The sequence below is a fragment of the Miniopterus schreibersii genome, assembly GCF_964146895.1.
Source record: "Miniopterus schreibersii genome assembly, chromosome: 2".
NCBI lineage: Eukaryota > Metazoa > Chordata > Mammalia > Chiroptera > Miniopteridae > Miniopterus > Miniopterus schreibersii.
The window spans coordinates 181,729,691-181,856,435 of NC_138102.1; the positions used below are offsets into that span (position 1 = coordinate 181,729,691).

The following is a 126,745-nucleotide window of genomic DNA, read 5'->3' on the forward strand; positions in this document are numbered from 1 at the left end:
CACCCCTGGGTCTCCGCTGGCTCTTTGCAGCCAGCCCCGCGTGGCCCCGGCTTCCTGCTGTCCCCGCCCCGCTGCCTTCCGCGGCCGGGCCACGCGCCCTTGCTGGCCAGCCTGGGAGGACCGGGTGGGAAGCGGAGGCAGGACGCGGGCTGCGCTGCCCCGGGGAGGCGAGGCCTCCTCTGCAAAGGGCGAAGGGCGCTCAGCCTTGGGGGGCTGCAGGGGCCTGCGACCCTAGGCAGTCCCTTAACAGAGTGCCTCCGTTTACTCCTCTGTTTAATGGGTCTTAGCGTCCTAACAAGGTGGGTGTGAAGAGCCAGTAAATTAACAGCATAAACCAACTAGAGCAGGGAGTGGATGGCAGTGCCCAGCGACTGTTTGCGCCGATATTACAGACGTGCCCACTCCCGCTCTGGGCAAGAATGAGGTGCCAGGCCTGTCTGGGGCCCCCGGTGGGACAGGCCCGGAAAGGCAGCTGCCTCCTGCTCTGCCCTCTCCCTGGCAGAGGGGCCTCATGGAGCCTCCCAGGTGGGTTCCTGTCCTGGCTGCTTTACCCGGAGGCAGCTGCTTCGCTGCTCTGAGCCTGTCTTGGCCTCTGCAGTGGAAGGACGGGGGTCCCTGCCTGCTCAGGGCCCCTCCTTAGGTCCCCTCAGTGGCTGTCGCCCTCTGCCACATAGAAGAAACCGCAGGGTGAGGCGGCTGCCTTCCTAGCCCCTGCAGCCCACACGCCCTGGCCTCCCTGGAAGCACCTTAACCTCGCCAATGCCCATGGGGGACCTGGGGCTCAGAGGGGCTTCTGCAAGGTCACCAAGCCTTTCAGGAGCAGGGTCAACACTGGAGCCCAGGCCTGGAGTGCTGAGCGGGAGTGTGCGTATGTGTGTGAGCATGTGTGAGAGAGTGCTTGTGTGTGTGTGTGTGTGTGTGTGGCCTTTTTGAATTGTGTGCTGAGGGGCACCTGGGGCTTATAATTTGCATTTGCTTTTCCCTCTGTCTCTGTCTCTGTCTCTGTCTCTGTGTGTCCTTTATGCCCTTATCTTTATCTCTGAACTCTCCTCTCTCTGTCTCTTCCTCAGTCATCCCCGCCCCCCAAACTCCTGGCCTCTCTCCACCTTCAATTGAAAACCCGGGTGGAATTTCCATGGAATTTCCGTTGCCTTTCCGGGCAGGTGATTTCAGTCCCCGCGTCCCGCTCCCCCCTCTGCCGCCTCCCCTCGCCCCGCATTATTGCTGAGAGCGGCTCCCTCTCTCCCTCTCACTTCCTTCTCCTGCCATCCGTGGCGTGGAAGTGCTTTTACTGGAGAGCTTGAGAGAAAATCCGCTTCCACACTGTCTGGTCCTAGGTTGTCGGTGGAGTGGGCTCCTTTAGGCCTCTGGTCTGGTCTTGTTCATCCCTCTCAGGGTCTCTCTGGCTCTGGCTTTCTTTTCTAAAAAGTGATGCTTGTGTCTCACATCTTGTTTCCTCCTGAACATGCTGTCACCGGGCAATCGCTCCTCCTCAGTGTCCTGGGTCACTGTCCCCCTGGGTGGGAGATGCTGGCAGATAGACAGGGCTGTAGGGGGGTGGGGGAGGATCCTCAGGGCTGACACAGATGCTCTGGGTTGACAGACTGCGCTAACACAGCTGTGTGCCCAAAAGCAAGCTGCCTTTTTTCTGGGCCTGTTAACCTCCTCTGTGAATTGGGCTTTGAGCAGTATTGTCCAGCCCTCTTCCCAGGGCTGATGGTGGTAGGGGCCCAGAGCTCCTGGGTCCTGAGGTCTGGGGGGAGCATGGGTTCTCGAGCCAGGCTGTGCAGGTTTAAATCCTGGCTTTTCCACTCACTAGCTGTGTGACCTTGGATAAGTCACATAACCTTTTTCTGCCTTGGTTTCCTCATCTGTGAGTTAAATATAATAATTGTCCCGACCTTATAAGGTTGCTGTGAGGATTAAGTGCAAAGTACCTGGAATAGCACTGGGCACAGAGTATGTGCTACATGTTTGTAAATAAATGACTGCCACGTGGGCCAGCAGCGTGCCTGTGGGACCAATGCCCACGTCTGTGTGCATGACCTGCATGTGTATGTAGCTGCTGGGCCCCATGCTCTTGTGATCAGCACACGGGGTGGTTTGAGGCCACAGAGAGTAATGCTCAAGAGCTTGGAGTCAGCAGGCCTGTGTTCAAATGCGGCCTTTGCCACTTACCAGCTGTGTGACTGGGGGAGGTTATATCACCTCTCTGAACTTTGTGAGGAGTTGGGTGGGGGCTGGCAGTGCCTCCCTCACAGGTCCGTTACAGGGTGCAGTGAGAGGCTGCATGGAATGTGCTCAGCACCTGGGCCTGCCCCTTAGTCATGTATTCATTCAACAAACATCTGCTGAGCACATACCATGTGCAAGGAGGTAGATTGGGGGTAAACACGGGGCTGCTTGTGGGCAGGGAAGTGCTCACACATTCATGCTCCATTCTCAGCAAGTGTGCGCCTCTGCTGACCTTCAAGGGTCTGTGTTTGTGACCCCAGGGTTTTCAGGGTTCAGAGTGGCACTTAGGGACTGTGGACCTATCTGGGGGCGGATCCAGACAGAAACAGAGTGGCTCTTTTCAATGATTTGATAATGAAAAGGTAAAATTATTGGCATGACTGATTTTAGGAACTTAATAAAGACATGGGAGGAGCCCTGCCTGGTGTGGCTCAGCTGGTTGGGTGTCATCCTGTGCTCTCAAAGTTTGCTGGTTCAATTCCTGGTCAGGGCACATGTCCTGGTTGCGGGATCTGTCCCGGGTGGGGAGGCAGCTGATCAATGTTTCATTATCACATTGATCTTTCTCTCTCTCCCTCTCCCTTCCTCTCTCTAAAAAGCAATAAAAAATCTTTAAAAAAAAAAAAAAAAGACACCGGAAGAAACTGCTGGAAAAAGAAATTCTCCATGGAGATCTGGGGTCAGACAGCGACTCTGGTTGGGGGTCACAGGTGGGATCTCTTAATGGCTCCACTCTGACCAGCCAAAGACAAAGCTCAGGGTCCCCATTTGGGCAGTGGGGACAGATACTAGGAGTGTGGTGGTAGAAAAAATGTCAGGTGGGGAGTGGGAGGGAGCTCTGGCTCCCTAGGGGATGGGATGGGTTCTGCCCTTTCAACCTCAGCCTTTTCATTCTAATTACATTTCCATTAAAATATAAATTTCCAATAAACCCTCAGAACATAGGCCTTGTTGTCAGGGCAACTGAAGCCTGGGAGTGGGGAAGGGGAACCATCTCCACCTCCTGATCCTTCCTAACCAAGCTGAGGACTGCCTGGATGCCCCTCCCCCTCTCAGAGCTCTGGGTGTCTCACCCACAGTTTGGGGGTCTCCTGCCCTGAGGGCAGGGGAAGGGAGCTGGGTAAGCTTGCAAAAGTCATTTCCCTTTCTTGGCCTCAGTTTCCCCATCTGTGAATTGGGGATAACATGACAGGCCTCTCTTGCACAGTCATCTGGGGATTCAGTGAATTAATGTCTAGGACATTAGGGAAGGGGGTCTGCCCTCCAAATGCAGTTCCAGGGCAGTTGATGACGCCATGGCCTGGACCCCTCCCCTGTGGAGTCTTGTGCCCTGGAGCTCTAGCCTCTGCTCCATCCCTGGAGAAGGAGCCAAAGATGGTGTGGGAATGACCTTCCAGTCCTGCGTAGGCCCACTTCTGCAGGCCGAGGCTTCCCATACACGAATCCTGTAGCCATTTGACTTTACGCGTTATTTCCTTGCAAGGGGGATGTGGGTATCTAAAAAATGGGGGGGGGGGATCTTTCTGCTCTCAGTGAATCTGAAAACAAGGGAAGATAAAGAGAAGGGACTTTAGGAAGGGGAAAGAGACCTGGCAAAAGAAGCAGGAAGGGGTGAATACATGGAGAAAGAAGTTCTCCTTCCCTTTTTGCCTGTGCTTCTAGGAAGCTCAGATAGAATAGTATTATTACTGTATTACAGGAATACATGTAAGTTATTATAGTATTGTATTACTTTACTATATTATTCAACTGTAATAAATATTCATTTCAACTCTCTAGTACGTTTAGCTCACTCCTGTTCCCTAAGTGATTTCTGATCTTTTATTTTACTTCTTAAGAAATCCTCTTTAGAAATAGCTGAGAGTATAAATTATAAATGAACAATTGTGACAGAGAGAAAAAAAAATGAGCATGGGCTGTTCTGTGCAAACCTTTCAGCTCCTAAGCTGCTGGGTGACTGTGGCCTTTGGCGAAGTGCTTGCTGGGAGGGGAAGGGTGGGGTGGGGAGTGAAGGGATTTTGTCTGATTGACTTTGAATATTTAATGCTAAGCAGATAAGACTGCATCCCAGCAAGAACAAGGGTGGGGCTGAGGGGCTGGTTTTGGAGGGGACTTTCATCTAGTAAGATGGGGCCCAGTTCCCAGAGGAGATGCACATTAACTCCCTTACCAACCAGGAGAGGACAGAGCTTGGCGTTTACACATCTGCAGCTTTCTTTGCAATTAGGTGGGGCCAGGAATTGAGTTCTGAGCCTGGCCTGGCTCTTGAAAACATCCCTTGCAATCTCCAGCTCATTTTCCTTGCTACCATGACCTTGGTACAGTGTGGATGGCAGGGGCTGTCCAGTAGGACCGTGACACAATTAAGCAATAAACTATTGTTGTGTCACAGCTCTCAGAGCTTTGAGATCTGTTTGTATGATCAGCATAGCCTATCATATCCTGACTAATACACCTCCCGGTTCACCTCCTGACAGTTCCTCAGGAGCCCCCAGGAGGCCAGGCTGGGGCTCTGGGATGACCTGTGTTATGTGAGGGGCATTTTCAAGGATGCAGGGGCTCAAGAAGCCTGGGCCTCTGCCCTCCACTTCCCTGGCCAGGAGCTGGGGCTTGAGGCCTGTGGGTGTGCTGAGCTTTTGACCAGGCCCCTGGGGCTTCCTCAGCCACAGAGGAGGAACCCTGAGGCTCCTGAGGTGGCTTGGAGGGGATACTTAGAGAGCAGCAAGGGTCAGAGGCTGGGGCTCTCATCCTACCCCTACCTGTTTTTGCTGGCAGGAGAGTCAGCCCCCTTTGGGCTTCCTTTGCCAACCTGTGAAAAGGAGGCATGAAATGTCTCTTCACTCCAAACAGGCCCCAGGGGACATTTCTCTGGACCCCAGAGCCCCTAACTGGGTTTGTCCTAAGGGGCTGCATCTGGGTGAGGAGCCAGGACAGGACGGGAGTCAGGATGCAGCCAGAGGGGAATTGCAGGGTCTCTAAGTAGAAAGCAGAGTTAGAAATTGCATCAGCAGCTCCCCCATGACCCCCAAGAGGGGCTGGTTCATCCTACCCCGCCCAGCTGTTCCGAGCTGGCCGACACTCTCCAGTCGCTGTCCTGTGCCTGGCTCTGGGGGGGCTTTGCAGTGAGACACAGAGAAGAACCGCCTGTCACTACCACCATGGAGGGAGGTAGACAGCGACAGTGCCCCTTGACTTGGTGTGACGGCTGGCAGGCCAGAGGAAGAGAGGAGGGGGGAGGGCACTGCTGGAGGCCTTGCGACCCTGAGTGCAGGGCCAACTACATATTTGTGGAGCTCAGTACAAAAAGAAAAAAAATGTGGGGCTCCTTGTTCAAAATGATTAAGCTGGTGAGAGCAGAGCATTCAAGCAGCATGAGGCTCTCTGAGTGGGGGGTGCGGGGGGGGGGGAGCCTGGGGTGATGGCCCAAGGGCATGGGGAGGGCGCTCAGCTCGGCATTTCCTAGGCCACCTTCCACCCCACCCTGGTTAGCATGGCGGCTTCTAGCTCCGACTGGGGCCAGACGGCCTGTGCAGACCCAGCTGGGACCAGAAGCCAGAGACTCTGCCTGTGCCTCAGTTTCCTCATCTGCAAAATGAAAAGACGAATAACACCCACTTTCAAGGGGTGTTGTGAGGATTCTGTGGGCTAAAGTGGCTAAAGCCTGAGCCAGGGGCTGGGGCAGAAACCAGTCCACAGGTGGTGGCTCTTCAAATGACCATTGCCCCCCCTCCCCCTGCCCCCCATGCCCCTCCCTGCTGCGCTTCTCCATCGCACTTATCACTTTCTGACTAGCACATGGGACTTCTTATTCCTGTTTGTCATGTGTCTTCTCAATGACAATGTGGGGACCACAGGACCTCTATGTGTCTTGTTCTCACCTGTAGCTGCAGAACCTAGACTGGTGCCAGCACATAGTAAGTGCATGACAGATGTTTCTAGGATGAGTTTCAAGTAAAAATGTCCATTAGGGCCTGGCTGGTGTGGCTCAGTAGACTGAGCGTCATCCCAGGCACCAGGAGTTCACCGGTTCCGTTCCCGGTCAGGGCACATGCCGGGTTGCGGGCTTGATCCCCAGTCGGGGTGTGCGGGAGGCAGCTGATTGATGTTTCTCTCTCCTCAATGTTCTTTCTTCCTCTCCCTTCCTCTCTAAAATTAATAAAAACATATTTAAAAATATATTCATTAGGTAAAAAATATGCATTTAGCACCTACACTGTGCCAGGGATTCAGCATGAGCCAGGTTTGAGGCAGGAAGGTGGGAGGGGAGCACAGTGACACTGTGGACGAGAGATGGGAAAGCCTGGAGGAGCTGGGGGGGGTGGTGCAGGGGGTGTCCGCACACTCAGGGATGGGAAGGCGGATGGCAGGAGGGAGCATCTGGTAGTTCTGTGACTACACTGTCACGGGGAGCTCACTCCTTGGAGAGCGGCCTGTTACCTGGCCGGATGACCTTCAGACTTGGGAGATTCTCCCTGAGGCTGGGGTTAGTGCCTGGTGCCCATAGCGTCTGCCAACTCCTGTGCTTGAGGTCATGTCCCTGGAATTGCCCAGAGGGCTCTGGGGACAGACACCTTGGCAGCCTGACTTCAGGAGTGAGTCCTGGGTGGCCACCCTTTGCTGGGGCCCTGGCATGGCGGATAGTGGCAGGAGATGGCCCCAGCGGGTTCTGGCAGCTCCACTCAACTCCCTTCCTGAGAAGCTGGTACAAAGAGGGCTGGAGAGTCCACAGCCCTGGGCTGAGCCCTCCAAGGCTCCGGGGCTTCCTTGCAAGCTCAGACCTCCCTCTGGGCCCCTAGACTCGCATCTTCAAAGCCTTCTGGGCTTGTCCTCCTGCTCCCACATGTCACACAGACCTTTCAGCCTCAACTTGTCCCAATAGAGCTTGCTTCCTCCCCCAAACCTGTTCTCCCTCCCCTCCCCTCCCCTCCCCTCCCCTCCCCTCCCCTCCCCTCCCCTCCCCTCCCCTCCCCTCCCCTCCCTCTAGCCAGAAATGGGGGTGCCACTCCTCACTTCTCCTTCACCCTGCATGAGAGCAGCCACCTGTCCTGTCCATAGAACCTTCTAAACCACCCTCAGACTCTCCCCTTCTCTCCAGCCCAGAACCACACCCCCAGCCCAGCCCACCAGCTCTCCCCCCCCATACCTCCCTTCTGCCCCCAGGCTTGCCACCTTCTGATGCCTCCTTAGGCAGGAGTTGCTGGGAGGCCCAGTGGGGAGTGGGCAGTGGTGGGCAGCTTTTGCCTGTCCAGCTGGTGACCCTCATGGCCTCTGGAGTCTCTGCTGCCTCATCTGCCTGCCTCTGGGTTGGCAACACTCCTGCTCCCTCAACAAGCTGTTTCTGCCCGGGGCCCACAGCTTCAGCACAGACAGGCTCACAAGACCCCTTCCCTTGGTCCTGGGTGGGGGCTAAGCTGTGTCCCCACTCAGGTCTGGTCCCAGAACCACCCCCTTTTCTGCCTCTGTTCTCCCCTCGTCCTGCCAGGTGACCTCCTCCCGTGTCCTCCCAGCCTGGGTGTGGGCTCCGGTCCCTCCTCTCCCTTCTCTGATCTCCTGGGGGAGGGAGCAGAGCATGGTGGCTGAGGGCAGGACTGGGGAGCCAGCCTCTTGGGTTCAAATCCCGGTTCCACCATCTATGGGTTGTGTGACCTTGGGAAAATTACTTAAACTCTCTGAGCTTTAGTTTCCTCATTATAAATTGTGCTTAATAATGTCACCCTTGTAGGCTGTTGTGAGGATTAAAAGATCACATGCTTTTTCAATGTGGCTATCATGTTTTTGGTGCCCACCCATTTACCAATTAACATCCAGACCGCACACTTAATCCATGACACAGGTGTCAGACCTGGTTGACAAATGTGGATTTTGAGGTCTCCACCTGCTCAATGCCGTGGAGAGGCTGGGACTTGGGGGTCAGACCTAGGTGTGAGTTTAAGCTCGGTCATTTCCGGTCATTTCCATATGTCTTTGGGGAATACCCTCCCCTTTCTGAGCCTGTTTCCTGATCTTTAAAGTCAGGATGATGAGCCTTACTTTGCAGGGTTCTGAGAATCCACATTTGCCTGTCTGTCAGTCTCCTTATCTGTAAAATGAGGTGATGATACCTCAGGGCTGTGGTGAAGCTGAAATGAGTTTATATGGAAAGTGTTTAGAACAAGATCTGGCACATAACGAAGACTGTATAAGTGTTTGTTATTATTAGTAGTAATATTATTACTTGTTGATGTAATTTCCACATACAAGCAAGATTTTCCAGACATTTCCAGGAGGTTTGTCCCTGGGGTGTCCAGGGATCCCTAGTCAGCTGTAGGGTGTGGGTGCGTTAGAGGCCCCTGTGGGCGTGGAGCTGTGGACAGGGGCTTCAAGCCAGAAACAGCACTTTTAAGTCCTGGCTGTGCCCCTTACCTATCTTGTAGCCTTGGGCAAGTCACTTGCTGTCCTTTGAGCATCAGTTTCTTCTTTTGCAAAGTGCAGATGGAAATTCTGTGAGGTTAAAGGTAAGTTGGATAAAGTGCTCCACAAGAGAAGACCCTCAAGACATGATCACGATGCTTACAATGCTCCCATGCCCAGTTCTCTGGCTGCCTGTGAGCCCACAAGGCTGGGCTTTCCCCGCTGCCCCTTGCTTCCTCCCCCAGCTGCCTCCTCACCCTCTGCCCAGAACCCTGCTTGTCCCAAAGCCCAAGTATGATGGAGGGATTCCCTGCAGGGAAAGGTCCCAGAGGACAATGGGACCCTGGCCTCTCCTTCTCCCTTCCCTGAAACAGGAAAGAAAATCCTCCCTCCCTCCCTCTTGGGAACTATTGAGCGATTCCTCAGTCTCCAGCTCAAAGCTCCTGGGAGACCAGGATTAATTAAAGATGTAATTAAATTAGGAATCGTTCATTATTTAAAGGCTGGGATCCTCTAGCAGGTGAGGTAGTGGAGGAGGGGAGGCCGGGCAATCTTTCTGCCAGGGGTCCAAAGATTTTCTCCTGAGGGGTGTGTGTGGCCAAGACATGGTCCAGGGGCCTGGGAGAGGGAGCCCCACCTGCTCCCACTCAGGACATGCCCACAGTCTCGGGCAGCTCCAGGATGCCCGCTATCTCTCTGGCCAACCTTGTACAAGGCCCTTTCTCTCTCAACCTCAGTTTCCTCCTCTACAGAATGAGACAAAGTAGGGAGGGGAGAGCATTTGAAGTTGTCTTTAAGGTTGCTTTAGGCAGTACCTTTCTATCAAAGAACTTGGAGACCTCTCCCTCTGAACACCTCCAACACTGTTTGCTCCAGGCGTCAGTATGCACCCCTCCCCCATCCTAGGATATTTAGCCATGCTTTTTTTTTTTTTTTTTTTTTGCTGCTCAGCTCATTCATATAGAAGGAAAGGAACCTAAGTGAATGGATGGGCCAGGCTCTGTGCTAGCTGCTGGGGATACTGAGATGAGTGTGGCACTTCCTGTCCTGCAGTGTCCCATGGGGGCACAGAGGAGCTGGGCCTTGAAGAGGAAGCCGGGAGGTGGGGGGGGGGAAGGCACTCAGGTGGGGAGGCGCGGCACGTGCAAAGGCCTGGAGGCACAAGGTGAGGCAAGTGTGACTCCACCACTGGGGGGGTCTTGTGTGTGCCAGAGAACGAGGCTCCTGAGCCTGGCATGTGACAGGGAGAGGGAGGGTTAGTGCCCTTTTACGTTTCCAGAGCCCCCCCAAATAATAAACAATAAATAAAAGAAAAGAAAGAAGAAACTGTCAGAAATGTGGTGGAAATGTCAGGAGTACATGAAACAGCCACGTACCCTGGGAAATGGAAGTCACAGCTCTATCTGCCCTGTGACAGTGTGAAAACTCACAGCCTTTTCATCAAGACGGGTAATAAACACAGGAAAGCTGGCGGCTCTCTGGCCAGCTCTGCGCGGCCGCCCTCGGCCTGCGTTCCTGCGAGGTGTCGCCACTTGGCCAGCTCTGCAGACGTCCCCCTGCGCCTCGCCCCTCGACTTCTCAGCATCTTCGCTTGCGGTGCTCTTGGTCACTGTGGCTGTTTGAACACGGTATCAAAGAAGAAAACCTCTGGCTTGGGCCACCTCCCCCCAGCCCTGTCCTTTGTTCCCTCCTTCCCTCCCTCCCTCCCCACCACCACCTGTTCCTTGGCACCTACTGAACTGGGCGGCGTCGGCGTCGCTGGAAATGGACCCTGCGGGGACTGGGGGACGCGGTGGGAGATGCAGCACCACGGACAGCGCCCAGCTGGGCCGGTTGGGTGGCCTTGAGGGTCCACTTGGGGGCCGTGATGTCGGAGGGGCACCCTGTGGGATGGGGGCTGATGATGCTGGAGGAACTTCTTGTGGGTCCAGGGATGATTTTGCCAATGGACTTTTCTCTCTCCTCTGCTCCCAAGACCCTTGACCACCTTCCCCTGACCCCCACCCCCATTCCATTTCGTTTTTGCTTTGCAGGCCTTGGCTGGTGCCCTCTCTCCCTCCATGCTTTGCTCTCTCTTCTCCAGCCCCCACCGGCCTACCCCGGGGTACACAGCCCCCCCCCCCAGCTCTCCCCCCCCATCCCCTGACAGTTTCTGGCCTGACAGTCACAGGAGGCTCTGGTGTGGCTCATCTGCTTGCATTCTGTGTCACCTTGGGCAAGTGTCACCCCCTCCCACCTGACCGCCTGACATCAGGAAGGGGCAGTTTGGACCACGTTATTTCTGAGCTTGCGGCCAAACCCCACGGTCAGCTCCTGGTGGGGACAGCGGCAGGCAAGGGCGGGACGTGTGCTCGTGCGGCAGGAGGGCACAGGCAGAGTCCTGTGGGCTTGGGAGGGAGGGGCAGGCGGCACCGAGTGTGTGAGTGTGTGTGTGAGTGTGTGTGTGTGTGCGCGCGCGCTGGGAGGGGAGGCGAGGGCGGGAGGAAGAACAGAGGAGCTGCTGGACCAGAACAGAAGAGCCCCTTAGCCTGTATATTTAGCTCATCGAGGTATATAAACAGAAACCTGGAGCCGACTCAACGCCCCCCTCCCCCAAAGTGTGAGTCACCAGGGCTGCTGCAGCTAAAGTTAGGCTCCAATCACAGCTCCCTCTCCCCTCTCTGTCCCTACAGCCGCCTTATCCCCCCCCCCCCCATCTTTCTCCCTGAACCTCTCTCCCTTTGGATGCTCTAGACGGGCTCCCTGACCTGCCTGCCCTGCCCTAGCCCTCTCCCCTTGATCCTTCTGCCTTCCGTCTTTCTCTTTGCTGTCCCGCCTTCTCTCTAACACTTTAATGTCTCCCTCCTTCCCAAGTGCATTTGAGAAAGGGCATATGTGCGCTCGTCTCTGTGTTTGTGTGAACTTAATAATAATAACACGCTGTGTGTACTTGAGAGGAGTGTGAGCGTATCCGTGTGAATTTGTGTTTTGGTGTGAGGGTGTATTTAATAAAAACGGTATCTGTTTGGGTGTACGTGTGAGGGTGTCTGTGGTGTTTGTGAGTCTCTGTGTGTGTCAGTTTGTGTGTCTGTGTGTGTGCACACGGGAGTGGGAGAATGGTGTGTCAGTGTCTCGTGTGTTTCTTCTCCTTTGGGGGACAGCAGCTCTGTGCCCCAAAGTTGAATGCTCTGGGTTAAGCTGGGCATTCCTGTGGAGGTTTGTGGTGCAGGGGGATCCCCAGGTTCCTGTAGACTGGGTGCAGGGCGGGCACAGGCTCCAGGCTATCTAGAGAGTGAACCCAGGCTTGGCTTTTGGGCTCTTCCATTTTCTGCTGTGTGACCTTGGGCCAGTCTCTTGGCCCCTCTGGTCCTTGCCTGCCAGAGGACTGTGATGACCCTGCTCACCTCACTAGGCTTGGGGATGGGGTGCAAGGGAACTCACGAGTATGGAGGTGCAGGTAGATGGTGGTGAGGACAGGCTGGTCACTGGGTCACCAGAGGCCTCTGTCAGATGTGTGCTTTTCTGCCTCAATGGTTGGCTCATATTTATTCCTCAACTGTGCATTTATAACTATACCAATGTTTAAACTGAATTGGAGGCTGGACCCCCTCACTGGAAGCACTTCCCCATCTTCATCTGTGCTTGGCCACTGCCACCTTCAAGGCATATCTTTATTTTTGTTTTATTTTGTTAATCCACACCTGAGGATATTTTTTCCATTGATTTATTTTTATTTATCTATTTTAATTTTTTTAAAAAATATATCTTTATTGATTTCAGAGAGCAGAAGGGAGAGGGAGAGAGAGAGAGATAGAAATATCAATGATGAGAGAGTCATTGATGGGCTGCCTCCTGCATGCCCCTAACTGGGGATCGAACCTGCAACCCGGGCAGGTTCCCTGACTGGGAATTGAACCTCGATCTCCTGGATCCTACATAGGTCAATGCTCAACCACTGAGCCATGCCAGCCGGGCTGATTTTTTTTTTTTTTTTTAATAGAAAGTGGAAGGGAGGGAGAGAGACAGAGGGAGAGAGAAACATCGATGTGAGAGAGACACATCGATTGGTTGCCTCCTGACTGCGCCTCGACCAGGGCTGGGATAAAGCCTTCAACTGAGGTATGTGCCCTTGACCAGAACTGAACCCGATACCCTTCAGCAGCAGGCCGATGCTCTAACCACTGAGCCACAATGGCTCGGGCTCGAGGCACATCTTGAAAGCTGCTCTCTGCATGAGTCTTCCCCAGATGTCTGCCGAGGGGGTGCACCTGACCCCTCCATCCCTCCCTCCATGGGCCTCTCTGACACCGCACCATGGTCTGTGTCTCTGCCCCCGATAAAGGGATTCCTGGGAAGGTTTTCCAGAGGGAATCTGTGTGCCCTGGGGATGGTGTAAGAGAGTGAGAGGTGAGAGATGGGTGTGAGGGAGTGAAACGGGCGGAGAGGCCGGCGGGGCAGCTTGAGCCCCAGGTTCTGTTCACCAGGAGGGAGGAGTGCCTGGGCCCTCAGCTGGATAGCTGGGCCCAGAAGTCAGGGGCCAAGGAACCTGCTGAGAAAGCATCAGTCTTCTCACCCGAGGGTGTGTGTCAACTGATGACAACACCTCCCCCAGTCCGTTCTCTGCACAGCAGCCAGGGTGGTCTTTTAGGATTTGAGTCAGCGCCTGTCCCTGACCACCTCACTGAAAATACCCACACCATCCTCACTCTGTCTCTCCTGCTTTGTTTTCCTCTATAGGCTGATATCATCTAATGTTCTATGTAGTGCACATATTTACCTTATGTATTTTCCTAACTCACTGCAATATAAGCTTCACGAGGGCGAGGACTTCCTCTTGGTCATTGCTGTACCCCCAGGGCCTGGGACTGTGCTGGGCACACAGTTGGGGCTCAGGGAAGAGCTGCTAAAGAATCAAAGCTGCCTTGCCACACCCTTCTGTGACATCCATTCACTCATCCATTCATTCAGCAAACCTCCAGCACCTGCTTTATGCCCAGCTCTACTCTCCAGTCTGGTGGGGGTAGGGCAGATAAGTAGGCCACAAGACAGGGCAGGAGTGTGGAGGGAGGGACCCCTGGCTTGGCTTGGTGTGATTCCAGAGGAGGAGGCATCTGAGTTGGGGTTGAGGATGTGAAAGCACGCTCTAGGTGACATTCAATTACAGTCTTTTCTACCCCACCTAAGACCATGGCCAAGCAGAGGGCAGAGCTGGGCATTATTCTAACCCAAAGTGGGCATAGGCACAGAGCTGGAGCTCTGGGCTCCATGATCCTTCCCAGGGAGGGTTCCAGTTTTAACAAAGATCAGTACCTTAAAAGAAAGGACTTTGGGCCCGATGGAGGAATTTCAGGCACTCTGGGGGGCAGAGGAGCTGCCCACCCTGAAAGCCAGTCTGCTCTCTAAAATGCCCATCCTGAGCTACCTTGGGTCAAAAGGTTGCAGGGCGGGGGTCAAGGCCAGCCTGGGCCAGTCTCTCCAGCCCAGGGCCCTGCTCCCACCCACATACCCCCAGTCACCTCTCCTTGGTGATGACATTGAAGGCGGCTTCCTGGAAGCCTGGCTGCTGGGCACCAGGGCCGCCAGCCTTTGTCCTGCGGGGATAAAAGGAAGAGCTGCTGCTCTATTGCTCCTCCAGCAGCAGGAGTGGCAGAGACAAGGGCGACAGAGAGACAGTGCACGTGCGTGAGAGACTCACCCGCACAAAGACCGAGAGTGGGACAGACAGGGAGTCTGCCACGCGGAGTGGGGGGCACAGCGCGGTGGGGACAGAGACACAGCAGGATGGAGGAAGAAAGATGGAGGGAGAAAGCAGACGACAGAGAAACAGCCCAGGAGGAAGGGAGCCGGGCAAGAGGAACAGGAGCCGGAGAAAGATGCCCACAGGGAGCCGGGCGAGGAAAGCGAGGGGGAGGGCGGCCCGTGCCTTCTCTTCTTCCCTCCCGGCCCACCACCCCTGAACCCCTCTCTCCCTTCGCCTCTCCTCCCATGTCCTTCTGGACCTCATTTCCCATCTCGGACTCACTGTGTCTCCCTCACAGTGCCCGTGCCACTCCCTCAGGGCCCTGCCTCAGCTGCGGAGCTCCTGGTGCCCGGCTGGGAGGAGCCCCGGGCTCTGCCAGGGAAGCCGCAGGCACCGCCATCCACCCAGGGGAGGTCCAGAAACCAGGGTCTTCCCCGCTTCCCTCCCTCAAGTTTCCAAGTTGTGTCCCTCTGCCTCCTAAACATCCCTCAAATCTGTCCCCATCTGTTCCGCCCAGTCCCTCCTGTGGGCAGGGCAGCCCGGGCCAGTTCAGGCCCCCAGGCAGCACCCTGCCGCCTGCAGCTGGCTCTCATGCTGCACCCAGTGGGGCTTCATAACAAACCTGACCTTGCGGCCCCTCAGGTACACTTCTCTGAGCTTGGCCTTCAAAGCCACACGGCCCTCCTGTGGCTCCTTCACACCCCTGGGCCTTTGCCTGCTGTTGCCCCTCCTGGGATGCCTCCTTCAGAAGTCTGTTAGGAGAGGGGTCATCAGCCCACTGCCCACCGTCTCCAAGCCTTCGCTCGGTCACTGTGCGTGAAGCCTTCCTTGTCTGTCCCCTCCCAGCAATGACAGTTTCCTCCAGGGTCCCCCACCACTCTTCTACTGGGCTTAACGTGGACTGTCTAACCATGGCTGTGTCCCAGCTGGACTGAATTTCGTTCATCTCTGCATATCCAACACCTGGCACACAGCAGGTGGTCAATATGCGTCACCAAGTGACCACCTAGGGTGACTGTTGGCATGTCACATCACCTCTCCTGACCTCAATTTCCTCATCAGTGACATGAACCTGGAAATGACCGCTTGGAGCCCTGACATTCAAGAAATGCACTCAGCAAATATTGAGTGCCTGCTGCATGCCAGGTTGTGCATGCCGCCTATTGTGAGGCAGAAAGGAGACCAAGTGCCAACTGCCAAGTGCCAGTCAGGTGTGAGGGGAGGTTTCTGGTGTTCTGTCTGGGTGGGTATCGGGGCAGTTCCCCTGCCGGTCTTCTCTTTGACATTCGCTGGAATAAACCCGCTGCTGCTCCACGACCCCCTTGACACTTGCAGACTGTTGGGCATCTAGTAGCCCTGCCCAGATGCACCCAGACTGGATTGTTCAAGCCCCGTCCAAGGAAGCTTCTAGGGCATCAACTGCCTTTTGAGAGTCAGGGGCCTCCCACCTGGCAGGAACCTGGGGTCCTGAGATCTGTGCCTTCTCCCCCTGCCCATCTCCAGTTTCCTTTCCTGGGCAGGTGGGAGAAGGGTATCTCCCCCCCCCCCCCACCACCGGTATAGAATCCTGTTTCTGCCCCTCATTAGCTGTGAGACCCTTGGCAATTTACTTAATTTCTCTGGACCCTGGCTCGCCCATCTGGGAAATGAGCTGCATGATACCTCTCACCTGGGACAGTGCCAGGGTTAAGCGGGCTGAGTAAAAGGGCACCTGTCAGCAGGAAGGCAGGGTGCCCTCTCCTTAGCCAGGTAAAGACACCACGCTCCCCCTTTCCCCACCTGGGTGGGGTTCCAGTCGCCACAGCGACTCGGGGGGATGCCAGAATGCCCTGCCCTCCTCAGCCCCCCCGGCTCTGACCTCCGCTTCTGCCTACCTAGTCCAGTTGGGAGATGGGCTGGCTGGCTTGCCCAGTATCTGGCCCGCCCTCCCTCTGAGTCTGACTCTAGATTCCCTCCCTGTTTCACCCACAGTCAGTGCTTCCGGACCTTTCCATCTGGTAATGTTCTCCAGCCCTGGCACAGGCCTGCTACTGGGTAGATGCTTAATGGAAGCTTTTGGGATGTTGAAGTTCGTTTTCTGCCACCCATTTCCTCCTGTGCTTACTCCTATCATGATGGGCTGCTCCCAGGGCCTGGTTCTTAAGCCTTCAGGTTGCTGCTCGGGCTGAGAATAGTTCTCCATGCCCTGGGGGAACGTGCTCTAACAGGGTAGGGGTGGCCCATGTGAGGGTATCTCGGGCCAGGCCCCTCCTTCCTCTAGTAGGTGGGGCCACTCTGCCAGTTTGAAATCCTGGAAATCTTGACTCTTACAGTTTTGAATCTGAGAACCCAGAACCCTATTTAAGAGCACAGACTCTGAAGCTAGGCCCCCTGAATTCAAAACCCAGCTCTGCCATTTATTAGCTGTGTGACTTTGAGCAACTTACCTAACTTCTCTGTGCCAATGGCTCCTTATTGGAAAACAGATTTATAAGATTGTGGAAAGGATTAAATGTGTTAATATTTGTCAATGGCTTAGGCTGGGGCCTGGTGCAGATAAACAGTTCGTAAGTGTTTGAGAAAGAAATCAATGTGGATTCTGAGGATACTGTAATCTTTGTCTCTGAACTTAGGATCTTCAGGCCTGAAAGGGACCTCATCTCATGTCCTGAGGCGGGAATCCTGCCCCAGCTTTCTTCAACCCCAACTTGCTTGTCCCTACAATTGCCAGAAAGTTCTTCTGGGGGACTGAGGTGGGCCTGGTATGCTCTGCCCAGCAGCTGATGCAGTAGTGAGTGAGAGCCTGCCTAGATGGGCCTTGTCCCTGGGGGAGGGTATCAGGAGCCCAGCTGGTGGCCAGGTGGGTGCACTAGGGGATTCCAGGATGGGGTTCAACTTGCCCACCTCCTGGCAGGCCTCCGCTCCCAGGACATAGCAGGGCCTAATTAGTGTGTGTGGCTGCTGCAGCCTTCTGTAAATACCAGGCACAATATAAATAGCAATAATGAATAAATGAAGCTCCTGCAGCCAGTGCGGGCCTCCGGGAGGGACTGCCGCAGACTTGCTTCTTGCTGAGACCTGGAGTTGCATTCCCATCCCCTTGAGAGTCTGGGGATCATCTCTCACCCCACTTTCTCATGACCTTTAGTCTATCTGCACCCTCCATGTCCACAGAGCCCACTCCTTGCTCAGAGGTGTGGTGTGGTGGGCATAAGAGTGAAGTAGTAGACAATGAAGGCTTAATTGAAGCATAAAGCATTTAGGCTGGACACAAAGCAGGACTTCCTGCCAGTGTGGATGCTTGAAGAAGGCCGGGGAGAGGCTGTGAGTCCTGCTGGGACAGGGAAGGGACTAGGATCGTGGAGGGGGCCACATTTCTTCTTAAATATAAAAAAAGAGCTCTGAAATGATCAGAGATGCCCAGAGAACAAAGGAGCTGCCCCAAGAAGTGGTGAGACTGTCACCCCAGGTGTGCAAGCTGGGTGGCCACTTTGGGACACTGTAGCTGAAAGGATCCAGTCCTGAGAATTCACCATCTGGTGGTTTCTGAAAGTCCTGTTCAGCATTTTGAACTTTATGAAAATGTTGCCTGAGAAAGTGGAGAGAAAGTAATGGTCCCTATCTTCTCTCTGCCCTGCTGCCAGATTGCTTTCATCCGCCCAGGCCTGGGCTCCCCAGCAGGGCGCTCAGCTGGTCAGAGTCTGGAGAGGCCGCCCGGGCCACGTTGCCCGGGCCACCTTAACCCTGCCTCCACAACGTTGCTCATGTCCTTTCTCCGTCCTAGCCGATGCATGTCTCCCCCGCCTCCTCTCCTCTTATCGCAACCCTACACAAGCCTTCAAGGCCCAGTGCAAGCCTCTGGCCTTGATGAGGTCTTCCCTGAAGACTCCTGATCTGAAGCCCACTCTGACCTGAAATAAATCCATCCACCTGTGGGCGCCTTCTGGCCTGCTCAGTCCACACCTATGAGACACCTGCTAGCCTCCAGTGTGCTTACATGACCTTGGTCTGGGGACGAAGGTGGTCTGGTGACAAAGGTTTGATTTGTCTCCCTGGACAGATTAAAAGGTAGGACAAGATAAATATTTGTTGAGCACCTATTATGTGCCAGGCTGGGCATTTTTTTAGGCTGGTTTCATTCTGCAGAGTGTGAATTTTTATCCTCATGTCACAGATGAGAAACTGGAGCCTGAGACTTAAAGGGGCTCGCCCAAGGCGCTCAGGTGGGAATCGGCAGAGCTGGGATCAAATGCTGAGAGCACCGTCCTGCAAAGCTCTGCCCATCTCCAGACCAAGTGGCCCAGGGCAGGCCTCAGCATCCCTCTACCCCCAGCCCAGCCCCAGCCCAGTGCCTGCCTCTACCACATTCTCCAAGAAGAGATGGGGTGGGGGTGGCTGAGCTGAGGTCCCGTGGCCCAGGCTGAGCAGAGGAAGTGGTGAGGCCGAGGCCTTTGCAACTGGAGCAAGAGGCATCTGTTCCTCTTCGGAGCCATCTTGGAAACCTTCTTGGAGGAGGTGGTCTTTCAGCCAAGCCTTGAGGGTTGAGAAGAAACATTGGTGTGGGCGAGAAGTGGGGAGGTGCCTGGTCCCTGGAGAAACCACTGGAGTCGAGTGGAGCCGGTCTCCTTAGAAGGGCAGCCCCTCCCTGGAGTGGTGGGGGACCCCAGCCCTTGCATTTCACAGCATCTCAGGGCGAATCCAGAGTGCAACGTGGCCAGCCGGGCACCCTGGACACGGGGGTGGTCAGTAACCAACGGGGTCCCTCCCTTTACACACATGACGCAGCCCCCGTGCTGAGGGGGCAGGACATCCCCCAGGCATGACCCCGGGTTCCAAGGAGGTGCGGCGAGGCCGGGGCTTCCTGCCCCCCAGAGGGGGCGGGGGCCCGCCGGCGCCCTGTCTGCCCGTCGCCTCCGCGCCTCCCCCGCCAGCGTCCCGCGCCTGCAGCTTTCCCCGAAGACATTTGGTGTCAGTATAGGGACGGCTTTGCCTCGCACGCGGCGCGCTGGGTCTCGCCGCCGCCGCACGTCCCCGCACCGCCGGCGCTCGGGCTCCTCCGCAGCCCCCGCCGCGCAGCCCCCGCGCCTCGCGCCCGCGGCCGACCCGCGCCGGGGACGCGGCCCCGACCCCGCGCCCCCGCGCCCCGCCCCCGCCCCGCCGCCGCCACGCGGGTCCTCTCCCGGCACTTGCCTCTCCTCGGTCCCGCAGCGCCCGGTCCCCGGCCCCGCCGCCCGCCGCGCGCTCAACTCCGGCTCCGTCGCGCCCGCGGCTCTTCCGCGCCGCCGGCTTCTCGCCGCCCGCAGGAGCCCCCGGCCCCCCGCGCCCGCTGCTCGCGCCATGGCCCGGGCCCCGGGGCCCGCCACCCACCGCCCGCCGCCCCTGGCGCCCCAGGGGCTCAGCTGATCCGGAATTGACGCGGGGCGAGCGGCGGGGCTGGAGGTCCCCCTCGATTCCCGGCTTGGGGGGGACCGCGTCGCCCCCGCGTCTCTAAGCTGGACGACCCCCGGCGCGCTGCCAAGTCCATGCCCAGGTAGGTGGGGGTGGGGTGGGGTGGGGTGGGGGTGGGGGGAGAAAGGGAGGGCTCAGCTCCGATGCCAATTTCTTGGCTCGTCAGTTCTTCCTTTATTGAGGCGCTTATTTCTGGGGACTGGTCCCCCCTCCCGCGCGTGCCCCGCGGGTCGGGGCCCCCAGCCGGTGCCTTGGGGGCAGGTGCCTTGGGAGAAAGGATGGGAAACTTTGACCGGTCCCTTCTCCAAGGCCACGAAAGTTCTCTCGGTGCCAATGCTGAAAGCAGCTGAGCCAGCGCTGCAGAAATTTATTCAACAAGTCAGGACGCCGGCCGGGGCCCAGGCTGTCTGTCTGTCCCGCCGCCCCGCCGCCGCTGCGCCTCTGCGGCCAGCTGGACCCGAGCTGGCGCTGCCGGCCAGGGGGCCGAGCCGGAGTGTTGGGGAAGGGAGAGCGGCGGCAGGGACCGAGGGGGACTCCCAGGCAACGTTGAACTTTCCAGAGGCCCAGGTGGCTGCGGACCCTTCCCCCGTTAGCACCCCAGGGGGTACCCAAGGCCTCACTGCGTGAAGCCAGGTTCCTGGTCAAAGCTGAGACTCTAGGGGGTAATAGAATCCTCAGCAGGTTGGGGCTGGTTATATAATGAGTGTTTATGATGATTGGGTTTTAATTGTCTGTGGGGTGGTGTGTGGGGGGGGTGTTGGGGGGTGGCAAAGAAGTCTTGGCAGGGGGTGGGAAGTCCTGGGGGGGGGTGGTCATGATACCTGGAGGAGGGGGCTCTTGGACAGGCCCATGCTGAAGCATCCGTCAGGTGCTCTGCTGTGTCTTTCTCCCCCTTCAGGGTCCTGGGGGTACCTGAACTGTGGATGAGACTGGCTGTGGGGAGACCCCTGAGCTATATTCTGGCTCTGGGAGTCTGTGTTCTGGGGCTAGGGGTGTGTGTGTGTGTGTGTGCGTGTGTGTATGTGAGAGAGAGAGAGAGAGAGCTTGCTTGCGTCGGTGCCTGCGTGGTGTGATGGGGTCTGACACGCCATGTGAGGAGTGTCCTAGGGGTGGAGTGGCCAGGCTGGCCTGAGCAGGGAGCCAGTCTGTCCTTCTGTCTCTAACCAACCACCTGGGAGATTCACCCAGCAGATACTGGCATACCAGGGATAGATGCTGTGAAGATGGGGTGCGGGTCCATGGGCTTTGCCTTGTGGGAAAGCTCTGTCTGAGGAGTTTGGGCTGCAATCCGCAGGCCCTGCCCACACTGTTGGGTCACCTCTTGGATCAATGTGTTCCCTCAGCCCCAAGGACTGGCTTCGTACACTCTTTTCCACCCCTTAGGACAAACTTTCTCTTCAGGCTCCAGGAAGGTCCTGGGATGGGGACTGGGAACGGGGTCTAGAGCCTTTCCTGTCCCCTTCCCACCTCCACTATTCATGCTGAGCCAGAGGGAAGGGATGCCGATGGGTGACAAGGCAGGGTGACACTGAGTGGGGATGAGTTCTGGGGCTGCAGTGGGAGGAGGGAGAGGAGGGGAGAGAGCATGGGGTGGTGGGAATGGGGCTGAGCTGGCACCACACTCACAAAGCACCATGGGGCCTGGGCACCACACTGCCTGGAGCTCCCTTCCCGTCTGCTCAGAGCTGCCCAGGCCTGCCCCTAGGGACCATGATGGCCAGCTTGGAGGAGGGGCTATAGGCCTGGCTGAAGGCCGCTCCTTGCTCCTTTGACCAAGGTTCTTTGTACCCTTCTCTGCCTCTGGGAGGGCATAGTCTAGATCCACCAGGAGGCACCTACCAGAGGTTCCCCTGTTTCTGCTCTTCGACTCCCCTTGACCTTGGGTAGGGAGGTGGAGGCTGAGGTTGCTGGGAGAACCCCTCCTCTCCCACCTTCTGTCACTGGCTCCAGACATCCTACTCCTCCTGAGCCCACAGCCAAGCTGGAAGCAGTTTCAGCAACCAGTGTGACTGCAGCCTCTCTACGGTGCTGAACCCAGATCCACATCTGAACCCATGGGGGTCACCTCCGGCTCCCTTCCCCCAGCCCTCCTCCAGTGCCATCTCCTCCACCCCCACCCTGAGCCCCAAGTGGGGCTCCCCTGGGCCTCAGCCCTCTCAGGAGAGCCTGTCTCTGGGCACCACTCTGTCCCTCCCCCACCGGGAGGAACTCCACCCCCAGCAGTTTCTGACGCTGTCCAAGGTAAGAAACAGGCTCTTGTGGGCTCCTTGATTCCCTCCCGCTCTCCTTCAGCTGCCTTGCTCTCTGAGTGCCCACCTCCACCCCGAATGCTCAAAAAGCACACCCGGAAAGAGGGAATGCTGGGCTGGGTGCAGGGCTCCAGGGAGACCCCCGGCCGGTCCCTCCTTCTGTCTCTCCTGCCCCTCCTCTTCTTTTCCTGTCCTTCCCGCCTCCGCTCCTTTCTGACCCCTTCCCTCCCTCCTGTTCTTTGCAGAATGTTTCCTTCCCACACGTTCGCAGGATGTGATCTAGCCTTGTACCTTCAATCCTTGTGCCCCCAGGAGCCCTGCGCTGGGCTGGGGGCTCAGAGACAGCCCAGGGAGCTGTGGGTGTGTGATCTGTGGGTACATGGCCTGTGGACATGTGCTCCAGGGTCTGTGGTCTGTGGGTCTCTGTGAATGTGTAAGTGTGTGGGGCCTGGGGCCTTCAGGTCTTCTGGTCTGTGGATCTCCAGGTCTGTGGGCGTACGTGTCTGTGAACCTGTGGGTGCGTGATTTCATGGATCTGTGGGTCCTGATATTCAGGAAGAGGTGGGCTGAGTCTCTCCCCTTCGTGGCTGCCAGGATAAGAAAGGAAGAAAACAAATCTGTTTTCCTCATTCCCATTTCTCTCTTTCTCTCTTATATTTATTAAGCACCTACTATGTGCCAAGCCCTGTTCTGGTCACTGGGGGACATTGCAGTGAACAAAAGGGAACAGACAAAATCCGCCCTCTTGGAGCTTCTGTGCCCCTGGGAGCTGCCTGGGGCCTCCCCCTTGCCAGGTGCCGTGCAGGGCACGTGGCCATAGGGCCTGGTTTTCCCGTGTGCTCTTGGAGGGGAGATCTGGGCTGTGTTTAACAAATGGGGGTGCAGATCATGGAAAGCTTTGAAAACACAAGGTGTTTGGATGCCCTTGAACAAGTGCCGGGAGCTTCTGGGCTGCTTGGGCAGGAGAGGATTAACAGGGAGTGGTTTCTCCAGGGTAGAGGCCACGGTCTTTTGGGGCTGGAGGTTGGCACAGCCCTGGCCCTGCCTCACAAGCCTTCCACCTTTATGTCGGAGGCCCTCCCCCTGCCAGCACCCCCTTCTCTTGCACTCTGGCCGAGGCTCTCTCGCTGATGATGCATTATGAGAAGAGCATCGGGCTTTCCCTCCCCTCGCCACTGACCACTGGCCTTGATGGGCAGTGAGGGCCACGTTCCACCCTTGGTGGTCCAGGGACTTAGGGCTCCTCCCTGGATCACTCTGCTCTTGTCCTAGCTGGAGAGGCATGAGCAAGCCCACAACTGCGAGCACCGCCCAGAGGGCCAAGGCACTTAGCATCACGGAACATCAGCTTCTTGTATAACTGGGACAGTACCTCCTACCTTAAAGGATTTTTGTGAGGCGTAGAGGTGTCTCTCCGGTGCCTAGCACGGGGCCTGGTACAGTGAAACGGTTTTTTTCATTAAGGTGCTTCCCAAATCTCTTTTCTAGTTTGCTATCCTTTTTGAGATAGAGAAAGAATCATGTTTGCATTTTATACAAGAGGAAAAAGTTTGGTGAGACTGTATGATGCAGCGAGGGTGGAGCTGGGTCTCGAACCTGGGCCCTGGGACTCTGGATCCAGTGCTCTTTCTTCTAGAACACCCTCCTTCCCATCAGGGGCCATGCTCACCCTGATTTGTTAGCGGAAGTAAGACTCAAGGCCCTAATTGCTGCAGAGTGAGTGGAAACTGATCGGCAGGGTCGCCTGCTGGGAAATGTTCAAACACACTGGTGGAGATTCAAACACAGCCTCACTTGCTGGCACTTGTCATAAGGCTGAGAGCCGACAAACAAATAGGAGCATCTAGTGAGACACATGGACAGGTACCCACGCGTTCTGGAGCCTCCCAGGCACCCAGCACTTGCTCAAGGGCGCCCACACCTAGCGCTGTCAGGGCCTCTCGTGACCTGCACCCCATATATCAAACAGCTGGGCGCTCTGGTCCGAGCGGTGGGGGGGTGGGCTGCAACCTCCTGTCCACAGCCTGCCCTTTAGCTGGTGACCTGGATTCGGGCCTCCCAGATCCAAATCCCAGCTCTTTCACCAAGTACTTCTTGACCTTGGGAAAATTCCTTAACCTCTCTGTGCCTCAGTTTTCCCGTCTATAAAGTGGAGGGAGTAAAAGCGCTTCGCTGGGCTGTAACAAGGTGTCTGGCACATAGTGCTCGGCAGAGAATGTTGTCTATGACTCCTCTTGCCCATCAGGGGAGGAGCTGCTAATCCAGTTCATTGACACAGCGAAGCTGGGAGGCTTGCTGTTGATTTTGGTGACAGGATCAAGATGACTGCGGTATGTGGGCAGGCTCAGCTGGCCAGACCAGAGCAAGTTTTGTGTCAGGTATTACACTTAGGGACCAAATGGCAGTCATTCTTCTGTAGGCTTGGGGAGCCTTGCCTTTGCTGCAGCTCCTCTGAAGAAGATCTGAGGGGGCCAGTGGACCACATGCCCCACAGTGCTGCAGTCTGACTGGGTGGCCAGACGGGCTGTGGGCTCCCAGGCTGCACCAAGAGAGGGCCCCTGCAGAACCAGGCAGGCGACTGGTCTGCTCTCCTCTGGGTGGCTCGGGGCAAACCTGGCCCAGGGCTTTGGGGGGAGAATAGGCAAAGGTGGATGTGACTGGGGATGGGTCCCAAGGAGCAGGCGATCTGGAAATTGTCACCCAAGGAATGGATGAAGAAGCTGGTGACAAGAGGCCTGGGCAGATGAGGCTCGGGGGTGGGCCGGCTGTCGTCAAGCATCTGCAGGGCTGTCATGCGGAAGAGGGAGCAGACAGCGGATTCCAGGGGCTCTGCGACGGCAGCTGGAAGATTCTGGGAGGCAGGTTTCCCGCGGCCTCACAAGGACTTGTCTATAGGCCACCAGATGCAACCTCTGCATTGGTGTGTGTGTGCATGTGTGTGAGGTGTGTGCCTATGTGTGATTGCGTCTGTGTGCAACTGTGTCAGTGTGTGGTGACATCAGGCCACTTTGGGGACCCATCTTTTTAGAGATTTCCCGTGTGAAGATCAGGAGCTCACGAGAGTCTGAGACCAGACACTGTATTTCTGGGACTCCCGCGTTCCAGGATGCTGGAATTCTGTGGCTGATGGCGCTAACCCACACGGGAGACCTTTATGGGGCTCGCTATCGCTGGCCCAGTGTCTGGTGTGTGGTCAGGTCTTCATATATGTGAAGTTCATCCTCGCAGCAGCCATGTCGCAGAGCATTTGTCACCCTCACATATAGACAGGGTCACCGAGGACCCCTGCCAGGCTGAGCTGTGTGCCCAGGTGGATTGGTGTCAACCGGGACTCCAGCACAGGTCTAGGCCTCCAGCACCTATGCTCTGAAACGCTACGTGCAGAGCTTAAGGCCACTGTAGTTAATATCTTGAGCCCCTGAGGTTCCAGGGATTCTAAGATAGTATGATTCTGAGAGTCCTGGAGCCTCAGAATGAATTTGTTGCTTGTCTTCCTAGCTGTGACATTAGCTCATGTGCAGTTGTTGACAAAGGGATAAATAAGTAGCCTGTGTGTGCCTGTGAATGCGCACGCGCGCGCGCACACACACACACACACACACACACACACACACACAGCCTGTGGTGACCAGGCCAGGCCTCAGGTCTTTCTCCACCCAGACTCTGGGCTGTGCAGGCACAGGCCCCCTACACTGTACTCCAAGGCCTCTGGAGCCCCAGCTGGAAGATTCGGGAGGCAGGTTTCCCCACAGACTCTAGAACACTTGGAGGTCTTGGCTGGACCAGCAGCTATAACTCCACCGCCTGGTGACTCAGCTGGAGGAAAGGCCTGGTTTCAGGGCATCTGTCCCTGTCCCAGAGTGGTGCCTGTAATGGTTCAGTGCTTGGGGTCAGGAGTGGCAGACCTGAGCTGGGACCCAGACTCTGCCCTGTACCAAAGGGGTGACTTTGGGCACTGCTGGCCTTCCCTGGGCCCCAGTCTCCTTCCACATAAAGTAGGAATAAGCATGGTCTGTACATCATGGGCTGGGTGGAAATCGACTTAGACATGCACAGAAAGCCCTTTGCCCATTGTCTGGTACAGTCAGATGCACCGCCTCCATGATGCTATGCTGATGGTGGAGGTGATGGAGGTGGTGGAGGTGATGGGGGTGGTGATGGCGGTGGTAGAGATGGTAGCAATGGCAGGAAGAGGGCTGGGGTAGTAGCCCCTGAGGATGGCTTAGCTGGCTCCATGCATGCTTGGACACCTTCCTTCATGGGTCCTAGAGCGCCTTCCCATCCACATCATGTATTCACAAGGGCCTGTGAGGCAGGCAGGAGGGGAGCTGAGCTTTATAGAGAGGAAAGCTGAGACTCCAAGAGGCTGATGGAGTCAGGGGTGGGTGTATGTTCCAGACACAGTGGGGTCCTGCTTTGTCCCAGCCCCTGCTCATGGAGGCCCATCCAGTTACCACACCACTGCCTGGTGGGCCCTCCCTAGGAGCATCCAGGGGAAGGATGCTGGGATGTGGAGGCAGCTCTGACTCTGGGGCCAGATGGACCTTAGTTTGAATCCACCAGTGCTGCCACCTAATGCAAGTCCTCTCAACTTAGTGAAGCTCCATCTGCAGACAGGCTGGAGCCCAGGTGGGCCCAGCTGTCAACCCCTGAAAGGTTCCAGCCATAAGCACATGGGCAGCTGGGGACAGGAGCTGGGCTATAGGCACAAGGCAGAGGGAATTGGGAATGGGAAGCAGGTCTGGGTGGTCACTGGGGAGAAGATGAAGGTGTTGAGGTCCAGGTGGTCCCTGGGGAGCAGGTCAGAGGGTAGAGGCTGGGTGGTCACTGGGGAATAGGTCAGAAAGTGGAAGCTGGGTGGTCACTGGGGAACAGGCCAAAGGGTGGAAACTGGGTGAGCACTGGGGAATAGGTCAGAAAGTGGAGGCTGGGTGGTCACTGGGGAGCAGGTCAGAAGGTGGAAGCTGGGTAGTCACTGGGGAGCAGGTCTGAGGGTGGAAGCTGGGTAGTCACTGGGGAGCAGGTCTGAGGGTAGAGGCTGGGTGGCCACTGGGGAGCAGATCAGAGGGTGGAAGCTGGGTGGTCACTGGGGAGCAGATCAGAGGGTGGAAGCTGGGTGGTCACTGGGAAGCAGGTCTGAGGGTGGAAGCTGGGTGGCCACTGGGGAGCAAGTCAGAGGGTAGAGGCTGGATAGTCACTGAAAATAGATCAGAGGGTGGAAGCTGGGTGAGCACTGGGGAATAGTTTGGAGACTGGAAGCCGGGTGAGCACTGGGGAGTGGGCTGAGGGTGGCCTTGGCAGTCGTGGTCACTAGTAGCCCCACAGTGAGTGGGAGAGGTGAGAGGACAAGGGACAACAGCACAGTGTGACAGCTTTACACAAGGGGTGAGGAGAGAGGGTGATCGCTTGTGGTCCCAGAGGCCACGGCGGCTCTTTCCGCCTGTGTGGGTGCAGGAAGGGTTTTGGAAGTGCTGGCTGGGGTGGCCTTGGACTGATACAAGGCCTGGCTCTTCTGCCTCTAAAATTTATCTCAAATTTGCCCCCTTCTTCACACCTCCACCAGCATCCCAAGCCAGGCCAGCCCATTTTTCCAGCCTCCTTTGGTCCTCGCAGCTCCACCCCTGCCCCTCCGCCCTCTCCCCCTTCAACCCTCAGCCGGATGGCTTAAAGGCATAAACGCCTTTCCACGGCTGCCCGTTGCACTTGGACTAAAACCCAAGCTCCTTCTGTGGCCTCTCAAGGGGCCCTGCCAGACTCTCCACTCTCAGCCCGCTCCCTGCCCTAAGCTCAGCCACACTGGCCTCATTTCTGTTCCTTAAGCACATGGAGCTCATTCCAGCTCCCCAACCTTTGCTTATGCTATTCCTTCTACCTGGAGCACTCTTCCCACAGATCGCCCACGACCATGCCTTCTGATTCTTGTTGTTTATCATAAACATCTCTTTCTTTAGAGAAGACAAGGTGGTTTCTCCCCACTTTCACCTTTCCCTCTTGTTTATTTACTTCCCAGCACTTTTTATTAATTTAGTCAACAAATATTTATTGAACACCTAGTATGTTCTAGGCACTGTTCCAGGCACTGGGAGATACAGCACTGAATGAAAGGGACCACAGTCCCTGCTCTCTCACAGCCTTCTTTCAGGTGAGGGGACAGATACTAAATCATAAATATGTAAACACATAAATTATACAGTATGTTTGGTAGTGATAAGAGCTTTGGAAACCCGGGGAGAGAGCGATTAATTGACTTGTATATTTTTCCCTTGCTGGAGTGTTGGCATTGTGAATGAGGGTTGGGGCCAAGTCTAGCTCATTCACCAGCATAGCCCCAGAGCCTGCACAATGTCTGCACATAGTAGGTGCTCTGGAAATATTGTTGGACAAATGAATGGATCTCCAGGGCCTGGGAGAAGAGGGCATGGGAGATGAAGGAGCGAGTGCTCCAGGGAGAGGCCTGGAGGAGGCAGCCAGTGCTGTAGGACCTGAAGAGGTCCAGTTTGGCCAGAGCGAGGGGCCAGTGGACTCCAAGGCTGGCTCCAAGACTGGAGCCACCCTCGGGAGGAAGTTTTTCAGCCCAGGGGTTGACACGTGGCGGGCCAAGGTGCCTGGGAGCTTATGTAAGACCCATGGCTGTTTTTCTGGAACCAAGAGCAAAGCCGGGAGCTTGAGTGGAAACTGTTCCTCCCTGACCAACTGGGCGAAGTGGCAGGAGGTGCCAAATCCCGCCTGTTGCCCCCAGGAGCCAGGAAAATGTCCAAATGCATCAGCTCTGGGCAGCTCAGCAGACAGCTCAGCAGCCACGGGTGGCAGTTGGGTGGGCGCAGGGGATTTGGGCCGCATCTTCAATGCCCACTGCCCGGTCTGGCACTGTCAGGGTTCTGGGGTTCAGGAGAACCTGGTGGATAAAGATTCAGGGATCGGTAGCCTCTTGGAGGAGGTGGTGAGGCGCAGGCCCTGAGAAGTGCTCTTCTTCCTGCCCTGGCATTGCCTGGCTGTAGAGGGGACAAGCGAGGCCACGGTCACTCATCACTGAGTCTGGAGGCTGGTGATGAGATTCTGGCCTCTAAACATGCTCCAGTGCGTAGACTTGGCACGCCATGCTTTTCTCTGGGCCTCGGCTTCTCCATCTGCTAAATGGGCATAATGACCCTGCTGGGGTTGTTGTGAGTCCAGGATGTGGAAGTAACCCTGACATGGAGTCAGGATCAGCTCTGTGACTTGCAGGGCCCAGTGCAAAATGAAAATGGGGCCCCTGGATCATAAGCTATTAAGTTTGAAGTTGGTGATAGTGGAGCATTAATGCAAACACAGGCCCTTCTGAGCATGGGGCCCTGGGTGGCTGCACAGGTCGGACACCCAGGAAGCTGGCCCTTAGGGAGTTCTGTCTCTGCTGTGACCTGGCTGTGTGTCTGTCTGTCCCTTTTCTGGGCCTCAGTCTCCCCATCTGTAAAGCAGAGAGGTTGGTGTGTAGGTCCCTGGGCTCTCAGCTTCGTGTGCAGTGGGCGGTGGGTCCCTGGCTCAAATGTAGGTCTCAGCTCAGCTGTCCTCAGGAAAGCCTGCCCTGATTTCCTCTCTGCTTGCGCAGGTCCCCTGGTTTCTGGCCCCAAAGCACCCCAACTTCTCCTTGTGACACGTGCCATTGTGGCAATAACGTCTGCCTTTACAGTAACTTTCCCTTTTTTCTTGCGAACTTTCTTTACCTTTGATGATGCAATGAACACACAACTCTAGTATCATAAAACAACAACAAAGACCCCCAACTAATATCACAAGTACACTCTACGGAGGTTTTATTCGCCCCACTCTTTATCTCCCCAAACTGAGGCTCTGCGAGGTTGACCAGAGTCGTCCCAGGACCACCCAGCCTGGAAGTGGATTCCAACTTGGAGGCACCCGGGCCCTCCGTCCTTTCCTAATCCTCATGGCCAGAGTGAGGGCCTGTGGGCCTGAGGCTGGGCTGTCCCCTTTGGTTGCGGAGCTTGGTTGTGGAGCTTGTGCCAGGCCTGCCCCTGCCATGTGTCACTTCTCTTTCTCCCTCAGGCTCCCTGCTCAGCGCCAACATGGCTGAGAGCTCCTCGCCGCTCTCCTCTTCTGCAGTGGCCCTGGCCCCTGAGCCAGGAGTCACAGAGCAGCCGGGGCCCCGGAGCCCCCCTCCTTCCCCTCCAGGCCTGGAGGAGCCCCCGGAGGGAGCCGATCCAGATGTCCCCCACCCGGACCTGGCGCCCGTTGCCTTCTTCTGTCTGCGACAGACCACCAGCCCCCGGAACTGGTGTATCAAGATGGTGTGTAACCCATATCCTTTGTGTGCCTGGGCTTGTGGGGGTCCTGCCTGGGGCCAGGCTGTTTCCTGGGGGAGCTCTGCCTGTCATGCCTGCCCCTGGTTAGGAAGCCTGAGACTGCTGGGCCTTGTTGGTGGGGTGCCCGGGTGCAGGCAGGGGTGGTGAGGCTAGCCCCAGAAGGCTGGGGGAGGCACATGCTGATCCCACATCTGTGGGCCTTCTGCTGTGTTGGGCATTGAGATGATGATGGGCCCTGGACCACCCACCACCCAGATCTGGGAAACTGTAGAGTCTCTGCTGGAGTGGGCAGAGTGCAGGGCTGGGGGCCCCCAGCTGGGAGTGGGCCCAAAACCTTGATGTTCATTCTGTGGGACAGCTCAGGAGGCCTCAGGTACCACGAGAGGGTCCCTCAGTAACTTAGTTCACCTGACACCTCCCCTGGGATCACGAAGCAGAGCTGGTCTACCCTGGGGAGCTCCTGGCGGGGAGGAAGCAGGCACCAGCCACAGGCGCAGTTTTAGTACAAAACATTGGGGAAACCATAGGCACCTGCAGTGTGTGAGCTGGGGGGCAGCCCGGCCAGAGAAGGGGGAACTGTCTGAGCCTTTCAGGGAGAGAGAGCTGGCTGAAGGAGCAGGGAAACACTGCAACCGTGTCACAGGGACCTTGCCTGGGTCAGTTCTGCCCTGGGCTGGAGGCAGAGTCATGGCTCAGATGACCTTGGCCTGTGCGTCTGCCCCAGCTCACCCTCTGACAGCTCTGGCAGGTCTGGCTGGGCTGGAGAAGCCCTTGGACAGAGAGTAGGTTTGAGTCTGCCATGAAGCAGGTGTGACTTTGGGCAGCCCTCTCTCTGAGTCTCAGCACCTCCACTGCATCTGAAAAGGAAGGGCTGGATGGTGCCCCCTCCAGCCTTGAGACCCAAGATGCCAACCACACTCACCTACACCCTTAACCTCAGGCGTCCTGGGACCTGAGAAGGTGAAGAACACGTAGACCTTTCCAGGTTGCCACATTTCCGGCCTGTTGGGCAAACAACAGAGTCCCTGGGGACCTTTGGCTTTTGTCCTTACCACCCCATTTGGCTTCCACCCTCAGGGCATGAGAGAGCCTAGGGTTGGGGGCAACTGTGGGAAGGGAAAGGGTCTGGATTCTAGGCAGAGCTGGGCTTGTTTCTGTCCTGTCTTAGGGAGAGCCCAGGCTCCAAGTGAGTGGAGCTGCATGTGGTAGGGGGTGAGGCTGAACTCAGCCCCCTCTTTAGGAGGGATGCCCCAGCACTGGGACCTGCTCAGAGCACCGTCGGGCTCCCCAGGCCCCACAGCGAGAGGCTGCAGAGGCTGGGGCGAGGGATGGAGGTCTCAGCTTGAATTGGCCGCCTGACTGCTGGGCTGCCTTCTGGACAGATTCCAGTGCAGAGCAATCTCAAGAGTGTCAAGTTCTGGGACTCTCAGGCTCCAGGTTTCTGTGGTTGAGTCGAAGGGTTCACAGTTCACATTTAAAGCTCAGTGACACTAAAATTCTAAGCTTTTGTGATCCCCAAACTGTAGAGTTCTGTCTCAAACATGTGCCTGACTGCAACGGCGTGTGTTTGGGAGTTGCGGCTGGAGGCCCCGTGTTTCTGGGCCCTGTGAACACGGTGCTGCGGTGCTAAGATTTCATAGCCTGAGTCGGGTTGGGGGGAGAGAGGCCAGGTGGGTTTCTACAAACACAGGCCCAGGCGACCTTGGTGTCCACAGGGGGCTCCTGCAGCAGAGACTCGGTTGTGGGGTGCTCAGGCTGGTTTAGGGGTTGGGGTGTGTTTGTGAGTGTCTCCAATCAGATGCTGAGGCCTCTAGGATTCTTCCCTGAGAAGAAATCGCCCTGCCTCCCTTTTCTCTGAGAGGGAGCTCAGGGCAGGGGCACTGCTTGACCCGGTGCTCCCCAATGGGGACACTGTTGGCTTTGGGTCGTGATCATGTTTTGTGGCCCTGGCTGTCTTGTACATTACAGGACGTTTGGTAATATTAGTAGGCAGTGTTCCTCCATCGTTGTGACAACCAGAAGTGACCCTTCACCTTCCCAGACTCTGCTCTCCATCAAGAACCCAGAGGAAGCCTGGCGGGTAGGCGTCAGGGTCAGGCTAACGGGAGTAGTTCTCGTGATCAGCAGGCCCAGAGCAATGTGGGAGGTCTGCCCCAGACAGACTGTCCTGAGCACTAGTGTCCCTGGTGCTGGGGGGCCCAGGCTCAGAGCCAGCGGCCCTTTGAAGCTTGGTGCTCCCTGACTCAGCTCCCCATCCAGCCCGGGCTACGCCCTGAGTCACCACCTGACTCACTGGAGAACCCTGAGCCGGCGAGCAGGAGAGGTTCACTCACCCACATGGCAGCAGCAGTGCGTGCCGGGCCCAGCCTTGAGCATGCGTCGTCAGCCTGGGCTTCAGCAGGCAGGTGTCTGGGTGTGAGATGTCAGGGGATTGGCTGCACCGCTTGACTCATGGGCAAGTGGGGTATGGCTTGTGGACCTGAGTCAGACAGATCCAGGAGCTGGTTCTGCCTCTTATTTGCTGTGTGACCATGGGCCCGTTTCTTAACTTCTCTGAGCCTCAGTTTCCCCAGTTGTCAAAGAGGGGTGGTCATCCCCACTTCACAGGGTTGCAACGAAGACCAAAGCCATCGCATGAGGAACATGTGAAAAAGGAGCTGTGCAGACTAGAAAAACCGCCACAGTGTGGTCATCATTTCTGTGCCTGAAAGGTGAACAAGGCCCTTGTGTGTAGCTGAGTGAACCCTGCTCCTGTAGATTCAGTAAGACATTGGGCATCAAGTCTTTAGATAGAACATAATGCTTTCAGAGGATATTGTTTCCAGGGAAAATCAGATTCAGTCTCTGTAATTTAGGTAAATTTGTGCCGCTTTTGCCGCCAGTGGCCATGGCCTCCTCCGTGCAGACATTGCTAATCCATTGCCGCACCCTCCAGGGGGCGCCCCGGCCGCAGAACTAATCAGTTGCGAACCTATTTTACCCCTGGATTAGACTTGGAGAGCTGGCTTAGTGTAACTGGCTGCCTGTGGAAGGAGGGCTAGTGGTGCGTGTACTCGCTCGAGTTTCCCTCCCTGAGCCCGTTTTCTCATCTTGGCAATGGGACCCTTTAGGACGGTTAGAGGTTTCTGTAGAGCACCCAGTGGTGTGTCCAACACAGAGGAGGAGCTCGGGGTGACAGTAAGGAGAGCTGGCACTTACTGTGCTAAATCCTTTGCCTGCGTTATCACTTTTAACTCTTACAACCACCCAGAGGCAACCCCATTTTACACACGAGGAAAGTGAGGCTCAGCGAGGTTGAGTCACTTCTTTCCAGGGTTGGCAGCCAGACAGTGGCAGAGCTGGGATGAAGACCTCCGTCCTGCGTCCCCAGCCTCAGCAGAGCCAGGAAAAGCACGGGTTCTCCACACTCCACGGGGCAGGGAGGTTTGCTTTGCAGTCCGGCGGTCAGACAAGGGTCGCCCTGGGTTCCGGCGTCTACATTTGGCAGCCAGCTTGCTGTGGCTTGCCGGGGCCACCCCCTTGAGGAGTTTGCAGCCCCCTCCCTCCCAGCATGCTGAGCCAGCACTTCTGCGGCTTTCGAATCATCCGTGACAAATCATCCAGGCATGGTGGGAAGCCAGTGGGCTGTGAAGGCTGTCTCTCTGCTGGGCAGGGGGAGGGCGCCAGTCTGCGTGGGGAGGCAGGAGGCGCCAGCTGCCAGTGACTTTGGACAAGTCATTCCCCTTCTCTAGCCCTCAGTCTCCCAGTCTTCAGGATGGGAGAGCTGGGAGAGATGGGAGATGGGAGAGTTGGGCAGTGAGGTCGGGAGGGGCTGCCCAGGGAACCTGTTTCCCTGCTACCCTCCTAAGGAGGCATCTCAGTGGTGTCTCCTGGGCTCCGCCTTCTTTGTGGGGGGCTCACTCAAGCTGTGCTTTTTCCTCTGCCCCTCTGCCCCCTTCTGTTTGCTTCTGACCCCCTGCCTGGCTCCGGCCCTCTTCTTGCTAGGTTGGGGTCTGTGGGTACTCTCACTTTGAAGTCCACGTGGCCTAGATCCCTGCCTCTGGGGCCCTCTGACCTCACCCATCACTGGACAGGAAGAGGGCGGGCCCAGGGTCTCATTGTAGCCCCAGGCTACCAAGTCTTGTGCTGTTCACTGTGAGGGTCCGGGTGTTTGTTGAGGAGGTGATGGGCTCCGTTCACCCATCATTCACTCGCCCACTCATGAGATCATTCAACAAGCCTTTTACTGAGTACGTGCTGTGTACCAGGCATGTGCCAGGGACAGCCATGGCCGTTCTGTGCAGGACAAGGTCACTGCGGTGCCTATGGGGACCACATCAGCTGAGAGAGCGTCATGAGAAGGCACCTGTGGGATGGAGGAATGATGGGGGCCCAGGGTGCTCGCAGGGCCTGCAGAGGAGGGTCCGGTGGAGGTCTGGCTGCCTGGGGTTGGTGTTGGAAGGAGAGGACTCAGAGGTGGCCCAGGGATTGTGGCTTGGTTGCTGGGTGAATGCAGACCTGCTCCTGGCTTCTTGGACAAGTTTCTTGTGTTTGCTGAGCTGCTGTTTGCTCACCTGTGAAATGGGGGTCACAGTGACCCCAGTTGGGAATGTGAAGAGGTCAAGTGAGAATCCAGGGCAAGTATTGATGGGGCAAACTGTTGAGTGCAGACTAGCAGCTGCATGCACACTGGGGATGACAGTGGAGCTGTCAGGGAGCCACCTGGGGTGGCTCTGGCTACAGGGAAAGCGGTGCCCAGCCTCTGGACAAGGGTCCCGAAGACCGGTGGGCCCGTGTCCTTGATGATGGTCTGAGAGGCCCAGGCTGCTCAGGTGACCTCTGCAGGTTACCTCTCAAACTTGCTGCACCAGCTGGGGCCTTGGGTCACTGGGTCAAGGCCTCTAGGACCTTTCTAAGGGCTCCTGTCAGGAAGTTTCCCCTTAATCTAACCTCCATCCCCCCTGTCCCGAGCCCTTTCCCTGTGGTGTGGACATTGGGAGCATCTAGGAGGAGTTCTTCCATCTCTTCCTATATAAATGGGCAGCTCCCTGGGTCTCACCCCTCCTCTCCCACGTGACAGCTGGTGTCACCCTCCCTCTCTTCCCGTGCACAGTAGACAGAGGCCCAAAGCTTTGTGACTTTGGGTGATTACTTCTCCCCTGGACACACTCCTTCCTCCTGACCCACCTTCCCCTTGGGGGTCCTGGGCTCTCTGTGTAGACACTGCCTTCCAGTGCTGTGTGCCATGAGGGGCTGTGTCCCCTCACTGCCTCCCTGCCCGCCTTCTTTCCTGTGCTTATTCTCTCCTCACTCTAAGACCTTCCGTGGCTCTCTGTCACCCCCAGATTGGTCTCCCCTCACCCGGACCCGAGGCCTTCCGGGCTCCAGGCTGGGTGTCCTCCAGCGCCTTTCTGCTGTTTCCCTTCCTGACTCTGCCCTGAAGCCCCGACATGCTGCTGACGGTTCCTGAGGCTCCTGCTTCCCTACCTTAGCTTAGGCTGGGTCTGCCCCCACCATGCCCTGTTCCCCCATCTCCGGGCTCCAAATCCTGCACCAGGCCCAGCTTCCTGCCGCCACCTGCAGAAAGTTTTCCTGGATTCCAGCTCTTTTCCTCTAGAACCCCTCAGCCCTTTGTCAGCGTGTTGCCTTCTGCCTCTGGGGAATTGCTGCTTTATCTCCCACCAGGCGGGAGAAGGTCCTAGAGTGCCCAGTGGCTCACTTACTCCAAGGGGAAACACTGGCCCAGCACAGATGGGCTTGTGCATCACTTCCCAGTTCCCATGGCACTTTCCCACCTGCTGTGACCTCTCAGATTCTCTCAGCACCTCCTGTGAGGTGGCAGGCCCGGGAGTATGCTAACTCCCCATTGTACAGCTGGGTACACTGAGGCCCAGAAGGGAGCATCACTTGCCCACATTAAGTAGTCAACAATGCCAGGGTGGACTGGAGCCTAGGACCCCAGACTCTCCTACTCAGTGCTGTGCCCACCCAGCCTGCCCATGGCTGGGAAAGGGGTTCTTTGGAGGAGGCTGTCCCCTCCTCCTTCAGCCCTGGCCTAATGGGAACACCCAGACGGGGCGACAAGTGTTGCTGGAAGAAGCAACACATGTCTGGGAAATTGTCCGTTTCCCTCCATCTGGTATAGAGAAAGTTGTTTTTCTCCAAAGTAAAAGTCAGCATCAAGCTGTGCCCCGGGGATGCTCACAGCGGCCAGAGTGGTTGCTGCACTGGCATCGGTCAGCAGGGCAGCTGGACAACCAGTCAGAGGAACCTGGCTGGCCAGGGAGAGCCTGACCCACAGGGCAGCCTCAGGAACTGTCGCATGGAGGTTTCTGTGTAAAGAGAGCTGCAGGTGCAGAAACTGCCCCTGGCCAGCCTGGGAGCACTGGTGAAGCTTACCTGGAGGAGGCGGCATTTAGCCTGGGTCTTGCTGTGTGAGTAGGAGTTTCCAGGAGACCAGTGGAGGAATGGCAGAGGGAATCGTGTAGAGAACAGAGAGGAGTTTGGTGTGGCTGGAACAGTGTGAGACAAGCTGGATATCAGGGTGTGGATGCCAGGTTAGAGGGTGCACTTGATCGTGTGGGCACTGGGGAGCCATTGATGGGTGTCCAGCAGGGATGGGGCGTGGGGAAATTCATGTACTGGAACGGTTGCTCCTAGAGCGGAATGGAGGCTGCTTGAGGGAGAGAGACTGAGGTCTGGAGGCCAGGCAGGAGGCTCCTGCAACAGATACTGATTGATGATTGATCCATTCATTCATTCATTCATTCATTCATTCATTCAAAAAGTGTTGATTGAAGCCAGCTATGTGTTGGACACTGTTCTAGATTTGAGTGGAAACAGCCTGGTCAAGGGCTCTGAGCTGAGCTGGGGTCATCAGGGTCTCTGATGACAGCCTGGAGTGTGCGCTGAGTATGGAAGGACATTTGTTGTCCAGATTCTGGAAGGCAAAGGGAGTACTGCACTGGGGAGGGAGAACACTGGTGTTCACTAAGGACCTACTATGCACTGGGTGCAGTTCATGTTGGCTCTAGAGACTGCCTACTGGACAGATGAGGCCCGGAGAGGTGAAGCGCTTGTCCAGGCCACCGAGCCTGGCGGTCACTGAGTGGGGCTTGGCCAGGGCCCTGGCCCACGCAGCCCCCGAGCCCCCGAGGCCTTCCAGGAGGTCTTGTTGTAATTGATAGAGAGCCGAGAATTAGGAAGAGGGCTGGCTGGCTAATGAGTTCACCCCTCCTGGGGCATTTAAAGCATGATTGGATTTTTACGCGTCCATCGAGCCTGGGCTTTGGCTTCTGTGTGAGAAGCCAGTTTTGACCCACCACTGCCCTCAGACTGCCTCCCTGTCCTGTTGGGAGAAAACGGCTCCATTTGTGTCCCTTGGAGAGAAATCAATATGTCTTTTTAGTCGGCCAGAATGTCTTCCTGCTCACCCCTCTCCAGCTCTCCTATGGGACCGCCTTCCACTTCCTTCCTCATCCGCCCTGTGGAGCTCTGCTCTGCTCCTCTCATCTCCCTCTTCTCTCCCCAAGTTCAAATCCTGACGCTGGTGCTCACTGCTCTGTGATACTGAGCAAACAACTTAGCCTCTCTGGGCACCAGTTTCCATCTAGATTGGAAAGCAGGAGAAAGCTTGGCTAACTGTGAGGTGCTGTGTGAATGTTTAGGGTACTGGGCTGGGGGGCTGGAGAGGGTTGGGGTGGAGGCGGATGGAGCAGTGTGCCACTGCTGTGACTGGCTTCTCCAGGAGCGCGGTAGGGACAGCTCCCATCCACCCATCCATTTACGCACCCACCCACTTATCCATCCATCCATCCATCCATCCACCCACTTATCCATCCATCCATCCATCTGCCCATCCATCTACCTTTCTAGCTCTTCTCCATTCATCCGCCCACCCACCCCATCCATCTACCCAACGCTTACATTCATGCATTCATCCACCCACCTTCCCAACCATCTAGCCAAGAACACTAATATAAAGGCCTTGAATGCCAAACAAAGGAGTTTGGAAACTCTCTGGGAGGAATGGAGAGCCACAGAAACCTTTTGGTTTTGGAGGAGCCCTCTGGCTGCTGAGTGGAGGATGTATCATAGGAGGCAAGGGTGGAGGAGGAAGCTGTTGAGACTCGTGAGTGAGAGAGTGCCACCTGCCTGGGTGGACAGAGAAGAGAGACTTAGGTGCTGAAACGGGTAGGTCTCTGAGATGGATGTGGGGACGAGGGAGAAAGAGTTATAGTCTGGACGACTCCCGGGAATGGTGATGGCTGGGGGTTTCTTCATGTGGGTGGGAAGCTCAGGGGGAAAATTTGGTGTCTGGGGAGAATATGACATACCCATTTTGGACATGATGAATTTGAGGTTCCTAGGGCTGCCCCAGGGCAGTGTCTGGGAAGCCTGCTGTTCAGCAGTGAGTAAGCCTGGGGCTGGGACAGGCTTGGGACTGGTCAGCCCAGGGACAGTCGTTGGGAGTGGGTGTTGGGTCAGGGACAGGAGAGGGGAGACTGGGCGCTGGGGAGCCTGAGAAGGCCCAGCATTTAAAAAGGACGGAGCTTACAAAGTAGGAGGAGGACCTGCCCAGGGCCATGTCGTGTCCCTGGGGTCCAAGGGGGAGAGTTTCTAGAACAGGGTCTTAAGTTGAGGTTCGTGAACTTGGATGGGGACAGGTTGCATGTTTCTTTCAGTGACTTCTGACTGAAATTTGGCCTTTCTTTCTGTCGCGAATGGAGGTAACAAACCACAGTGGGCTCAGTGGCAGTGCCTGTGACTGTCACCAGTAGCAGTCGCTGATATTTCCGTGTCGCATCCTGGCTGTTGCAGAGCTCTCCCAGTGTCGCCCGCAGTCGTCACTGCTTCGCAGCTGCACAGCATCAGACACACCGCTGGCTCTGGTTACTCATTGTGTTGACAATGAGGCACGTATAGTTCTCTATCACAAATTTGTTTTTAAAAAAAATATTTTGACAACTGTTTTAACATAACTGGCTCCCTTCCTTTCTACTCCTAAGCATTAAAAAATGTATGTGCTTCAAAACATTACTCTGAGAAGGGGCCGTGAACTCCCCCAGGGGGCACAGGAAAGGGTAGGAAGCACTGTTGTGGGTGAGTGGGCGGGGGTGCAGGTGTGTGGGTGGGCCCTGCAGGGGAGTGGTGGGCCCTGCAGGGGAGTGGTGGGCCCTGCAGGGGAGTGGTGGGCCCTGCAGGTGTGTGGTGGGCCCTGCAGGGGAGTGGTGGGCCCTGCAGGGGAGTGGTGGGCCCTGCAGGTGTGTGGTGGGCCCTGCAGGTGAGTGGTGGGCCCTGCAGTTGAGTGGTGGGCCCTGCAGGGGAGTGGTGGGCCCTGCAGGGGAGTGGGCAGGCCGTGCCTGCTGCTGGCCTGGTGGGTGAGGAGGGGTGTCACGTGTGGTAGTATGTGCAGGTGCAGGAAGGGATGCCCACATGAACATGTATCTGTGTGTGGTCGGGGTAGGCAGGGGAGACATGAGGTGGGCGGCAGGCCCTCAGGAGGCCGGGGAGAATGCCATCACCCTCCATCCAGCCCTCAACCTCTGTGTCTCCACTGAGTGTGTACTCGTGGTTTCTGGGGGGCAGGGACCATGTCCTCTTCGTTTGGGGTTCCCAGAGCCAGTGTAGGCCTCACCCAGCGAGGGGGTGCTGAATAAGTGACTACAGAGCGGTGCACGGTGAAAAGGAGAGGAGGGGGTGCAGGGTGGGAAGGACGCTGCAAAGCCCTCCAGTGCAGAAACCCCTCCCTAGCCTTCCTGATGCCGCCAAGTGGCAGTGATCTCCCTCCTTGCTGAGGCTGCAGGGCCCCTCTCTGCTCCAGGTGGGGCTCGGGGCACAGGAGAGGATGGAGAGCTCTGCCCTTGGAGAGCACAGCGGGGTTCGGGTGAGAGGCCAGGACAGTCCACACTCAGTTCGTAGCTGCTCTAAGCGGGGGATGTCCAAGGTTCTGTGGGGCCCAGAGGAGGCGTCTACAAGCCCTGCCTAGGACTCCAGGGGGCTTCCCTGCAGGCACATCTTCTTTGTGGGCGGTGGGCTCCTGAGACTGGCTCAGCCCGCAGGCAGTGGGACTCTGGCCCATCCTGAAGCGGTGGCGTTTGGAGCGTCTCCCTGGCTGGAGCTTCCTTCCCAGGGACCATCCACCCTGGGCTTTCTTCCCTGCTGGCAGCCCCTGTTCCCCCGCCATCGCCTCCCCCATGCCTGCTGTCCGCACCAGGCACTGTGGCCTGTTGGACATCTGGGAATCAGAGGCTTTGGCCAAATTCAATGAGCTCTCAAATTATGGGGACTCGAAGAAATGGGCTTGGGGGCAGGGACAAGGAAAGAAGGGAAAGCTCGCTCACTTGTCCCCTCCCCCTGAGAGGTCTCAGCCCACGAAGCTCCATGGCTTAAAAGCAGAGCCAGTCAGCCTGGGCGGGGCTGTGTGGCGTGAGGGGAGCTCCTCGGTGCTGGAGGCATGTAAGTGGAGAGAGGCTTGGGACCGTGTGCCCTGCAGGTCTGTCCACTATGTGAAGCAACTCTCCCAGCTCAGCCGCTGTGTCACCTTGGGCAAGTCCTGCTGTCTCCGGACCTTCATTTTCATATCTGTAAAATGGGTATGATAACAGCTGCCATGCCTGTCTCCCAAGGCCTGTGACTGTCACAAATCCTTAAACACATGGGCGGCGGTGTGGGGTTCAAATCTCGGCTCTGTCCCTCACTAGCTGCGGCCTTGCGCAAGCTCGTGAAGCAGGGATGGCACCCCTCCCTTGCAGCATTGCGGTGAAGGGCCTGTGACAGCGGGCACCCCAGCAGGTGCTTGTGTTTTTTTAATTGTCGCATTGTTCTTGTTCCTTATAGCAGCTGCGCTTCATTATTTTCTGTTGCACTTTTTATTGAGGTCAAACCTGCATGCAGTAGAGCTCTCAAATCTTAACGTCCAGCTCACGGCATCTTCCCATATAAATATGCTCCTGCTACCCCAGACCCAGAAGAACGTCTCCAGCCCCAGAAGCTCCCTCCCCTCCAGCCCCTGATGGAAACTTCCCTAAGTTACCACTGTAAAACCTTCATGTAGGTTAACTCTGCCTGATTTTTCACTTTATTATTATTTTTTAAAGATTTTTTATTCATTTTGAGAGAGAGAGAAAGGGAGAGGGGAGGGAAAGGGAGAGAGAGAGAGAGAGGGAGGGAGGGAGAGGGAAGCATCGATGTAAGAGCGGAACATCGATTGGCTGCCTCCTGCAGGCCCCCTACTGGGAATTGAACCCTTAACCCTGGGCATGTGCCCTGACCAGGAATTGAACCAGCAACCTTTTGGTGAACAGGATGACGCCCAGCCAACTGAGTCACACAGGCCAGGGCCTGAGTTTTCGCTTTAGATGCTTGGGTTCATACACTCTTTGCTCTTGGACGCCATCCATGCTGTTGCACATCTTGGTAGTTTAGTCTTTTTCATTGCTGTGTAGCATTCCATTCAATGGATGGGCCCCAAGGTTTCTCAGCCTTGACGCTGTTGACATTTGGGGCTGGATAATTCTTTGTGGGGGGCTGTTCTGTGTATTGGGGATCAAAATCATCCCCAGTTAAAATCTGGCCTGAATCGTCCTCCTTTGGTGGTCCCTGTTGGTGGCACTTGAGGTGTTCCCTGGATGGGGCTGTTAACATGTGCCTTTTGGTGGACTTATGTCGGTGTTTCTCTGGGGTGTGGACCTAGGAGTGGCACCGCTAGATCCTAGCATGGGCCTCTGTTTTGCTTTAATAGATGCTGCCAAGAAGCTGTCCAGTGGTCATTGCTCATAAAGATAAGTTGACTGAATGAATGCATGAATGAATGAGTGGATTTCCTCTTTAAAGCCCAGGGCCTGGAGCATAGTTGACATTCAGAACGGTAGCCATTGTTACTATAGAGCAGGCTCTATGGCCTCACATGCGGGGCCCTGGACAGAGACACACTCGGGGCCCCTGCAGGGCAGGAGTAACCGGCTCATCTCAGAACACGGATACAGGGTTTGTGGACCCGGCCTCAGAGGAGCACAGAGCGGGACCAAGAACCAAAGTCTGGAACCGCAGGCCCCAGCCTGTGAAGGCCCAAGGACTGAGCTCCCATCCTTGGAGCCACTGGGGACCAACGGGAGCGGTTCCCATATAGAGGCTGGCCCAGCCTCCCTGCTTCCCTGGGCCAGAAGGGTGCGGCCCCCAGACTCCTTTCTCCGCTTGATTTATTTAGACAACTGAGGCCCACCCTGGGAAATGGATTAAATTTCGGATTTGACAAAAATAAAAACAAACTTGATCGCCCCAGCCAAACCCAGCACTCTCACCCCCACCCACCCTTCTAGAGCCCCCCAGGTACAGAAACCATGACTGGCAGCTGGGCCTGCAGGATGAGGGTGGTGGTTGTCATGGTAACTGTCTAGGCCTCTGGCTCCGGTTTCTGGAGAGGAGACTGCCCTGAGGGGCCTGCTTGGGTGTCAGGGCCTGCCCCTCCACTTGGTCACTCTTCTCTCTGGGAGGTGGCAGGTTTGCGGGGACCCCTGGCATGGTGCCTTCAATGGTGATGCTGTCCCCCCAATTCACATCCCAGCCTTCTGGAGACTCAGCGGCCCGGACATGGGGTGGACTTATGGTTCTGACCCAGCTCAGCTTCTTACTGGGGGCCTTGAGCCAGCACCCCTCCCACTCTCTCCTGCAGACACGTCCTTCCTTGCCAGCCTCAGCAGGGGTGGAATATCCGCCTTCTTGACCCCACGAGGCACCGACAGATGGGCTGATGCTGAGCTCACTGCCGACCCAGGCCTACTCGGGAGGAGACAGTGTGGGCGAGAAGGGAAACGTGAGTGACTATTCCACTGAGCACACCCCAGTTCAGGGTCCCTCACATTCCAGGCCCTGTGCCGGGGGTCCACGGAGCACGTGGCTGAGAATGTGGGATTTGAAGTCAGCAAGAGGCAGGATCAAATCCTGCCCCTGCTGTATGAACCTGGGCGGCTGTGTGTGACTCGGGCCCTGGAACTCGCTCTCTGTGTCTCAGTTTCCTTATCTGTAAAGTGGGGGTAACAGTAGTACCTGCCAGTTTTAGGTACTGCTTACGTTCTGGGGTGACTCTCTGCATTGCCAGGCCTGAACAGGTCAAGTTTTTTGAAAGGCTGTGAGTGAAGATTCAGCTGCTGCGAGGCAGGTGCCCACCTGAGGCTGGGATAGTGTCTTTTATTTCTACTCAAGCTCATGTTAAGTAATTAGCAGACAACACCAGAGCGGGGTTCTCAGTCCCCTGCTGGTGAGGTTTAGTTTTGTTTTCCCCCCAAATGCCAAAGAACGAGAGACCCCAGGCCCTGGTACAGGAGAGGTTGGCAAGAGAGGGGCTACCTCTGCTACACAGCACATGTGGCTACAGGGGCCCTGGGTTCCAGGCCTCTGGGCTCCCTGCCTCATGTGCTTGCTGTGAGGTTTAAATGAGATAATACACACAGTTTTTTTAAAAAAGAATATTTTAAAAATATGTTTTTATTGAATTTTAGAGAGAGAGGAAGGGAAACGGATAGAGAGATAGAAATATCGATGAGAGAGAAACATCAATCGGCTGCCTCCTGCAGGCCCCTTACTGGGGATTGAGCCCACAACCCAGGCATGTGCCCTGACCTGGAATCAAACCCATGGCCTCTTGGTTCCTGGGTTGACGCTCAACCACTGAGCCATATCATCCAGGCAATATGTGCAGTTTGATTAGAGAGCTCCTTGACAAACAAACACTCAAGGATGCTTGAGAAATGTTTGCCATTGTCGCCACTTTCGCCGTGGTTAATCCTGTGCCGTGCACACAGCAGGCACTCAATACATGCTCACCGATTCACTGCAGGCTCCTGGCCCCAGTTGTGGGGACCTGAGAACTGTGGGCAGAGTGGGTGTGGGGTGAAGGCCTTGGCCACAGGCGGGGGCTGGCTGGAGGTGGGGCTGAGCTGGGGCCGTGGGTGGGGTGGGGGTTCAGAGCAGCCAGGACGGACGCTTTGCTTGTTTTTCTCCCCCAAGCTGGGTGGGTTTTGGGGATTGAATGGATTGCTAATGGATTGCCTTCCCATCTGTGTTCCTCAAAGGCACCTGTACTGCCTGTCAGGGATCTCATCAGCTTCAAATGGGCAAATGTGGCCATGCCGAGCAGACGGTACACACGCGGAGCCTGCACATTTAGGGAAATGCGGGGTTACAGTGGGTTTGAGGTTCAGCCTGGCTCAGGGGCCCCCGTGGGGGTGGGAGGGAGTCTGTTGTCTGAAGGCCCCTTCGCTTCAGGCTCACCGTGTCTCTCAGATGGCTCTCTGCCCTCAGTTCCCCATCTGTGCAATGGGTGACTGGACCAGATGCTCTGTGAAGACCTCGGTGGGGTTGTTATGTGACAAGGTCACCCCGACAGAAGTGAGAGTCTGAGCGATGAAGTAGGCAAGGTGGCAGGGTCTCACCTGCATGGCCTCCGGTGCCAGGCGGGGCTTTGAGCCTTGCTGTGAGAGACAGTGGGGAGTCGCTGAAGACCCCCTGCTCTCATGCGGCTGGCACTCAAGCCCCTACCTTCCCTGTCACCCAGAAATCCTGTGCTGCCCTCTTGGGGCATCTGTCCTCCCTCAAATTATCCCAGAACACCAGAGCTTGCTCTCCAAGAGTTCTCCAGTGACTAATGGTGGGAACATTAGGAGTTGGGCCAGGCCATGGAGTCCATCAGCCGGGAGACCTAGACTCCCTCTGACAGTCTCCTTGCCCCACTGTGTGATCTGGTTCAACTTCAAGGAGTGCTGGTGCCTTTGATCCCCCAGCCGGTGGGGAGCATGTCAGGGACTGTGGCGGCGATGCCAGCTCTGGCCTGACTTCTGAGCCTCACAGGCTCTTGGAAAGGGCCCAGGCCCTGCCATCTGGGATTTCCCCGAGCGCCTCAGGGCAGAGCCGAGACTGCCCGTCTCTGAACGTCTGCAGCTGAGCAATCTAGAGGTGAAAACCGATCCATCTGGCCCCTTGGGGGACGCAGTGCCCTGGGCAAGCTGGGCGAGCCACAGAGGCAGTGCCACGTAGCCACTTCGGGCACCACCGAGTCAGACCCCTTGGGCTGCTCACTGACTGTTTGACCTTGGGCAAGTCAGTCCAGCTCTCCAGGCCTGTTTCCTCATCTGTCCCCAGCAGGCTGTGGGGAGAACTAGGGCCACATCCCCAGGGGCCTGGCACGCAGTAGTTGGGGTTACTGCCAAGTTCATTACTGTGATAGCTAGACCAGGTGAGTAGGGAGCACTTCCAGCAAGGAGGCTGAACTACCACCTTGTGAGTGGGGACAGGTGCTTCAAGGGAAGCTTTAAGAAGAGGTGACAAGTGAACTGGGCTGTGAAGGATGGTTTGGAGTTTGCCTGGGAGAGATGCTTGGGGACAGCAAGAAGTTCAGTGCATGCCCGGGCCAGAGGGAGGTGAGGTCGGAGGAATTCACTAAGATCGGAGTCTAGGAGGCCTTGGGTGTCAAGCTAAGGAGGGCGGTGGGAGCCATGAAAGGGTTTTGAACAGGGGAGAGGCGTACTCAGAGTAGTTCAGGCACATTAATCTGGCAGGGGCAGAATAGCGTGGGGACAAGAAAAACAGCCCCTGGTTTGGTTCCAGCTCTGCCTCTTCCCAGCTGGTGACCTTGGGCAAATCATGTTCCCCTTTTTGTCTCAATTTCCTCATTTGTAAACGGGACTTAAAATAGTCCCGAGAGGATTAGACACTTGCAAAGTGCTCTGATAGTGGTGGGCGCACAGTGTGCCTGGTTATTGTGCGGGGCACATCGGAAGGGCAGGGAGTTGCTGGGAGCTGCAGGGAGGCTGTGCAGGGTCCAGGTGAGAGCCCCTAAGGGTAGGCTGGAGAAGACTCTGGAGGGAGAGTGGTCACAGGCAGGGACAGGCCATGCTTCACAGAGGAGAGCACTGGCCTTGGAGTCCAGCAGGCCTGTGTGAATCTCAGCTCTGGTACCTCCCAGCTGTGTGATGCAGGGGAAGCCCCTAGGTTCTCTGAGCCTCAGTTTTTCTCTGTGAAATGGGCCTGCTGCCCTCCACTGCTCAGGGTCCTGATGAGGAAGAAGTGGGGCTGCCAGGCTCCTGGGAGAGCCCTGTTAAGTGCATTTTGAACTTGAAACTGGCAGGAAGGGCAGAGGGAGCAGAGGAGGAGGAGACTGGAAGGCAAGAAAGCACGACAGGCAGGGGGGAAAACTAGGGGGATGGGGGACGTTCACTGGTAATTAGAACGTTTGAACTTCAAAAAAGTTAATTAATGATGAAGCTGCTGCTGGAGCCCATGCTCAGGCTAGAAGGGGGCCCCCCCGGCAGTGACTGAAATTAATTACAGGCTGTGGCGGGAGAATGGCAGCAGGGTTGGAGAGGGGGTGGGCAGGAAGGAGCAGGGCTGGGGCAAGGAGGGTCTGAAGGGGAGGTGAAGGGAAGGCAGTATCCTAAGGTGAGCCAGGGCCCAGGGATGGGAGGGAGGCTGTTGCCAGGGAAACCAGGTCAGTCTCCCATCAGGCAAGAGGTGCTCAGCACCCTGTGAGTGGGATCTGGCTGAGGGTCTGGTGGTGTTGAGCTTAGAGCAAGGCTGTGAAATTGAGGAGCGAGGGTTTTCGTTTGGAGACACTCAAGAGTCACTGGCTGTCAGGGTGGGCAGGGCCCAGAGAGATTTGCTTGTTCATGCAACAGACGTTTACCAGATGCCTGTCACTGTCAGAGCTGTGAATGCAAAACCCCTGTCTCCTTGGAATGTAGGATCTAGCTATGGATAAAGGCAAGGAGCATGTCACCAGGACAACTTCATGGCATAAGTGCTCAGAGACCATAAAACTGGGAGAGGGTGGTGGTCGGGGTGGGAGAGGGTGACCATTGCAGGGGGAGAGATTGGGTAGGGACTTCTCAGAGGAGGTGACAATGAAGCTAAAGGGTCAGAAAGGGCAGTTCTTGAAGGTCTTGGGAAGAGTCTTCCAGGTAGAAGGAACAGCAGGTGCAAAGGCCCTGGGGTGAAGTGTGCTTAATGCACCTGAGAGCCAGGGTGAGGGTAGGAGGGAGATGAGATGGTGAGGGGCGGTAGGTAGGGCCTTGCAGACTGCAGCGAGGGCTCTGAAGTTTATGCTGACAGAGACAGGGAGCCATGCCAGGGTTTTGAGCACAGGAGGGAGGTGATCAGGCTACTGTTTTCAACAGTTCAGAGCAGGCCATGTGGGGACCGTGAGGAGGCTCCTGGTCCTCCAGTGGGGAATTCCGGAGTTTTAGAGAAGGGGAGGGGTTTGCCCGAGGCCTCAGACCCCATCAGTGCTGGGACTGGAGTTCAGATGCAGGCCCCTGGTTTACTGCTTTCATAGAATATGAGGAGCTGTCCACCCTTTCCCTGTGGCTCAGATTCTGGGGGCAGGAACGGGGTTGGGTGGGCAGTGGGTGATGAGTTCTATCAGAACCTCTCCTCTTAAAGGTGGGGAACCTACTTAAGTCCATTTTACCTCAGGCCGCCCTCTTTAGAATGAGACACAGATTTTCTGAGGCCCCTCCCAGCTGACCCCTGGTTCTGGGATTAGGTGGATTAAGTGGTGGGACTGGACCACAGTTGGCCGTGTTCTAAGACTGGGCAGGAGCTGCCAGGAGGGAAGGGAAAGAGGAGGGTTTTAATGAGAGCAGCCTGGCAGGAAAAAAGGGGAGGGCCCACTCATTCTGATTTTAAACATGTGCCCAGGGGCCCTGCCCAAGGCTGGGCTCAGAGATGGTCTCTACACTCCTTGGCCACAAGAGACTTTCCGCCTGGGCAGCCTGAGGAGGCTGGGACCCACCTCACTTGGTGCAGGGGCTGGGGAAGGCCTAGGTGCAGGCACTTTGGAGCCTGGAGATGAGTTCTAACCCAGCCACAGGTGAGGAGAGAGGGACAGGGGTGTCCAGTCAATCGCGGCCACACTGGACCGGCCCTCTGTGGGCTCCAGATCCAGGCCTCGGGCAGAGATGGAGGGGGCATGGGTGAGGGGAAGGGAGAAGTGGTCAGGGGAGGGAGGCAGGGACAGGGAGAGGGAGGTGGTCAGAGGTGGAGAGGCTCGGATAGTCCAGAGATGGCCTGCCAGCCAGGCCTGTGGGGGCCTCTCCCTTCCTGGGCCCCAAGGGAACTCTCAGGCTGGGGCAAGGAGGTGGGGTGGGGTCCCAGCAGGTGGTGGCTTGGTGGGGTTTGGGTTCTCTGGTGGGTCTGCATGAGTGGCCATGTCTGCTGTGATGAGGGTAGGGCTGGCTCCAAGGTCTTTGGAGAACTGAGCATTGGCCCATCCAGGGAAGGAACCTGGAGAAGGGAAGAAACAGGAATAGGGGTATGCCGGGGGTGCGGGGGGCATTTCGTTCCAGGGTCCCCTGTGCCATCATGGCCACCGTCCCCACTGTTTTGTCCTTGACTCTGTGTGCACATGGTTCGAGTGTGTCAGCATGCTGGTGATCTTGCTAAACTGCGTGACACTTGGCATGTACCAGCCCTGCGACGACATGGACTGCCTGTCAGAGCGCTGCAAGATCCTGCAGGTGAGGCCGGCCTGCCCTCCCCCTCCACCCCCGACGGCCCGCCCACCCGTCCCCACTCTGCCCCACCTACCGGCGGTGCCCTGCTCACCTCCCCCAGGAGCCCGCCCACAGCCAGGCACAGCTGAGCCGTGCCCGCCCCTACCTGCCCTGGCTACACTGGCCGTCTTCTTCGCGCCCAGCCGGTTTTGCCCTTTCTCCACGACCTTCGTCTCCGGGCCTCTGCCCTAGTCCAGGCCCCCGTCTTCTCCCACTTCCTCCTCCTGGTCTACCCAGTGTGCAGTGACCCCAACATTCCTCTGCAGAAGCCTCCCTTCGCTCCCCGGTGCTCTTGGAGTAAAGTCAAGCTCCGTAATTGGTTCTCGATGCCCTTTATGAGCAGGCCCAGTATCCCTTCTGTACCCTCCTGTTCTCATCTCCTGAGGTCCCAGGTGGAGCTAACCTCTCCCACCTGCCATGACCCTGTGCAGTGCATGTGCGCCGCAGTGCAGGGGTTCGGGTTACACCCATGTTACAAGTGTGGAAACATTCATTTCCCTGGGAAAGAGACCCTCCCGGGAGGAACTGCCCCCGGCCTCCTGTGTTTCCACAGGGCTCAGGGGTTCCCAAGCAACCCAGGGCCTCAGAATGCCCTGGGGCACTTGGATCTAGACCCCTGGCCCATCCCAAGCCTGCAGAGTCAGAATCTCTGGAGTGGGTCTTGCTCTGGAGCCTCCCACTCCCTCACTTCTCGCCTTCCTCTTGCCCTGCAGGTCTTCGATGATTTCATCTTCATCTTCTTTGCCATGGAGATGGTGCTCAAGATGGTAGCTCTGGGCATTTTTGGCAAGAAGTGCTACCTTGGGGACACATGGAACCGACTGGATTTTTTCATTGTCATGGCTGGGTAAGTACTGCCCCAGGCAGGTCTGAGCCTCTGGTGTTTGCCAGACCTAATTTCAATAACCCGTGGACATCCTTGTGACAATGACGGAGCTGCATGGTAATGTAGGAACTGACATGCCTTCCTCCCCTCTCCGGTACTCGTGAGTCCTCCTGCACTGTCAGCTGATATTCGGCCTGCTTTCCACTAATTAACTGCTTGACCCTGAGCGAGACTTTGGTTTCCTTATCTGTAAAATGGAAATAATAATAGTAGCGACCTCAAAACGAGCGCCCAATAAATGTTAGCTGCTAGCATTACTGTCACCCCAGGCCACTCAGCAAGTCAGAGGTAAGCCGGATTCAAGCGCTGTCTGACTCCAAACTATGATTGTTTCTACCAAGACACAAGCTACAGCCAAAGAGAGGCCAGGGCACAACTTAGCTCATCAGAGAGCCTGTGTCTTGCTCTGCTCGGGGCCTCGTTCCTGCTTTCCTGGGTCCAGCCAGGCTGGCGGCTCATTCACGCTTGCATCTAACAACCAGGGCTTGAATGAGCTCCTGAGCGTCAGCACTGTCAGGCTGCAGAGGGGGCAGGCCATGGAGGACAACAAACCTGGACAGAGGCCTTGTCCTTGCCAGCTGCCGTCTGCGGAGAGGCATCCAGTGCCACATGGGTGAACGCGTCACACGCACAGACGAGGGCTCTGGGCAAGGCGTCAGGGTTTTCTGAGGGCATCTCGCTCCAGGGTCGGGGGCTTGAGGACTTCCCTGAGGAAGAGACGCACAGAGCTGGAGGACGAGCTGGCGCTAGCCCTGCCCAGCAATGGGGCGATAGGGCAGAGGTGACCAGGGGAGAGAAGGCTGGAGGCCTGCGAGTGTGGTTCACGTGTGTGGATGTGAGGGCGTGTGCGTGCATGTGTGCGTGTGTGATGCCACCGGGAAGGGGCAGGGAGGGCAGACAGGCCCGCGCTGGGAGGGAGTCGTTACACTCAGTCTGCGAAATTCCGCAGGTAAGTTCTGAAGTGAGATGACGTGGCCACTGGTGTTGGAGAGACGTTGCACCTCTCTGAGCAGCCTTTCTAAGAAGCGTATTCGATGTCGCAGCCCCGCTGTCGACAGTCATGTAGGCCTAAGTAGGAGTCATGCCGGGTTCGTGTGGTTTCCTGGGACCCACGCCACCCCTTTGGCGAGTTCCTCTTTCCCATTCGGGTTTGGCTGGAGGCTAGCATTAAGTCACGTGTGTGTGTGTGTGTGTGTGTGTGTTAAAGAAAAGGTATTTGGATGGTGTCATTTTCCAGTCCTGCCTCTCCCTTGATCTTTGTGAGTGAAGGACAGTTTGTCGCATTGTTCTGGAGTCATAATTCTGTCCCTCAGACGGCACACAGCACATTCAGCTCTCGGCGGAGCGTTGCAGGGAGTCGGGCACAGGGCTGGCTCTTGCTTGGGAGGCAGCTGCTTTCCTCTTGCTGGAGGCTTCTAGGGCTTTCTCCCTACCTTCGGAACTCAGACATTTCACCAGAGTGGGTCATGGGGAAAAGGCTCCCCGTGGGGCCTCTTAGAACTCGAGGTGAGGGAAAAGCTCTCTTATTTCTCTTTGGTCATTGCCCTTTCTTCTCTGGTCTCCTGCAATTCCCATTAAAGGGGTGCTGCCCTCCTTTGCCTGCCCTCCACACCGTCGCCCTTCTCCCGCGCAGATTTCACCCATGCGGGAGGGGACCCCGGGACCCCGGCTCCCGAATCACTGGCCGCGCTCCTTGCTCACTCCCGCCTCGTCAGCGGGCTCACTGCCTCCGTCTTGCGCTGCTCTCCTCGCGTCCTGCTCCCTCCAAGGTCGCTTCTCCTTCTGGGCTTCTCATCTTCCGGAGCAGCTTGGTCCTGTCCTTGTTTTCTGGATGCCATATTCCCCCGAATCTCCTTGCAGATCCTGATTTAGACTCCTTAGACATCCTTTCCTGATCCCGAAGTCAAAGCATGATTTCCAAAAAGTTCTATGAGATGACCCTCACAGCCGTGTTAGAAGGAAGATGTATCACGGGTCTGTTTGGCTCAGTCCTGGGGAGCCAGCTGGAGGGTACCCCGCAGGGTGAGCAAGAGCCAGGGAGAGAGAATGCGGGGCGAGAGCGCAGGTTAGAATCAGGGCTCGTTAGCAAGCCGCAGGGTCGTAAAGCCGTAACCTTTGGAGTTATCGCTTCTGTTGGGAAGAAATCACTAATAAAAATCTACAAGTTAATACGTAAATTCACAGCAGCCAGACCTTTAATTAACAGTAAACGGTGAATCACACATATATTCCCCTAATGAATTCAGCCTCAGAGGAGTCTGTTAATGAATGCTCCAAAACCACATTGCGTGTGAGAAATGCTGTCCCCCCTTTGCCTCATTTCCAAATTTTAGGAGAATTTTTCTTAACTCCTGTTTCGAGGAAGTCATTTGTTTTGCTGGCTCCACTCGCTGCCTCCCATGAGCATCCCCACCCTGCCCTTCTGACTTCAAGAGTCTTCTCTATTGCTTAGTGATCCTCCCCCCCACCCTGTGTCTGCTCACATTATAAATTAAGACCCAAGCTGAGCAGAGGGAGGAGCCGGCCGGCCTCAGCTTTGTGCTGAGGCCTCTGTCAAATATCTTTTCTTGGTCCTCAGGTGGGGTCCACAGGCCACCATCCTGCTGGGGTTGAGGGAGAGCTGGGCGCAGGCAGGGTTGCAAAGGGTCCCAGGCTTGGTTTAATGCCCTGCTGTCACCATGTAAAAATTCTTTATACATTTTGAACAGGGGCCCTGCATTTTCATTTAGCGCTGGGCCCCACAGATTATGTAGCTGGTCCTGGCTGGGGCAGGCATAATGAAGACCCGTGTGTGGAATGCTGTGGATTTAGGTGACTCAGACCCACCCGTCCTCCAGGTCCTCTCCATCCTTTGTGCATGGGTGAAGAGGCAGGATGGGAACCCGCAACCCCGGGCTCCAGAGTCCAGCCCCCCAGTTCTGCTCCCACTCAAGACCTGTCCCCAGAGCTGCCCACTCATCCCCCGCGTCCCAGCCAGGCTCGCTGCTATAAATGTTCTGTTTCCCGAGTAACAGGCCTGACATCCAAAGGTTGTTTTCTTCCTTCCTGCTCCTCCCCATTCCCAAATTACTGTCTCCTCCTTCAAGCTGTGGAGAAGACAGAAACTCCACACTGGAAGGTCCCTTAGAGGTCAGAACCTTCACCTTCACATCCAGCCCGGCCCCTGCTTCCATGCTGCCGCTGAGGGAGCTTTCCCCCGAGGCAGCCGATCCCAAACTGGGACAGCCTGGTATGTTAGAAAGTTCTTTTGTTCACTGAGCTCAGCTTTGTCTTCTGTAGCTCCCACCTGATGGAACCATTCATTCACGTGTTCATCACAAAATCAGCACTTACTGAGCATCTACTACATACCAGGCCCTGTGCTGGGGCGTGCGGACAAGACATGCTGCTGTGATCTCATGGAGCTCACAGTTTAGAAAATGGACGTAACACAGATAGTGAAATTCTAAATTCTAAATTGGCATCAATGCTGTAGCAAAGAAGTATAGAGGGTTGTGAGGTATGGAATAGGGACCTGAGTTAGGCAGGAGTATCAGCATTCCGCTCCAGAGGGAGAGGCCTGGGGGTGAGGAAGGGCTGAGCCCCAGAGGGTAGGGGAAGGGCATCCCAGGTAGAGGGGAGGAACAACATGCAGAGGGCCTGAGGGGGCTGCTTGAGGAAGGGGAGGGAGAGCAGAGAGGATGCTGGGTGCTGAGGAATGAAGCCAGAGAGGGGGCAGGGACCTGATACAACAGGGGGGCCTGGAGCCTAACAGACCCAGGACAGTCCTTCAGAATTTGGAAGGTGCCTCCCTTCCTCCAGGTGTCTCGTTCTCCACGGGAAGTGTCCCCAGAACCTCCCACCATTTGTCAAAGGACAGGTGAAGAGGCCTCACCTGCTGAACTTGCTTCAAGTGACCAAGGTCCTGGTGGGGAGCGGGAGCCCAGCCTCCCAGTGATGACGTGAGGATGGGCTGCCTCTGTTTGAGTGTCATGCTGGATTCTGGTGACTTGTTGAGTAGCTGTGCTGTCTGCCACCCCCACGTGGCGTTCAACCTCCAAGCCAGGTCTCTCCCACCCTGGAACTACAGTTGACTTTTTAAAAACCCAAATACCAAACTTCGAATTCATTGCTATTAATTTCATCTTACATTGATCACCAGGAGACCTGACTCATTACATTTACCTCCTGTGCTTGATCAGCACAGGACAGCAGGCCCTGGGGCATCTCACTGGAGACTCTTCCAGCGTGTGACAAAGCCCTGGAAATCATCGGGTAATAATTGAGCCCACCGCACTGTCTTATTTAAGCTACACTTTTCTTTTCTTTTTTAATATGTTTTCATTGATTTCTAGAGAAAGAAGAAGGGGTAGAGAGATAGAAACATCGATAAGAGAGAAACATTGACGGGCCGTCACCCACACGCCCCCCCACTGGGGATCATGCTGGCAAATCCCACGCATGTCCCCGACCCGACCGAACTGGCGACTTCTCGGTTCATGGGTCAACACCCAACCACTGAGCCACACCGGCCGGCTACACTGTTCTGTCTTTGTCCATTAGGAGGTCATGAAATAGTCGATGATATTCCTGTTGAACGTGAGACGTTCTTTCCCTACATATCTCTCCTGGTGCATTATGCTGGTAATTCCACCTCCTCCCCTAACCAAAACCACAGAATGGCCATTGCCAGCTGCAGGGAGGGGCCTGGGCCCCCTCATATTAAAGAATTCCCCTAAGAATTCCACTGCCGAGTCTCTAGGGTGCGCCAGGACTGGAGGGCCGGGCTGCAGGCACCTCTTCAGAGTGAAGCTGCGGCAGAGCCTGGCCACGGGCACAGCCGCACAGGCCCTGCCTTAGATGGGTGCAGGGACAGGAGCCGCTCTGCATCTTCGAAAGCCTTTGAAAGCTTCCGACTGTGACTGTGAAGGCATCAAATGGAGCCGCCGAGGGACGAGCGTGAGCGGACTGGGAAAGGGTGACCTCCCCAATCCTCACACACATGCACGGCCTTGTACCCTACTCAGTGCTCCTCAAAATTCAAGGAACAACAGATTTACTGGGGCACATGTTAAAATACAGATTCCCAGGCCTCACCCCAGGGATCTGGACCCAGCAGGTATGATAGGGTCTGGGAACCTGCATTTTAGCCAAATGCCCAGGTGGCCCTGCTGCAGGTGCTCCAGTTCCCTTGACCCTTCCAGAACCCCTCACTGGGAGCGCTGCAAGTGGGGATCACGAGTTGAAGTTCTGGGAACAGCAGGGAGGGGAAGAGGCGTGTGGAGGGCTCCATTTCTGATCTGTATCCAGGATCTAAATTAATTCTTATGACAAGTAGATGTACTTTGTGAACTGAACAGTGGGACTCCTCTTGAGAATTTCTATGATTAATAATATTAACACGAATAGCAGTAATGTCAGTCACTCAGCACCTGGCCAAGGAGTGGGAAGGAGAGGTGGGGTCAGGATTTGTCACAGTCTGGAAACATCTCCCGAGGGCGCAGCTTCCTACCCTGACTCTCACAGGCTCTTGGGAAACAAAATGTCAATAAGAATTATTCCTCAGCCCTGGACCAGAGCTTTCTAAAAAGACCAGGCAGGCACGTCCCCCGTGCGGTTGCTTGCTGAGAGTTCCTTTTGTTCAAAGTGCCCCATCAGTGGGATTTTAAAAAGCAAAGGGAATTGAATCCTGTTAGGCATCATCCAGGGGTGTGATAAAAATAAGAGCATCTACTGATTGTTGAGTACTCACTGTGGGCCGATGCTGTGCATTATCTGGTCTGATCTTCCAACTAGCTTTGTGTGGGAGGGACCCTTCCATTTCACAGAGGAGGCACAGGGACAGAGAGTGACCTGCTCAAGGTCACGGACTGGTAAGGGGCACAGCAGGAGTTGAACGCAGGGAGTTGGGCTCCACAGGCTGGGATCGAGTCCTGGTTCTGTGTAATTTGCTGGGTGTATTTGTCAGGGATGCATTTGGCTGCAAGTAACCAAACATCCAACCAATAATGGCTTGAGCAAATTCTGGGGTGTGTTTTTTTGATATAACATGAAGTTTTGAGATCATTGGTTACTGGTGATGGCTCTGCAATGTCCTTGTGATTTTTCAGACCTTTCTTCAGGGTCACAAGGTGGCTGCTGAAGCCGTGGGCGTCATGTCTGCATTGAAGGCAGGGAGACAGGGAGATAAGCTACGCCAGCTGTACCTGTCCAGTTGGGTCAGGGAAACAACATTTTCTTTCCGAGATCCTTCCCCCGTCCCAGCACGCTCAGCCAGAACTGGGTCTTGAGGCCACCCTTAGCTGCAAGGGAAGCTAGGAGAATAGGAAGCATCGTTGAATTTGGCTAAATTAACCAAGAATTGTCCTCTGGTAAGATTGGAAGGAGAGAATACACATTGGGTGGGCAACTCTCAGTCTGCCACATTCCTGTCCTAGGACCTGAGTTTCTTTGTCTGCTCTCGGCCAACGCTGTGGCCCTACCATGTCTCCAAGCCCTGGTCTGAGACTTCAGCACTCTGCCTGGGCTGACTGGGCAGCGTGTGTGATCTGTTGAAAAATCTAAAGTCAAATACTAACCGATGCAAGCTCCGCAGAGGTCTGTGCCTGCCAGCAGACCTGGCTGTGGTTATGGGCATCAGAGGGTCATCACTGGGGCTGTTTCCAGAAGCCATTGCAGCCAGCCTCCCTTCTGCATAGCTCTCTGTGCATTATCTGTGGGTCAGGGAAACACTTCATGTGTCAGCAGGCCCAGGGCACCCTTCAGGCCGTGACCCTGACTTCACGCCCTTATTTATCCTGGGCTCTACTGGTCTGTCTGCTCCAAGGACTGGGTGCTCTGAGGCCAGGGCCGAGGCTGTCATCATCCTGGAGTCCCCACAGCCTCACCCTGGCCAGCATGGAGAAGGAAGCTCCATGACATGTTTGTTTCATATCTGTTGTGTCCAGGCACCACAGAGTGGGGGAGGGGGCGGGGGGGGAGGGTATCTGGGGCCATTGTTTTTGGGCTGAACTGACCGTTGGGTGCCTGTGGACTTGGGACGGTTCCAGTGGGAACCTTGGTGTGGATGATTTCTCATTTGCATGTGGAGCAGAGTGGGGGAGAGAGTGATGATCACTGCTGAGGTTTGTCTCTATGGAAACAGGATGCTAGATGCCATGGGGGAGGAGGGTTAGTCACCAGACACTCTCAGGCCGCAGGTTGACAAGCCAGACACCAGTCAGTCATGAGTCAGGCAGGACTCTCTCAGTAACACGGGCTGGGAATCCGCCAAACCTGGTTTAAGAGAGTTTATCATCTGGACCAAAAGTTGAGGGGCCTCTGGCTTCAGGGCCTGCTTGATCCAGAATCCTGAAATAAGTCACCAGACACTGTGTCCTTCCATCCCACAGCTGCTCATGCATGTGCGCCAGCCTCCCTCTCTGGCAGCTTTCTGGTCCTGGAGTTCACAGCCCACGCCCTCAGGTCCCACACAAAGCCCCCTTTCTTTCCCAGACACCCCCACGAGTGCGGAATCACCCTGCATGGCTTGGCTGGGCTGCGTGGGCCGTGGGCCGTGTCCTCAACTCGAACCTGTCACCGTGGCCGGGGCGAGGCAGCGCTTTGATCGGCCAGGCCACAGCAGGGCAGCAGCCTGGTCGGAGGCCAGCCGCACCGGGCCCTGGCCTGGGCACGGGGAGCTGCTTGGCAATCCCCAGTACCCTCCCCTAAGAGCAGACGGGCCTCCGGGCAGGCAGAAACCACATCCTCTTAGGTGGTTTGCTGACGGCTGGGCGCTCTTACATCCTCACAGTTCTGAGAATCTGGGGTTGGTAACCCAGTTGTGCAGATGAAGAAATGGAGGCTCAGAGAGATTAGCGGCTGTCCCTGGTCACAGCGCTTGTATGAGCCAGATCTGGGTTGTGCCCAGGTGCATCGGCCCCCAGAGCCCATGCTGACTCACAGTGTCAGGGGTTTGACTTTTTCCGAGGCTCAAATATTCTACTTGACCTGCCCTGGAGGACCTGGGCAGCCCTCCAGCTCTCAGAGGGCGAGGGTCCCCAGAGAGGGACATTTCTCCCAAGCTTTGGTAGAGCTGAGAGTGTCTCTATGTTGTGGTGCCAAGACTGCTTCATGGCAAAAGGAAGCTAAATTTCATGGGAGGTAGATATGAGGTATATTTGGGACATATTCTAAAAAATCATATATTGTCATTTATCTGAAGTTCAAGCGTAACCGAACATCCCGTATTTATCTAGCGACTCTACCCAGAGATAAAGTCACTGGACTATTGTCACCTGAATGTAGCCTTTGTGAGAAGGTCCTGGGTCTCCTGCTGCTGAGGTCCCTGGAGCTGCCCTGGTTCCCACCTGCCTGGGATCTGTCCACGTAACCCTTCCTTCGACTTTGTAGCCTCGAATTCCCCCTTTACTCTGAACTTGACCTGAGTTGGTTTCAGAGCATCCTTGACGATATATGGCTGAAAATGACCCATAAGTCAGTGCTGGCTAGAGGTAAGGGTTAATGCTGTTACTGATTTTCACGCTCCCTTATTTCCTCCCTCCCTTCCTTCCTCCACTGAACACCTATGTGCTGGGTGCGGGCAGAGTGGTGTAGGCTGCTGGTCTAGTTATCAACCAACGTGAGACTGAGTCATCACAGAGCTGCACCCTGACAGATGAGCCTCTGTTTCCAGCATCTCAGCTGCCTTTCCATTAGCTACATCTTAAATTACGTTTTAAGAAAGCCCCCGTGGGCCCCTTGAAAAGCTTGAGGAAACACCCTATTTTTATCAATAACACACAGAAATCATCTCCTGGGAGGGGTATTCCCTGAAAAGATGTTAGATCTCAGTCAGTGATGTTGTTTCTTGTTAGCTCCAAGCTTTTTTCCTTGATCTCGGCCTTCAAGTCATTTGTTTGACAAGCTGGCATGGGGAGCCCTGGGCTGAGCATTGGGGACCCAGCAGGGACCTTGAGCTAGCCTTGGCTCTGAGGACCAGGGACATGACAGAGCAGGCCACAGAGCCAGAGGTGCCTTAACAGAGGCACAGTGGGACACAGGTCAGGAGAGCTCAGCTCTGCCCCAGGCGTGGAATCTGGAAAGCCAGGAAGGGCACTCCAGGTAGAAGGCCGGGCGAATGCCAAGGCATGTAGGCTGGAAACAGCATGGCACACTCTGGAAGCTGGAGAGGTTCGGGTGTCCCTTGAGTGCAGGGCTCGTGGTGGGCAGTGCTGGGGTTGTGCCAGAGAGCTTGAGGCCCCTGCTGCCTGGGCTCTCTCTGGCAGGAGGCGGGTCCAGGGAAGGGTTGAGGAAGGCATCGTGTGGTTTGTGGGCCAGAGTGATGAGGCAGCGAGCGAGCGACTGTGATATAATGCTAGCCAACAGTGTTTGGCTCTGACTTGTTCTTGGCCCAGTTGTAAGCACTGAATCCAGAGGACCACTCACCCTCCCCACACTCTTGTGAGGTCAACTCAGTGACTTGCCCGAGGTCACGTGGTGCACTAGCAGCAGAACTGGGAGGGAGACCCAGGCTCCATGCTCTAACCACTGGGAAACACTGCCCCACGCTGGCCCCTCTCCGTGTGCTGCCATCTGTGTTGTGCTTCCTGGCCATCTGGGGGTGCTCAGGAGCCAGAAGGCCGCCTGGCCTGATGACTGATAAGGTGGGGGGGTTGTCACACAGAGCCCCTGGATGCCTCACTACCTGGTTGTGTGACCTGCGCTCTTTCTGAGCCTCTGCTTTCTAATCCGCAGTGGGCACCATGATCCCCCCCATGGGTAGGGATATAAAACACTCCGCACAGGCACATAGTGAGTGCTCAGGGGACCCTTGGGAATCAGCCAGGACTCTGCATTGCCAGTGACAGAAACTCAGTGCAAACGGGCCCCAAGTCCCAAAGGGAATCGACTGGCTCACAGAAGCGGGAAGTACAGGGGCGGACCAGGATTCGGGTACAGCTGGAGGGAGGGGTCAGACCATATGGTCAGGATCCTGCCTCTCTGCAGCTCTGGCCTCGGCCTTCCTTTGTGTTGGCAGGTTCTCAGGCCACCACAGAGGCAAGATGGCCATTAGCGCCTCCGGGTTCCCAGGCAGGGGCTTAGCCAGGGAGTTAACCAATTCCCTGCAGGGCCAGCTCACGGGCTGGGTCTACCTGGGGTCATATGCCCATCCAGAGCCGGTCGCGGTGGCTGATGGGTGGTGTCCCCTGGTTGCCTCCGCCTGGGTTTCTGGGCCTCTCCTGGGATCCAGGAGAACTGGGAGTGGGGGAGGGAGGCTCCTCAGCAGGAATAAGTGGGGCTGTGTCCTGAACAGTGAATGTCCGCCCCCCCAGACTGGCTGCACCGAGTCCCACTCCCCGGATGACACCTGGGAACTGGGGGCAGCTACTATCCCCCTGGGGTGATGTCAGGACAAAAGTGCTCACTTTACAGCAGAATTACTCACCTAATTAGGCTCGGGAGCTGGCAGGAGATAGTGGGGGATTGTTGATTTTTTTAGACTTTTAGCACTGAGGCTTCGTGATAATGTAACTGTGTAATTAGGAATTAATTTCTCACTCCTGCAAGTGGTGTCTTAACTTGGGGTCCGAGGGGAGTCAGCCTGGTGGTTACTGACCCACAGTGGCCCCTCTTCACCTCCCCTTTTTTGAGGGTGGGACACTCCCACAGCTGTCATCCAGGGTGGGAGTAGGAGGAAGGGGGTAGAAGAGGGTAGGAGAACACCTGTCACAGGTGTTACTCGTGCCACTAGGTTCCCTGAGTGCCTACTGTGTGCGGCGGGGCTGGTGCGGGGCTGTGCTGAGGCGGAGGTGCCCGGCCAGTACTCCAGCAGCCCATGCCCTCACTGGTCCAATTCTGAGGGCCACATGGTCTCTCAGGGGTCCCGCTGGGATGGCACCCTCGTTGCCCACAGTGGTCACCTGCCCGTGAACAGCCCCTCACTGAGTTTTCTCCCTCTGCCCCCACTGTGCTTCCTGGGATCACCTCCCAGATAAACTGCTGCTCCCAAATCCTGGCTCGGGCTGCTTGTGGGGGAACCCAGACTGGCCAGGGTGTGGGAGGAGCCAGGGGTGCAGGGAGGAAAGGGCTCCGCTCCAGGACAAGGGGCAGAGAAGGGCCTGGAGCAGGAGCAGAAGCAGGGTGGGGGGAGGGGACACAGGCCCACTGGAGGGCCTTGAAAGCTGTCACCAGGGGCTTGGTCTTTGATCTGAGGGCAATGGGGAGACATTGAAGGTTTAAGTTGGGGAGTGACACAGTTTTAGGAGGTTTTCTCCTGCTGAGGATGGGCTGTGGGTGGCGGGGCAGGAGACTAGCCAGGAGGCTGCTGCAGCTGTCAGGAGAGGGATGGCTACAGGGCTGGGGGCAGACGCCCCGCATTGGCTTGTTGGTGCATGGAGTCAGCATCAGGATGGTGCGCCTCCCAGGACACCCACAGTTTACCTCCCTACTGCATCCCTCCCCATCCTGTCCAGTGTACCCTCTTCCTCTCCGCGAAAAATGAGAATCCCCGGCGTTTTCACTGTGCGTTTGCTGTGTGCTCTTTATTGCTGAGTGCACTTACCCCCGGCTTGTCATCCCGGGCGGGAGGCAGCTGCAGCAAACACCTCCAAGAGGTCCATGGAAGTGAAAGAGAGAGTTAGAACCTGGGAGAAATGTTGAGGCAGACGGATGACCTGGAAGGACCCACAGAGAGCAGACAGGGTTGTCCTGAGGGCTCCCATAGCAGCTGTGCCCTGGGTGGCCTGTGGCCATGGTCTTCCCTGGCCCAGGGGAGGATGACGAGGGTGGAGGTGGGATCAGGCAATGTGGGGGGCTCAGTTAACTCAGGGCGAGAATGAGAACAGTGCCTGGCAGGCAGCAGGCCTTCAAAAGCCATTTGCTTTTTTCTGCCTACCCGTCCTCTATGAAGCATCTATTTATTTTTACTGTGAGACTTTATGGGGATGGGAACCCATCTCCGTCTGGCACCTGCTGGAGCTTAGCAGGTGAGCCCTGGGGCTCCTGGAACATAGTACCAGGTGGGTTCAGTCTGGCATGGGCTGAGAACCCCTATGTCCGGCACACCCCGCAAAGCATCAACAGCCTGGGTGACCCAGCTCTCCCCAGGGCCTGGTGCTGTCCCCTTTGGTAGGACAAGAGAGCCTGGGCCTGAGGAAGAGGGATGGGGCTTGTGGGAGAGGCTGGCTGGGGCTGAGCCTGGCGGCCTGTGATTGGGGTGATGTGGTGTCTCTCCTAAGCCTGGTGTGTGTGTGTGTGTGTGTGAGCACGTGCACATCTGTGTAAGAGCGCCCATTTGTGTGCCCATGTGTGCCACCCCCACAGCGCCTTCATCACACATATCTCCTTGGCTGCCTTTAGAGCTCTTTCTACAAAATATGAAAATGACAGTTTGGCTCACCCACGCGCGGAATCCTCACACAGCTCCACTCCCTCGATGCCCCCTTCTCAGATCACCCTCTGCCCTCATTCACTGCCCTCCCCCCCACCTCAACCCTCCCCCTCTCTGCCAGGCTGCTGCCCCTGGCACCCCTGGCTCCCTCCCTCCCTCCCTCCCTCCCTCCCTCCCTCCCTCCCTCCCTCCCTCCCTCCCTCCCCCTTTGATCTCCCAGGTCTCTGTCTCTAGTTCTAGGTCTCTGTCACTTCTTTTTTTGTCCCCCCATCTGGTTTTGGGCTCTGGTAGGTGTGTGTTAATGAGGGCGTCCAAGGAGTGAGGATGTGTGTGCACCGATGGTTGTGTGCAGGCGTGTGATTCTGTGTGTGTGTGTGTGTAAGGGGTAGAGAGAGAGAGGGAGAGAAACAGATAAAGAACAGAGCCAGAGCCTGTGCCCTAGAAAGCTGGGGGGTGGATGAGCCATTTCAGGCAAAGGAAGCTTTCACTCAATTACTCTTCAGGCAGCGGGAGGGGGTGGCAGCTTTACAACAATAGGACAGGTTTGCATGGTACTTAGAAAAAGCCTTCATTTCCTGCTGACCGTGATGACAGGTGCAGCTGGCAGCAGTGCTGGGGCCCTGGGGTGGGGGGGGAGTTTTGGGGGAAGGGTTTGGTGAGCGGGGCACTGGAGTCAGGCTGGGGCTGCAGGCCCTGGGTCAGTGGTGGGGGTCAGGTAGCAGTTGAGCAGGTAGGATCTGGTGGAAGGGTAGGGAACCACAGAGGGGACCCCAGAGATCTGCTTCCTGCGGAGATCTGGGAAGACATCCTGGAGGAGGCAAACTGCCTCCATGGAGCTGCAGGACTGCTGACCATGGAGGGGGAAGGTGGATCTGTTTGGTGAGGCCCCAGGAAGAAAACTAGGGCCATAGTGAGGCTTCAGTTTGAGTCTCGCCCCTGCCCGAGTGGGTACTGCTGAGGGTAGGGGCCGGGTCTGAGTCACTCTTGGGCTCGCTTTCACCCACACTGGCTTGGTTCAGTGTGGACTGTGGTGTGGAAAACTCCCAGGACTCCAGGGTAACTGCACTGAACCTTAAGCATAAATAAGATTTCAGTGGCCAGAGATGAGGGTCCTGATGTGGGGACCCAGGTCTCTGCTCCTCTGTCCCTTTGCCCCCAACAACTACTGGTCCTCAGGGCAGTCTAGGGGGCAATGTCGCCAGACCCCTGCCCCCAGCTCACAGAAGAGGCGACAGCTTGAGGATGGGGCACAGCCCGGATCTGATCTTTTCCTGCTTTCCAGGCAGGAGTGGGCACACGTGGGTGGGGGTGGGTGGCCAGAGACCCCTGTGGCCTGGCCCGTGGCCCCGCCTGTCCCTCCCGCACCATCCTCACTCTTCCCCTTTCTCCACAGGATGGTGGAGTACTCGCTGGACCTTCAGAACATCAACCTGTCGGCCATCCGCACCGTGCGTGTCCTGAGGCCCCTCAAAGCCATCAACCGTGTGCCCAGTGAGTTGACGCCCCTTCCCCCATCCCTAGCCCACAATCACCTGTTTACCCAGAAAAGGCTGACTAGCACCTTTCAGTGCCAGGCTTGTGCTGGGCATGGGACCCCTCAGTGACTGGACAGATACTGGTCCTGCTTCCATAGGGCTCATGGGCCTGAAGACATTGGAGGGTGGCCTCGATGTCTCTGAGTCCCAATCAAACTTGGACTGCAGAATGCTGGGAGTCTGGCTTTTCAGGAGCGAGGTTCATTCGTGGGGAGGTGGCTGTCACAGTGGGCAAGGCGTGAAAAGAAGCTGCTTACTTTGAGGGAGGACACTGTGCAGCTTTTCACCAAGGAAGGGCCCCAGAGCCCCTCACTGTGCTAAGTGACTTAGAACTTGAGCTTTGTCACCCACCCACATGTGAACGGTGTGTACATGTGAGGGGTGTAAATATGTGGAGTGTGCACATGTGAGGGGGGTGTGCACATGTGGGGGGTGCATATATGAAGGGTGTGCACATGGGTGCGTGCACATGAGGGGTGTGCACATGTGGAGTGTGCACATGTGAGGGGGTGCACATGTGGGGGGTGTGCGTATGTGATACATGCGCACATGAGGGACGTGTGGGCATGTGTGTCCCCCTTCCACCCTCTCCCACTGTGTAGGAGCTCATTAGATGGCTCCTGGCTGTGGAGGTCACTTTCAGATCCCTGGTGCCAGCCTGCCTAGCTCTCTGGAGAAGGGCAGGATGGGCTCTGTGCTCCTTCCTGGAGGCTCCAATTTGGGAGGCTGCAGGGACCAGAGAGCCCAGAGAGGGCTCCAGTCCTTCCTCAGGGGCCTCCGTCCTGCTAATAGGCGGCACCGAGGCCCAGGGCGGACAGAGCTGGGAGTGCCGCTGTGCTGAGCTGATGCCACCTCTCAGCTGACAAATGAGCCTTGCTCTCAGGACCTGGCGTGGGGAGCGCTGGGAGCACGAACACCCTGGGATCCAGAATATAACCAATGTGCTCCCTCCCCCGACTTAGAACTTCCCTTGGCTCCCCCGGGAAGGAGGCTTAAGTTAAATTCATGTTCTCCAGTAACGGAGTTGACAGGAGCCTCGGCTAGTAGAGCAGGTCCATTGATCCAGCTTCTCATTTACAGGAGGGGCAGCTTTGTGCCCAGGTGCCATGCCCTCTGCCCAGAGTCACCAGGGAATGAGTGACATGGGGGACACAGGCTCTCTGAAGTGCCTCCTGGAGAGGCTTGGTTGGTTGCCTCCGTTTTTCTAGATGTTTCCCTGGAACTTCCACTTCCTCCCTGTATCTTTAGAGCCCCTTCTACCCTGAGACTCGGTCTTTTCAACGCTGGCTCGCAGCTTTCAAATCCGCCGCTAGATGGCAGGCTGGAGAGTGAGGAATAGGCAAAATCAGATTATAGGTTATTAGTTACAAAGTCGTGGAGAGTGGGGCGGCTGCGTGCCGCTTAAAAAGTAGTTTAAAAACAACCAACCAGGAAGACTCAGTTGGGTCATCAGGGAAGGCAAGCTCTGGTTTTCAGCTCTGCCAGGAGCATGCTGTGTGACCTGGGAAGGCCCTTAGTGTCTCTAGGCCTCAGTTTCCACCCTTGCACAAAGCAGGAGGAAGGACTTGATTAGATGCATGGTTTTAAACTCTGTCCAGGGTGGGTGGGGGACCTGGAAGTCATGGTGCCATTGATGGATAAAGGAAAGGAGACAGGATGGAGGAGAAGGTTGGGGAGGGAGGAAGGAGGTACCAGACTTTGAGTCAGGAGGCTGGGTCCTGGTTCTTTGCTGTGTGACCTTTCATAAGTCACTAGTCCTTTCTGGGCCTTGGCAAGATAGGGCTGGATTATCTCTAAAAGCGCCCCCTTCTGGCACCAGCCGAATACAGGCCTCACTTGGCCTACACACCTCTTAAGCCTGTGCAGTGCTTCCCGAAGCCTATTGGCCAAGCCATTTAAATATGAAAGTGGTTTTTTTCCTCCAGTGAGAAAGTAGGGCAGTCACTGCTAAGGCCTGAGCCAGCTGAGTCTGAGCTGCTGGCCCACGTGTGGGCCTGGCCACAGCACACCGGGCCCAGGCTGTGGATGGGATGTACAGAGGCCTGGGGAGCTCAGGGGCACCTGTGCTGAGCCTGGCCTGGGCCACTGCCCACCCCAAGAGCCCCATCCAGCCACGACCCCTGGTTCAGCAAGAGCTCATCTACAGTCTGGCTGGCGTGGCTCAGAGGCTGAGCATTGACCTATGATCTAGGAGATTGCTATTCGATTCCCGGTCAGGGCACATGCCCAGGTCGTGTGCTCGATCCCCAGTCGGGGGCGTGGGGTGTACAGGAGGCAGCCGATCAATGATTCTCTCCGTCATTGATGTTTCTCTTTCTCTCTCTCCCTCTCCCTTTCTCTCTCTGAAATCAATAAAGACGTATTGTTTTTAAAAAAAGAACTCATCTCCAGGCACAGTCTCTGGGCTAGGCCTGGGATGGGTTGGTGCAGAGATGTGGAGAGCGAGCTCCCAGGACAGGGTCCATGGACAGAGCGGCAAAGCTGACAGGGCTGTGGGAAGGCCACTGTCAGACCCCAGCTACAGGACCAGGAACTGGAGGTTTGCTCTGCACTGACAGGCGCAGGGTCTCGTCCCTTCACTTGCTTGCAAGCCACGCTCCTCTCTGGGCCTCCATTTCTCCTAAATTGGGGTTAATAATACCAATTTTTCATATGGCTTTGAAAGGATGAAATGCCATAATGTGTGTAAGGAGCTTAGCGAGAGCCTCGAGGGCAGGAAGTGGTTAATTGTGCTACTATTATGAAGAGGTGCTGGGAGCATTGAGGACGGAGGGTGGTGGCACCAGGATGTCTTTGCAGAACCTGGTTTTGAAAGACGCTCACCAAGCGCACGGAGGGCTGGGAGCGTGTTCTTGGCAGACAGCCCACATGTGCAAAGGCGGAGAGGAGGAACCAGCCTGGGAGCAGTGTGGCTGCACCAAGGACCGTGGGTGGGCAGAGTGGGCCGTGACTTTCCAAGGTAATAACGATAAATGGTGACAGTTTATAGGGGGCTTACAACAAACCCACCAGAGTGCTTTACACGGGCGATATTATTTCATCTTCACAGCAGCCCTAGGATATTGGCCCACTTTACAGATAGGGAAACTGAGGCAGAGAGCGCTTGAGTAATCTGCCCAAGGCCACACAGCTGGCCAGGAGCAGAGCTGGGATTTGAACCTATGCTTGCACAGCCCCAGAGCTTTTTACTCCTTTCCATGACTTCCTTTCTCTCCTTTTAGTATGTAGGCACCCCAGCCACCCACCCCGGCTGCAGGGCATCAAGAAGGACCCCTGCCCACACCCAGTGCCAATGTGGGAAGGCCCCATAGTCTGAAAAGATGCCCTCAAGGCCCCCACTGAATGCCTTTCACTGCCAGGGTGCAGAGTTCTCATGGTACCTGAGGGGGATGAGTCAGGGCAGGATGCAGGATGTACAGTGGTTAGCTCACAGCACAGAGATTAGCCTCTGAGCCGCCCTGCCGGCATTCAAAGCTTGGTCCTGTGTTAATTAGCAGGAAGCCTGGGGAAAGACTCTTCTCTTGCTTTGGTCCCTTGTCCGCACAATGGGATGGCACGCAGCACCTCCATGTGGGTGAGTCTGCAGTGCCAGGTGGAGAACAGGTCCCAGCCAACTGCCCCATCCCAGCTTTCCTCACGTGGAAGGGCCCCAGTGTCAGGGCCGTAGACTGCAGCATCCGGGGCAGTTAGACCAAGGTTTGTGCCTGCGATCTTGTCCAGTGGCTTGACTCCACCCTTTGTGCCTCAGTTTCCCCATCTATAAAATGGGGTCCCAGCCCTCAATTGCTAGACATTAATGGTGTGGGAGTCTCATACCCCTGAAATCTTGGAATCAGCCTTGCTGAGAACCACAGAGAATCTTAGACTCACCCAGCTGCAGAATCCTAGACTCTTGGTTTTAGAAGGAGAAGTCTCCGAACAATTTGGTCCTGGACATACAGGCTCTTTGATTCCCCATCAGACTGAAGGGCAATCCTGGCTGGCCCCTGCCCTTGCAGCCCAGGCCTGCTCTGACTGTTTGCCAGCTCTATGCTGGGCCTGGCCAGTCGTGCTGAGGACAGAAGAGGGAGGTCCCAGGACTTCTTCTTGGTCTCTATCCTGGGGGCATCTATTGGAAAGGGAGCTGGGAGATACACTTTGAAACAGAGCTTGATGGAAATCTCCATGTTGTTGCTTGGAGTGTGTGCTTACTTGGAACCAGGAGGGAAGCTGAAGGAGGCTCTGACCCCAGGCATATCCTGGACTTCAGGGCTGTCTGTTCTTGGCACCCATAAGGTGTCCCCAAGCTGTTCTGTGGGAGAAAGGCCTGGCAGCTCCCATAGGGAAGGAAGGGAAGGAAGGAGGTGGGGAGAGAAGATGGAGTGAAGGGGCCCGATTTCCCCAGGGAATTGGGCTTCTCTGAAGAGATGAAGGTGGGAGAACATCTGGTTAGAACATCTGGTGAGAACCTGACTCACGAGGGAGAAAGGGCAGCCAGGACTGTGAAAGAGAAATGCTAGGAGGTGGGGGTAAGGTGAAAGCAGGTCCCTCTACCCGCCAGGGTTATGTTTACTCTACAAATCAGGGGGGAGTGATTCCTGGGTGGGACAGTAGGTCAAGGGAGTGCAACACTATGTAGACATGTATGTATTCATTCATTAATTCATTCATCCATCCGTTCATCCAAAGCAGTATCCACTGAGGGGCCACTGGGCTGGGCCCTGGGTCCGGTGTGGGGTCATGGAGAAGATTCAGATGCAGCCCCTTCTCTGCAGGCAGCCGTGAGCCAGGAGCCACGGGCCAGTGGGACACGTGCTCTAATGGAGGCAGTGGGGACCAAGGGGAAGGGCTTCACAGGACAGTGGGGACGAGGCGCTTGAAGAACGAGCAGATCTCTGTACCACAGTGGGCACGGGACCCTTCAGCAGGACACCAGGCAGATGGTACCCTAGGGCAATAGTATGATGGCCTTGGGAAGGAACCCGAGGCCTGTCCTGGGATGGAGGGTGCAGGGGTGCGCATTCCTTGGCTGGGGTTTGTTTTCTATCTCAGGAGTGAGTGCTGAGGCCCCTCATCAGCTCGTCGGCACCCCCAGCTGGGCTGGGGTAGCAGCTGTGTCCTAGGGCTGGGTTGTATGCTGCCTGGCCTGACCTCCTGGGCACCCACTGTGCCCTTGATTAGTTGGCATTGGCTGTGGCAGGAGCAGCAGACGGCCTCTCCTGGTCACTCAGCACCCTCCACTCACAGGGCCAGACCTGGCCCCCTTGCCCTCGGCCCGACGCCCCTCCTCCTGGCTGCAGGCTGTGCCCCGGGCAGAGGCTGTTGTGACCCCGGCCTTTTCTACATGAGCTGGCCTGGCAGGGTGGCCACGCTAACGTGGGCTGACAGCTCCTGTCTGCGGAGAGCCCCCGGGACCTCCGGGGGAGATGCTGGTCAGGAAGCACACCTGCCATCTCCTCCCAGGTCCCCTACTGCTACCAAAGGGTCCCCCTGCCTGGCTGCTACCCAACTTCCCTTAGAACAGAGGGTCCTGCCTAGGGGTCCAGGGTGAAAAGGGGTGAAAAGTTTGAGTGGCTCCATCAGTTTGCCATCTGTCATCTGTCTCCTCCTAGCTCCTGATTATAAATGTCATCCAGAGACTGTCTCTACCCTTGTGCCACCCACATGATACTCCACACTCTTCTCTCCTGAACCCCTGACCCCGAGATCTTACGAAACAACTTTACATGGAGAGACACCTGGCACCCCAAACTCCACATGTCCAAACAGCCCCATCTCCACTGATGGCAGCTCCATGCCTCTGGCTGCTGGTCCCAAACCTTGGAGATGTCCCAATTCCTCTCTTGCTCCTACATCCCACCTCCCATCCCTCTTCTCAACCTTTAAAATATCTCCGGGAGCCAGCCACGCCCCCACCTTCACCAACTTCATCTGGACCCACCCACATGTGCATTATCCTGAGGGCAGGCGAGCGATGGCTGGGCCAGGCTGGGCCGGACAGAGAAGGGCTGATGGACGGAAGGCCCAGTCTCCGCCCTGGAGTCACGGAGGAAGCCCAGTTTCTGGCCTGGACAACCTCAGCAGGGAAGGCTTGGGGCTGGGGCCACATCCCTCCTGGACCCCACCCTCAGCATTCCCAATTTCTGTCCTAGGGAAAGGTGGGAGCTTCCTTCAGAAGGCAGCCCCCATGTGGCCCTGTCATGCTCCTGGCCCTGGAGCCCACAAGCCTGGCCCTTTCCAGAGATGAGGTCACACTCGGGCATTTGTACCTTACTCCCCGATGGTGCCTGGCTCGCTCCCACCTCTCGGCCTCTGCCCCGGCCATGCTCTCTGCCTGGAGAGCTCTTCCCCAGGTGTGCACTCGGCTGGCTCCCTCGCCTCCTTCGAGTCTCTGCTCTGTGTCATCTTGCCAGGAGGCCTTTCTTGGCCCACAATTTATACCCACCTCAACCTTACCCTGTGGTACTCCTGAGAGCCTGGCTGGACAGGAACCACTGTCCTCTTCTGTAGATGAGGCCACTGGGGCCCCGAGAGGGCAGGCTCTGCTCAAAGCTGCCCAGCCAAGACTGAGACCCAGATATTCTGTCCAGGGTTGGTGCTCTGGGTGCTCACAGGGTTAGAGGCTGCACTGGGTGTCCTGGGGACTCAGGGGCCCTCTTTCCCTTATTAGCTGGAGGAAGCAGGGTCCTCAGCCACACTCATGGGGTTGCCTGCAGACTGCCCCCATCAAGGCCCACCCGACTCCTATGCTAGGCTAAAGGCCAGAAAAGCCTCTAAGAGAGCAGAACCAGGTAAGCTCCAGGAGGGCTTCATGGCTAACTGGGGCCGAGAATCAAAGAAGACTGCCTGGAGGAGGAGGACTTGGCTAGGGGAAGATGTGGAGGGAGATGCGTGACGGGTCTTGAAGGCAGCCTCTCTGTTTCTGCCTCTGTTTCTCTTTCTCTCCCTCTCTGTTCTCTGTCTCCATTTTTCTCTGTCTCTCTCTGTTTCACTTTCTTTCTGTCTTTATTTCTCCCTCATCTCTCTGCCTCCATCTCTTGTGCAGAGTGCCAGGGGCACCGAAGGCCAGTGGAACCATCCAGCTCGCCTTGGCCAATTCCTTGATTGGGCATAAGAGGAGGATTAGCTGGGATTTCTTGGGGTCTTCCTGGACTCCCTAATTCCATGGCTCGCTGTCCCTGGCACAGAAGTGAACTCGTTCTTAGGCCCTAATTGCAAGTGATGAATTCATTCTTAGTCCCTAATTAGCTAATTATGCCTCTGCTCCCTGGCCCTGGGACTACCTGGGCCCCAGGGAGAACCATGAGCTGGGGCCCAGCTCGGTAGAAGGAGGAGGGAATGAGGAGGGATCGGGCTGCCACTCAGGAAAGCCAGCCCACAGGTTTTCAGGGGTCTTTCAGAATTTTAATACCCCTGAGAACAAGGGAAATGCAATTAATTGAGCAAAAAGGCTGGGCCAGGGGAGCTGCCAGGCGGGGATTGTGCCCAGCTGCCTCCTTGAGGCCTTTCTGATCCAGCTCCTTCTCGCAGCCGCTGCCTGGCCCTCTGAGCTTGCCTCTGGCCTCATCCTGGCCTCCAGGATTGCCCTTTCTTGTTTAAACCCCAGAACCCATCAAGGGCTCCGCCTGCTTAGAAATCTGCCCACTGGCCTCCCCAACTAGTCACATAGCACAGAGCCCCACACCCCTTAGGCCCCCAAGCATGACCTGGTGCACGCTGAATGGTCACACCTCTGTGCCTTTGCCACCAGCTCCTGTCACGTGGAGGGCCCAGTGCAAGTCAGCCCCTTGGGGAATGCGCCCAGAGCTGCCCTACTCCTCGGGCTTAGTCCTTTCCCCCAGCACTGTGGCCCCCTGTTCCCCTGCTGCTAGACTGCAAGATTTGAGGGGGTGAGAATGGGACTTGTTTTTTCTGGGACCTGCCATGTGGCCAGCACCCCCCAGTACGCAGTATTGATAAGTGTTTGATGAATGAATGAATGAATGAATGGGCACCAGAAAGGCCTGTGATGACTTACTTGGTATTCAGATGGATCATAGGCCGCTTCTAAAGAAATGCTTCCCTCTTCCCAACACCCCCTGGCTACCCTTTGGGGGGTGGATGTGGGGAGTTGGGGCATTGAGCCCTCACTTACTATGCTCTGCTATCAATTGGAGGCAGCTGCCTGCAAGGGAGCCCCACTGTCTTTCCCGAGAGGAGGCTGACCTAATTTTGTGGGGAGGGAGGATGGGGGTGGGCATTAATTATTGATTGGAAACCACCCCACACAGAGCTCATGATGCAAATCCCAAATAATTGGCCTTGTTAATAACCATCTCAGCGTCGCCCCTGGACTAAATGAAAATCTGGACAGGGCCACTGTTCTCTTTATTCATATCTTTCCAACCTTCCCTGTGCTGGCTTCCACTCTGTCCCCTTGACTTACCACTTCATACATTCACGAGCAGTCATTCAACAAATGTTGGCTGAGCCTCTGTTCTGGGCCAGGACCTGCTGGGTTCTGGGAGCATGGAGGTCACTCAGGCCCAGGCCCTGTCCCCAAGAGATTATAGCCCAGTAGAAGAGATGGGAGGGGTAAATGAATCACCATACGCCAGGGCTGGAAGAAGGCTAGGTGTTGATGGGGACTTCATGGCTGTGGGGTGTGTGACCTGTACAACTGCATAGGGCAGCCCAGGCCAGGCCAGGCCAGAGGCGCTGAGACTTCCCAGAGCAGAAGAGAGAGGGATGAACTCTCCCTGGGATGGAGCGAGAAACGGCGTGGGAAGCCTCCACAGAGGGAAAGCGGAGCTTCACCCGGGGTGTGGTGCTGCATGGGGGTTTTCCAGGCAAAGGAGAGACGGAAGAAAGAGCGTAACAGGAGTGAAGGCATGGGGGGTGGAACCCCATGGAATGTGTAGGGAGCGTCAAGTGATTTGGTGTTGCACAGGGTGCGAATTGGGAAGAGAGCAGGAGAGAGAGACATGAATCTAGAGAGGCAGGCAGTGTTGGCTCTCACAGGATCTTGGGGGAGGTGCAATCAAGGGTGACACACCAATTTTTGACCTTCTTTGGGGCCACAGACACTTGCATGGACCTTCTCCCAGGAAAATTCATGGCATCACACATGCATCTTTTACAGCAGTTTCATAAGATTCATGAGCCACCTTCCAGCGACTTAGCCCACAGCTTCTGTAGGCGAAGGGAACCTGAGATTCCCATGCACGGCGGTGTCCCCACCTCTCCTCCCACTGCCCCTCTCTCCGCATCCCCCACCCCGTTCTCCCTCGCTCCTCTTTGGGCCCTCCGCTCCCTGCCTGACGGTCCTTCCGCCCTTCTGCCCCCCAGGTATGCGGATCCTGGTGAACCTGCTCCTGGACACACTGCCCATGCTGGGGAACGTGCTCCTGCTCTGCTTCTTCGTCTTCTTCATCTTCGGCATCATCGGCGTGCAGCTCTGGGCGGGCCTGCTGCGCAACCGCTGCTTCCTGGAGGAGAACTTCACCATGTGAGTGAGGCCCGCTGCCCAGGCGGCTCCAGCCAGCCTTACCCGGGGGCGCCTGGTGCTGAATGTATTTCAGGGGTAGGAAGGCCTCCCATTCAGCACCTGGTCCCAATCCTTATTCCCAGGGGTGCAGGGAGATCAGTGCGTGTGCCAAGGTGAGCTGATGGTGGGTCTCCCTTGAATGGCTGGACCCTGAAATGAGCACGGAAGCCTCTGAGCTCTCAAAATTGGTATCACAAAGTCCCAGTCTAAACTAAGCCCTTAGATGCTCATTCAGCTCCTAGTGACTTTTACTTAGTACACAGTTTTATTTTTTTGTTTTATTTCTTTAAATCCTCACCTGAGGATACTTTTTCCATTGCTTTTCAGAGAGAATGGAAGGGAGAGAGAGAGACAGAGAAACATTGATGTGAGAGAGACCCATTGATTGACTGCTTCCCACTCTCGCCCCGACTGGGGTGTAGCCTGCCACAGAGGTATGTGCCCTTGGCCAGAATCGAACCTGGGATCCTTTAGTCCTTGGGCTGACGCTCTAACTGTTGAGCAAAACCGGCTAGGGCTTTTTGTTTTTTTTAAAAAATTATGTCTATATTGATTTCAGAGAGAGGAAGGGAGAGAGAGAGAGAGAAGCATCAGTGATGAGAGAGTCATTGACCAGCTGCCTTCTACACTCCTCGTACGGGGGGATTGAGCCCGCAACCAGGACATGTGCCCTGATCGGGAACTGAACCGCAATCTCCTGGATCCTAGGTCGATGCTCAGCCACTGAGCCATGCCAGCCGGGCTAATTTGGATTTTGTGCCTCATCCAGGAAGGCTTTACCTATCTCGAGTTAACAAAAATATTCTATATTTTCTTGTAATATTTGTGTAGTTATGTTTGTTGCTATGCTTTCTAATCCACTGGAAGTTTGTTTTTTAAAAAATTTTATAATAAATTTTACTTAACCTAATATATTCAAAATATTATTTGCAATATGCAATCAGTGTAAACAATAATGAGAAATTTACATTCTCTTTTTTTCTTTTAACACCAAGTCTTCAGGAAGTTTATTTGTGTTTATGGTGTGAGGTAGGGATCTATCTTTATTATTTTCCAAATGGATAGCAATTGTCCTGACACCATTTATTGTTTAGTCCTTCCATTCCCCATGGATTTGAAAAGGCATCTCTGTAATATACTAAGTTCTCTTTTAAACATGGGTTTTCCTCTGTGCACTGTGATGGTCCATGATTATTTCTGTTGTGGTTACAACATCACTGTATTAATAATTGTAATTGTAGAGTATTTTGCCCTCTCGCAGGGCTGGAATCCACTCATACTTCTTGTTTTAAAAATTGTCTTGACTGTTCTCTCATCCGGATAAATCCTAGAACCATCTGGCCAGGTTCCATAGACAAAATCATGTTGAGATTTTGATTGGGATGCCGGTGAACCATAGATTAACCCTGCAGGAGGGCAGGACAGGGATTGTTATCTCTGTTTTACAGATGAGGAAATCAAGATCTAGAGAGGGGAAGTGACTAGTCCCAGGTCCCATAGATGGGAGGGTGGATCAAGTAAAATTCAGCATCTGCTAATTGAGCACCTACTCTATGCCGACCGAACAGTGTGTGGGGTCTAGGAGTGCTGAGACCCAGTCCTTGTCCTAAAAGAGCCCAGCTTCCCAAGGAAGCTGGATACATATGCCCCAGGAGCAATAGTGGAGTCATGTGCAGGGTGCAGTCTGGCCACAGAGGGCCCAGGATCAGCCCTGCTTGGTCCTGGGGAAGCTCCCTCAGGGAAGCCTCCCAGGCTGTGGGTGACCCTGGAACTGATCACAGTGGTTCAGGGGGAGTTTTTGTGACCATAGCAGAGGTGGGGAAAGGTGTCCCAGGCAGAGGGAACAGCATGTGCAAAGGCCTGGAGGTAATGGCAGTGACCCCTCCCCTTCTCTTTTACCCACCATCACCTGTGGACAGACAAGGGGATGTGGCCTTGCCCCCCTACTACCAGCCAGAGGAGGACGACGAGATGCCTTTCATCTGCTCCCTTTCGGGGGACAATGGCATCATGGGCTGCCACGAGATCCCTCCACTCAAGGAACAGGGCCGCGAGTGCTGCCTGTCCAAGGATGATGTCTACGACTTCGGGGCCGGGCGCCAGGACCTCAACGCCAGCGGGCTCTGTGTCAACTGGAACCGCTACTACAATGTGTGCCGCACGGGCAGTGCCAATCCTCACAAAGGCGCCATCAACTTCGACAACATTGGCTATGCCTGGATTGTCATCTTCCAGGTGAGACGCTGACCCCATGCTGCTGGGTCCTGGGGGGCTGCAGGTCTGGTGGGGAGGGCGTGGAGTGAGCAGCTTCACCTGGCAGGCGGGGCCCTGTGCTAGGCACTTGCCACTTGTTTCATTGAAATCTGCCCAACTTGCTGGCACCAATAGGCACTGTCATGCCCACATTACGGACAGAGCAACTGTAGAAAAGAAAGGGCTGTAGGAGGACATTGGATGTGTTGCTTGATGTCTCTGTGCCTCAGTTTTCATGTCTCTAGAATGGGTAACCATCCCCCACCCCCCACCTTGAGTGGCTGAGAATGAGCCAGAGGCCGTGAGTGGAGCAGTCAGCCCAGGGTGCAGGGAGTGCTCGGGAAGGGTCACCTTCCTGCTGTCAGAAGGAAGAAGGGGCAGGAGCAGAGGGTGGTGGTGAGAAGCCCCCGAAGAGGGGCTGGGCCTTGCTGAGGTGGCTGTTCTGCTCACTTTGCTCTGGGAGCAGCAGGACCCCAGAATTCAGAGCGTCCAGGTGACATGTGATCACAGTCCAGCGCTGCAGTCTGGTGCCCTCCGGCTGGAGAGGGTGGGTGGGCTGCCCGGGGACTCCTGCTTCGTGCATTTGCCAGAAGCGAAGAAGATGGCAGTGCTGGGGAGGACCCTGTGTTTGTCTCGCCCAAAGCTGCTCTGCCTCTCTCTCCTGGAAGGAGTGTGTGGGGACAGCCTCATCACTGCCACACTCCCAGGCTCAGCTGGGCCGCAGCCAGCCCGGCTAGGTCAGCTCTTTCAGCCCCACACACTGGAGAGGAGCTGAGGTTTAGAGTGGCCCAGCCGGTGAGCTGGAGCTGGAGTCCAGGGACCCCTACTTCCAGCCCCTGGCCTTGGTGTGGTAGACTGGAAAGGGTGTGGGCTCTGGAGCAACAGGGGCAGGGTCAAGTCTCTGTTCCAATTCTCGGCTGGGTGACCTTGAGCAAGTGCCCTAACCTCTCACCTGTGTAATGAGGATGGCGATGGCCGCCCTGTACCAGAGGTGGTGTGTGTGAAGTGCCCGGCGCACGGGGGGCCTCTGTCCAGGGCGCCGCCTTGGCCTCCCGCCCTCCAGAGGAGCGGCCCGGCTCAGGCCCCCTCCCCCCTGCTCCGCCCTGGCCGCAGGTGATCACCCTGGAAGGCTGGGTGGAGATCATGTACTACGTGATGGACGCGCACTCCTTCTACAACTTCATCTACTTCATCCTGCTGATCATAGTAAGTGCCGGGAAGCGGGCTCCTGGGCAGGCCCAAGGACACATGGATGGGGGACAGGGTGTGGCATCTTTGGGAGTCCCTGGAGAGCCCCTCAGAGCTGGAAGAGCTGGGTGGGAGAGAGAGCAGGAGGGGCAATTTTTTAAATGCAGCTCCTAGCGTTTGACGGAAGGGACCTGTCAGGACGGTGGCAGGGGGCATCCATCACTTCCGATTGCCTTCATTTCTCATTTCTGGTACCTGAGTGCCTCCCTCCCCATGCCCATGGCTCACGCTCCTGTTTCTCTGCCTCGTAGTCCCTGGGAATACATGCTTTCCATTGACCTGAGCCGGGGCAGCCCCAGGATGGAAGCTTCTCCAGGGCTCCAGCATATCCCTCTTTTCCCCGGGTGGGAAGACAGGATTCCCTGAAACAGGCCAGGGCTGCTTCCCAGGCTGGGTTTGGAGAGGAGACCGAGCCTATTGTCACATGGTGGAGCTCCCTGAGACTGGGAGGGACCCCCACCTCTCAGGCAGCCCTGCATTGTGGGAGTCACCTGGAGATGGAGGAGGGACTCCATCTGCCTCACAGAGCAGGGCGCCTTCCAGGCCAGCCCCTCCTGCCCTCCTCCTCACAGTCTCCCCAGAGCAAGCTCATCCACCGTGTCAGGCCTGACTGCAGCTGCAGCCACAGTCCCCACACAGTCCCCAAATGTCAAGGTGATTCACTCCTGGGAGAGTTGCTGCTGGCTCCCTGCTGTGAGCTGGCTTCTCTGGCTTCCCAGTGGTGGGAGAGGGCACACCTGGTCCACTAGGGCAGCACCCCATCCTGGGCTGATGGGACCTTGACTGGTGACAGGTGACCTGAGACACATCTGCTGGTGGCTTTGCTCCGTGCCTTCCTGGGGAGGCTGGGACCTTGGACCCATAGGAGATACCCTGGGTAAAAGGAGACGGACGTAGACTTTGCTCAGTGCTGCCGTTCATCCCCTGGTTGGTCCAGACACTCCGCGGCACATCCAGGGAAGCCTGCACTGCACCAGGCCCTGGCAGAGTGCTGGGAGCTGAGCAGTGGGTCAGACGGGGTCCTGCCCTGGAGGAGCTCCCTGTCCCATGGGGAAGATGGGCTAAGTAGACAGCATCTTAGGAGCCATGGTAGTGGGACACCCAAAAAGGCCTCAGCCCACCTCAGAGGAGGCATAGGAGAGCAGGAGGCTTCCTGGAGGAGGTGACACCAGAACTGAGCCTTAAGGCTCAGGGGTGGGGGAAATGGGGAGTGGGTGTGACAGCCAGAGGGAGAGCCTTCTGGGCAGGGGTTGTTCACAGAGATCCTGAAGCAGACACAGTCCTTCAGTGGGGACAGGGAACCACTGGGGTTGCTATACAAGCCTAGAATTCAGAGAGAGGCTGAAGGATGCTCTGGCTGCTCCTCCTGATGGAGTTAGGGCTGATTCTGGGGTCAGTAACTACTAGCGTGACCCAGGGCAGGCCCCTTCACTCCTGAGCTCATAGTGAAATGGCGACAGTGATAGTCCAGACAGAGCCTGAGCGACCATGCTGTCATTTACCCCATCAACCCTGGCCATGCAGTGCCACCTGCTTGTTCCTCAGGTGAGGAGCCTGTGCCCCAGAGAGGTGAGGTGCCTGGCCCGGGGCCACCATGCCTGTGAGGGGCCTCGGCTCTTAGACCCAGATCCCCAGTGCTCCCTCTGATTGGAAAAGTTCTAAGCTGATCTTGCCTAAGCGTTCCATTTTACAGATGGGGAGATGGAGGTCTGGAGGGGATGGGGAGCCGCCCGGGTCCCCCAGGGGCAGCAGCTGCAGGGACAGGCTGGGTGGAAGACTGGCAGGTGTAAACCCCCAGAGAGCAGGATCTGTCTGCCCCACACAGGCCTAGTCCGGAGCAGGCCTCCAGGAAATACTTGTGGAAGAAATGACCGAGAGAGGGAATGAGTGGGGCATGTTCTTACCTGGGAATTCTCCCGAGTCCTCTCAGCCTGGAAGCCCTCACCTCATGACCCCAGAACCCCAGATCCCCAGCCATGCTGTAGGGGAGTATAGGGAAGGATGAGTCAGTGACTGGGGCTGCAGGGACCTCCTGGTGGACAGACTGGAGGAGGGTGAACAGCCACCCACCCATTTCCTCACTGGCAGGCTCTGAGCCCATTCAGAGGCTTAGTAAACGCCAGGGGAGGGGCCCACCCTCTGGAAATCAGGGGGAGGGGCCCCTGGAGCTGAGTCCTGGGACTTGAGGTGGCGAGGACCCCTAGCGCTAACTGGGTAGCTTCCCTGGCCACCCCATCCAAGCCCAGATAAAGCCACACAAGCAAGCCCTTTCTCAGGGATGCTTCTCTGTTCTTGCCTGGACTCCCAGTTGGGACCAAAGGCAAGGTCAGAGAGCGGGCAGGGCTGGCGTGGGACTCAGGGCCCGGATAGCCTGACAGGGGCTGTGCCTTCCTCCCTGGCCTCAGTGCTGATGTTCCCGGCAGGAGGGCAGCTGTGGCCAGAGCTGAGGGGCCTCAGGGCAGTGGGTTTGGAAGCCGGTCCCAGCGGAGCCTGGGGAGCTGCCTGGGCCACCGCCGCCTGCGGCCCTGACCTCCTCTTGGAGCAAGGCCTCAGCGCTCTTTTCCTGTCCCTACCTGTGCTGTGCCTCTGTGTCTCTCTGGGCCCTCCACCCTCCTTTCCTCTTCTGTCTCCCTGTCTCTGCCTGTCGCTATGCTCTGTGTCTCCTGTGCCCTCTGTTTGTGTTCTCCCTGAGCCTGTCTCACTCTCTCTCTCTCCTTGCTCTTGTGTCTCTGTGCCCCTGTCTCTGGTTGTCTGCCTCGCACTCTGTCCTTTCCCTGTTTTGTCCCGTATGTGTCCCTGCCCCTCCTCCTGTCTTCCTTTCTGCCCCTTGCCCTGCCTCGTCACTTGTCTCCATCTCTGTGTCCCTGTCTCTCTCCATCTCTCCCTCTCCCTCTCGCCCCACCCTCACTCTGCCTCTCTCCACCCCTCTGTCCCCTCTATCCCTGTCCTCTCCTCCCGTTGGTCACAGGTGGGCTCCTTCTTCATGATCAACCTGTGCCTCGTTGTCATAGCGACCCAGTTCTCGGAGACCAAGCAGCGGGAGCACCGGCTGATGCTGGAGCAGCGGCAGCGCTACCTGTCGTCCAGCACGGTGGCCAGCTACGCAGAGCCGGGCGACTGCTACGAGGAAATCTTCCAGTACGTCTGCCACATCCTGCGCAAGGCCAAGCGCCGCACCCTTGGCCTCTACCAGACCCTGCAGAGCCAGCGCCAGGCCCTGGGCCCGGGGGGCCCCACCTCCGCCAAGCCCGGGCCCCACGCCAAGGAGCCCAGGCACTTCAGTAAGTGGTCCTGCCTTCCGTGGCCTCCAGGGCGCCCCACGTGGGCCCGTGCGCCTCCATCAGGGAACCGTTCACAAGCGTGTCTCCCTGCCTCCCCAGCACAGGCAGAGCTGTCCAGTCTAGCAGGTTGAGAACCCAGGCCTCCCCCGGGAGCTCCAGTCCGCACCCCTCGTGCCTTCCCCCTGTATCCCGGCCACCTGCCAGTGCCTGGCCTGGGCTGGCCCTGGAAGAATTCCCTCCCCATCCTGCAGGTGCCTGTGGTCTCAGGCTCCACCCCTGGGATCCACCCTGGAAAGATGAACAATAGTCTGTCCTCAGTCTTGTGAAACTCAAATCCGCCCCACTGCAGTCGGCCTCACCCATGCGTGGGTTCCTGCTGCCACCACTTGTTCGCGAACACACTTGAGCAGTGATCCCTGGCTCCCTGGAATGGAGGGGCCTGGCAACCCTGCAAAGGCATGGCGCGTGGACACCGGTGCCACTCCGTGATCTGCCTCAGGTCCAATTCTTCACTTACCAGACCGTCACTGGTTGTTTCTGAGAGTTAGCACTTTAGGCTCAGAAAGGGCTTTCTGTTCAAACAGACCTTAGAAGGGGCAGGGGAGCAGGGTTGTCCCCAGAGAGGACTTTAGGTCACACAGTGTGTCAGTGACAAAAACTCAGTGCCAGAGATGTCAGAGTTTTGGCTTAGTGAAGCCACCTCCAGGGGGAAATGAGCCCCAGGAGGAAGGAAATGTGCCACAGTAGGCGGGTCCTACCCTAGGCCCAGTCTTGCCCCAATCAGGACTGTGCCCTAGAGCAGGTGTGCGACCTGGGATAGCCCTGGTCCCTCTGTGGTCCTCGGTGTCCCCCCTGGAAAGGGAGGATGAGGCCATGTGCAGTGGGATGAGCCCCCTCCAGGCCCTGCTCCCGTAGCTCTCACATTCTGGGCATCTGAGATTCCCGAGGCAAGCCGGAGAATTCATGCTGAGAGCTGCCCGGCCTGGGCACCACATGTCCAGGCGTGGTCTTGGAGGAGGTTCCAGGTGGCCCGTGGGCTGGCCCAGCACTCGGATGAGGGAGCTAGGTGGGTTCTGGGCAAGACTGGCACCCGGCATTCTTGGGTGACATGGGGGACATACTTACTGCAAGGGGACTCCTGCTACTGCCCACTACCCTCTCCAGGGAGCCTGCGTGGAGGGAAGTCCCAGGGGAACTTCTGGAGAGAGGCTTTCCCTGCCCCTGGGCCTCTGTTCCCTCCCACTTCCCTGGGACACAAGTGTCAGGGAGCGGAGCCCAGAGTACATGTGGGGATGGAGGTGTAGGGGAGGAGGAAGGGCTTTGCCCTGTTTCCCAGCTGAGGTGGGACCGACCCCTGGGCTTCTGACCACCTGCTTGGCTCCCGGCAATGGATGAGAGGCCTTGTCCTGAGCGCTGGGGGATATTTGGAGGCCAGTGCGGACTTGAAGGTCGGGCATTACATGTTTTCTTTCCCTTTAGCATAATTATTTTTGCTTATACAAGCAAAACGTATTTATTCTAGGAAAATACAAACATAAAAAGAAACCAAACCACCCAGAGACAGCCTCTCTGGCACCCCTTTGAAATGGTTTACAGATCTCATAACTCGGTGTAAGCCTAGCCCGGGCTCCTCCCACCCTCCCCGCCCCAGAAAGCAAAGGGGACGGAGCTCCAGGAGGCTCCTCCCTCACCCCTCCCCCTCCCGGGCCCCTGGTGGCCTGTCCTGCTTCCTTCCCCTGGGGCCTGCCGGCCTCTCGGCCTGTGCGGAGGGAGGGCCTGGGGCCTGCAGGGGAGGGCTCGCTCCCTGCCCGGGGCTCCTGCCTCCTTCCCTCCCTGGGACACGAGCCCCATGTGCAGGAAGGAGACCTGAGGAACACCGAGGCCACCTTGGCTTCCTCTGAGGGCGTCCACCCTCCACATCCTCCTGGCTCTTGGAGAAACTCTCCAGCCATTTCCCAGACTCCAGGAAGTCAGCAGCCAGGATGGTGGGAGGAGCTGTGGTTTGGGGGGTGTCTGTTCAGGGCTGGGCCGGGGGCCACAGGCCAGGAAGTGATGAAGGGAGGGCAGCTAACGTGTGTCCAGGCAGTGTTCTAGACACATCGTGTGATCACCCCATAGAGACCCCACGGCCCCGCATGGTGGGCACTCCTGGCCAAGCCCAGAGGGTGAGCCCATTTCCTCAGGAACCATAGGCCGCTCCGCCTCTGCGTGGGGCTGGCGTGCTCCAGGCAGACCCCGTGGGCAGCAGGAGCCTGAAGTGCACAGGCCACTGTGTCCAGGGTTAGGCCGGGCCTGGTGTAGACGGGTGCTGCCTCCTTGGAGACCCTCAAGTGTGACCTGAGGCGCTCACCCTGCCCTCTGCTTGCTTTTCAGAGCCCTGCCCGAGACACAACCCACTGGACCCAGCACCCCACACACTGGTGCAGCCCATCTCTGCCATGCTGGCCTCCGACCCCAGCAGCTGCCCCCACTGCCAGCACAAAGTGGGCCACCGGCCCTCGGGCCTGGGCAGCACCGACTCGGGCCAGGAGGGCTCGGGCTCGGGGGGCTCCGGTGGTGGAGAGGGTGAGGCCGGCGGGGATGGGGCCCGCAGCAGCGAGGACGGGGCCTCCTCGGGGCTGGAGAAAGATGAGGAGGAGCAGGCGGACGGGGCCGCCCGGCTGTGCGGGGACCTGTGGAGGGAGACGCGGGCAAAGCTGCGAGGCATCGTGGACAGCAAGTACTTCAACCGGGGCATCATGATGGCCATCCTCGTCAACACTGTCAGCATGGGCATTGAGCACCACGAGCAGGCCAGTGGGGGCGGGCATGGGGGGCTGGGCTGCCAAACACCCGCGCGTGTCTGCCACCCCCACTGACTGGGGCCTAATGCCCAGCGCAGGGCCACGCACAGCGGAGAGGGAGCTCAGGGTGCCTGCGGAATGGGTGGCTGAGTGAACGAGCGAAGCGGTCCTCGGGCTGGCCCACTTGGGGCAGGAGTGAGTGAGATCCGGGTCCTTTCCCCTTCAGCAGCTCAGCATGGACCCCAAGTCACCCGCAGCGCATCCCCCCGTGAGCCCTCCACGTGAGCCCTCCTGCCCATTCTTCCCAGGGCAGCTGGAGTGATGTTCCCAGAGGCCAGGCTCTCCTCTGCCCACAACCTTCTGCAGCTCCCATTGCCCTTGGCACAAAACACAGACCTTTCCACTGCAGTCACTTCTCCTCGTGCTCTGCCCACAACATACTTTCAGCTAATGGAGCGTCCTCCTGTCCCTGATGCCCCCACTCACTCCACCCTCTGCACAGCCCCACGGCACTGAGGGTGGCCCTGTGGTTGCCCTGCAAAGGCTGTCACCCATCTCCCTCCTTGGCCAACCCTGGGTTTCTTCTGTCCTCAGCTCCAGTGCGTGGGGTGCAGGAGGTTTTGCCTGAGTTGAATGATGTGTTCCAGGCCCCTTAGGCCATTGGGGGTAAGCTGGGGTTTGGAGGTGAGAGGAGTTGAGAGAAGGGGTCCCCAAGGGGGAGTAGCCCATGGAAGAGAGGATGGCTTCCAGGAAGTGGCAGGAATATGGTGGGTCGAGGAGACTATGTGAAGGGACACAGGATGGAGGGCTGGGGGGGTAGCCTAGATATCCCAAGTCTATAGGTCACACCCAGGTGACAGCCTGGATGACAACTCTGGCCCTGGCTCTATTTGGAAAAACACCATTTTCTGGCTCCCGGTGTCCCCCAGCCCATTAGGTGACCCCAGCTCCAGGAGGCCACTTCACGCGGCAGCTGGCAACCATAGGCCCAGGGAAGGGATTGCACTGGCCCAAGGTCCCACGGCCAGTCCCTGCAGCGTTTAGGATTTGGATGCTCCCTTTGCTTCCCTGCTGCCCTCTTTCTGCAGAGGTCCCACCTGCCTGCTGCGCCCTGCGGTGGGCCACACTCTCATTTCCCTCTTCATTAGTTCGCCAAGAGTGGGCCCCATTCAATTTACTTAAATGCGGCCCCTGGGGCTGCCGTGACACTCTGTTCAGAGCTGCTAGTTTGCCAGCCATTCTGGCTTAATTAAAAAGGTCTCTGGGGAGGGCTGGGGAAGGCTTTCTGCAGGGGAAAGCTGGTAAGACAGGCAGCCTGGAACCCTTCGCCTGGGGTCCAGCCTGTGGCCTTTGCCTGGCCCAGGCCTGCAGGAGGCCAGTGTTCCTGGGGAAGGCCCCACAGGGAACAGGAGCTGTGGGAGTGCTGTCTCTGGTGGGGCAGCACCAAGGAGATCTGTCACAGAGCCTGGGGACCGTCCCTGCCAGTGGCTTGTTGGAACCAGCTGCAAGAGCAGTTCTCTAACACTGAGGAATTTTGCAAGGCCATTGTTAAAAACAGTTGGTAGCTTGAAATTGGCCATGCTGGAAGTATTTACACCACGGAAGTTGGCATATCTACAATCAGGGTTATTCTTCAGAGGCCTGTTTGCCAGTGTACTACTACTACTGGTCCTGTCTTCTCAGCTGCCCCCTCCAGGACAACACAGCAGCTGCAGCAGGTCTGTCCTCTGGGTCTGGTCTCTCACTCTACCTGTTAGCCCCAACCTCAGGCTGGGCCATGATCCCTGACCAAGCCTCCACAGGGTCTTCCTGCCTGGCCTGTTCCCCCTCACTTGTGCTATATCCTGCCCAAGCAAGCTTTCTAGCCTCAAATATAGTGGAGCCTCTTCTTTCTGGCACTGCAGGCACCCTCTTGGGCCCCCACCAGGCTGGGAGTCGCTGTTCTCACTGGCTAGTCTCCTGCCCCTTCATAGGGTCCACCCCGTTTTCTTTATGAAGCAGGTGTCCTAGTTTTGTGCCCTTTCCCTTATAGGGGTTGGCTCCCATTAACTGAGCACCTACCAAGTGCCAGGCCCTGAGCCTGTGTGGTATGCTGAATCCTCACAACCTCGTCACAGAGTGGCTGGGAGGGTGAAATGCATTAAGAAACCTGGCACATAGCAGGTGCTCAGTAGTTAGGAATTATTTTCGAATCTTTTCTTGGAGCCTTACACCACCACTTTTGGGGTGAGTTTACCATCTGCTGTCTGGGGTCTCAAAAACTTCCTTAAAGAAAAAGTGAGGGGCAGGGAAAATTTTAAAAATGCCCTTTTTAAAGCAGCTCCGAGTGACAGCCATTGTTTGGCAGAGCTCTGTGCGGGGCAAGCTTGTGGGCTGCTGGTATTTTTGCTTCCTCTCCCCTGACTCCTAGACATTGCTCAGTGGGAAAGATCCACCCGGGTTTATTTTCAGCTGCCCTGTCTGAGAGGCGCCTGCAGAGAGAGGTGGCCCAGGGCCTCAAGGAGGCAGGGAGAGAAGGGGAGAGGCAGGAGGAGAAGGCAGGTGAGCACAGCCCCGCTCCTGCAGGGGAGGGGTGACTTTGAGGGGAGGCATTCCGGGGCCCCGCAATGCTGCGGCTGCCCACTCTGCTGGCAGGGAGCTTGGTGTGGCCACCACACATTGGCAGGTGGTGAGGGGGGCAGAGCCTGGGCACTACTTCCCAACTCCATCTGTAAAATGGGGGCCACCACTTTGCTCTGGTCACGGTGCTCAAATGAGAGGTGAGATCACAGGTACCAGTGGCCTTTAGGTGGTCACTGCATCACCAGGTTCCTCATGGCCGCAGATGCTGTTCCTTCAGGGACTGGCCTGGGAGAGTGACAGATTAAAGGGAGCGTCAGCCAGGTAGGAGCCTGCTCGTGACCCACGAGGTGGTCAGATGGTGCCAAAGTCTACCTACCCCCCATCCTGGGAGGAGAGTGGGCCCAGACTGTCCATAACTCAGGCTGTGTGACAAGCAGGTGGGTGGGATCAGCTTGGGCACCAGATCCTCCATCATAACCTGCTGTCATGTTTGGTCACATCTCTTTCCTGAGTGATCCTCACAGCAGCCCTGGGGGGTAGGCAGAATGGGTGTCTTATCCTCACTGGGCAGATGGGGAAACTGAGGCTCAGAGAGGTCGGATGGCTTGCCCCATGTGACATGGAAAGCAGCTTTTGGAGCTGGGATTCTGAGGTTGAATTGGAGGTTCCACAAAGCAGACAGGAGGTAAGATGGGGAGACACTGCACCTGGGAGAAATGTATGTCTCCACTTCTCCCTCTCCCAGCGGTCACCTGTCCAAGCCAGTGACCCCTCCTGAGCTGGGCAAGACTGTCCTGGAGTTGGAGGATGGTCACCAAGTTAGACAACAAAAAACAGAGGGTGGGGCTGAATAGGCAGCAAGGCAGGGATGCAGGGAGCCTCCTGGGGCAGGGGTGACCCAGGCTGGGGTATGTCCACTGGCCCCAGCACCCAGGGGACTGCCTTTGAGGCCTCCAGGTCAGTGGGTGGGTTAAAGCCGACTTAGTTCTCCCTTCAGCAGCCCCCAAGTCACTGCTGACACAGGTCTTAGGTGTCCCTGGGAAGATGAGGTTGAGGTGACTTAGTGCCTGACATTCCAGCTCTGCAGTGGCTCAGGAGAGAGAGACACCAAATGGGCTACAGTCAGGGAAGGCTTCCTGGAGTCAGTGATACTGGAGATGGATCTTGAAGGATGACTAGGATTTCATTAGTGAGACAGGGGAGGGACAGCAACAGGGACCAGGAGCACAGGCGTCCACCCAAAGGACCCCGAGTCCTCGGGAAGATGTGCGCACAGGGCAGGGCAGACAGCCCAGGAGGCTGGAGAGCTGTCCATCCATGAAAGGCCTTGAGGCTGACTTTATCCTTAGGGCAGTGGGAACCATGAAGGCTTGTAAGCAGGGCAGTGACACATTTGCTCTGAGCTGGACCCGCGAGTCAGAAAACTGGGACAGGTGTAGGTGCCTGGGCCATGGGGAGGGGTGTGGGCCGCAGGGAGGAGACCTGGGTTCGAGATCCGATTCTTCCACTGGCTGGCTGTAGCCCTGGGCAGCCACTCTTCTCTCTGAGCCTCAGGTTTCCTGTCTGTAAAACGGGGATACCATAGGGTAATGCTTGAGGCTTAGGTGAGGTAATTCATGGGAAGTGCTTAGCACCACCTGGCGCATGGGAGATATTAACACCAACTGGTATTAACTTACCATGGGGATGGCGCTGGGCTTGAGGGTTCCTGGGGGTAGTTTAGACTCCTGCCCAGCTGGTCGTCCCTTTATCTACCCCTGCAGAAATGGCCAGAAACTGGGCTGTCTGGTGCGTCCCAAGCCTGGCATTGGCAGGGATGAGCTGGCCCTGCCTCTGCCCCTCTCCCTCTGCTTCTGGACTCACCTCCAGGTTGCAGCCCCTCACCTGCCCTCTACTCTCTTGCCTCTGGCTGAACCTGGTTTTTCTGCCCTTTGGCATCTCTTCCACTGGGTGGTCTTTGCATCTCCAGCCACTTCTCCACAGCCTCTGTCAGCCTGTCTGCCCTGCCTGCTCTCTCTCACTATCTGGCTCTGACTGATTCCCACAGTATCATGATCTTGGTCCATTATATTTTGATCTGTGTTTTTCTGTCTTGTCTCTGCACTCTCTCACTCCCCATGCCTGTAAGTGTCTGTCTGTCTGTCTCTCTCTCTCTCTGCCCACCTCTCTCATGGCTGCCTGTTTCTCTACACATACCACACTTGGTCTCACTCACTGTGTCTATATTCGTCTATCTGTCTGTCTCTCCCCCTCACTGTTTCCCAGAAAAATGCTTGCAGGAGTGATAGAGGGTCCATTAGAAAAAGATTAACAGGTGTGCACTTGACTGAGAAACAGCTGTTGCCAGGAAGGAGGGAAGCGAGAGGGTGACCTTCCCGGGAGAACGCGGGCTCTGCCATCAGTTGCGGGCGGAGCGCGTGTGCGTGTGCACAGTGCGTGGGGCTCAGAGCGGGTGATGTGCGATTATGGACTGTCAACAGCCGCATTTTTCATCTCCCGAATGTCGGATGTCGCTGGCCGACGGGGAAATTGGTGGCTCCGAACAGCATCTGGGCTCTGACTTAGCCCCGAAGGCCGGGCCCAGCCCCCCCCCAGTGAGGGTCCCCCTCAGCGCCCCCCTCCCTCTTCGGGACCATTTTGTGAGTCAAATGTAATTACGGGCAGGAGTGAGGCTTTCTCCTTTCTCTGGGCTGGAGAGCAGCTGGCCGCTTTATTACATTTCCCAGGCACCAGGCGGGAAGCGGATGCTTTTTTTTTTTTTTTTTTTCTTTTTTCCTCTCCTTTTAACCCAAGTGGAATTGAAACCAGGCCCCTTAGGTGCCCAGTGGCCAGGGAGAGGGGCTGGGCTGGGGGTGGGTGGTGCTGATGGACGGCAGCCCTTGCACGTCCCTCCTTGACCCTAGTTGGTCCTTTGGCCCCCACACCTTCTCTTCTCGCTGTCACCCGCCCCCTCCCAGCTTTGAGGTCTTTGCAGAGACGTCACTTCCTCCGGGAAGTCACTCTTTACTCCACTATCACTGTTTCCCAAACCACCCTCAGCTTTCCTGTTTCTAGCACCCACACTGGCTTGTTAGTTTACTTGGGTGTTGGGCTTTGCCACCAGAGCCCGCGCTTCCCGGGGGCGGAGGCAGTGTCCTGACCTGTCCACACCGGCCACCCTGGGTAGCACACAGCGAGGCTCTGGGCCTGGGGAACGCATGCGCTAGTGAGTGAGTGAAGGAGGGAATGCATGAGTTCAGGCGGGTCTCGGGGTGTGAGAGGAGAGCAGTTTGGAGTCTGACTTGGCTCAGTGCCTGGCGTGGCCACATCCTTGCTGGGCGACTCTGAGCAAGTCCGTTCACGTCTCTTCATCGATAAAATGGTCTGCCTTCCATTTTTGCTCTGCATCGTGTGACTTCAGACCAGCCTCTGAGCCTCAGTTTCCTCATCTGTAAAATGGGTATTGTAATTCCTCCCTCAATGTGCAGCAATAGCACCATTTCCAAATTTGTGGAAGGTCAGCCCCAGAGGGTCCCACCATCTTAGTGGACCTCTCAGGACCTGGGGCAGCAGCATTGCAAGGTCCTCAAGGCCATGGTGTAAAGGGTAGTTGGAGCTCCTGCAAGGACACTGACCTGCCAGGCCACGCAGCCAGGGTGGCAGAGCCAGGCCTTGCCGCCTCCCTGGGGATCCTAGAGCCGATGAACTCCCATAGGGGACCCATGGCTGCCTTCTACCTGACTGAGTTCCTGTCCCGCCCCTCATGCCCCACAGCCCGAGGAGCTGACCAACGTCCTGGAGATCTGCAACGTGGTCTTCACCAGCATGTTTGCCCTGGAGATGCTCCTGAAGCTGGCCGCCTTTGGGCTCTTCGACTACCTGCGCAACCCCTACAACATCTTCGACAGCATCATCGTCATCATCAGGTGTCCCCTGCCCCCCATCCCAGGCTGTGGGCCCAGAGGCAGAGCGAGGGAAGAGGGGGTTGACCCAGCCTGTAATGAAGTACATGAGATCAAAGGAAACCCAATTACACTGAAATACAGTTAACGAACATATTTAAAAGTTTGTGGTTTCGCCACCTACGTGCTTCTGGATTAATGCATTAAATAGCGAGATCTAGCAGCCAATCTGACTACCATTATCCCAAAGAAGGGATGAGCATACACTGTATTCAAAAATGTCTGCATCAACCACGATGCAGATGTAAAAACAGTGATTTCCATTAACCACGAGGTCATAGAAACTGCTAATTCCCCATATTTTGTTGTTCCCTCTCATAATCAAAAGAATGTTAAATCTCAAAAAGAGCTCAGTGACCTTCGTGGACCTCCCGAATTTTATCCATAGACATCTTGGGGGAGGGGTCCATGGACTCCAGGTTAAGAGCCCCCAACTTAGGGTGCCCCCGAGCAGCAGCAGGTGAAACCTTATTGGTTGGGTGAGTGAGTGAATGAATGGAACTCCCCATCTCTTCCTCTGCCCTGCCCCCTCCCTGCCTCCCGCTGACCCACCTGCCTCTCCCCTCCCGCCCCCCCTCCCTGCGCAGCATCTGGGAGATTGTGGGGCAGGCTGATGGCGGGCTGTCGGTGCTGCGGACCTTCCGGCTGCTGCGGGTGCTGAAGCTGGTGCGCTTCATGCCCGCACTGCGGCGCCAGCTGGTGGTGCTCATGAAGACCATGGACAACGTGGCCACCTTCTGCATGCTGCTCATGCTGTTCATCTTCATCTTCAGGTGAGCCTTGCTCACCGGGGACCACACCTGCCAGGGCTGTAAGCGGGAGCACCAGTTCTCGAGGCCACACCCTGGACCTGGGTGTGAATCCTGCCACCGTCCCTTAATCCCGGGTGGCTCTGGGCGAGTACTTCCCCTTTGAGTTTCAGTGTTCACTTCTGTAAAATGGGACCAGTGTGGCCCCTCCCATCTTACTGGGTTGTGTCCGAGTGACACAAAGTGAAAGGGCAAGAGCTTAGCCTGTGTGAGCCCTCAGCTCCCTCCATCCCTCCCCAGCATTCTCGGGATGCACATCTTTGGCTGCAAATTCAGCCTCCGCACAGACTCGGGAGATACGATCCCCGACAGAAAGAACTTCGACTCCCTGCTGTGGGCCATCGTCACGGTGTTCCAGGTAAGCACACGTCCCCATGTGTCAGGGGAAGGCGGTTCACCCAGGATCTCTTTTCGTTGGTGCCCCCAGCCTCGGAGAATCCAGAGAAGAGCGTGGCCTGACAGGGAGGCCCCTCAACTCCGGTTCAGCGGGCAGGCTGTGGGAGCTGGACCGCTGCCCGGTGCCCATCCCTGCCCCTCCATTCCCGCCCTGAGCTGAGGCTCCAGGCACTTCAGGAGTCCTCCCTGAGATTGTTCCTCCCCCGTAACATGGACATGGTTGAATAAGTGTGTACACACAGTGTGGTGGGGGCAAGAGGAGCAAGGGGGGGAAGGGCGGGCTTGTGCTGGGGGCACAGGTGGGTGGCATGAGCAGGACAGAGGATGGGTATGGGAGCAGCTAGGAGGGAGTGCTGTTCAGTGGGGAGTGAATGTCAGCGCAGGAGTGCGTGACACAGGTTTGAGGATATGGGCAAGCTGGGGCAGCAGGCTGTGTGTGTGTGTGTGTGAGTGTGTGAGCGAGAGCCTGAGGCTCTGCCAGGCGGGCACGCCCCCAGCTAGAGGCATGATGCTCGAGGTCCCTGGCTGTGCCCGAGCGCCCGTGAGAGGATGCGGCAGGTGTGCACGGGCTGCTATTTGTCCGTAGCTGCACCACCCAGAGGGGTCCCTCTACCCTGGGCTGGCTTGGGGCCTGAGGGTACTCTTGTACTGAGCGCTGTGCTCCTCCCCCCGCAGATCCTCACCCAGGAGGACTGGAACGTTGTCCTCTACAATGGCATGGCCTCTACCTCCCCCTGGGCCTCCCTCTACTTTGTTGCCCTCATGACCTTCGGCAACTATGTGCTCTTCAACCTGCTGGTGGCCATCCTGGTGGAAGGCTTCCAGGCGGAGGTGACTTGACCCTGGTGAAGGGGTCACCAGGGGCGTGTAGGAGACTGGGTGAGGGGAGGGTGTCTGAATGGGGAAGGGCTTCAATTCAAACGTCTAGCAGGCAAGTCTCCAGAGAAGGGGATTGCCAATGAAATAGTGAGCTTGCCATCATAGGGAGCATGCAAATAGAGGCAGCATCTGGGTCCCTGCGTCTCCCCCAAGGGCAGAAGACTAGGCCTCTCCATCTCTGAGATTCTCCAGTCCCTGCGACCTGGGGTCCAGGCTGTGCCTCCTCCATCCTTCCTCGGAGGCTTCAGGGAGCTTGCATCGCAGATGTGGGTTTGTGGGCTAGGTCCTTAGTAGCTTCTCACTTCCCTTTCCTGAGCCCCAGTTTCCACATTTGTTAGTGGGGGTGAAAACACCCATTGAAAAGTTCTCGAGGGAGGGAAGGGCTTAGCTGACTTGTGTTCCAATGTGAGGGACGGTCCCCCAGGGTGACGCCAATCGCTCCTACTCGGAGGAGGACCAGAGTTTATCCAACGCGGAGGAGTTTGAGAAGCTCCAGGAGGGCCTGGACAGCGGCGGAGGTAAACAGACCTCCACTTGTCCCCTAGGGAGCCAGCACCCTTCCCCAGAGATCCAGGTGGGCAAAGGGCACAGCCTCTGGTTTTCCCTCAAGCCCAGGCTCTGTGACTGCTAATTTCTGTGGTTTGTTGTTTACATGTTTACATTCATAATGGAAAGAAATGCTAAATCTTGAAAAGTCAGTGACCTTCATGACCCTCCTGAATTCTAGCCACAAGGTTACCACAGCCCTCCCTCACCCCTCCACACAGTGTGGCCTGTTGGGAAGAGCCTTGGGCCTCAGGACGCCTGGGTTTTGGTCCTGATTGACACCACTGGGCAGCTTACAGCAAACCTCCCCAACCCAAGCTGTGCCCTTGGTAGCTTGGCTGGATGGTCTCTGCCTTGCTTTTCCACAGCTGGCATGGCAGTAAAGTTCTCATGCTGGGTGAAGCTCGGTGGTTGCCCTGAACACAGAAGGCAAGGGTTTCACTTATCCAAAATTAAGCTGAGAGCCCTGCAGGCAGCGCGGAGGGGAGGTACATGTGATGGGGTCCAACCTAGAAGACTTCCTGGTGGAGGAGGTCTCCGCAGAAAAACTCTCCATTTCTGTTATTGTCCATGTCTCTATCTCACGGCTTCTTTTGCTCTTGTTCTGGCTTTCTGTCTGCCCCCCCTCTGTTTCCACCTCACCCCTCCAGATCCCAAGCTCTACCCAATTCCTCTGACCCCCAATGGGCACCTGGACCTCAATCTTCCTCTGGGTGGACATCTGGGCCCCACTGGGACTGTGGCACCTGCCCGCCTGTCGCTGCAGCCGGACCCTATGCTGGTGGCCCTGGGCTCCCGCAAGAGCAGTGTCATGTCACTGGGGAGGGTGAGCTACGACCAGCGCTCCCTGGTGAGTCCTTATGGGGTGCTCTGGATAGCTACTCCCTGCTGGGTGTGTGCTGAGGAACCCTGGCTGCCTGCCAGTCCAGCTTCAGGATGGTACCCAGATTGTCCAGCTGGAACCAGGCAGGGATTGTCTCCCTTGCATTTCTGGGTCCCAGTGCCAGAGTGCAACTAGGCACTAAGGAATGAATGAATGAATGAATGAATGAATGAAGCCAGTGGATCTGGTGGAGAATGGGGTTTTTATCTTGGCACCAATGTGTAGGGTAAAGAGCTGGGCTTGGGGAGGTCAGGCAGATGGGAGCTTGAATCTGGCCTCTGACACTTTCAAGCCATGTGACCACGAGGAAGTTACAGGCCTCTCTGAGCCTCAGTTTCCTACCTGTAAAGAGGAGAGTGGCCCTAACTCGCTGTACCTTCCTCAAAGGAAACGAGGTGGCGGGAGGAGATGAAATCACACTATGGACACGCTCACATGTCCATGGGTGTGGATGGAGTGAGAGGCTGGGTGGGGAGAGGACCCCTGGAGTCTAGGTGGTTCTGCCACCCACTGGCCAGGCCAGGGACCCTTTTAGGGCCTCAGCGGGCCGGAGGCTGTCTTCAGCCACAAGTGTGGGTGTGTGTGGCTTCCTCCCAGTCCAGCACCCGGAGCTCCTACTATGGGCCGTGGGGCCGCAGCGGGGCCTGGGCCAGCCGCCGCTCCAGCTGGAACAGCCTCAAGCACAAGCCACCGTGTGCAGAGCACGAGTCCCTGCTCTCCGCGGAGCGCGGTGGTGGCAGTGGTGGCGGGGCCAGGGCCTGTGAGGGCGCTGGGGACGAAGGGCCGCCGCGGGCTGTGCCCCTGCACATCCAGCACGCCCACCACGCACATCATGGTCCCCACCCGATGCACCGGCACCACCACCACCGCCGGACACTGTCCCTCGACACCAGAGACTCGGTGGACCTGGCTGAGCTGGGGCCCGCGGTGGGTCCCCACCCCCGGGCGGCCTGGAGGACAGTGGGCATGGTCCCCGGGCACGAGGACTGCAATGGCAGGATGCCCAGCATCGCCAAGGAGGTCTTCACCGAGATGGGCGACCGCCAGGACGATGGGGACGACGAGGGGGAGGTGGACTACGTGAGTTGTCCTGCGGAGTGGCCAGGCTGGGGCGAGGAGGAGGTCCGCTGGACGGGAGGAGGGGCCCCCGGAGCCGGGCTAGAGTGGGGGGCCCGACGGGACTGACGGGACAGCCCCAGGGGCGTGGCCAGTCCTGGGCTTCGGGTGGTACCCGAGCTGGGCCTCCCCTGGGAGAGAAGCCCTCCTGCCCCCTGGGTGGGGTGAGCGTTCTGGTCCCCCTGGGAGAGTTCGGTCACCCAGACGCCCCAGCACACTGGGAGGGAGTGGCAGAGATGGGCAGCTCTGGGCAGTGCTGACCAGCCCGCGCCCCCACTTTCCTTGCCAGACTCTGTGTTTCCGGGTGCGCAAGATGATTGACGTCTACAAGCCTGACTGGTGCGAGGTCCGCGAGAACTGGTCTGTCTACCTCTTCTCCCCCGAGAACAGGTGGGGAGACCAGGCTTGGGGTGAGGTTAGACTGGGGGGGGTGAATGGGTCTGGGAGGGAGAGAGTACTACAGAGCCAGGCAGGGCCATTGAGGGTGGTGCCCCTGTACCTCAGAGGGCCCTCCTGCCCCTGTGCTAGAGAGGCTGCAGGGCAGGGGGAATGTTTAAATGGGGATATTTGTCTAAGCCATCCCTGTGCCGGGCACCAGGTTGGACAGATCCTCAAGGAGCCTGGGGTGCTCCCATCTGGAGGGGGCATCAGAAGGCTTCCTGCAGGAGGAGGCCTTTATAGTATTCTGCAGGGAAAGGGTTGTGAACAGGTGGAGGCTGGTTCAGGTGGAGGGAGCAGCCTGAGGGAAGGTCTGGGGCAGAAGCTTAGGGCATCAGGCACTGTGTGTCTGTGCAGCTGGAGGGCAGGGATCAGGGATTTGGGCCAGTGTTTGGAAAGCCTTGAGTGCCAGGGCAAGGGGGGTGCCCTTCAGCCTGTGGCTGTAGGAGTTGCCATGGGTGTGTGGTTGGGGAGGCAGCTCAGGTGGGCACCCTGAGCAGATGTAAAGTTGCCACTTGTTACGAAAGGTCAGCTTCCCAGGCCACCCTTAAGCTTAGGCCCTTTACCTTCCTTCTGGCTGAGGTGAGGGGCAAACTTACTCTCATGGCCCTTGCCCACTGTGCTCAGGTTCCGCGTTCTGTGCCAGACCATCATTGCCCACAAACTCTTTGACTATGTCGTCCTGGCCTTCATTTTTCTCAACTGCATCACCATCGCCCTGGAGCGGCCCCAGATTGAGGCTGGCAGCACCGTGAGTGGCTGGGGCCCTCGAGCAGGGCAAGGGATGGGCAGAGGGGCAAGCCACTGGGGCCTGCTATGGGACATGGTTCAGGGCCAAGGGGGCTAGGAGAGCTCAGCAAGGTGGATATCGATACTGTGTAGGAAGGTGTGGCCAGGAGTTTGTCTCTGGAAGGGGGACACCTCCTTGGACTGTGAAATGGCAGCCTCCCCTGGATGCCCCTTGGCCAAAGGCACAGGTGGCCTGGCAGTTCTGGGAGCCCCAGGCCCATGGTTTCTCCTGGCTCTTTCAGGAACGCATATTCCTCACCGTGTCCAACTACATCTTCACAGCCATCTTCGTGGGCGAGATGACATTAAAGGTAGCCCCTGTCTTCACCTGGGACTTCTCCCCCCCCCCCCGGAGGAGGGTAAGGGTGTTGGCCCTGGCCCAGCCCTCCCTTAGCCTGTCACTCACCCGCCCATCGGCAACATTCCACAGGGGACCCAAAGACCAGCCTCCGATTGGTACCAGTACTGGGCTACTGGGACCCAAGGGGTGGGGTCAGCCACATCCCTGCTCTCCAGGAGGTCACAACCGGCCAGAAAGGCTAATGCAGGGAGACATTTACAGTGTCACGGAGGTCCCTGCTGAGGCATAGGTGTAGGGGAAGAATTCCCTCTGCTTCCCAGAGCGCGTGGCTTTGAACTGGGTTTGCCAGATGTGCAGGGAGAGCACATCAGAACAGGCCATGGGCCTATGTTGCTGGGAGCAGCACCATGCACCTAGACCATCTGGTCCCCACCCACTGTCCACTTTCTGAGTAGGCAGCCGGGCATGTGACCCCTGCCCACCCTCTGGCTCCATTCCACCCCACCTGCTTGACTCTCGCCTTGACCCACCTCTTTGGTGGAGGCTGACTGACCCCGCCTATCACCCTGCCCCCAGGTGGTCTCTCTGGGTCTGTACTTCGGGGAGCAGGCGTACCTGCGCAGCAGCTGGAACGTGCTGGATGGCTTTCTAGTCTTCGTGTCCATCATTGACATCGTGGTTTCCCTGGCCTCCGCCGGCGGAGCCAAGATCTTGGGGGTCCTCCGGGTCCTGCGGCTCTTGCGCACCCTCCGACCCCTGCGGTGAGGACTCCTCCACGTTTGGAGAAGCTTCTGGGGTCTAAGTGGACCACTCACTCCTGCCCTCCCTACCCAGTCAGTTTTCTGCTAGCATGTGCCAAGCACTAGCTGAGCAGGGCCAGGCACCAGGCCTGGAGGGTGTGTGTGTGTTTGCGTGTGTGTATGCACGCCTGCTGGAAGACCAGGGCTGAAAGTGGCTCCCAGGACAGCTGCCTCCTATCTGTATAGCTCTGGGTGGCTCACAGCTGTCTCTGGGCCTCAGTCTCTACATGAAGGTGTGTGGACCCCAAGGGGACGGGGTGAAGGCACAGTGCCCTGCTGTGCATACCACCACCCTGGTGCCTCTGGGATGACTGGGGCTGTCTCCTGACCTGGCTGAGGGCTAACAGTGCCGTTGGTCCCTCCCTGGCTGCAGTGTCATCAGTCGGGCGCCTGGCCTGAAGCTGGTGGTAGAGACGCTCATCTCCTCCCTGAAGCCCATTGGCAACATTGTCCTCATCTGCTGTGCCTTCTTCATCATCTTCGGCATCTTGGGGGTGCAGGTGAGGGGTGACCAGACTGGGCAGGCGGTGGGGTTGGCTCCAAGGTTGGAGAAGAGGTTCCTCGCTCCCACACGGCTCCCCGACCCTGTGCTGGCTGACCTGGGGGCTCTCTCTTCCCTGGGGATATGCAGACATCTTTCTCCTGGGGGGGTCCCTGCCTGGATCTCCAGTGCAGGTACTGGGGTCTGATCTTGGGTGTGTGGAAAACCCAGGAATCAGACAAGCCAAGGTGTGAAAGTTGGCTCTGCCGCTTCTAAACCTCAAGTGACTTTGAGAAGATTACCTGTCCCCCAGGCCTCAGTTTCCTCATCTGTGAGATGGGACGAGAGTAGCTCCACTTCATGTTGGGGGACTTGGGGAGATGGCGTGGTTGAGTGCTTGGCCCTGACTGTGCACAGAGGAGGTGTCCCTCTTCTGATTTACGCCTCACCCCCATCCCCGGGAACACTGGCAGGACAGTCACTCACCCTGTGTCCCTTCCTCCCAGCTCTTCAAGGGCAAGTTCTACCACTGTCTGGGTGTAGACACCCGAAACATCACCAACCGTTCTGACTGCATGGCCGCCAACTACCGCTGGGTCCATCATAAGTACAACTTCGACAACCTGGGCCAGGTGAGCTCTGCCCACCTACCCCTTCCTTATCTGATCACCCCAGTCGGTGGCTCTTCAATGCCAACAGCTTGGGATTATAGACCAGTGTCCAGTCCTGCCTTACCAGGACTCACCCTGTGGCTTCTCCTTTCCAGAACCTCATTTCCTGGCCCAGGGCCCTGGGGTACAACAAACGAGCAGTGTGGTGGAAGCACGGGATGGGGGAGGTGTCCAGAGTAGGGTGTGTGACTGCCAGGCAATCTCTGCTGGTCCGGGACCCTGTCTGAACCCATCACCTCTGTACCCTCCTCTCCCTGTGTCTTCCAGGCCCTGATGTCCCTCTTTGTCTTGGCCTCCAAGGATGGCTGGGTGAACATCATGTACAATGGACTGGATGCTGTCGCTGTGGACCAGCAGGTTGGTGTGGCTGGGGCCAGGTCAGTGGGGCAACGGGGAAGGGACACGGTGGTTTTGGGGTCCAGTGGTCTGAAACTGGTGTCAGCAAGACCCACAGCCCCAGCTCAGCCGCGGCCCACCCCTCACCATCCTGGCTTGAGTCCACCAGTAGGGCCGCCCCTTGGGTAGCGAAAGTCATTGTTCCATTTGCTTCAACCAAGCCCCCTGCTCTGTAGGGACAGCTCTTCAAGCTGGTTCCTGCCTGGAGGGCTGCAGAGCCTTGTGGGTGGAGAGGGGCTGAGTCGGCTGACAGGGACAGCAGGTGCAGGCTGGAGGCAAGAGAGTGACGAATTCAGGGGGTCCTGAGATGAGGTTCCGGAGTAGAAAGTGAGAGGAGAATGGCAGGAGGTGTGGAGGAGGCAAGCAGGGCTGGATGGTCCGGGCATGGCAAGGGCTGGGGTTTATCTGAGGGCAGTGGGAGTCAGTGAAGGTGTTATAGCGAGGGAGTGACAGCATCAGGTTTGCTTGTGCGAGCTGCTTGTGGGCTGCCGGGTGCGGGTGGATTTGAGGGTGGGGTGGGTGGAAGAGGGTCGGGAGGCGGTTGGGCCTGAGAGGCGTCCTGAGCCCTTGCTCCCAAGATCCCTGAGAGCAGGGGTCCCATCTGGGGCTAGGTGGGGAATGAGAACACTCGGAGGCATCTTCCTCCACCTCTTAGCCTGTCCACCCCTCCTGCCCACCATCCCAGCCACACACGCGTACTCACACGGACTCCACGAGGAATGTGCCTTCCCTCGGCTGGCTGCCTATTTCTGGATGGATGGATGAGTGGGTGGGTGGGTGGGTGATGGGTGGGCAGATGAGTAAGTGGGGGGATGGACGAGGGGAAGGGGACAGGTAGATCCGTGTCGGGGGCAAGAGCTGGAGCGGGAAGGGGAGGGCCGTCTTTGCGGAGCACCTTGCTTGCGCCAGGCCAGGGCGGGCGCTTCCTACCCGCTCCCTTCAAGCCTCAGGGCCCCCAGGAGGCAGGCGCTGTGGGGGCCCCACCGCCCGGGCTCCGCGTGGCGCCCCAGCAGGCCCGCGGGCGCGCCAGCCCGCCTCAGCCCTCTGGCTCCCTGCAGCCCGTGCCCAACCACAACCCCTGGATGCTGCTCTACTTCATCTCCTTCCTGCTCATCGTCAGCTTCTTCGTGCTCAACATGTTCGTGGGCGTGGTGGTGGAGAACTTCCACAAGTGCCGGCAGCACCAGGAGGCCGAGGAGGCGCGGCGGCGCGAGGAGAAGCGGCTGCGGCGCCTGGAGAAGAAGCGCCGCAGTGCGTGGGTGACGGCCGCGGGCGGGAGCCACCCAGCCCGGGGCCCCCCCGCCCTCTGTCACTGACCCCCGGTGCAGGGGCCGAGGCCTGGGCCCCACACCGGCCTCTGGGCACCCGTGTCCCTGGCCTGCCCCTTCCCCCGGTGGCGGCTTGCCTGGGGTCCCTGAGCCCTGTACGGGTCCACCTGGAGTCTGATGGCGCCACCAATGCCAACCAGGCGTCCCAGTCCAGGCAGAGGGCAAAGGCAGAGCCCGGGTGCCCGACCCTGAGCTGTGGGACCCCTGTTCTCTCCCCAGCAGACCAGGAGCCCCTGCTGTGGGCACTTCGGGGTAGATAGGGAGAATCAGTGTCCTGCTCCTTGCCACCCACCCCGACATCTTACCCATTTCCCTGGTGGCCCCCTGGCTGGGTGGAGGGGACCTAACTCTGACTCCCAGGGCCTGGGAGGACTGACATGTCTCCTCCCTGCTCCTCTCTCCCCTCTGCCTCTACTTCCACCTGTTCTGTTCCCTCCTTGGCCATCCTCTGTGGTCTGTGCCACTCCCCTGTGTACCTCCTGCAGAGGCCCAGCGGCTGCCCTACTATGCCACTTACTGTCCCACCCGGCTGCTCATCCACTCCATGTGCACCAGCCACTACCTGGACATCTTCATCACCTTCATCATCTGCCTCAATGTGGTCACCATGTCCCTGGAGCACTACAACCAGCCGACGGTGAGCCCAGTCCTGCCCCTGGCCGAGGTTCCATGGGGAGCAGGGCCTCAGCAGGACTCCACCTCAGGGACGGGGTGGGGCAGGGTCTGAACAGTCTCCCCATGCTGGGCCCTGTGCTCAGGAAGCTCATGGCCTGGTAGGACAGATGAATGAAAGAGAAAGGCCAGAGAGAAAGGTCTCAATTCTGGTGAGTAGGGAGGTGCCTTTTGAGCCCCGCCTTGAACATGGGGAGCAGTAGCTATGGTGTGTTTAATATGACTTCTTTCAAGGCATGCTATAGATTTTAACTCTCATCCTCACAGCAACCTTAAGGTGGGGGAGGAGACTTTCTCCAGATTTTGTAGATGAAGAAATTGAGGCTCAGAGAGGTAAAAGATGCTGTCCCAATTAGCCAGTAAGTAGTGGAGCCAGGACTGGAACTTTGATTTACATTCAAGGACTGCCATGCGGCCTCCACTGCTACTTGGGCATATGGGGCCTGGGGGAGGGGCATTCCAGGTGGCAGGACTGTTGGGGGCAAACACAGAGGTGGGAGAGGGTGACCAGCTCCCTGCTAGTTGCAGGCAGTGTGCACGAAGGGCAGGTGAGGGGCTTGTAGGGGTAAGTGCATTCCAAGAGCTTCTTATCAGAGGTTGGGATGAAGGGAGGAACAGAGCCTCCAGGTGAGGAGTTAGTATCTTATTTTAAATGATAGGAGAGGAATGTTATACGTGCAGGGAAAAGGAAGGCAACCACTGGCAGAAAGGATTAGTAGTTGTAGAACTTCCAAATTAACATGAAGAAATGGAATAATAATAGCTCACATTTACCAAGTATTTAAGTATACAGTCCAGTCTGGTTCAGGGCTATTAGCTCATTTAATTTTCACAGCAACTTTCTGAGGTAAGGTACTATTATCCCCAGTTTACAGATTGGAACGCTAAGTCCCAGAGAGGTCAAGTGACTTGCCCAAAGTCATAGTGAACATGGAATAAGTGCTGAGCCAGTATTCAGATCTAGGCAGTATGGTTCTTAACCATGACCCTTAACCATTACTGAGCACTACTTCCAAAGAGGGGTATCTGGACCAAACCAGCAGAAATAAGGAAAAGGAAATAGTAGTGAAATAAATAGTGCGCATTATATAAGATGGAAGGAATAAAAGTAAATACATAAATTATTGCATTAAAAGTGAATGGATTAAATTCTCTTAAAAGGCAGAGACTTTCTGACTGGAGGAAAATGGGGGGCAGGTCATGGGGCCTGGATCATGCTTCTCTTTGCCCTCCCCCATAGTCCCTGGAGACAGCCCTCAAGTACTGCAACTACTTGTTCACCACTGTCTTTGTGCTGGAGGCTGTGCTGAAGCTGGTGGCATTTGGTCTGAGGCGCTTCTTCAAGGACAGGTGAGTGGCTGGGCCAGGCAGCACAGAAGGGGCTGCAGGATGGGGAAGCCGTCCTGATCCCTGGGGAAGCCTGGAGCACCCAGAAGAGGGGAACTAATAAGGGTCTGGGCACTGATGGCCAGGGGCCCCTGGGTGCTGTCTGCAGTCCTGAACAAGAAGTAGATATGGTGCTACCTGATGTGTGCAGAGCATTCTATCAAGTCTCCTCAGCACATCTCCCATGGGCCCTCCATATCCCATAGACAGAGCAGGACACGCCTCATTCCTTTTCAGAGGAAACAAATAAGGTTCAGAGAGCTTGATAGACTAGCCCTAGGCCACACAGAGGGAACAGCAGGCTCAAGATTCACAGCTAGAAGTCAGAGCCCATTTCTTCTCCCCTGCAGGAGGCCAGAGATATTGATTTAGCCTGGTTAGCCCCTTGCTTGAGGAATTGGAGGCTATCCAGGGGTAGAGAGGGAGCTGGACCTAGTGGGGTCTGGAGGGATTAGTTGGAAGGGTGGCCACATCCCCGCCGCCACAGCAGGAAGGTGGAGGGCTGGAAAGCTCCTCTGAACTGAGGTGTCTAAGCTAGAGTGACTCTCACTTTGCTTCCCACTCCTGCCCTCCTGTGTCCCCTGAGCAGGTGGAACCAGCTGGACCTGGCGATCGTGCTGCTCTCGGTCATGGGCATCACGCTGGAGGAGATCGAGATCAACGCGGCACTGCCCATCAACCCCACCATCATTCGCATCATGAGGGTTCTGCGCATCGCCCGGGGTGAGGGCAGAGGATAGGCGGGGGAGGGGAGCTTGGCACGATGGGGGAGGAGTGTGGGCACTATGGGGGAGGGGATTTGTGGGCACAATGGGAGAGGGGTCCACAGGCTGCTCTGCACAGCACGCTGCACCCCACTTCCTTATCATAACACGACCCATGTGGTCCAGCCCCAGGTTGGGATATCGTGGTCCCTCAACACCAGCTGGGACACACGGGCCTCAACGCTTCTTAACCCCCCCAGACTTCCCGCTCACCCCAGGGCTGTCCCCACAATTCTTTCAGAACCTCCTACCTCTGCTCACGCAGGTGCCTCCTACTCCCCTGCACCCGCATGTCGCTTCCAGATTCCGGGGTGGGGATGGGGGTGGAGATACTCAGCCTCCCCTGGAGGCCTCTTTAGCCACAGGAAGACACATGGGCACTCACCTGGTCATTTTTGCCTTGTCGCTGTGAATTAGGCAGTTACTTGTACACTTTTTTTCACTCACACACTTATATCCCTCGGTGCCCACTGGGTTTACCCGCCTTCTCTTGGTCCCCACCAATGTCCACACCTTGTGCAGCACATTTTCATACACACCCCCACTCGCCCTGTAGCTGCACCTACGTTCTTGTGGCATTTACACATGTCCACATGTCCACACGCATGTCCCCGCTGGCCTGGGCTGAGGGGGCTGCGTTGGGTTTACCCGCAGTGCTGAAGCTGCTGAAGATGGCCACGGGAATGCGGGCCCTGCTGGACACCGTGGTGCAAGCCCTGCCCCAGGTAAGAGCCGCTGCCTCCAGTGGCCCCTCCTGCCTATTGTTGGTGCCATGCTGGGCCCTAGGGGACACAGGCCCTGACTTCCCTTCTCCCTAAACCTGCCCAGAACCAGCACAAAACCTTGTCTCCCGAAAAGCAGTTTGAGCTGGGGCTGTGAGAGATGGAACAGGTCCCTCTGCCTCTTTAGTCCTAATGTCACCAAGTACTCCCCAACCCTGCTCTTTATCGGTCCCTGGGCTGGCCTTTGGAGACCCACATTCTGCCTGTCCTCGGGAGTCACCAAGCTGGTACGGAAGGCAGATGCCCAGGGCACTTTGGCAAGGGGCCTTCACTGTGCTGGGGAGAGAGGAGGGGCCCTGACACAAACTGGGGAAATAGGGAGGTTGTCAGGGACTTTGAGCTTGACCTTGCAGGGTGGCTTGGTAGAAGGAGGTGGTGATGTGGGCCGAGGGGTTCTGTTTTGACATTCTAGGAGGGGACAGCTTGACCCCCCCGACCTGGGTGTGCCCCCCCACTCAGCCCTCATCCCGTTGGTCAGTGGAAGGGAGGTAAGGTCAGGGCCACAGGGGTCACCTTTCATTCTTCTGGGAAGTCTGTGATCCCAGTTTCTCCCTCCCCTACTGTCCTGACTCCTTAAGGCTCCCCTGCTCCCTCCCCTCACTGTGGCTTCTGCTCTGAGGTGAGCCTCGAGCACATTCATTTATTCCTTATGACTCATGCAGTCTTAAGAACTTTAGGCGTCTTAAAATACAAGGCACAGACACAGCCCACTAAAAATGGGGATAAAAGATGAACAGCTCAGGGAAGATGAAAGCAAAGCCAATTCTTGCTATGACCTGGGCTAAGAACATCACTGAATTTTGTTCTCAAGTTTGGTGTGAGCTTCCCAGCAGCCCAGTTGCAAAGGGAAAGCGACATGCCTCTCACCAGGCTGGAAGCGGGTCTGTGGGGTAGGTCATGCCTTTGATGATAAGACAGCAAACTCCTGCAGGACGTGGGCACCGAGGGAGGTTCTGGACAAGGGAGGCCTCATCCTTTTAGAAGGTTGCTCTGGGGACTCAGAGGAGAATGTGTTGGAGGGAGAGGCTGGAGGCAGGGAGGTGGGAAGGCAGTCGCTGCAGCTCTGGAAGATGCTGAGGGAAGAGGGAAGGCTGGTAGGAAAGGTGAGGTGGATGCTGATTAGCAGATGCTGCTGATGGGGGCCTTGCAGAGGGCAGGAAGCTGAGCCGAAAGCCCAGGCCACTCACGCATGATCCCCTGGCTGCCAGGGCCTCACCCCTGCCTCACAGGTGCTTAGTAAGTGCTCACTTCATTAATGAACGAGCATGATTTAATTAGACATCGTTGGTGTGATTGTAGAGGAAGGCAACCCTCCTCTGGAGCAGAAACACATTAGGAGGCTGTGATTAACGCCGTTTACTTTTCAGCAGTTAATGCGAATGTCTTCTGACTTACCCGTGCAGGTCTCCTGAGGGGTCCAGGAGAGATTTCATTTCTAGGCAAGAATGTGCTTGAGCCTTATCTTCTCCATAGTGTGACTTAAAGGCGGTCTCTAGCATATGGGTAGATTGGAAATAGATTTGGGATCCAGGACATTTTCCTCCCACAGGAGCTGTGGGACAGAGGTGCCTGGGTTTGCAGGAGGCTTCTGGGGCCCACAGGCATGCATGATTCCTTTGTCCACTCCTCTCTGAGCCCAGGCTCCCTGCTGGTCCGAGGAAGCAGATCTGACTTAATCTGGCCATGTTCCTGCTCTCAAGGGCTTCCCAGAGTGGCAGAGACAGTGGCAGGGACACACCAGTTGCACTCACACTGTCAGACTGCATCCCAGTCTGCCTGGAGGAATCCAGACAGGCTTCGTGGAAGAGGTGGCATTATTGCTGAGACATCCTTCCCCCCTTCTCTGTATTCACCCACGGGATGGCACTAACCACTCACAGGTGTATGGAGCCGTGTTCCTGGACCCTGGGGCCAGCAGGCTGGGTTTGAATCTCAGTCCTACCCTAGTTCTAGTGGTGTGAGGTGTGATCCTGGGCATGGTATTTCACCTCTCAGTAGTTTCTTTCTTCATCTGAAGAACGGGGGTAAAAGGGAGTTTGTGGGTCACCGTGTGGATAAGTGAACTAATGAATGTGAAGTGCTGAGTCCGGGCTGCTGACAGTAAAGCCTTCGCAAGTGTTTTATCCTTATCCAGTGCCCTGCGCTGGCCCAGCCTGCCCTCCGGGAGGTCGTATGGGGTGGCAGAGAGAGCCTGGTGAAGGGTTACTGCTGCCCTGACCCTCAGGCTGGCCCTTACCTGGAGGCTGCTGTCCCCCACCCCAACCTGTCCCAGGCCTTGCAGCTCCCTCCCCACCCTCTGTCTCTGTAGGTGGGCAACCTGGGCCTCCTCTTCATGCTGCTCTTCTTCATCTACGCCGCCCTGGGAGTGGAGCTCTTTGGGAAGCTGGGTGAGTGACGCAGGCCTGGGGTGGGGGTGGACCAGGTCTGGGGGAGGGCCTCCCAGACTGTCCCATCACTGGGGAGATATCCCCACAGCGGGCCCTGAGGGGATGGAGGGGTGGCCCTCCACCATCCACACCCCCTCCCGTGTGAGTAGGAGCTATTGGGAGGTGCTAGCCTGGGTCCACGTGCACACCCCAGACCTATGCCATGGACCCCCACTTGGAGCCCCCCAGTTGTCTGACCTCTGGGGATGCCCCCTCTGACCCCACAAGCCAGTGTCCATCCTGGGCCAGGGCCATCCTGACAAGCAGAGCAGCCAGGGCAACACAGGGTCAGCTCCAGAAAGCAGGGCTCCCTTTGGAGCCAGCCCTCACCCACCCCATCCTCTCTCCCTTTGGAACTGACACTTGAGTTGGGAGAGGAGCCAGGCTCACCTGAACCTGAGCCTCAGCTTGTGTGCCACCTCCCCAAGCCTCAGTTTCTCCATCCATGGGCTGGGCACAGTCCACAAGCACCTCCGAGGATTGTAGTGGGGTTTCTGAGCAGTGGGCCAGCTGATCGCCTTTCCTTTCAGTCTGCAACGATGAGAACCCGTGTGAGGGCATGAGCCGGCATGCCACCTTTGAGAACTTCGGCATGGCCTTCCTCACGCTCTTCCAGGTCTCCACTGGCGACAACTGGAACGGGATCATGAAGGTACTTGTGGGCAGGCTGGGGAGGGAGAACTCAGGCTAGGTTCTGGGGGCAAGGGTGCTGGTGACAGTCCCAACAGTCAAGGCCCCTGGCCCTCTGCCCACCCAGAACCCCATGGTACATGGGAGGAGAAGGCAGGGCCCAGAGCAGCAGGGGGCCTGGGAGCACAGTGGGGGGCAGATACGGCCAGAAGGGGTTCTCTGTCCACCCTGACATGCTGGACAGTGCTCAGATCAGTGCTCAGGTGTTAGGAGACATGACTCCACCCAGGGCCAGAGGGGGCTGGGGGCCCATAGCCCAGGGCGGCGGCTGCAGTCACTGCTCCTCCTGCTGCTAGGCCCTGGCATTTGCCCATCGCCCAGCGGAGGCCCTCTGGCTCCAGCCTGGAGTGGGCAGGAGGGCTCACAGAGGACAAAGGCCTGAGCCTCGAGGCCCTGGGGTCCTCATTGCCCACCTGCCCGGTACAGGACACACTGAGGGACTGCACCCACGACGAGCGCAGCTGCCTGAGCAGCCTGCAGTTCGTGTCGCCGCTCTACTTCGTCAGCTTTGTGCTCACGGCGCAGTTTGTGCTCATCAACGTGGTGGTGGCTGTGCTCATGAAGCACCTGGACGACAGCAACAAGGAGGCCCAAGAGGACGCTGAGATGGATGCCGAGCTCGAGCTCGAGATGGCCCAGGGCCTCGGTCCCGGCCCACGGCTGCCCACCGGCTCCCCGGGGGCGCCTGGCCGAGGGCCAGGCGGGCCAGGCGGCGGGGGTGACCCAGAAGGCCGCCTGTGCCCACACTGCTACTCTCCAGCCCAGGTGGGCAGGGGCTGGGGGCGCCGAGGGTGGGATCTCGGGGCTGCCAAGGAAGCTGGCCCAGGTGGCCTTGGGCAGAGACTCTGTCTTTTGGAGCCCCACCCCGCTCAGCTCTGTGTGACCCTGTGACGAGGGGGTCGGGCCCAAGCCATAGGTGCAGAGACCCGGCGGGCAGCTGTGCCCTGCCCACCCCACAGTCCCCCCCCAGTGATAACCCCACCTGTCCCCACCCGTCCTGTCCGCCTAGGAGAACCTGTGGCTGGACAGCGTCTCTTTAATCATCAAGGACTCCTTGGATGGGGAGCTGACCATCATCGACAACCTGTCTGGCTCCATCTTCCACCACTATTCCTCGCCGGCCGGCTGCAGGAAGTGCCACCACGATAAGCAGGAGGTAGGGCTAGTGCCTGGCCAGAGGGAAAAGCCCAGCTCTGGGCAGAGGCCTGCCCACCAACAGCTCACAGTGGCCAGCCTCTAGGGACACTTGGTCTGTGGGCAAGTGGACCAGCTTTGGAGTTCATGGCTCATGGGACTCCCTGCCCTTGGCCCATCCCAGGCCTGGCTTTCCACTGGCTGTGATGTCATCATGTCTCCCCCACCTCCACCCCTGCCTAGGCTGGGCCCCCTCCCCAGGGTGGGCATACTATCCATGCTCAGCAGATCTCTGAACCTCTCTGACTACCATCCTGCGTCTTTCGGGGGGACCAGGCCTTCCTAGTCCCAGCCCCATGTGTGACTTGAGGCTGCCACCTCTCCCTGCAGGTGCAGCTCGCTGAGACAGAAGCCTTCTCCCTGAACTCAGACAGGTCCTCATCCATCCTGCTGGGTGATGACCTGAGTCTCGAGGATCTCACGGCCTGCCCACTTCGCCCTAAAGACAGCAAGGTGAGCAGCCCCAGGGGGCTCCTGGACAGGTGAATCTATCCTTGCAGGCTGGGCCTCCCCCTGCTCAGCCAGGACATGGCTTCTTCCCAGTGCACTATTTAAGCAGTACCTGCCGTGTGCCAGGCCCACATCTCTTATTGGTCAGATGAGGGCAGTGGGGCCCAGAGAGGTGGAGTGATTTACCTGAAGTCACACAGCAACAAGTTCAGCCAGGACTCCAATCATGGCATCCAGTGCCTTTGGCCACTCCTTGTTGCTTTGGGTATTTTTTACCCTCCATTGCCCTCAAGGATCTTAGAGTCAAGAGGGGAGTGAGCAGTAAACTGACCTGCCCGGGACATCAGAGAGGCTTCCTGGAGGTGGGGCCCTTTCACCTGGGTTTTGGAAGATGACGATTGTTGGCCAGGTGGACAGGGTGAGGAGAAAGCCATCTCAGGCACAGAGAGCAGCCCGAGCAAAGGGCTGTGAATGAGGGGCATGAAGGCAGCTCTGGTGGGCTTGGCCCCTGCCTCTTTCTCCACCGTCCTAACCCTTCTACCGCCCTTTTCTTGCAGGGTGAGCCAGACCCACCTGAGCCTGTGCGTGTGGGGGATCTGGGTGAGTGCTTCTTCCCCTTGTCCAACACGGCCGTATCCTCGGGGCCTGAGAACTTCCTGCGCGAGATGGAGGCAGTCTCCTTCAACCCCGTCCGATCCTGGCTGAAACATGAGAGCAGCCAAGGTGAGGGGTGGGTGCCCCACCAGCTCCCCCAGCCCTGTTCTCGGTGGCTGCTTCAGAGGCAGCTGGTTGAGTTTTTTTCCTCCCACCCCCCAAGACTGTTACATTGTGTGGGGGGAAAACAAGATGGGCTCGTGGTTGGCTGTGGGCACCAGGACAGAGAACTGAGCTGGCCTGTCCATCACTAGGGCTCACCTTCATCTCGAGTCCTCTTGGAGGGTGACAGGTGACAGGAACCTGGTTTCAAAGCAGTGGCTGAGGAAGGAGACAGAGATGAGCTCAGCAGAAGAGGAGCCTCCAAGACCCTGAGCTCACCTCAGTGCTCTTCTGGGAGGCCTGGCATTGAACACCTTCCAGGGGCTGGGGGTGGAGTGGCTTTTCCAAGGACCTGTCCTAAAACCAATGGCTTCTGGACTGAACATGGTGCTCAGGTGCTAAGGCCCCAGACTTCCTGAACCAAAAGTCAGGACACAGGACCCAAGAGCCATTCTGAAGCTGTGCCTTTGCCTGGTGCTTGTTCTCCCAGGAGTCACATGGGCAGGTTTACTATTTCTCTCTTGCTTTCATAGTGGGGACATCGAGGCTCAGAGAGGATTTGCCCATAGTCTCACAGCCAGCTTGTTAGGTAGTCCCCTCCCCGCCAGCCCACCTTCCAGGGGCCTGCCAGCTCGAGCGTGCTCCCCAGCTCCCTCTCCTCCCTCCCCAGCAGCACCTTCGAGCCCCTTCTCCCCAGAGGCATCCAGCCCACTCCTGCCCATGCCAGCGGAGTTCTTCCACCCTGCTGTGTCCTCCAGCCAGAAAGGCCAGGAGAAGGGTGCTGGTGCTGGGACCCTCCCCAAGATTGCCCTGCAGGGCTCCTGGGCATCCCTGCGGTCACCGAGTGTCAACTGCACCCTCCTCCGGCAGGTAGGGCACCTCCCTGACTCCAAGAGCTCCCCTGCGGGGAACATCTGAGTAGGACAGTGGAGTTCGCTGTGGAGGTGGAGGGGCAGGTCTCAGGGATGGGAGGTTTTGGCCTGCAGGCCACCTGTATTGGATTGGCCAGAGCCACACCTGGGCATGCAGAGGGCCCTGCGGACCCGAGAGTCCCATTCTGTGGGTGGCAGACCAGGACTCGAGGAGAGGCAGGAGCCGCCCCAGATCACACGGTGTGGTGGAGGCAGGGTTGAGCCCAGGGCTCATCCAGGCATTTGTTCATTCAGTAGCTGTCAGCCCGACTGTGTGCCAGGCTGTGTGCTGGGCTTGGAGGCTGCAGCAGCTACAGAGGCAGAATCCCTGCCCCTGGGCTCACAGTTTGTGTTTAACGACGTGTGTGTTCCGAAGTGAGCGAGGAGACGGGAAATGCCAAAGTCAGTGGATAAAAAGTATAATCTATTTGATGGTGACACACTGGGGAGAACATGGCACAGGAAAGGGGTCTATGAGGGGGCAGGGCTGCTGGTCCTTCAGGTGGAGGGGCTGGGAAGGCCCTGAGGGTGAAACACGTGGGCATCTGGGGAGGAGCTTTCCAGGCAGCAGGCACAACAGAGGTGGGGGGGGGGCGTGGGGGGAAGTGAGGTCCCAGAGGGGCAGGCAGGGCCCTAGGCCAGGGTCTGACTGGGTTTGAGCAGGGTGCTCTTGGCTGCCCCTGATCGCCTAGTTGGAGGCCACTCCAGTGACAGTCATGAGAGCCACCCAGGAGCCCAGGTGGGCAGTGGCGTGGGAGGGAGAAGCCATGGGGCACTGGGCGTGTGGTGAAGGCAGTTCCTGAGGGACCGGAGGGCTGCTGTGCCTGCAGGTCGCTGAGATGGGCAGGCTGTTGGGGGAGCAGGTGAGGGGACGCCGGGCGGTCCCCATCCCGTGTCTCCCCGCAGGCCACAGGGAGCGACACTTCGCTGGAGGCCAGCCGCAGCAGCTCAGCGGGCAGCCTGCAGACCACACTGGAGGACAGCCTGACCCTGAGTGACAGTCCCCGGCGCGCCCTGGGGCCCCCGGCGCCCGCCCCCGGTCCCCGGGCCGGCCTGTCCCCCGCCGCCAGCCGCCGCCTCAGCCTGCGGGGCCGCGGCCCGTTCAGCCGGCGCGGGCTGCGGGCGCACCAGCGCAGCCACAGCAGCGGGGGCTCCACCAGCCCGGGGTGCACCCACCACGACTCCATGGACCCCTCGGACGAGGAGGGCGCGGGCCGCGGCGGCGCGGGCGGGGGCAGCGAGCACTCGGAGACGCTCAGCAGCCTGTCGCTCACGTCCCTGTTCTGCCCGCCCGCGCCCGGGCTCCCGCGCGCCCGCCGCTTCAGCAGCACCAGCAGCCTGGCCGCCGGCCCGCGCCCCCGCGCCGCGCCCCCCGGCCTGGCCCGGAGCCCCTCGTGGGCCGCGGCTCGCAGCAAGGACCCCCCGGGCGCGGCCGAGCCCCCGGGGGAGCTGCAGCCCGCAGACGCGAGCAAGAGGAAGAGATGAGGGCCGGGCGGGCCGCGCCCAGCCCGTCTCGCCTGCTTTACCTCAGGAGCCAGGGCCAGACAGCAATACCTGGTCCCCGGCCGGCCACCGGCCACCGTGCGGGGCAGCCAGCGCCGGCCACCGGCGCGCGGTGCAGCCGGGTCTGGGTGGGCCGAGGTCCAGGCCTGGCCTGGCCGTGGCCCTCCCGTGCGGACACATGTATATATATATATGCATATATATAGAGAGACAGACATATATATATATTTATTTTTTTTACTGAGAGCTTATGATTTCCAGAAAGTGCTAAAGTTGGGGAGTGCGGGCCGGGGCCCACACAGAGCTTTTTGCCTGATGCTTAGGACGTAGGCCAGACCCGCCCCGCCGGCCCCAGGGCAGACAGTCCTGCTGAGGTGTTGGCACCCCTACTTTCCGGTGTCTCCCCTGGGTTTGGAGTAGCTTGGAGAGGGCTCTCAGGCCTCTGAGGGCCCCATGGCCCTGGACACAGGCCCAGGAGGAGAGATGTCATTCAGGGTGTGTTTTTTTCCCTTTAAAGAAGAAATGCTGCTAAGATCTACCCCTCCCCCCCCCACATATTGGGGGGTCTGTCTTGTTCCTGACTGTCTAGTTGTGCGAACAGTCTTGTAGGCGCCCAGAGTCCACAGACTCTTAGTCAACCAGTTAGATGTGTTTCTTTAGAAAAATCAGGGTGATAGTTGTATTTTCGTAGGGCCGGGGTGGGGGTGGAGAGCAGCTTTGAGGCTGGCAGGGGGCTCTGCCCTAGGTGAGGCCCCTGCCCCAGTGGGCACTTCCCAGGCTGGGGGTCTGCCATGGCCTTGTCCCCAGGAAGCTGAGGGCAGGAATGGAGGCGGCAGGAGGCAGGAGAGTGAAGAGGGTTGAGCAGGCCCTGAGATGCTTGCAAGCAAAGGGTACCACCTGGCCTGTGCTGGCCTTTTAGCCTGCAGGCGGGAGCAGGGGGGTCACCTGCCTGGGCTCTGGGACCAGCCCGCCCCCCTCAGCCCCTTCATACCCTGTCACCTAGAGACAGCACCCTCCCACACACACCTGTCTCATTTTCCCACCTTCCCAAAGCTGAGAGCAGTTCCACTATGGCAAAGCTTCTCACACAGGTTTGCAGACAGGCATTTTTTCTTTGAATAGTTATGCATTTATTTCAATATTTATTAGGAAAAAAGCAGTACACTGAATCCTGATTTCACAGACATATTGCTTAGGTCAAGGCTAAGTTTTTAAGTTTAAAGAAGATTGGGAACATGGTGGCCAAGTTACGGTGCGGGAACTGCTGCAAGTCTGGGACAGACCGCACTTCAGCAATAACCAGGCCTTTTGCCTGTGAGATCTCAGATGCTTTGGCTGGGCCCCACCTAGGGGGCCCTGTTCTTGTTCCCAAACCCTGACCTTAAAGCGCTTGGCTTCAGGCTGGGCTGACAGGGGTATTTGTGGGGGTGGGCTGCGTGGACAGGCTCTGGGCGTCTCCCAGACTGGCATAGGGACCCTTGGGGCCTGGGCACTGTAGCAAAGGAAGGAGGTAATGAGGGACTTAAGCTTAGTGACCTGCAAAGCCCTTCTCTTAATAGCTGGTGGAGGTGGGGGGGGAAGGGTGGTCAGGCCCACTTTACAGGTGACGAAACTGAGGCCTGGAGAGGCAGAGTGGCCAATCCAGGATCCATCAGGGCCCTGGCAGCAAATAGGCTGAGGCACCTCTGGGGGCCAACACCTGACTATCTGGAATGTGAACAACTGGCCTCTGAATGTGTTCAGACAGGGTGGGTTCAGAAGATAGAGCACTGCTGACGGCCTCTGTTAGCACCGTGGAGTTGGGCCGGCATGGCAGTCAGTCCTGGATTTGCCCCTGCACCCCCAGAGCTTCTCTCTCCTCACCCTAAAGTGTGGGTGGTAGGCCTCGGCGAGGATACAGATGCACTGCCCAAGCGCTGGGCTCCCTCCCAGGACTGCAGCCTCCAGGGTGAAGGGTCAGCCGGGCTCTCCCTCTTGGGGAGCTGGTGGGCCTGGGGTCTTGTCAACTTCTGCCCCTGGGTGCCCCACACCTAGTCGGGGAGGCTAGGCACAAGTCCACAGCTGCTGTTCCATGGAACCTTGGACCGGCCTCTCTTGCTCTGCTAATTGGTTCATTATGGGTTCACCTGTCTGGTTAACCTAACTGGGTAACTTGCTTGGGTTTGAGGGGACAGCATCTGACACTGGTCAGCAGCTTCTACTTTCTGGGCACAGGCATCATCCTGTTTAATATGCACAGTGGCCCAGGGCGGTGTGCACAGACCAGGGAGGTGACGTCCTTGTTGTCACCGGGTTGTAAGTGCTGGGCAGAAAACACAGGCCAGGTGTGTCTGACACAAAGCTATCCCTTTATCCTGAACCTTGTGGTCCCCAAACGAGCAGACACATGGCAAGGGCTTACCTGAGCGAAGGTGTGAGGGTGAGAGGGCAGGAGAGAACAGAGCATGTCTGCAGAGGGGACGAGCCGGTTCCTGGAGGACCCCAATGCTGTTCCCAGGCATGGAGGGACACAGAAGCTGTGACTGGCTGGCCAGGACAAGGTGATAGGGTTGGGAGAATGACCCCTCTGCCCTTCCTGATCCTATGGCCTGTCCATCACAAAAGCACAAACTTACCCTGACCCGCAGGGGCCTGGCCCTGGACGAATGGAGACGCTGGTGTGGGACACCCGAGCTGTCTATTTGCAGGGCTCTGCAGAGTTGTGGCTGGCAGTCACCTTGGTATCTCCACAGATGGACCCAAGACCAGCTGAGGCTGTGGCCTACCCCAGCCAAAGCCTCTTCCTATCACCTGCCAGTCCTGCACCAGGCAGCACCTCAATAGATGAAGCGTACACAGTGTCAGTCTGTCTGCCTGTCTTCCCTTCAGGTCCTCCCCCTGGAGCCTCCTGTTTCCAGGGTCCCCTTTGCTGCACTGTGTAAGGGCTTGGGGTTGTAGAAGCCGCTGTTTAGCCCAGATACACATACTCTTTTTGTCTTTGTGCAATAATCAGTGTTTCTTGTGGAGCCTGGATGAGCTGGGGCCTGAGGAGGAGGCGGAGGCCACCTCCTCCGGGAAGCCCCTGGCCTGGCTCTGCTGCTGTGACTGCTGCACTCCCAGTCGCTGTACAGTTTCTATGGTGTGAATGAACCTCCCTCCTAGTTGCTGATGGCGCTGGTTCCTGCTGGCCCAGATGGCCGGGCATAGAGAAACCAGGTGGCAGCTGCCACCAGTGTTCAGAATAAAACCCAGAAGCCTATTTCAGAATCTCTGTGTCTGTGCTGTTCTTCCCACAGGTGGGTGTTGAGCTGGGGGTTCCCACAGGTGGGGTTCCCCAGCAAGCCTAGGCCGGGGCCTGGGGTGTCTAGACCTAGAGAACTGCCCCATGGCAGGGTCCTCTCATGGCCGGGGTATGGGTCGGGGTCTGCTGGCTGGGGAGGAAGCAGGGCCTGGCTCTCACGCTCTGGTTCTGTAGCTGAGATGCTGGGCCTGGGTGGAAGGGTCACCCGGGAATAATTACCTGCTTATCTTTGGCGCTGTTTCCTGCATTCGTATTATGGGTATTATGCGTATTATGCGTATTATGTCTCTTGGCTGCAAAAGACAAAAACCCAACTCAAAGGAGCTTAAGAATAGAAGAAAGAGCCAGAGAGAGAAAAGGAAGGGCGGGAAGAAAGAAAGAAACCAGAAGGAAATCAGCTAAAGAGCCCTGAGGTGGTCTGGCCTCAGGCACAATTGGATCAAGGACATTGGCATTTAGGACCCTCTCTTCGCCTCTTGGCTCTGCCTCCTGCGTCTGCTTCCCTCCTCTCCCAGTGGCCACCAGCAGCCCGGCTTCAGGCCTGTCCACCAGTCCCCAAGTGGACAGAGACGGGAGCTTCGGAATCTGCCACACTCTAATGGGCCAGGCCTGGACTCTCGGGTCCAGGGATGGGGGTGGCCACCTGCATCATGGCCAGAGAACAGGAAAGAGAGAAACTGTGTGCTTGCTGGAAGGAGGGAACGAATGTGGGGCACCGGCAAGACCTGGGGTTTCTCCCTGCAGGCTGAGTTCCCTGCGGCTTTGTCCCTGGGAAGAGCGACTCTCCTCCGGCCCTTCAGGATGAAGCAGGAAGCCCAGAGAGGTCACCTGGACATGGACAGGCTGCTGGTGGCTGGAGGTCCTGCCCGGCTCCCTCCAGCCTCATTTGGGCCTTCTGTCCCCCTCATGTGTCCTTTCTCCCCTCCTCCGGGGCACGATCAGGGCAGGGACATGAGAGCATTGGGTGTGACCTCTAGTGCCACACCTCCCTCTCTGAGGCCCTACCCACATGGAGGATGGGGTAAAGTGAGGCCACCCTGCAGGAAGGCCTGATCCCCCAGCTCCAGCCCTGAGTGACCCTATCCTGTCATTACTCCTTTTCCTTTCACTCCTGCGTCTCCTGTTTTTGCTTGTGATCCCTTTCTGATGGCCACTGCAGCTCTTGGAGATAAAAGAGAAATCACTGTAGACATCTGGGCGCCTTGGTCACGCAGACTGAGGGACTGCTCAGAACACTGGGCTTCCCTGCTCTGTGTGTCTCACGGGGACCCTTAGAGGCCTTTCTACCTGGTGTCTGCCTCACCAGACAGAGCAGGGGGGGCCGGGAGAGAGCCAAACCCGTGTGTGTGCACGTGTGTGTAGACCCAACACCTGCTCTGGCGCCTCGATCCGTGAGAGCAGGCCCGGTCCCAGCTCCCAGCTGCCTGCCTCCATCCATGGAGGGCTCTTCCCATTTTCAGGTGAGGAAGCTGAGGCAGGGCAGGGCCTCTGCAGAGCAGGCTGAGGCCTGGTCCGAGTGTGGCCCAGGGCCAGTCGCTCCCCACCCTGGGCCTCCTTCCTCAGGAGTGGGCCTGGTCTAGCTGCTCGGCTGTGGATCTCATGGCCTAGAGAGGCCCCAGCCAGCCCTGGCTCCCCAGGGAGACCCCAAATTCAGCCCCTCCTCCCCCACCCCCTTGAGACAGACCAGCCAGATTCCTCCACCCTGTGCCTCAGACCTCATGTGTCCAGAACCTGGAGGTGGCCTTCCCCCAATACCCATCCCCTCCTGGAAACCTGGGCCTTGGCCTCGACTCCTCCCCCTGTCGCCTCCTCCAGCACCATCGCCAAGCCATCCCTCCCACCCCCTGCAGGTCTCTCCTGAGCGGCTTACCCTCTCCTCCCCTTGCCACTGCCTGCCCAGGTCTCCTCCCCCTGGAGGCCCCGACACTGTCAGACCTCCCAGTGTCAGGGTTAGGCCCCCAGATCCATGGTCCACAGTCTCCAGTGCTATGTCCCTGCCAGGCCCATTGAACTCCCACCCCACCTCTCCCAGGCTCTGGGCTGCCCTTGAGATAAAGTCCTGACCCCTCAGCTGGCTCGCCGGCCCTCCCGCTGCGCTCACCCGACCCTGGGGAGCAGACGTCTGTTTTCTCTCCCTTACCCGTTAATAATGGGATTAAAGGCAAGTTGCTGCCAAGGAGAGTGATTGACTTAAAAAAAAAAACAAACCCACAAAGAAACCCAGAAACATTTAAGAAAATGAAAAACTTTAGCCACCAGCACTTTTTATTTAGACCTGAATTCATGAATTTTAACCAAATAAACACTGGCGCGTTAGGTATTAATATATGTACGATTATGCAAAACCACTACTATGGCTGTGATGAAAATTAGATTCTGACTCAGGGCCGGCGTTTCAGGAGAGGCGTCCTCCTGTTTCCAGCACTGTGAACTCAGATTGCTGTTGCCATGGTAACGGGGCTATCCTGGGAATCTGGGAACAAGGGACTGGTTGGTCCTGTGGGGAGGAGCTGGGCTCAGCTCTGTCCCCCGAACCTCACAGGAGATGAGCAAGTCACCAGTGGGAGGAGGGGGGCAAAGTCAGCAAGTGCACAGTGCCACCAGGTCACCCACATCCTCTCCCTCCCCTTTTTGATTGCCAGGGAGGTATCTCCTTCATCTTTCAATACATATTTGTTGAGCACCTATTATGTGCTAGACTAATGCTAGGTGCTAAGGATACAGCAGTGACAGGTCCCTGAGCTCATGAATCTGTATCTCAGAGTGGAAGACAGGTAATAAACAGCAAACAGACAAGTGACTCCAGACACATCAGGGTCCGGGGGTGTCAGGAAGGCATTGGAGCAGGTGATGTGAGGGAGTGACTGGAGGCAGAGGAGGGAGGGGGTCTTGCCACCAGGGTGGTCAGGGAAGGCCTTGCTGGGGAGGGGTTGTTTGAGCTGGGGCCTAAAGGACAGGAGGGACACAGCCTGGCAAAGGCTTTGCTAGTCCTCAGGGTATAGTTGCCAGATAAAATAGGACACAGTTAAATTTGAATTTCAGATAAACCACGAACAAGTTTTTTAGTGTAAGTGTGTCGCATGTAACGTTGGGACATACACTAAAAAATTATCCATGGTTTGCCTGAAATTCACATTTCTATTTGCTCAATCTGGCAAGCCTACGAAGTGGGGCGACTTGCCCAGGCTGCCAGCAGCAGAGTGTGTGAATGGGCACGCACTCCGCCCGCTCACCTGGCCACCCTGCCCTAGTCCCCCTGGAAGACGGCTCATGGTCTCCCTGCCAGCCCACCCCCTGCAATCCGTTCTCACGGAGCCTGGGCTGGGCCACATCGATGTGAAACACCATCGGATCCTGCCTCTGCCTGTCCCACCCTTCTCGGAGGCTCCCGGGGCTCCCAGCCCTGCGCTGAGGCCGCAAGGCCCTGGGTGCTCTGGTCCTCTCCTGCCCGCCTCCCCTCGCTCCTGCCCCACTTCATGTGGCTGGTTGTCCCTCAGCCTCCAAGCCCCAACTTGGACATCGAGCCTCAAGGAAGCTTCCTGCAACTCCAGGTGTCCCCGCCCTCTGATGACTCTCAGCTCCTCACATTTCTTTTATTAGCCATGTATCTTTTATATTGTGGTAAAATTATATATATATATATATATATATATATATATATATATATATATATACACTAAAATTTATCATTTTAACTATTTTTAAGAGTGTGGTTTAGTGGCATTACATATACTCACGCTGTTGTGCCACCAGCCCCAGCATCCGTCTCCAGGATTTTCTTGTCTCCCCAGACGGAAACTCTGTCCATCAAACACTAACTCCCATCCTCCCCTGCCCCAGTCTCTGGCAGCCACCATTCGGCTTTCTGGCTCTATGAATTGGACTCCTCCAGGTGCCTCGTATAAGCAGAATCACACGGTATTTGCCCCCCCCTTTTTTTTAAACTGATTTTAGAGAGAGGAAGGGAGGGAGAGGGAAACATCAATGTAAGAGAAACATTGGTAGGTTGCCTCCTGCACAAGTCCTGATTGGCTATCGAACCCACAACCTAGGTATGTGCCTTGACCAGGGACTGAACCCGAAACCTTTTGGTGTTCAGGGCGATGCTCCAACCAACTAAGCCGCCTGGCCAGGCCCAGGGCACTGTTTTTTGATGAGCACTCGACTCGCCTCCTGCCTCCAACGCCAAGGCCACTCAGATAGGGTCCCCATCCTGCCATCAGTCCACTGAGTGACCATGGCCCAGGTCACCCTTCCTGGGCAAATCAGGGGGACAGCCTGCCACACTGTGCTGACAATGGTGAGCAGTCTCTCTGGAGGACAAGAGTCATCAGGACTCGTCAGCTAGAAGCAGAGCTAGGTGAGCCCCTCACCCCAACCCCAGGGCACCCCACTCTATATACTCCCTGAATGGAGTGTTCTGTCTTCCTGGGAGGATGGGAGGAGGGGCAAAGGTCATGACCTCAGGGCCCCAGTCAGCTTTGGGCCAGGGCTCAGGCCACCACAACCATAGGAAGGATCCCCTTCCCACCCAGGAGGCAGGGCTCAGGCCACCACAACCATAGGAAGGATCCCCTTCCCACCCAGGAGGCCACAGACACTGTGAAATTGTGAGTTGTTGTTTTAAGCTGCCTAATTTTGGGGTAATTTGTTACCCAGCCATAGATAACTGATACAAGTACAAACTGTACTGTGCTGTGAAATCACATCCTGCAGTATGTAAAATTCTACAACGGGCAAGATTAGTCCATGGTGGGAAAAAAATCACAAGAGTGCTTGCCTCCTGGGAGTAGGGGCAGGACTGAGTGAAAGAGGCATGAGGGAACATTCTGGAAGGATGGGAATGTCCTTTATTCTGATAGGGGCTTGTGTTACACGGGCGTATGCATTTGTCAAAATTCAATGATTGACTTTCAAGATTTGTGCATTTCGTTGTATGCAAATTTTATACCCCAAACAGTAAACATTGAATTGTTTAGAGGAAGTTGGACTGATGTAAAAAAATAAGATGAATTGGTGGGTGGGTACTGATGAAGCAAGTGTTATGAGAGGTAAATGGTAGAAGTCTGCCATTACAGTGTGTGGGTGTTCACTACAAATCCTTTCAACTTCGCTGTGTGTTTGAAAGTTTCATAATGAAATGTTGGAAAAATCACTTATTTGGCAAATACTCGCAGAGTGCTTAATGGGAGGAAATTAGAATAATAGCACTGTGTTCTGACAGTGAGTGTAACTGAGGTTATTGTGTGCCAGCATCTGATGAGGCTCTTTCACACGTGTTAGCTCATTTCATCCCCCCAGCCAGCACACGAGGAAGCAGTGGTGGTGCCTAATTTACAGATGGAGAAACTGAGGCATACGTGAGTCAATCCATCAACATCATGCATCAAGAAAGCTGCGAAGCTGGGATTTCCCTGGGTATGGGTGCTCAGAGGGGTTGAGCTGTGTCAGCCTGGGGTTGTCGTTTCCCTCTGTGCCTCAGTTCCCAATCTCTGAGGCAGAGATGCAAGCTGCCGTGTGGGTGAAATCGGGGAGCAGCGTACGCGTCTGAGGGCTGCATCTGTGCCGACTCCGCACTGCAGTGGGGAGAAGCTGTGGAGCCTCAGGGGGCCCCGCTTCCCCCCAGAGCAGGTGCGCAGTAGGTGTGGAGACCCCGCAGCAGGGAGGCACTGTCTGCCCTCGGCCTGGCCTCTCCCTACAGGCCTCCTCTTCCAGGTGTGCTTCTCAGACCCTCAGCCGGGGGTTTCTGGGGACCTCACTCCCACGAGGTTGGGTCCCACACCGGCAGTGACTCAGCAGAGAGGCGACCGCCCCTCACAGCCCCAGGCCCCCAGGGCCTTGGCCCAGTCCTTTCCAGGAGGAGAAAGCTGCTCGGTTTTGCCTCGAGCCCCTGCTCCTGACAGTGTCAGTGGGACACGGGAAGGGCTGCACTAAGGGCACCAGCCCTGTGACTGTGCGTTCGAAGCCCAGGTTTTGGCCAGCGAGGGGCAGGAAGAGAGGGGATGGAGAACATAGTCCCTGCCTCAGGCTGTCCCCACCCGAAGTCCCTCCCCACCGCCTGAGTCACCTTCTCCGGCCACAGCCCTGACTTCCCTCACACCCTAGGAGTAATGTTAGCTGTTACATGTCCTGTGTCCCCACAAGCTTCTGCAGGCAAGGACAGAGGGAGGGACAGGAGGCGGGACTACGGGGCTGGGCACAGAGGGACTGGGGCCACTCGGCCCTCTACCCTCGCATCAGCCTGGTGAAGCCGACGTTGTCATCCCCACTTCTGTGGGCAGGAAATGGAGGCTCCGAGAGATGATGTGACCTTCCCAGGGGCCACCACCAGTCAGTGGCAGCACCAGGACTCCTGCCCGAATCAGCGCACTCCATGGCCTGTCTCCTTTCTGGCCGGCTCCAGCGGTCCAAGGAGAATGTGAGTGAAAAGAAACCATCCTTCTGAGTGAACGGGCGAACCTGTGTCCACGGCTTTCCCAGTGCTCTTTATCATAAAAACCCAGAGGCTCTGCTCTAAAGTGGGGCAACCAGAGGAGGAAGGTGCCGAGGAGGAGGAGTTCTTTTCTGGAGTGCAGTGCAGTGACCAAAATAGGTCCCCATCAAGCTCAGAGGGCCGGTCCAGGCTGCAGGAAAAGTGAGTTTGGCAGGGACACCGTGGGCTGGTGGAGATGCTCTGCGCCCTGCGCCAGCTCTGGGGCTGCCCCTGGAGTCCTGCCTGCTCGGGCCCGGGGCAGGGCCTCCCTGATTCCGCCTCCCGTGCGGCCAGGCCCCAAACCTCAGCCTGAGCGGGCCATTGCCCGAGTCACCACAGCCCCACTGCAGCCGTCATCTTCTTGCCCCGGGGTCACCTGTGCCTGTGTCTGTGCTCTCCATACCCAGGAGCTCCTCAAGAGCAGGGCCATGTGTGAGTGGTCTGGGGACTCGGTGGCCAGCGCAGGGCCTGGCCCAGGGTGCTGACACTGCAGGGAAGGGAAGGAGGATCTTTCTCGGACTCAGACTCTGTGACTGGTGGTCCTGTCTCCTGAGAGCCAGGCCAGATAAAACCTCATGGAGTGCCTAAGCCTGCAGAGATTACGTGTGTAATACAAAACGGTGGAACAACTATATGTGGGACTTTAATTCTGGCAACGTGGTGGGCCGGTGTACTAGTTAAGAAGCTCTAGTTAAGTAGTCCCAGCGGCTTTTTTCCTGCTCATGGAATGCCTGAAACGGAAGGCAGTTCTTCTTCAAGCAGCAACTAGGGATCGCAGGCGCGTACATCCGGCGGCTCCTCCATCATCCTTCAGTGGATCCTGTGGGAGGTTTCCGTGGGCCGTCCTTAAACTGGTCCCACTGGACAGGATGCAGTCATGTGAGCACACTTAGCCACAGGGGGCTGGGGATGTGAGCCCCAAAGGAAGGAGAAATGGTTTGGGGAACAGCAAGAGCTATTCTGCTGTAGTCAGATCTTCTGGGGGGAGGGGAGGAACGGAGGAGACACTCCTGTTACAAAACACCTAAAAATGCACAATCAGTTATCACAAACTTCTTCATTCAGTGAATAGCTAAGTTTGCAGGGAACTAAGGGAAATTCCTGAGAAACAAATGACACCAGACCAGGAAGCAAATGCTGACCTCTGGCTGTGACAAACCATTTGCCCTTAACAGGAACCTAGACCCTTGGGTTTTAACCATGGCACAGGGAACTGAAGACATCATTTTACCTTGAGCTCATAAAAGGTTGGGAGTAGGAAGTGAGACCCTCTTCTAGAGCCAGGACTTTCAAAGTGGTACCTTGAGTGTAAGGGTGGCCTATAAAAACCAACCCTCTAGTGAAGAGATAGCAAGGCACTCATTTGTCCTGGCCTCAGCAATGAATAGAGATGAAAGGATTCCTTCATGAGAACGTGTTTACTTAAGCTGGCCTTCGCTCATGCTCGAGGCCCAAATTTGTAAGCTGAGGTCCAAATTTGGGGTCCAGAAAACCCCAAGCCAAGACATTAACCTAAAGTGGTTTTATGTTGTAGACTGAGGCACATGGCTGGAGCACATCCCTGTCTGAAAACCATCAAGCTCACAGTCTCAAATGGCAAAACACGGGAGAAAATGGTCCATGATGGTCAGACCACCGTGCAAAACTAGACCAAACAATTTCAGATGTTTGAATGATCAGAATGAGAATAAAAATGAGTTAAAGATGTTCGTAAAGAGAGAATTGAGAGATGAAAAAGAACCAAGTAGAACTTCTGGAAGTGGAAAATGTAATAACTGAAATGTGAAACTCACCGGATGGGTTGAGCAGCAAATAGACACAGTTCAGGAGGGAATGGCTGGGCTGGAAGATGGAGCTGAAGCGATTAGCAGAATGCATAATGACGGGCCGCAGAAGAAGACAGAGAATATGAAATAGAGGTTAAACGACAAGAAAATTAGAGTGAGAAGAAAAATGCACAGCTGCTTGGAGTTCCAGAGGGAGAACAGAGGATGGGCAAAGTCATTATTCAAAGAGGCGATGGCTGAGGATTTTCCAGAATTGATAAAGGACATGAATTTCAGTCCAGGGCATGCAATCGATCCTTAGCAAAGGATTAAAAAAAAACACCACATGTGGACCCATCACAATGACCCAGAACAGCGAAGAGAAGATTTTACAAGATGCCGGAGGGAAGAAACAAAAGGACACCCAGGGGAATGGTAATTCGATGGAAGGCAAACTCATGGACAGCATAATAGAGGCCAGGAGCCTGGATGCAATGTCATCAAATACTAACACACAAATAAATGAACTGTCCACTTAGAATCGATATCAAGTAAAACTGTCCTTCAAGAACAAGATGGAGATATCTTCAGACAAAGCCAAGACCCTGCAAGTGTCAGCGCCCCTCACAAGAGCCACTTCTCAAGGACGGTGATCCCTGAGGGAGGGAAGGTCCCAGAGGCAGGAGCAGGAGGGCAAAGGCATGGCCTGAGGTGCGGGGAAGTTTAAACACACGTTGACTTTATAGAGCAATTCTAATAGTGTCTAATTTGGGGGCTAAAACAGGTAAAATGTTCAGCAAGATCCTGGTATTTCCCATGGTGATGCTTCCAATGCTTTTTGGAAAAACACTAAAAAGGAAATTCTTTGAGGAATGTTTTCTGCTTTTCTTATGCCCCAAGTGCACACAGGTAACCTGCAGGAGGATGGGCACCTGGACAGGATCCTGGAAAGCACTTTCAGGCCCCAAACTCTCAGCCACGGGAGAGAATTCCCAGGATGTTGGTTCCCTGGTACCAGTCTTCCCATGCCCCAGCCCACTGGTTCTCAACCAGATCACCCCGAGGGCTTGTTAGATCCCGGTGGCTGAGCCCCACCCCCAGAGTCTGATGCAGCCTGAGAGTCTGCATTTCCAATAAGTTCCCAGGCGCTGAGGGTCCCAGAGCACAGTTTGAGAACCACTGCTTTAGCCATAGTGATCCCCAAGTCTCTCCAGGCTGTTGCAGGGTAAACATTCCTCCTCCAGGAAGCCTTCCAGAATGCACACCTCATCAAGCAAGGACTGTGTTTTTCATGATTATCTGTGTGCTTTCACCATTATCTGCTCAGAGCAGAGCAGGTGCTAAATCAATTTTAGTTGAATGACTTGCCTTGCTAAATCTTAAAGGGCATATTCCTGCCAGTGGGTCTTTGGGTGGGGGTGGAAGTCAGAGATACCTCTGGGCTCTACCCCTACCAAGAAATTACTCACACTTGCGGGCATGCGCGCACGCACACACACACACACACACACACACACACACACACACACACACACACACTCTTCACCAGGGTCAGCATACCTCCTCCAGCTCCTAGCAAGCCTTCTCGGGTGCTCACTGTGTGTCGGGCCTGGCGCTGGACTCTGCTCAGTCCTCCTGCCCCTATGCTTGAGACAAGTAGGGCTCCCAGGGGCTACTGCCCAGAGGCTTTTTCTAAAACTGAGGTCACTGACCCTGGGTGCTTCTTCTAGCTCCTCTTTGTCCTCCAACACCCCCCATGGAAGGCCATGTCCCCTAAGGATTGGTTTGGGGTCCTAAAAAAGTCCTTCTGGCTCCTCTTTTCCCCCAAAGCTGTCAGCCTCCTGGCGGGGAAATTAAGTGGGACACCACGGGCAATCGATCCCAACAAGCTTAAGATGTTCTGTTCCAGGAGAAGGCCCTGCTGACGGGAGAAGCAGCTGCCAGGCTGCTGGTGAGACTCCTGCAGGAGCGGCTGTGACCTCCTCCCACCCTGGCGAGGGGGAGGAAGGACAATACTGCGTGAGCGAGGGGCACATGACCCCCTCCTGGAGGGATTGGGTGTCCCATGAGGTCCCAGGGAGATGTCCAGAGCACTCAGGGGTTGGAGGGGACAGTGGGGCGCCCGGGTGGCTGATTTATGAGTCCAGATTAAGAAGACTGATGGCCTGTCCCTTAGCCAAGATATGAGTGTCTTTGCAAACCTCGGAGGGCCCGGACATGGAGGGGGAGCTTTATAAGGAGCAGTTCAGGGGAGTAACGGGGAGTAATGGGTGAAATTGAGCAGGAGAGATATCTTGACTGGGAAATCGTTAGGGTTGGAAGCTGGCTCTGACAGGAAGGCGAGGGCCCCCTGCCTTGAATCTGGGACTCTGGCTGCACCAGGTGTGGGAGGCGCATGTGGGACAAGCCGGGGCCTGGGAGACTAATCGGATCACCCCGAGGCCATTTCTTCGAAGCTGCAATTGCCACCCTGGGCCACCCTGTCCCTTGGCAGTCACACCTGCCTGCATCCCCCAGCTGAACAGGGAGAATTACATCTGTGGGCCGCGGAGGGCCAGGAGCACTCAGGAAGGGTGGGGGCCCTCGAGAGGGACACTTGTTTGACAGAGGAGAGCAGCAGTGGCTCTTGTAGGGGGCAGGTGCTTGTTCTTGGTGACTGTCCTTTGCCTGTGTGGGGGTCCAGGCAGGCACCAGCACCCTGTGGGGGGCCAAGGGAGCACAGTGGGTGCGTAGCAGCACCGGGATTCCAACACCGAGCAGGCTAATTCCGGAGCCCAGCTTTCTGTTCTGGGTCCCTGAAGCAAGTTATGACAGGAGATTGGCCCCCGGGGAAAGCCCAGGCAGGCTGGCCTCGCCCCCCGAATGTTCCTGAAAGCCTCTCCAGGCACCTCTGAGACGCAGTGAGGTGCTCGGGTACCTGCTGCGCCCGGGACGCGCTCACAGCCATCCTGAGCAGGTGGCTTGAACCTTCCTCAGCTAATGCCCAGGCTTCACAGTAACTTGGGCCCCCCGGTGGCAGATGCTGCCCCGGCGCAGGGCCAAGCGCTGAGTAATTCGATGGTGTCTGCCAAGGTGGCTCCCTGGCTGGAAGAGCAGCTTGACTCACGCTCTGACTCAGGGCCCAGAACAGGGGGCACAGGCTGTGAGTGCCAGGGGGCCCCTCTCACCGCCAGGCCCCAGCTTTCAGCGGTTTTACCACGTTACCTGAGCCTTGGGGAAGCACAAACTGGTTCTCTGCATTTTGCAAATGAGAGGCAGGGAGCAGGGGAGGGGAAGCGCCCTGCCCATCTGGGATCCCTGGCTGCTAAGTGCAGATTGCTTCAAACCCCAGTTGCCCCCTTGCCCCAGGTCACACACTTGGCTCTGTTGTTATTGCTTCATCCCTCCCGACCTCTCCCAGAGAAAGCAGGCAGGGCCTGATGCCCACAAGGTCCCGGGAGCTAAATGTCCAGTCTGCCACGTTAGCAGATGCTCTTCTGCCTTCTGAGGACCAGCATGGGCCGTGCTCCTGGGACCTGCGGAGGCCACTGGGCTACAAAACAGGGATGTCGTCCTCATGCAAGCCCGACACATCCAACAAGATTTCTCACTGGCCTGAGGGATGGACAAGGATCCACGTCTGTGATGAAGAGGATGGGTTCTGTCCCAGTCGCGTGGTCTGGAGCTGGGAAACGGCACTGAAGCGTCAGTCGGACCTTCACAGAGGTCTCCAGATACACCAGGCTCAAGCCCAAAGAGGCTCTGCCCAGCGGGGTGGCCTTAACATCCCTCAGCAACATCAGCCATCGAAGACCAGGCCCCCGGCCCTTCCAGCCTCTGGAAAGGAGAGGAGGGCGCTGGGTGGAGGGGCCACGTGGGCCTCCAGGCTGCAGCCAGCGTTGGGCCCGTGACCTCCCTCTGGACCTCGGCGTCCTCACTGTTGAATGGCGGGCATCTTCCTGCCAGTAGACTGGAGCAACCCTGAGGATTCTCAGAGAGCGGGGCAGGCTGCCTGGCCCCCGCCCACTCTCTCTAAGTGCCCCTTCCCCTCCTGCCCTTGCTGGTGAGAGAGGCTAGCTGCGGGTGGATGCCCGCTTCTGCCTGCTGGGCATGGCGCCCGGTGCTCAGACTTGCCCTAACTTTTACTTGGAGGCTTGAGCACCTCTGCATGGGTCCTGTGGAGGTGGGCCATGTTAAACAAGGAGTCATTCATTTCTCAACCCAGATGCCTCCTTTTCCTGGAGAAACGTCTCGAAGTACCTGATAAATAAGGTACAAAAGCAGCTCAGGTAGCTCCCCATGTAGCTTCGCAGTGACACCGGTTACATAAAAACAGTGAGGGCCATTTATCTTCTGCCATCTGAACATGAAAGCAGACTCTTGGGACTGCAGCTATTAGTATGTGTTAATAGGATTTATCTTACCCAGAGCTGCCAAGCAGCATCCTGCCTTCCAGAGCCAGGCTGCTGGGGATGGCCTGGCCTGTAGCAATCATTAGAGAAGGTTCCACTGCCCTTAAATTAGGGATCAGGTTTAACAGCTTGGGGCTCCTCCCTCCCTTGGGCCCCAAGTGTAACAGCCTGCTAGGGCTGTCACCTCCCCCAGGCCTCCTGTGTGTGTGTGTGTGTGTGTGTGTGTGTGTGTGTGTGTGTCCCCCTGTTTTACTGAGTCTCCAGGCCACCTGCAGGCTGAGGTCC

The 126,745-nt window shown here is 56.9% G+C and overlaps 1 protein-coding gene across 1 annotated transcript; it reads left to right on the forward strand.

Moving 5' to 3' along the window:
- Window positions 1-19,786: 19,786 nt before the first annotated feature.
- On the forward strand, window positions 19,787-110,533 carry CACNA1I (calcium voltage-gated channel subunit alpha1 I; the record flags this gene model as incomplete). Its single annotated transcript, XM_081128153.1, has 37 exons — window positions 19,787-19,853; window positions 30,061-30,322; window positions 48,694-48,805; window positions 49,555-49,688; window positions 63,470-63,567; window positions 72,918-73,077; window positions 75,036-75,351; window positions 76,483-76,575; window positions 79,586-79,898; window positions 82,272-82,690; window positions 88,997-89,148; window positions 89,772-89,957; window positions 90,234-90,351; window positions 91,065-91,220; window positions 91,693-91,786; window positions 92,465-92,664; window positions 93,295-93,777; window positions 94,103-94,203; window positions 94,879-95,002; window positions 95,283-95,351; window positions 95,918-96,102; window positions 96,515-96,641; window positions 97,129-97,254; window positions 97,561-97,650; window positions 98,748-98,940; window positions 99,503-99,654; window positions 100,930-101,039; window positions 101,665-101,798; window positions 102,494-102,564; window positions 104,930-105,008; window positions 105,578-105,699; window positions 106,164-106,502; window positions 106,747-106,893; window positions 107,262-107,384; window positions 107,939-108,104; window positions 108,808-109,007; window positions 109,955-110,533. Exons 2-37 carry the CDS (start codon window positions 30,081-30,083, stop codon window positions 110,531-110,533), a joined length of 6,513 nt encoding a protein of 2,170 aa, XP_080984279.1. The 5' UTR covers window positions 19,787-19,853; window positions 30,061-30,080.
- Window positions 110,534-126,745: the final 16,212 nt, after the last annotated feature.